We start from the raw sequence: 121,896 nt of genomic DNA on the forward strand, positions 1-121,896 counted from the left end.
GTGCTCTCTGGCTCCTCCTCTGGAGAGGAGGACACAACACAACCCTATCAGCTTTTTGTAAGTGTAAATGGTTATATGCCTTTCCTACCGTCTTCATAAAAGTCCATCGTCTCTTCAAGGTTTGGTTTCTCATCTTCCTGCTGTTCTTGCTTGACAACTTCACACACACATTTAAGTTAAACACCATATTAGCTCCATGAGTTTCAAGTTATCAACAACTCACCCTTCATTGACTGGGGGATGAGGCGAGACTTGTCTTTGATTGGAAGAAGGTGAATTACTTCCTGTTCCTGCTCCTGCTTCATCATCTTCCGGGGAATTTTCTCGTAACTTTCTGCGTTTAAATTCCTCTTCTTGTTACGGACCGGAACACTGAAACAGATACAGGTCATTAGAATGCCAACATATACCTGCATCCCTAATGTTTTCACTATTTAACGCAAGGCAGTTTTGACCATTAGTAGATCAATACATTTAAATTTTAAAGTTTATTTTAAATGACAAAAAAACCCTCATTCAAGAGTTTGCCCCCGCACACTTATATGTATAAATGTTACCATGAAGACAGGTCTCTGGTCAGGAAGGAGGCGCGCTGACTCATGGCCACCATCTCCTGCATCTCCTCCTCATCCAGCATGTCCGCTGGAAGACTCTCCAGGAACTCTTCTTCTTCTTCCTCATCCTCTGTGGAATGACAAAGTCTCTTCAAAGTTTTGAAATCAACTCTTGCCTGAACAAGTTAATTGAAAAGTAGTTCATGAACTAGTTGATACTATGGACGAACATGAACTGAATGCAACCTATTTTGCTGCGTGAACATCACACTCTCTGTTCGTCAACGTCCAGCAGATTGCCAGATCTCTACCAGGCAGAAACCTGCTTAAAGCAACCAAACAAACCATGTACAGCAGCATGTAGTCGACAGACTCGTAGAAGTACATTATACCATCTAATTAGTTGTAGTAAATGTACACTCGAAAAGTAGCAGAAAATGTCTATTTTCATTTACCAGGTCTCTTCCTGTAGGTCTCCAGGGGTTGCGCCGTATTGACGACTGAATCATTCACGGCAGCTCGGATTTTCCGTTGTTGTTTCCGTTGCTTCTTGGCGACATTCTGCTGCTTGTGCTGTCGGTTCTTCAGCTTGTTGTCAAGCTTCACACCACTTGTCTTCAGCAGTCGCCGGAAAGTTGGACGGCGTCTCTTTGAGCGTGGCTGACATAAGAATAACACAATGATCAAAAGGGAGATCAAAATCATGCAGTGGTGGGATATAAAAAGGATGTGTGTGTTTAAATGTGCAACTTGATAACGTTTATTTGCATCCCTTATTTTTACCAGATGGTCTTGACTGAATCCTGACGTAACGTTACCAGCATCTCGTGGCGTCAGGATCGAGTTTACTATAGTTTAATGACTTGGTAAAGAAACTGCGTTTAAATGGGAGAATAGTTTCTGTAGACGAGTGGCTTTGTTGGGTTGTTTAAGACAGACAGGAATGTTGCTGTGTAGTTCAGTTGTGTGTGTGTTCTCTTCTGTTGTCACCCCTGTTTAATCCACGATATACATGTAATTACTCATTATGATATTATGATCTAGTCATGTTAGGAGATCGAGGATGAATCGAGTATTAACGTGAGACTGTATGAACTGTCAGCTCAGATAATAGATTTGAGAGATAATGGCAGTCGGGTGGTATTTTATTCCAATATAATTCATTTCTTGAGCAACAATTCTACACAGTCTCACGTCGTCTATCACGTTCATAAATTTAAAGGGCAGATCCTCACCGGGCCCATGGCTGCAGGTCACGGTATCAGCAACTGCCTTCGAATGTTCGGGTGTCGCCGACTCAAGGATCTATCTATACCCTTTCACCGTTAGAAGAACTCTAGATCTCTTCTGGTGGTCTCACCAAAACACGTGTGTTGACGTGCGGTGAACCGGAAATACATCACTGGCGATGACGGAAAACCACAGCGCCGCACGTGGCTGGAGTAGGAAGTTTTAATCAAAATGAGTCACTGTTTAAAGTACAATATTTGGGTTTGAGTGAAACTTACTGTAAAGAGATGACGGATGACAAATGAGAAATATCAATTTTATTGATATATATATGTTTTTACTTTTTATAAAATGTCAAGTATCATTGTAGACATGTGGCAGAAGTGAAGCATTAAGAGTTCAAGCGTAGCTGCACTTGTGAAGCTTAAGGTTGCGCTGGCCAGAGTATCTCTTCCCACACTTATCGCAGATGAATTGTTTTCCATCAGCATGCACGTGGCGCTGATGTGTGCGCAGATGACTGCACTGGCTAAAGGTCCGTCCGCATTTGAGGCAAGCGTACGGCTTCTCGCCAGTGTGCACACGTAAATGCAGCTTCAGGCTGTTGTTGTTGTTGAAGCGTTTGTCACAGTTGGGGCAGGCGAACGGACGCTCGAGCGAGTGCGTTCGCTGATGCGTTTTCAAGCTGCTCTGCTGGCTGAACGTCTTCCCACACTGCTGGCAGGTGAACGGTCTCTCTCCAGTGTGCGTACGATGGTGGATCTTTAGGTTGACGGAATGGCGGAAGCTTCGGCCGCAAACATCGCAGCTATAAGGCCTCTCTCCGCTGTGGATCCTCCTGTGGTTGTTCAGGTTGACGGAGTGCCGGAACACTTTGGGACACTGCTCGCACTGGAAAGGCTTCTCACCGCTGTGGATCATCTGATGCATTCGCAGGGTGACCGCCCGGGTGAAGCCCTTCCCACACTCAATACAGACATAGGCTGTGACGCCGTTGTGCGTGTTCTTGTGGCGCTGCAGGTTATGGAGCAGGTTGAAGCGGCGGTCGCAGATGTCGCAGCTGAAAGGTTTCTGGCCCGTGTGAACCATGTTATGATTACTTAATTGAGATTTTTTGGAGAAGCATTTGCCACATTGCAGACACTGGTGCGGCTGTTCACCGCTGTGCAGCTTCAGATGGGTCTTCAAAACCTTCTGACTGGAAAAACTGAGCTGACACTTTTTGCAGCTGAAACCGTTTCTCGTTTTGGCGAATTGTTCTGCCTCAATTGGACAATTGGGTTCAAGGGTCACAGGCTCTGCAGCAACTTCTGCTGCATCTAAAGGACAAACATAAGATAGTAAAAATGGGCAACTTAGCCAACCAGTCACACCTTCATACTTACGTTCTGCAGTGGTGTCCAGCTCCATGTTTGTATGTAGATCTTTGAGGGTGGAGGCAGAAATAATGGAAGAGTCTACGTCAATCTGTAGGAAACTCATGTCAATAAAAAAACAAAGCTAGGGCACACAAATTTTACATAACATTTAAAAATATTGGTCAATTAAAAAAAATGATTTTATTTAAATGTATTGAGAGGAGCTATGAATGAACAGCCCTGTGACTGACCAATGCTCTTAACTCTCTCTCAAAGTCATCTTACTTGTGCGCCTCCTGGTTTAAAGACATGTACCTGAGCCGGTGTGTGAGCAGGGATTTGCTTCATCGGTGTTCCATACGAGTGTTCAGACTCTAAAACAGAGAATCATGTTAAACGTCATAGAAAACTGGGTAGATCCGAGTCTGATTTATTTGACTGACAAGTTCATTTACCTATAAGCCCGATGCCAAGGACGCTGAGGATTCTAGGATTTTGCTCCTCCACGCTAGCGCCTCCCTCTGCCTTCTGACAAGTCATGGTGCCATCGACAATGTTTATGATCTTCCCTAGAGCCTCGTTACCCAGAGTCTCCATGATAAAGGTGAAGCGAACCTGAAATGACAAAAAGTTCTTAGTCTCCAAAAAACGACTGCTGCTAGATTTTTAAAGATGAAATAAAGGACTTTATCCATCAAATGAATTAGGTGTCCTAACTCAGATGAAATAACCTATTTTAAATACTCATCAAATTTGTAGGGGTGTAATCAAATATCGAAACACGGTTATATTATAGATATATATCAGTTTTAAGGGTGATGTTTGGTCATTTTAGTATGGTATTTTGGTTTCAAAACAAACGAAAGCAGTTACGATTTCACCAAGAATCATGTGGTCTGTAAGTTCTACAACTCGAGAGTCAAGTACTCGGACAACACTACGAATATATCTGTGTTCCTCCAATTTTGCAATATATCACAATATTTCATGTGTATTGAATCGCCTGATCCTTGATTCACACCCTTACCAATGTGACTGTTTAATACACAAGTTAGTATTCTATTAAATAATTATACATCACGAATATGTGTAAAACAATTCTAAATAGTTAGGAGGAATTATTTTGATCTTGTACTAAAACAAAAGTTGGCTCCTTTTTAGCGGACTAAAAATGATAAATAAACATTGTATTGCCTTGTTTATACTACTTAAAATGATAGAGATTCATATTCCAGAAATGTTCTTCAACTCAAATCTTCTTTTCTTGTACTTTTGTTACGTATTAAAGCCATTAAAGACTCGTTCTTAAACAAACTGAAACTCGTTCTTACCATCTTCTCCCGGGTCTCTGCTCCTCTGTGGTGTGAAGGTAACATCTCTCCACAGAGGTCCTGCTCCTCCAGCTTCGTCAGCTCGTTGACAGCGGCGCGGATCATCTTCTCCATCACACCGGCGAGTTGAGCGTAGATCTCCGCGTGGCAACTCATCGCTCCGGGTTAGGTGGTCGTTGAAACCACCAGTTTTGTCCACGAAAAATGTTCCCCAACTTAAGTTTTTAATTTCGACCGACAACAACAAAAACACAAGTGACGTCAGAACGCGTCTCCACTGTATCCGCGTACACGAAGTGTAAGGTGTTTGCGTGACTGCCCTCTAGTGTCCGGAGGTTGATAGTAAAACATCAAATTTATACAAAAAATAAATAAACGTATGCGAACAAATATGAAGTACAATAAAACACAAATAACAATTTTATTGGATGCATACTCAAATATGTTCTACATTCATCACACATTGTTCTTGTCAATTACTGATCATATAAGTGAGGTAGTTACTTCACAGCTCAAAAGGCACTAAATCAGACTTTGGCAAAGTGCGGGGGCCACATTCTGTCTTTAGACTATATTTATGTGGCCCTCAAGAGGTCAAAGTATGGTCTTCTAATTGGACAAGCATCTGATAGCTATTTTATTAAACAATTTCAATAAAGTTCTACCTAACCTAACCTGAACTATATATAATAACTTTATTTATTATTAATTTCAACACCATTGATGTCCGTTTTTCCTTATTTTTTTGTTTGTCCTTTTTGTGACTTTTGTTATTCTTTTGTAATTGGAAAAAAAACACAATTTATGTTTTTAAGGAAGCTTATTTAGGTTCTTTATTTCTATTAATTGCCACGTCTGCAATAAATTCTATAATCAGTACAAAATTAAAATGTATTTTAAAGTATTTTTTCAAGTTAAAGTTTTTTATTAAGTGATTGCAAAAAATATGTAGTTAGGAGGGAAAACCATTGAGTTGCTCATCGCAGACAACAAGGAAACATGGAGTAAATGTGCTACAGTGGAAAACTAGATCAAGTAAATGATCAGAACTATTAGACTCATTTGACAAGTCAATTTCTGATTTCTATTATTATTTAAATATGCAATAAAATATGATTGAAAATCACACAAAAGCTACCTATTGTTTATAACTATACATTTGTTTCTTACAAACATCACAGAATGTGTCCTTCAAGATAGGAGTAGTTCCTGTTTGTGATCTATAACCATCAACTACTACATTTAGAGACCGTCTTATTGGACCGTTACAGGTCTTTGCCGTGCCCTAAGGTCTCTTTGCTGCTCCGCCCACTCCGAGATTAGACGGTGGGCGATGGCAAATTTGGGGGGCAGCCAGGTAGCAGGCGGGTCTCTCCTGCTGGGGGGGGTCTTCACCTGCAGGGCCGCACTTACTTCCTCCAGATCGAACCAGCGAGCGTCCTCGAGTTCCGATTGGTCCACGCTGATCTGGGTGTGAGCAGGGCTCACCGAGGCGTGACAGGCCAGCATGAAGGAGCTGCGTGGAACTGGCCAATGCTGTGACGAGCTGTAAGACACCGTCTCCACCTCCAGACCCACCTCCTCCGCTGCCTCTCTCCGCAGTGCCTCCTCCAGGGTCTCCCCTTCAATGACAGGAAACAAGGTTGTTTAAAGGGGTTGATCTGAGAGGAGGGAACTATATTAATATTACCAACCAATGTCACAGAAGCCCGCCAGAGCGCTGTACATGCCAGGAGGGAAGGATGGCTGCCGTGCCAGAAGACATCGCTTCCCATCTGACAGTAGAAAAATAGCAACCGGGGACATCTAAAAAAAAAAGGAGAAAACTTTTAGAATTTAATAATAGTTTGGCCACATCTGGACTCACCATGGGGTAGTAAACTCTCCCTCCACCACCAACACGCTGACTTCCTGACTGATTACGTCGAGTCGTCTGACCTGTGGCGCTACAGAACTTGTTGTTCTGGTGCCACCTGAGCAATGCCTGCGCCTGCAGAACAACAACAGATGCGAGTCAGGGTAGCTCGGACAAAACCGGGCGACTGACTTACTTTGGCCACAAGAGGTACATCTGCTTCCGCCAGAAGGAGAAGGGTCTTCCTGAAGTCCATGCACTTCCCAAGGCACGCTTCCTGTAATTGAGTCCGGTCCACTTCACCTAAAGACACACCCGCTGGTCAGCATATACTCTGTGATAGCAGTCACCTGTCTGCGAGATCACGTACCAACATCTACACAGAACTGGGCCTGGTTCTGGTCACTACAGCCAATCAGAATTGAGTCCAAAAGCAAGTCTTTTTCAGCTCCTAGTGACTCTAAAATCGAACTAACCTCTGGAACACAAACAAACACATGTATTGTAATTTAGGTCTTAATGCTCACCATCTCAGGTTCCGTACCGGAGAACGTGTGCCCGACCGTTTGGACACAACCTTCCCGGGTCCTGCTGACCAGTGGATCAAGTTGATGAAAGAGGAAGACCCGACCAGTCTTCAGGGCAGACATGCACGCCTCATCGTTTTCCTTCAACCTGTTCACATGTCTGACACCAAAAATAGTTACTTTCAGCCACACAACGCATGATACTAGTACCAGTCAATCACAAACCTCATCCTGGACACATAATCGGAGGAGAGGCCCCGGATCTTGACTCCACTCCTGGATGACAGCAGGAGCCTCAGAGGCTTCAACATGGCAGGCAAACGTTACCTTGATCTGGACTTGGACCAGCTGATCTGGACTTGGACCTGCAGCTGAAGTTGATCTGAGACTCAGTCTGAACATGAACACGCATCTGCACCGTGAAACATTTATGAAATAACTGCTCAGCGTGGTGGCTTAGATCTTTAAAATGGATGTTTTCCGGTGATCATTTCCAACGACAGGATTCGGGGCATTGTCCGCGGGGTCACAGAGAACAGGACCCCAAGAAAGTCGACCTCGAGCGAAACGAAAGAGTCGAACTTAAGCAGGAAAAAACGAATATTGGGGCAGACAAAAACCTGGTAGTTGACGCACAAACGAACAAGTAATCTAAAATAAATGTCATTAAAGTGAATGTTTACCTTTTTAACTTTCTTCTTTGTTTAAAACCGCCTTATATTAATGTCTCACTCTCGCCATCAAGTGGAGAGGAGGACTACAAAGATGTGACTGGGCATGTAATATTTGTTCCTACTATCATTAAATATATGTTTGTTATTACTTTACCACTTACAAAGCATGTGGAGGTCTGTAACTTGTATCAAAGACACACTTCAACTGTGAGGGACAGAATCTAAAACTGCAGAAAATCACAGTGGATGGTTTTAAATCATTCATTTCCATTTTATTGCATGACATCAGTGTTTGATCGCCTAGAAACAAGTAAGAATGTAGACTCCCACAGTCCTTTTAGTTCTTCTTTAAGAAGCCCTCCTGTTCTCCACTCATTAATTGCACCTGTTTGAACTCCTTACCTGTATATAAGACACCTGTCCACAAACTCCAACCTCTCCACAATGGCCAAGACCAGAGAGCTGTGCAAGGATATGAGGGATAAAATTGTAGTCCTGCACAAGGCAGGGATGTGCTACGGAACAATAGGCAAAGGACAACTGTTGGTGCAATTATACGAAAATGGAAGAAGTTCAAGACGAAGGTCAAAAATCTTCAGAGACAACCCCGAAACCTGAACACTCTGGAGAAGCTGCAGTGTGTGAAAACCTGGTGAAGAACTACAGAAAACATCTGATCTCTGTAATTGCAAACAAGGGTTTCTGTACCAAATATTGAGGTCTGTTTGTCTGATTTATCAAATACTGATGTCATGCAATAAAATGAAAATTAATTATTGAAAAAATCATCCACTGTGATTTTTCTGCATTTTTGTTTTAGATTCTGTCCCTCACAGTTGAAGAGTACTATTCTACATGCTTTGTAAGTGGAAAAGCTTCAAAAATCGTGCGTGCGTGTGTGAAATTGATGGAACAAAGCAGACAACAGAGATTGTATTTTCCAAACAAATAAATCTGACATTTGAATGTTGAAGAAAAATAATTTATTTTTAAAAAAAATATCGCCACGTTTTCAGAATGTAAAGTTAACACAGTAACAACAGTCTATCTAACTGGATCTCAGCCAAAAGTCAGTTATAATTTGGTCCTGCTCAGAATCGTATCTACTATTCAAAGTCTCTGTCCCAAGAGTTCATTTCCATCACCTCTACAGGTTCTTCAGGAGAAGGCTCAACGTTCGGGGCTTTGTCTGTGGATCGGACCTGAAAACAACAGGGTGTAAACATGCTGTATTAAAGGTGGAGGGATTTACTGTTGAATTACCACGGGGGTGAAAGGTGGAGCCAGAGTCCCCTCTCGGAGCCCCTGCCAATCAAAACCTTCGAACCACCTGACGGAACAAAACATAATACTAAATCATGACAAAGATGATAGTGATTACAGGTGATGATGATGGTTGTGTGAGGATAATAAAGGTGCTGAAAAAACTGACTTGTGGTTCTGGATGTCTCCGATTCCATTTTTCAGGTTACCCAGTCGCTCTGATGGATTCTCCCTGTAGCATTAGAGAATAATAATTAAAAATAAATAATTACACAAGTGCAGACATTCTACTTCAACAATGAATACAACTATGAATAAAACTGAATTATTAATATTGATAAGAATATAGTTAAACACTCCACCTGCACAGCTGTTTGATGAGCAGCTCAGCGTTCCCGCTGATCTTCTCTGGGAAGTCAATCATGTCAATCCCAGCGAGCACCAGGTCGTACGTCCTCATGGAGTTTGCTCCGGAGAACGGTGGCCTCCACATTAAGATTCCCAGTCAGAACCAGAACACCTCTACGAACAGATCAAGACTCACCTGCCTGTCAGCATCTCGAACACCAGAATCCCCAAAGACCAAAAGTCCAGCGAAAGGTCATGACCCTGGTTCAGGATGAGCTCAGGAGGCAGATACTCTGGGGTTCCACAGAAGGTCCAGGTCTTTTTCCGACGCCCGACTTTCTTACAGAAGCCGAAGTCAACCTGGTGCAGGAGATATCCGAGTACACTCCTCTGTGTGTGTGTGTGTGTGTGTGTGTGTGTGTGGGGGGGTGTGTGTGTGTGTGTGTGTGTGTGCGTGTGTGTGTTTGTCTGTGTGTGTGTGCATGTGTGTGTGTGTGTGTGTGTGTGTGTGTGTGTGTGTGTGTGTGTGTGTGTGTGGGGGTGTGTGTGTGTGTGTGTGTGTGTGCGTGTGTGTGTTTGTCTGTGTGTGTGTGCATGTGTGTGTGTGTGTGTGTGTGTGTGTGTGTGTGTGTGTGTGTGTGTGTGTGTGTGTGTGTGTGTGTGCATGGTTGTGTACCAGCTTGGCATATCCTCGGTGGTCCAGGATCAGGTTCTCAGGCTTCAGGTCTCGGTACAGTACCCCCCTGGAGTGAAGATAGGAGAAGGCTTCCAGAACACATGAAGAATAGAACCTGGAGGCGGAATCATCGAAGGAGCCACTGGACACACACACACACAATAATAAATCTCATTAACAAGTGAGTGTGAATGTGTGTGTTTGTGTGTGCTACCGGTCTCGGAGGAGGCTCCACAGTTCTCCACCCTGACACGCCTCCATCAGCATGTAAACATTCTCCCGGTCCTGAAAGGTCTGATACATTCTAAAGAGATCAAGTGAAAAGGGTCACATGACCAGACCGTGGTTCACTAAGGCACGTGACCACTGACCTGACAATGAAGGGGCAGCGGGTCTGGGTCAGCACGGTTCTCTCGGACAGGAGGTGCTGCTGGTGGAGCGGGTCGACCATGAGACACTTCTTGACGATCTTGAGGGCGAACGTCTTGGTCGGATCATTCCTGAGCTGCACCTGGAAACAGCTTCAGAGGTCATAGATGTTCCTTTAGAAAAGTGATCCTTTCGGTGGGTACCAGCTCCACACGACCGAAGCCTCCGACCCCCAAAGTGTCAATGATGACGAAGTCTGCCAACTTTAACCGGGAGAAGAACTGTTGAAGTCGGAACCTGTGAGGAACGTGGTCATGTTCTGGTTCACAAGCTCGGACAAAGTTTATCAGTAAATTCTACCTGCAGATCTGAGCCATGTTGTTGAAGTGGAACCACATCCTGGGCTGTGTGGAGAGTCCACATTCTCTCTGTTTGTTTCTCTCCGAGTCCTTCATCTTGTTTGACTGGGGATTAAACCATGAGTCACGGTGGTCTAGTCCAGATTGAGTCCGCAAACAAATGGCACCAAGAAGATCCGAGATGATGATTATTTTGTTTGCTGGCGAAGTCCCGTCAGCTAAGTGTCGACTGAGACGCTGATGTCATTTAAGAGGACGACCAGGAGTCCCCAGTATTTATAGACTCGTGCGTGTGTGTGTATATGTGTGTGTTTTTATCGTTCACGTGTAGCTGTGTGTGTGGGTCACAATGCGTGTCTGTGTTTAATGTTTCAGCTGTGCATGTGTCTGATGTTTATTTTGACCTCTTCGGGTTCAAACACTTTATTTTCTAAATGATAACAATGATTTATAAATGTGATTTACCCATCTTACAGTGGACAACAATAAAAAAAAATATAAACCACGAGTAGTGAATAGTTTTGGATTCGTCTGAAGGGCAAAACTAACTTTGCAAAATGTTATAGCAGAAATTTCAAATTGAAACATACTTCGGAAAGACAGCTTTTTAAAGTAAAAGCAGCAAAACATTAGGTGAAATATTGACAGTGTGTCTTGTTTTAAACCATTATCACGAGACAAGTCAGGGCTGGGACTTTAGTTTTCTATGATTAGGTCGGAAAAATCCACAATTTGGTTTTCAACATTCTTAATTAATGTCAAACAGTAACAAAAACACGGAGACAGTCAGAACCTCGTGGCTTTCCATTCTCTTGTTGACAGCATCGTTTGGACCGACCACAGAAGAGTCCAGGCGAGGAGGTGTTTACTTCCTGGAATATTCTTAAAAATTTCTAAAGATAGTTTGACATCTGAGCTGCTCAACCTTCTGCAATGGACAAGGACAAGTTCACATACGTGTGTGTTTGAGTGTGCGTGTATATGTGTGTGTGAGTGTATGTGTGTGTGTGTGAGTGTGTGTGTTCAATGCTTAAGCTAAGGAAAAGGAAAACGTAATTACGATTGTTCTTAAAAAATACAATTTCACACAAGTGTGTGTGTTTGTGTAAAGTTGACTGTTGTTGATGTTTTATAACTATATCATATTTTATTTCTTTGTCATAAAATGTCATCAATGTGATTTCACATTTCATGGGTTTGTTATGAAATTGGCATTAATAGTATTAATATAAGTTATATTTGTAAAACAATACCCAATAAAATATATGCTAAAAAGGTCAAGACACCACCGAGGCAAACAGGGAATCAAGGAAAAGCCTGCACAAATATAAATGACTTAAGATGTTTCTTGAAGGATTCAGTAGATCCATCAAACACAGAGGGAGAGAAAGATCATTCTAAAGCTTAGAAGCCTGGAAGGATTTCTCTCCTCTGGTCCTGAACTGTTTGCGAGGAACCATCAGTAGATTCTGATCCCCAGCCTTAGAGCCTAAGCTGGGGTGTAAGTCTGATCAGATCAGTGATTTAAGGAGGAGCCTGACCATGAATAGATCTGAAAGTAAAAGTGTGACAGTCCCGCAATTGTAGTCATTCTCACACAACATGCCACACTTGACATTTATTACACTCATATTTACCCATTCAATACGCTATATGTTTAACGATAATAAATATTGGTACTTTGTGTATAAATCTGACCAATCACAGAGACAATATTAACCAATCAGAAGTGATATAATGCTATCTTTGATAACACAACAGCGCGTGGTCACGTTGTAGTAGCTTGACAACATTTTAATACAACAGCGCTGTGGTCAAGTTTGTCTTTTTGGTTTCTCTACTTACAAGCCACACCCAAATTAAGTGTTCTGGAGAAACTTTACATTCATTTCCCAAAATGTCATTCAGAAGGAGGAAATAAACAACTTTCAAATTAAGAGCAGCAGCTCGGAGCAACGCTTCGTCTGCCTTGAAAGCCTTCGTTATCAGTGTCATTGTCAAGATTAATTAAACAAAAGACACAATTGCCGAAGATGATAAAATAACAACGGCACAGGTGACTAGAATATAGTTTAATACAACACAATTTACAAAACAACAAATGACACAAGATGGTGGTAATGCTCTAAGATTCTGTAGCTCAGTTCAATCACAAAGTCTATGAAGTCCAACAATAATCCGAGAAAGAGGGAAAAAAAACAGTTCAGGGCACTGTGGGTGCAAGGCACGAGATCCACGAGGTATGGAAAGCAACCTGTTGAGGCAGACTGACAGCGGGAGACTGGGCTTTATCCCCAGTGGTCTGCTTGTCTGATCGTCAGCAGCTGTGGATCTTGCGAAGCGCTGCACCCGCAAACTGTCGAGAGAGAGAGAGAGAAGAGAGCAGGAACCAGAACCAGCAATACTAAATAAAAGCAATCTTTACAAACTTTTTCAAATTCATTTTATCATTCATTATATTTGTGCCTTATCTATTGATTGCTTAAACACGTTTATATTTTCTCCTGGTTAATATCTGTCAGATCGTTTAAAATGGCAAGTTTAGGACACGATAAATCATTACTTTCCATGAGATCCAATCGTTGACCACCATAGATCTCCTCTGGAGGATGTGGACTACTAGCCCAGAAGATATCATAACGTTTGAATAACTGATAATTAAAACATTATTTTTCAGATATGTCGCTTATATGTAATTAAAAATGACAGGTTTACGATGCTATAAATCAACGATTAGCCCAAGTTAGCCCAACAATCAATCTCGGTTGTGATTATATCATTACTTTTGATTGGAGCGTTTCTTGTAAAATTGATAATTAAAAAATAATATGTGAGCTATGTTGCCCATATGGCATTATCAAAGATGACAGGTTTATGATGCTATAAATGAATAATTATACTAAGTTACAATTAATGACTTCCCTCAGATCTCTTCTAAATAATATAGACAATCATCCCACAAAATAACATAACAATTCAATCTAGAATTTTTAACAAACTAATCATATTTTGTCATATGACATGTTAAAGGTTACAGTTTATTTATAACTGTAACTGTATACTGTTATAGTTATCAGCTGCAAACAAAAACTCTTAATGAGAATGATGAATACATATACTACTACTATTTTACTTCGGGTCATAGAGATAATGTTCATGTTATTGGTAAAATTGAGTCAAATACACAGATTTATACCAACAGTGAGGTTGCTAATAAAACTTTATATATAGCCGTTCTGAATAGTAGGACCTGCTGATCTATCCACCTTCATTTCTGTCTCTGTCATGTATTGTTGTTGTATTTTGTTATGTTTCGTGTATACAAACAAGAATATCCTGTTTTGGACTAAATAAATCTAAACTCATCAAATATGTACATTTATGCCTGTTTATTGCTGGTGCAACTTAAATACACCTTAAATTATTGAATGCATGAAGTGCTGAGTGTGCAGTCTGATGATGAAGCTATCACCACCTGTTAGCATTAGCAGGAGCTGTTAGAGATACAACTACAACTATAATGTTCAGTCAGACAGCACGTCAGAGACCGACTGACTTTCTCTGATGTCCACAGAGATTTAATCCAGGCCTCTCTTCCTGTTATGATTTTTATTTTTTTTATTTATTTTTATTTTAAAAATATTTAAAACCCAATTCTCCTGATTTACTCACACATGTTGAAGTCTGCCTCTCCAAGATGGATTAAGTCCCTCACAGAGACAATGTTTTGAAGATATTACTTTATAAAGTCTGAAATCTAAGGTAAGGTAAGGTAAGGTAAAACTTTATTGATCGTTTAAGTTTAATTAAATTGTTTAAATCTTAGCGAACGAGAGGTTACAAGAGCAAAGTCCATTAAGACATAATAATGGTCTTCACTCCTCCTCCAGCCAGTTGTAATCACACCCGCTTGTTTATACAACAAGTCCATTGGAGGTGGAGAGTTCCGGGATTAATGACGCGCACTGATAAACCTTGATGTTTGATCAATCACAGCAGAACAGACGTAGTTATGGTAAACAAGATACAAAACTAAGTGTTTTCAGTGGGCGAGGCTTCAGCACATTTTCTAATGTAAATGTTTCAATGGAAAGAGGGTTTTGTACAAACACATACTGATGAGTACAATAAAGGTCCAAGATTGATTTAAGACACACTTAAATCAACACATTAGTTGCCCCATAAACTAAGTACCATGTCGATCTCTGCTGGACACCCACTGTCATCACACTAACTGATTTTCTTTTTATAAACAAATATAATTATTGTAACAAAAATCTACTTAGATAATAAAAACAGAAAAATACAACAAAACAACAAGCATGCAAAGACACTGAGCCATTCAGGTGATGATAACATTCCACAATGACCTTTAACCCTTCGAGCAAAACCCTGATAGTGTAGCAATGGTTTCCAGAAAATGTTGTTCAACGTTTCCAGCCCAAACACACACACACAAAAACACACTATCCAACAACAAACACCACATGTATCATTCTGTGAGGAGAACACATATTATCTCACATATTGTTAAAACTGGGATAGAAAACAAAAGTGTGTTAGTGAGAAGCTCATGATGCATGTGCATGTGTGTGTGTGCGTGTCACAGATAGCAGCAGGTTAATGGTTAACACTGGTGGCTGGTAAAGCTAACACAGCAGGACAGTGAACCTTTGGAGTTTGATATGATGAGATCACACACACACACACATGCACGCACACACACATGCATGCACACACACACAGCTCTCAGAATGAGGTGGCTCTGATCGGTAGAGGAGGTGATCTCTCTGGAATTGCTCAGGTACGACTTTTATGTTTTTAAACATTAAGATTTTCTACATTTAAACAACACGTTTGCTACATCTTCCTCCACTGAAACAATTCATTGTCTGTATGAGTGTTTTTGTTCTTTAATTTAATTCCAACAGTTCTTATTTTATTTTATACATCTATTTGTTGAGAATCTTCTCAATAAAATAGTTTATTTTATTTACAAACACATTTGAATTGCAAATCCTCTTTGTGTGCTTTAAACTTTTAAACCATGTTATCTTTCACTTGCTTTTTCATTGTTACTGTGCTTTTTGATGAGGAAAACATTTGATAAGAACCTGATGTTCAAAGTTCAACTCCATCTTTTGAGTGAATATCTTGTTCATTTTGAGCACTGATCTACACTGGGTACTCCAACAGTCAAAACAGCTGGATCTGGATTTTTGTTTTGTTTTTTGTTTTATGTGGATAAAATGCCAAAAGGTGTGGGTCTACCTATATTTGTGTATCTGAGCATGTGTGTGTGTTAAAAGTGAAGAGGAAACTGTGTTTTAGTTCTGACTCCAAAGGTAAAAAATATCTGATAAGATTGGGTTTTGTCGATTCATTATTTGCTGTCCTAATTTACAGTTGTATTTGTACTGGTTCGTGTTGTGTTTGTCTACTTGGTACTTGGTGTTCAATATTTGCATCTTCATGTGCCTCACAGTGAGCTACGTTAATTTCCCTGATTTACGCATCGCTGTCAATCACACCCAATGGAATCCAATCAGAAAGCAGGAGGGGATGCTCAGGTGCAGAGGGAGGCTGGACTTCGGGCACTGACGGAGCGAACTGGTTATCAGCTGCAGCAGGTGAGCTAAGCAATTTTGTTTTATTGTGTAATGTTGTGTTGTGTAATGACTCCTTTCTGTCATGGAAACGTTTACAAATGTATTTATTTATGTCTGTGGCTGATGGTCTTCTAGGAGAACGGACAGCGGCGCTATGGCGGCCCTCCACCAGGCTGGGATGGCCCCCCTCCAGAGAGAGGCAGTGAGGTCTTTGTGGGCAAACTTCCGAGGGACCTTTTCGAGGATGAGCTTGTGCCACTGTGTGAGAAGGTGAGAGATTTCACCAGAACCGGATTGGTCTTCGCCGGAGCCTCTACCGCTGCTTTGATAACACAGTTGTCTGGGTACAGTTTGGGACCATCTATGAGGTGAGGATGATGATGGACTTCAACGGTAACAACCGAGGATTTGCCTTCGTCACCTTCAGTAACAAACAGGAAGCTCGAGCGGCTGTGAGGCAACTCAACAACCATGAGATCAGGTAAAACCATCTGACGCGGCGAGCAAAGAAAGTATCCGGTATTTTTGACATCAGCACTGTTCCCATAGGACTGGACGTCTCCTGGGTGTGTGTGCAAGTGTGGACAACTGTCGCCTTTTCGTGGGGGGGATTCCAAAGACCAAGACCCGGGAAGAAATCCGTAGCGAAATGACAAAGGTGACAGAAGGTGTCGTGGATGTCATTGTGTATCCAAGTGCTGCAGACAAGTCGAAGAACCGTGGCTTTGCCTTTGTGGAGTATGAAAGCCACCGGACCGCCGCCATGGCCCGCCGAAAGCTGCTGCCAGGTAGGCAACTATCCCTGGTCCGGCAATATCGTAGTAAAAAAAAGGTCATTTGGACTGGTTATTGTTGCAGGTCGTATTCAGCTCTGGGGTCACACGATCGCTGTGGACTGGGCAGAGCCGGAGGTGGAAGTGGATGAAGACACGATGTCAACGGTGAAAATTCTATATGTAAGAAACCTGATGCTGCAGACCACTGAAGAAACCATCGAGAAAGAATTCAGCATCAGAGCAGGTACCAGCAGTGCTCACAAGTCTCGCACACGAAGCGTCGGACATGACAGACAATCTGCCGTGTTCCAGGGTCCGTTGAGCGGGTGAAGAAGATCCGGGACTACGCTTTCGTCCACTTCAGAGAGAGAGAGGATGCCTTGAATGCCATGAAGGCTCTCAATGGGAAGGTACCGGAGAGGAGTTTGTGCTACAGGAGCATGTGATAAACGGTCGGCTGATGAATGCTATGATCTCGACAGATCATCGACGGGTCACCTATTGAGGTCACACTCGCCAAACCTGTGGACAAGGACAGCTACGTCCGTTACACCCGCGGCACAGGAGGACGGGGGAGCTCACTGCTGCAGGCCGACTACACAGCCTACACCTTGAGCCAGGTACCTACTTTTAGTAACCATGGAGATCTCTTTGCTCCCGCACAGGCCACTTCCCTCTAAAAGATGCCCTTTTCTCTTACAGGTGTATGATCCTGCAACGACATACCTTGGTGCACCAGTGTTTTACGCCCCACAGGCATATGCAACTGTCCCTAGTCAATACCGCTTCCCAACAGCAAAAGGTCACATGGGGGGGCGAGGCCTGATCAGAACGCCGTCGGTCAGAGGTGAGTATCGGCCGCCCAAAATCGTGGTATCACCCACAACCAATATGGTCATCTGACATAAAAATCCGTGTTAATCTGCTTTGATCAGTCATTCCTTACCTTTATAATGGTTGGAATGGCTGTGATATTTTGTAATTGACTGTTTGAACCATAGTTTGATTATAATGCAGAATTAGTTTGAATGCTAGAGAAAGTCTGAAACAGTCAATTTACAAAAGATCTGATATTTACCTGATCACATTTGAAAAAATAGAAGCGTTCAATGAAGCTTTTGTTTCTGGTGTTGTCACAAATGGCAGCTGAAGGGTGGAGCCCACAAGCCCCGCCCACTCATCTCTCTGCTTGCTATGATTGGTCGGTGATTTCCAGTGATTTGATTGATTCCACTTTTCCTGTAGACATTTACATGACTGTACCTGTAGGGGCAGCAGGGGTGCGGGGTCTGGGGGGACGGGGCTACCTGGCTTACGCTGCCGGGGGTGGAGCTATGAACCGAGCCATAGGTGTTGGAGGTGGAGTAACCTATAGTTCAAAGGGAGAAAAGCAGCTGGATGAGAAGCTTTACGATCTATTACCTGGCATGGAGCTGACTCCCATGAGCCTTAAGACCAGTGGAGGAAAACCAGCAACCCAGGTAACAACCATCGAACAAGGCGGCATCGTTGCCAATCGGCAACACCTACATCTGACAAGGTTATCGTGGTTGCTCCAGATTCTAGAGGAGGTCTGTCAAAAGAATAGCTGGGGACAGCCCGTCTATCAGCTTCACTCGGCCATCGGGCCGGACCAAAGACAACTGTTCCTGTACAAGATTACTATCCCTGCCTTGACGTCCCAGAACCCAAGTGTGTGAGTGATGCTCATGATTCAATCTCCATGGGTTGCAGTGACGCAACCGATAGAAATAAAGGCAATGTGCTATCGTCTCTCACTCTCTAGACATCCCTTTACTCCCGGCAAACTCTGCACAGCCGTAGAAGAAGCTAAAGTCCACGCTGCCGAGCACGCACTGCAGAGCCTCGGTCTGCAGACAGAGGGATCCACTGCAGAAGCCACGTGTGCTCCAGGAGCCGCGGTGGCCTCGGTGGCCTTCCCAGGTATGTGAAGGTCCGTACCAGAAACAGAACTTTACACTTTATGTTACACTTAGTGTAGAACTTAGTTCAGATCTCTTTAGCCTACCTAGGTCTGAGTCTTTGTAGGATCTAGCTCTGGTCCAGTAACTACACTGTTGAGCAAACATAACGATGACAATCTGATCTCTGCAGGCTACGCCCTGGCGAGCAACACGGCCTTGGCTGCACTGAAGCCGACAGTGTCTCTGGGTCAGGACATAGCTGCTTTCACCACCTACGATGGTTATCCCGCCTTCGCTGTGACGACTCGCCACGCCGACGGATACGGCGTCTTCTAATCAACGACGACGGCCAAAAATGTGAAGCAAAGATCAAAAGCAAAGAGCTGAAGAGTCGGGGAAACAACCCCCGACTTCTGGATCTCATTCCTGTCCCTTCCGTTTTAATTTCACCATAAATGAATAAAAGTTTAAATGTTTTTACATTTACGTTATGTGTTTTCTTAAAGATTAACCACTCACTCACACTGTTGCTTCTTTCTGTCTTATTTAAATACTTTGAACATGACCGATCTTCCTCTCTCTTTGCGCTTGATGGATCTACTGACTCCTTCAAGAAACATCTTAAGACCTTTTTATTTGTTCAGGCTTTTCCTTGATTTTCTGGAACTCCTGTTTCTGGAACTGTGTTATCAGTTATTGTTTTGATTGTTTAAGCGCTTTGTGACCCTGGTCTGGAAAAGCGCTATACAAATAAAAATGACTTACTTACTTACGTTTTGCCAACGCAAAGTTTCATTTTTTAATATTAACTTAAATCTTGAATGATGAAATTCTAAGCAATCTTTGTAAACTTCTGGTAAAATTTAAAGTAAAATTGTTGATAAGGAAATTCTATTTTAGTTTTACAACGTATTTAGATACAAATTCTGAAATAAATGACTGGTTTGATAGAAATTCGGCGATGGTGGATGCACTTCATTCATTTAATACTTTAATTCTTAACCAGAAAATATCATGCAAATATCAAATCGCACAAACATTCGACAATTTCTTTTTTTAGCGTAAACAGTAACTGTAAATAACGTAACGTTTCCAGCCGGTGGAAACTATTTCCAGCTTCTTTATGGAAGCGTTAACAATTATTATAATTAAGATACTATTAAGTAAACTATTAAATTTTGAAGATAGGACTGAACACAGAGTATATACTACTTTCCGAAGATTATGTTAAACACGCTTGTTTGTTGTTTGGGAACCATTCTAAATTACACCATATTCATAAGAAAATAAGAGTTATATATTTATTTTAAAAACCCGGTTATTTATCAAGTTTACAAAGTTCGCCGACGTCAGACGTCACTTCCGCAGACGTAGCGGAACCTTCCACATGGTCGGAGCACAATCGTTGCTGCACGACCAGGTCATGTAAGAGCGGTTATTTGCAGAAGGGCAGCGGGGGAAAGGTAAACTACATTTACTTTTTAATGTAACCGTGAAAACAGTGTAGCAGGTTTCTATATTTGTGCAGCCGAGTTTTTATCTTTCGTTTATCGCGTGATGTAACGGTCATTGACAAACTTGGTCTGAACTCAAAGCATTTATTTTGAATTAAAAGCGAGTTTATCGGTCATAAGGATTCTAGTCATGTGCTATATAAGGACGAGGTGTGAAGGAGGAGATGGTATAAGACCGACAGAAGCGTGCATGTGTCAATACAAGTCTGTCAGACCTTGTTGAGGAAGACTTGATTTTCTGGAACTCCTGTTGTGTTATCAGTTTTATCTTGCCCTTTAAAGTATATATTTTATTGAGTATTGTTTTGATTTTTTAAGCGCTTTGTGACCCTGGTCTGGAAAAGCGCTATACAAATAAAAATTACTTACTTACTTACATTCTTATTGTTGTTTCATTTAACGCTTGTATATTCTTCTCACAGTCTTCAATCATGCTGTTCCTGCGGACGCTCGGCCGCTCTCCGGCGACGATGCTGTGCCGTAGACTTCCCGTCCACTTCCTGTCTTTGCGGCGTGGCATGAAGAGTCAAAGGAGCAGAAGCTGGGAAGAATCTTGGAAGCAGCGGAACAAGACCGCGCTCACATACATCGCGGCCGCTGGAGTCGGCATGATCGGACTGTCGTATGCGTCGGTGCCGCTGTACCGCCTCTACTGCCAGGTACGCTAGACACGGCTCACTCGTACAAAACCCTCTCAAGTCGGCGTCGTGACTGAAGCCTCTCCCTGCAGGCGGCCGGCCTGGGTGGCTCAGCCGTGGCGGGCCACGACACGGATCTGGTGTCAACGATGGAGCCCGTGAAGGAGCGTGTTATCAAAGTGGCGTTTAACGCAGACACGCATTCCAGCATGCAGTGGAACTTCCGACCCCAGCAGAGTGAGGTTTATGTAAGAACCACCTGCCCGACGTCGCATCTGGTTGTCGCTGATTCACTCGCTCTGTCTTCAGGTGGTTCCCGGAGAAACGGCGTTGGCGTTCTATCGAGCCAAGAATCCGACGGACAAACCCATCGTGGGGGTCTCCACCTACAACGTGATTCCATATGACGCGGGCCAGTACTTCAACAAGATACAGGTGCGTGGACCAACAGACGGACAACTTTTGAGATGAAGGTTTAAGACGATGTAGTAACACGTCTACGGCATCTATCGTCCGTTTCTTCAGTGCTTCTGCTTCGAGGAGCAGCGTCTAAACCCTCACGAGGAGGTGGACATGCCAGTCTTCTTCTACATTGACCCGGACTTTGACACGGACCCCCGCATGGCCCGAGTGAACGAAATCATTCTGTCGTACACGTTCTTCGAGTCCAAAGAAGGAATGACGCTGCCAGTTCCTAAGTTCAGGTGATGGCGTGTCACGTTTCCTTCTGTAATCATGTACAAATGTTTGTAAATAAAATGATTGATTTATTGGAAATAAATTGATACTCATTTATACATTTTTGCAATTTTTATATTCTCGTGTTTCCCTCCTTATTGATTTGATTGCATCAGTGGTTGGATCACATCTCGTTTCTTTCTCTTAAGTATTTGATTCTTTTGTAATTCATGAAAGAGTTGTAATGAAGTTCCCTTTAATCATTTCAAGTTACTGATTAAAAATAGAAATGCATGATAATATAGAAGTATATTGGTGACCTCAGAATATTGAATGATTTAACATTAAAAATGTTGAAACTTTAAATGTTCCTGTAATTGTTTATCATTTCTATAGTCGAAAAGTTTTAGTTTTTTTTAATGAAAGAAATTTCGAAGTTAATGCATTTTTTTTATTAATATTTTGATTTAAATAATTCCAAAATACATTTTCTAAATTGAATATTTTAAATACTTAGCCGTTTAAATTCAGTATAAAAGTGTTGGTATATCATCACGTGATCGTTTGCGTGTCGTATGATTGGCTCAAAATGTGATTTAATAAAAGCTCAAGCAAAAAAAAACACCAAGTTTCATCATTTTAAATTCAACCAATATTCTGATGGACGACATAGATTGATGACAAACTTGAGTAAAGATAACGATCTAATTTTCCACCAGTAGGTGGCAGTAAATTGACTGAAGGTAGTTCTATTTGCACTTATCCAGATCAGTGCTTATCAGAAATCACTAAACAGGTCACATGACCTCGCCCTGGACCAGGAGTCACTTCTCTCCTGGGCTCGGTTGAGGGAGGCGGTAGTCTGGCGAGTGGTTCCCCTCCCTTTTACGCCCAAAACATGCCAGCAGCAGATTCTTTGCCGTGGTAACCGTGGACTGGATCTCAGCATCACTGCTGCCCCTCAGAGGATTGACCTCCACCAGGTCCATCCCTGACAGAAGACCTGAGGAGACGAATGGGTCAAGTGTCCGAGCGGTGACGTTTCAACTGGAGTACCTGTCTGACAGAGCTGCTCGCTGATGTACACCCCCTCCCTGTAGCTCAGACCCCCCACCACAGGTGTGCCTGTGGCCGGTGTGAAGGACGGGTCGATGGCATCGATGTCGTAGCTCAGATGGATGGGCTTCTTCACCCTGAAGGAAGTAAGAACCTTATGTTAGTGCATGACCGTAGAAGACATGCGAGACAATTCCTTTAAAAGAGAAACACCTTTCATAGGTACATTTATATATTTTTACGTTTAGCAACACTAAAGGTGCTTCCCAAACTTTTCTCGTACCTGCTTATATATATATATATAAGCCTAATTAGTAATATTTGCCTAAAACAAGTAAGTAAGTAAGTAAAGGTTATTTGTAAAGCGACTTTCTAGACCAGGGCCACAAAGCGCTTTAACAATCAAAATAATAACAGTTAAAATATATACTTTAAAAGATCAAGACGCATAAGACAAACACAGGAGTCCCAGAAAGTCAGGGAAAAGCCTGCACAAATAAGAATGTCTTAAGAACACATTTCGTTGTAATGTCCAGTATTTGACTGTGTTCAAAGAATATATTCACCTAGAATGAAATCCCCCCCTTATGTCGTTGCACTAGGCCTCCACCGGGGGGCGCAAAGTCCTAATTTGTGCTGTCACATTATAAACGCTAATTTCATGTTCTATATATATATATATATATAAAAAAACACGAAATTGCTGTGTAACAACCATCTTTAGCATGTTGCTAACAGTTTAGCAGCAGACAATGACGTAAAAAACAAACAAAATATAAACTGCATGTAACGAAATAAACGCTAAACAACACTTTCCTTATGTTTATTATTTAATGTAAAGATATTATTTGTATGTTACGCATAAGCCATAATAAGAGACATTATTTCGAGGAATAAACTAAATGCTACACCTAGGTTTTTTCTTCTTGTTAAAGCGTTATTTATATTCTAACTTAAATGCAATAGCTTTAGATTTGTTAGACGAGAAAAGAGACATTACATTTTACTTTTGATTCATTGAAAAATTGAACATATGAATAATTTTGTTAAGAAGATGTACTTTTTGATGATATTTTGTCATGGCTTGCTTTAGGTAGATTAATATATACTGTTTATAAACCCTCAACATTTTGCAACAACTTCACTACAAGTAGAAATGTCCTTCAGAATTCAGAATATGGTCACCTTAGTATTGAAATGTTGAATATGCAGCAAAAGGAGAGAACAGTCTGATCTTATTATTTATTAACAAACAGCGCTCGTCGGTTGGATCATATTAATGAGTATAACATGATACAAGGTTTTTATGTAGTGAGACTAGTGTTGATGGTGATGGAGATGATCGACGATGTGCTCGCTGTGATGCTCTCCTCACCTGACGGACACGTAATCGCAGGTTTCTTCCATCACTCGTGAAACACCAAGTCGATCAACATCCGACATCGAAAACATCTTGACCCCCAAATACTTGAGGATGAAACTGTAAAGAAGAAATAGCAAGCACAGAACGGTTAGTCCTTCAGGATGTGTGTTCAAAAAGTTACATGCACTTGTATATTTGACCCAATTATTGGTGAACTCAAGGACGTAACTGTTCTTCAGGGTCAATGTCTCTGAGCCCGATGTAGATCAGATCTCGTGCCGACACACAAGGTTGCACCCATGTGAAGTTGGGCAGCACTGGTATCTGCAGACAACACACACACTCATCACCTCGCCTCTCCTGGACTTTGATCACTACCTGACTCTGACCTTCGACCTCAGCTCCCGCAACAGGAAGGACATCGGCTGCCCGTGAAGGTTCCCCGTCGGAGTGGTCAGAGGAGTGTTGATGTCGGCGTGGGCGTCGACCCAGACCAGGCTCAGATCCCCGACTGCTGCGGCGTGACCCAGGACTGACCCCACCGCCAGGCTGGAGTTCACACATGTGCCAGACAGGAGTGTGAGAAAATATTGATACACAACGATATTTCTATTCCACGATACCATTCAACATAACTGTATCCATTATATATATATATATATATATATATATATATATATATATATATATATATACATACACTTATTTTTTGGCTTTATTATTTAGCAAATAATAATCTATTATATATATTATTTGCATCATTGTTATTCTATGGTGTATATTTCCATATAACGTGTATAAAAAACAATATTATTATTTTTTTAAATGACATTAACATGCAAAAAATTAAGTTCGTTTTTGTGTTGCAATAAAACTTCTATCCAGTAGATGGCAGCAGTCATCAATCTTTTGAAGCTAAAGAAAGAAAGAAATCCTGCGAGATCCCGGCAATGACCGAGGACAAGAGGATACAGTCGACTCCAGCAGTTTTAAAAGCTGATGTTTGGACATACTTTGGTTTCAATACAAATCAAAGCAGTTAAAACTTCGTCAAGAGTCATGTGGTCTGTATGATCTGCAACACCAGAGTCAAGTACTCGACAATAGTACAAATATATCCTACTACAGTATTGTTTCACTTGTATCATGACACAGATCATAATCGCAGATTTCATTCAGTTTATTAATGTAAATCAAAAGTTTCTGATTTATGATATCGAGTGAAAAAAGGGTGAAAACTCTGTAGGAGTTCGGAGTTCATTGACATCTGGATGTTTGTGTTACAATGGATGATTGACGAGCGGCGACATCCGCGCTTAAATATTTACACACACAAAAACAATTGACTCCATTTTCCACCATGACCTCCATCTTCAAGTTGAAATGAGTTAGTGCTATTGATGCTGAAGAGCATCGATCATGACGTTAAATTATGGGGTGTCAGCTCAGCTCACCTGTGGTCTCCACCGACCACCACGGATGTGTAGCCTTCGTTCTTCACCGCCTGCACAGCTGCAGCCAGCCTTTCATTAGCTGCTCCCACCGCATGCACTCGCTTCAAGACCCCGATGGGCTCAGACTCCAGGTCCTCAAACTTCAAGTTCCCATAATCCTTCACGGTACATCCTGCAGATGAGCCTCTTGTCACGGAGGTCCAGGATTGATAACCTACAAGCTTCAGAGTCACTTACCGAGACCGCGAAGTCCATCTAATAATCCCGCTTCTCGGATGAGGTCCGGACCTCGCTCCACGCCCCTCAGCGGCTGTCGTACACATGCATGGTCAGCAGGTTTTATCTAAAGCTGGTCTAGGTGCCCGGCTGATGACATCACCTGTCCCTGGTTGAACGGCGCTCCGATGATCCCCACCGAGTGATGATGACGGTGATGAAGGCGTCCACAGGCGGAGAGCACCAGCAGCTTCCTGATCATGGTCGTCATGGTTCGCGACTGAGGTCGGCGCTGCCGGGCTGCAGCTCAGGCACTGCCTCACACCAATCATTAACCTCCAGCACCGAGCCCCCCGTTCAAAAACACACAGTGACTCAGCTCCGATTCAAGGCTTTTAATCGTAGAAAAAATGAGACGAACTAAAGACACACAACTTATGTGCAAACACTGTGTTAGAAGTAACTCTGCAGAGGCTCCCCGAGGATGTTCTCCATTTCCTGGATCACCTTCTGAACCTGCTGCTCCACTTCCTCACACTCATCTGCAACACACACATCAACCATGAGCACACAAGTCTGTGTGTGTGTGTGTACATGTTTCAAGATTCAAGAGCAGCTTTATTCCGTACATATTGGTAGATATTCATGGAATTTTCTGTGGCTGTCGACGTCTTCGGAATTGGTCTTAACGAATTTTGTGTGTGTTAGTGCGTCTGTGTGTATTTGTGTGTCTCAAAGTGTCTGCATGTGTAGGTGTCTATGAATGTATGTGTGTGTAACTACACTTGCGTATGCTGCTGTGTATGTGTACATGTGAGCGAGTACGTGTACACATGCGAATGTGAGTATGTGTATGAGGGGTTTGCGTGCGTTTACATTTGTGCATGTTTACTTGTGTATGCGTTTACAAACGTGTACACACACGTTTGTCTGTGTGCATGTATCTATGTGTTTTTAAGTGTGTACATGGGCTCTTGCTTGTGTTTATCAAGTGTGTGCGTGTAAGCATACATAAATGTTTGTGTGTGTACCCGTGTGTACATGTGTGTACATGTGTGTGTGTACATATCTCTGTGTGTGCACATATGTGTGCACATATGCGTGTGTGTGTGCGTGCGTGCTCACCCTCCATCAGCTCCGCCAGGAAGGGGATGGTCTCTGGTAGCAGAACCATGTAGTTTTCCTTCAGTTGACCTGCGACCTCCATCAAGCTGTTCAGAGCAGAGAGTCGCACCTGCGAACAAGAGTCACACTTGAAGGCAACAGAGTTGAGACAGTGCGTGTGTGTGTTCCTCCAAGTGTGTGCGTACCTGTGACTGAGTGTGTCGAGTCTTCAGTAGAATCTGGTAGTTGAGAGTTTTCCAGTGATCGTCGTCCGAGGAGGACACGGCAAACTGGCCGAGGCAGGGAACCAGGTGAGAGGTCACCGTCTGTTGGTAATCTTCCTCCTCGTCGCCCAAGTTCTCCAGCTGGAAAAAAAGACACACAGTCAGATACATCAGGACGTACAGGAGGGTGGATAAGTGATGCTCACCTGGTCCACCAGGGGGAGCAACAGCGCGTCGGCTCGCTCTTTACTCAGGAACTGCTGCGTGTCGTACAGGAGGATCTTGTGCAGGCAGTCCAGGACGAAGCGCAGCAGCATCGTACTTTCATCCCTGGACTGGAAGACCGTCTCGTCTGCACAGAAACGTATGATTAGATGACTAACAGGAGATGGCGCCAGAGAGCAACAGCGACACCCACCAGTCTTGGCGGTGTTGGTCCGTCTCAGCACGTCGGCCAGAGGCTTCACCAGGTTTCCTGCGAACAGCACGAACAATCCTTTCAACCGCTCGGCCACTCGATCGCACAGACGGAAGAACGTCAGCAGACGCTCGCTGCTGCCCGACTTGCTCCACTCCAGAAGCTGCAGACAAACAGGAGGGCGCCACCATCAGGTGAGTGCTTGACTTGCATTTGGCTGATCAATCATCAGACCGGGCCAGTACGAGTCGGTACCTTGAAGAAAAAGGGTCTGAAGGAGATTTCAGACAGTTTCAGCACCATGACGAGTAGACAGTCGATCACTGAACCTTCAACCACGGATGTCATCGCTGGATCACCCTGGAAACGAAGGAGACGGTTGGATTTAGAGGCAATAATCTGCTCCAGGTCATGCTGAAAATTACTTTTGATTTTTTACCTAACAAAACTTGACGGATTGAAGCACATTTATCTCACACATTAATCTTTTTTTATTAACAAATAACAATATTTGTCAATCAGATTGTTTTCCATGCTGAAGATGCATGTGACTTTCACCCCCAAAGGAATGTCCGGGCTACATGTGACGACTAAACTGATGAAATGTGTTCAAATAAAAATAATTGACTTCTAAACTGTACAATGCAATCTGGACCTTTTATCAAATAAAAACTGTAACAAAGCTTATAAAAAAGACGTTTGTGTTTGCAGCGTGTGATCATGTAGGAAGTACTTTCATAGTAGGATTTCATTGACCCAGGTGTGGAGGATGCTCCCTCTAGCGGCCAGAAGTTTAATTGCAACACAAAACATTTGTTTTGCATGTTATTGTAAATTATTGTATTGTAAAATTTAAATGTAAACCATAAAATAACTATGATCGAAAATAAAATATGATTTAAAGGCAAAGAAAAGAAATTAATAAAATATTCATTACAGTACTGTTGAATATCGATGAGATATTGTGATGAAAAACATGGTGATATTCAAGTGTATCAATATATTCTTACACCTCCAGTTGAACTAAGACCCAGAGAGATGGACAAGAAGCCGCGGAAGAGACCGACCTGGCAGTGCTGAGCTCTGAAGTCCAGGGCCGACAGGAAGAGGGCGCTGAGCTCCGGCTGGTGATGGTTGAGAGTTTCTCGGTCCATGTGACTCAGATGTTCCTTCAGGACGTTCATCAGCGGCCCCAGATGTCCCTGCTGATGGACAACATGACTTGGTCTCTCCACTGCCACTCCTGACGCGTCACTCACCTTCTCGTCCTCCACCAGGACAGTGTAGCTGCGGCTGAGGACCGGCAGGAGGACTCGGGGGGGCAGGCGGGTGGCCAGGGACACGCGCAGAGACGACAGACGTGTGGTCAGCTGGACGCTGACGGGTGAAGCCGTGTTGGCCGCCGACTGCTCGAGCATCCAGGTCAGGCGACAGACCTTCAGGGACACGATGTATGAGACACCGGATGGACTCTGGAGGGAATAAGAGTTTCTCACCTGGAGGACACAGTCCTGCAGGTAGGGGCTGATGAAGTGAGGGAGGGTCTCGGCCGTGCGCTGCAGTGCGGTGACGGCACTCAGCAGGTAGACGTGGTTGTTGAGCATGTCGCTCCTCTCAGCCAGAGTCTTCAACAACGTCGGCATCAACCTGCAGAGAACAGCTGGAATCTTCATACCAGGGCAATACATATTTACAAAAAGAACAAAGAAAAAGAAAGAAAAAAAAAGTCTGAAACAAAGGAATTTAAGTTGCATTTAAGGTTCATACAGCAATAAAGGAGTTATTTGTCAAAAATCCTCGCACTTTGCCGATGTCTAGTCTTTTACCCACCTGGGCAGGTGTGCGATGGCAAGGGCTTTAAGCGTGCTCACGACTTCAGCGATGCAAAGCAGAGCGCTGCCCATCACGTTTTTCTCTTCGTCCGTTGACGTCACGATGTCCACAAGACAAGGCAGGACAGGAACAAACGCCTCCTGGTGGTCCGCGCCAAAGTTGCGACACAGCAGCTTGAGACTGTAGAGGGCGGTCTGGCGGTTGATGGCGTGCTCCGACGCCCCATCCCCGTCTTTGCCGGGGTATTTGCCAACAATAGCCAGCAGGTTGCCCATCAGCTGCATGAGCGCCACCACCTGTGAAGGAAGAGGAAGCACACCTGTAAGTGGGATCACACGGCACGGAGATCTTCTTCATGTTCTCCGTCTGGCACCTGCTGTGGGTCCCAGTTGGTTTTTTGCTGCAGACGATTGTTCAGCATCTCCATGGCCTTTCTTCTGACCAACGACTGCTGGTTTCCCATCAGTCCCCTCATCACGGTGATGAAGGTGTCGGCGGGCAACAAGGCGTTGACCTGACAGTGAAGAAAGTGTTAATGCTGACGACCATGTTGTCCCTCCTCGCCGCAAGTGCAGTTGGAGCAGTGGTCACCTTATCCAGGACGTCGTACGCCTTGTTGAGCAGAACTCTCCAAAACTTGGCTGTTGGTTTGTCAGCGTTCTCCTCCACACAGTGGGCCACCTGGTGGATGTACCGAAGAATCTCCTCCAGCAGTCTAGTGAGACATACGCATCATTCGGTTGTTACAGAAAACAAAATGGAGACGAGGAGACTTTGACTTACAGCTGCTGCTGCTGCTCAAGACCTTGGTCCACCTCGCAGTCGCACACCTGAGAGAGACAACAATGTTTGTAATCTGTGTTGGGTGGTGAGAGTGCTGGTCATGTGAGGCTATCAGACATAGATCACAATATTTATAGCTTTAAGGTTAGGTGACCTCAACATTGGAAACTCGTCTGATGGTACATTAGTGTTGGTCAGTCGTTACCTTGCTAATGAAGGCAGTAGCAGCGAGCAGCTGAGCCATGAAAGAGACGGACAGGAACTTAAAGTGTCGCAGCTCTTTGCTGCTGTGAGTCTCCAGACAAAAGACGAGATCCTCTATATTCTTCTCCTCATCCTTCAACTTCTTCTGAGCTCCACGTCGACCTGTTGGCCGCTTTACAGTGGCTGAACAACAACAGACTTTTATTTTGAAGGCCTGGCTTAAACCGGTAATCACTTTAGAAGAGCCTCACCTTGGTCTTTGTCCTCGGGGAGCTTCAGCAGGAACTTCAATATGTTAATCAAAGCTGAGAGCTGATCTTGGACTTGGAAGTGAGTACACAAAGAGATCCAGAAGTCCATGTCACGGTCTAGAGCTGCATCCTGGAAAAAGGACAAATAGTTCAAAGGAAAAGTAAAGGAATACAGAGTGTTTCTTGACCTCTGACCTTCTCAGTGGACGAGTCGGTGGATTGTGTTGCATGCATCTTGAAGAGGAGCAGCATCAGAACCCAGAGGAAGTGGGCCGGGCCCAGCGTGTCAAGCAGCTGAGTGAGGACGGCGATGCGGCGGTGCTCCGGTACATGAGGCAGAGCATCAACAAACACATGCAAGATCCTGGTTACCATGGCGTCCACTTTAGCCAAGGACTCATCCCCAGACTGACCACGGGCCTGAGACAGAACCAGAACATAAGACATGTTTCTTAAGTCACGACAAAATTCGGCCGGTGTTCGAGCACTTGCCTGGATCAGAGCCGGGATCACCATCTGGACCGTCTTGTCGATGACCCTGAAGCTGTAGGAGTCGTCCAGGCGGAGGACGTTGGCGCCCATGAAGGTGAAGATGGACATGATGTTGTGGAGGACTTTGTCCTGCACACATGCACAACAGCATCAAAGCATGTGCAACAGTGTGTGTGTCTGTGAAGTGAGTCAGTGTGAGTTCTTACAGGGAAGATGGCAGCAGCAGCTCCCAGCAGCAGCAGAGCATGATGGTGCGTCTGCGGGACATCAGATCCTCGGACACACTGGACGACTAGTTCAACACTAAACTTGTCCTCATCAAGCAGACCTATGAGGTCAGAGTGGAGGTCAGTATGAAACTTCACAGGCAAATCCACCATTTTCTTATTTCATAAAAAAGACTAAAAACAAAACAACATTAAATCTGGAAAACTGATTTCTTAACTCTTGGATTGAGAACGCCACACTCTTTGTGCTAAATGTTAATTAATTTTGAAAATACTGGTATATATTTATTAAATTATTAGAAGAAAAAAATGTACCCTCTCCATATAAAAACAATTCAATTGAATTATTCAATAAAAATCTAAAGTTTAAGAAATGTCAAATTCAACCATTCTGTATTTTGATGACACCGATATCAGTGAGTGGTGATCTCACCTGCGGCCTCAGCAGCGCCTCCTGCAGAAAGCTTGTTGCAAATGTTGAGCAGACAGCTGAGCAGCAGCTGCTTGGTGTACTCCATGTTGGTGAGGTCTTCGGACTCGACCTCCAGACTCCTGATGACATCAGAGAGAAGATCACATCAACACCACAACAGTTTCAATAAGTGCCTGATCTGTTACCTGGCCAGCAAAGAGAACAGAACTGGAGCCAACACATGGACTCTCTTGAGTTTTTTCTTGTGCAGCAGAAGCTCCAGGATCAGAGTCACTCTTCGCCAGGACAGAGCGCCCTCTGCTGGAGCAGCTGGGCTCTCTTCCTCCACTTTGTCTTTCCTGAAGAACACACAGTTTAGCTGATTAATGCAGCCAATAAGAAGGAAGATGGAAGGACCTGGATTACCTGAGTCTGCTACGTCTGGTCTGTTTCACCGTCACCTTGACCCCTGACCTCTCAGGCGGACACAGCTGACCCACAAGCAGAGCTGCATCGATGGACAGCTGCACAGACACATGAGTTAGAGTTGGTTTGAAGGACTCAGTGGATGTTCAACTGACCGCTTTAAAGACACTGCTGACGGTGCCGTGGGTAACAGGGGTGTTTTCTTCCAGCAGCTGGAACATGATTGACAGCAGCTTCTGTTGGACGCTTTCATCTTCCAGCGCGTCAAAGAAGGAGCGTGAGATCTGCTCCAGTGCAATGATCTGGCAGCTGGGCTGTTCAGGGTGAGGTGTAGTGGAGGTTCTGAGTGCCCGAGCAAACAGCTCCATACTCTTCTGATTCTGGACCAGCAGGGCGGCGGAGGCGTCGTTGTACTTCCCCAGAACCAGCTGGAGCAGCTCAGCATCTGCTCGCAGCAGGTCTGGAATGACCTCACACTGGTCCAGGAGGCGTTCCAGGAGTGGAAGTAGCACTTCCAGGACAGCCTAAAGGGCCGACAGAGGTTAACATTATCGTGGTTGCACCGCTAACTGGTTCTGATGTGAACTCACCGGCCCATTCACCAGACTCAGCGACCGCAGTATTGCGACGCTGGTGTATGACGGGCAGCATGGCGCCAGGACACTTCGCAGGACAGGTTGCAGGCTCACCTGCTGGTCGTGCAGCGAGCCAAGAACCTGTCAACAGAGGGCAGCAGTGAGACGACAGTTAAAGGTAGAAGACGGTAAAACAATTTAATTTAACATTTGAAATATTTTTTTTACTTTTATTGAAATGTTCACTTCATGATAATTTTAAGCATTGGATTTTATTATTTAATTAAACAAGTTCTATATTGAAAAGTTGAATTTGATTTATTGAATAATTTGATTCAATAATTTGTATATTGTATAATATAATAAAAAAAATGATAATGTTTTTAAAATTATTATTATTAACACATAGACTTTAATCCCAATTCCAAAAATCCAACACATTTTGTAATCGTAGCCTTGTAAATTCAGTTTAAAAATGTAAGTTTAGTGACAATACAAGTCAGCTGGCACTTTTATACCAAGATTTTAAATAAGATTTAAAAGGCTAGGAATTTTGAAATATAGAATTAAAGAATTGTATTAATGTATTTTTGAATAATTGGAATAAGAATGTACAACTGTGTAGGAAAACATCATTTTGAATACATTTATGGTATTCAATTAATTAAAAATAAAAATAATTCTTAAAATAACAATATTATTTAAAAAATGTTAAAGTTTCATAAATCATAAATCTAACAGCCCTGATAAACTACCATAAGAACCTTACCGTGTTCAAGTACAAGGGGTCAGCAATGATTTCCTCGCTCGTTCCCAGAAGCTTCTCAACGATATTCTGAAAACTGCCAAACTTGGATTGGCTCTGAAGAACACTGAGCGCTGCTCTCCGGACCTCCCGCAGCGGAGAGTTTAAGCAGCAGAGCAGCGAGGGGACCACTGCGTCACAAATAGACACTTTGATCACGATATGTGCATTTCAAAATGTCCCCTCCAGGACCCAGAACCCCCTCACCTGGTGAGTGGTCAGCAGTCAACTCCTTCAGTGCGGCAGCTGGTTGGACCTTGAGCAGAGCTCCACCCATGTAGAGAGCCTGAATCTGAATGACAGCTGTCACTTTCTGATCAAGCTGGTCACCATGGTTACCTCTGTATCCCCACAACAGACACAGGAAGCAGAAGAGACTGGAGGGTTCCCCGAGGTGGACCTGTTGGACAAAAGTGTTGGAGTACATGCCTACAGGTTTGTCAGGACTTGTGGAAACTGCAGTACCTGCACAAGCAGCTTCAGTAGATGTTTGAAGCAGTCAGACTTTGCTCCTTCTCCTGCCCCGCCAACCAGCAGAGTGAAGAGTCGAAAGAGGAGGCCCAGATAACAGCAGGAGTTTGTGTCCAGCTTCTCTGGATTCCACCACGACTCCCCTGAAGAGACATCTGTCAGCATCAGTATGTTTGTTCATGTGTTTTTTTGTCTGTATTTGTAGGTGTGTGTGTGTGTGTGTCTGCACCTCTGAATGTGGGATCAGGACAGTGCAGGACGGAGACAAAGGATCTGAGCAGTGGGATGAGGACCGACACGACCTCAGGTTCTAACCCATGAGCCGGGGGCTTCTCACACCTGCCCAGGTAAGCAGAGAGAGCCTCCAAGAAGTCTGCCTCACCACAACTGGCCACCTTCTGTGAAACGACAGAAATCAGCCAGGAGCTCATTTTGAAGATAGTTGTCGTGAGGGACTCACCTGAATGTTTTCATCCACCTCCATCAGCAGCGGCTCGAGAAGCAGGTAGACTCTCTGAGCCACCAGCAGGTGTTCAGTGTCCCTCAGCTCCGCCAGGCTCAACAGCAGAATTTGGGTGAGAACAAGGAAGGAGGGCTTGGCCCGGAGACCACCGTCCCGCTGCTGCTCCATGGACTGAAGCAGCTGCTCCAACTGAGACCCAGAATCAACTCATGAGAAACGTGTCAGGACAAACATGACGGACTAGACGAGGAGGACTCACTGCATGTCGTTTGGTGAGACGCTCCATGTTGGCAAGTTTCCCAGTCACAGTGGCAATGAAGTGTTTATTGATCAGTGGTACAATGTCTTTTTTGGACTTCTTCTTCATCAAGGCGTTCAGTTCTATAAGATATGGTCAAGATCAGGGAGTGTGAGAAAAAATAAAATCTTTGTATCGTGTGTTTATATTTTAATGAAGTGTGTCACTTCAGGCCACTAGATAGCAGTAATTACATCCTCCCCAGTTTAAAGAAAAATGAAATCCAGATCCTGGCGAGAGGATACAGTTGACTCAGTTACAACTTTATCAAGAGTCATATGATCTTTAAATCGTGCAAAACAGTGTCAAGAACTCAGACAATACTACAAAAATGTTCCTACAGTATCGCATGTGTATTGAATCGTTGCCACTGCGATACGTATCGTATCGCCAGAGGATTGCCAATGCACACCTCTAGTAGGGATACGAGCAGTCGTGGGTTTAGCGTAGTTACCTTCAGCCCAATCACAGGTGAGAGGAAGTCGAGCCACCACCACAGAACGTGCGATACAGCAGGTGAGTTGGAACTGTGATGAGTCTACTTGGTTGGTGTTGACCACCAAGAGAGGCAGCAGCTGCCAGCCGGCCTTCTTGAGGACCTCATCCTGTCCCTCCTCGAGCCGAGTGTCCGACAGTATACGCATGGTTTCCATCATGACTTGCAGCCTGTGTAGAGTAACCATGGTAACCAGAGTTTCCAAGTGTTCATGTGATGTTTGTGGTCTCACCAGGCTTCAGAGTCTTCTTGCTGGTAGATCCGTAACGTTAAGTCGATGAGAGTCGTAACAACTTCGTTTGCCTCAAACTCTGAGAGGAAATTCTGAAACACATTTGCTATTTCAGTCAATCAAATCGTCCGGCTGCTGGTCGAGTCCGAGTCGGCACTGACCTCCATGACCTTTAGGGCAGCAGCGACCACATTGGGGACGTCATCCTTCAGACGCTCCACAACAGCACTCCTCAGAAAGTTCAGGTCAATACTCTGCAGGCCCAACAAAAACGAGTGTCAGGAAGTTCACACAAATATAGGAGGTTTTGGAAAGCCGCACAACAAACAACGAGGGACTTTTTGTTATCATTTGTTTAACGTTTATTTGGACATGCACATTGATAAGGGTGTTGATGGCATGTGTTGACTCATGGAACACGTAATTATAAAATGGAGAAAATACTGGCTCAGGGGATCTTCTAGAAATACAGATTTATTTTCTAAATTTTATATTCTCGTGTTTATTTTTTATTTATTTGATCTTTTATTTTAAGTACTTTTTGTTATTTGTACTATATTTCTATAAAACTAAAAAAGGTAAATAAAATGAAAAAAAAAAAAATTACAAACAAAAGAAGCTCACGCACATGCAAAGAACAATAGAAAAAGTTATTCAAAAAGCTTTCACTGATAAAAGGATGAGCTTACCTGCTGGGTTGAGGCCACGCCCACCAGATGCTCCAGGGCCGATACTCGAACACACCACTGTGGGTGCTGCAGGCTAAGAAGCAGCGTTGTGTCGGAGTCGGCGACCACCTGATCAGAAATAAACAGAACATTAAAAGTCAGTGGTCATGAGAAGGTTTTACATTCGGTTGTCCACTCACCTGGAACTTTCCACTGCTGACTGACAAAGACAGGAAATCATGGAAGATGTGCCTATGCTCCGAACTGATGTCTGTCACGTGACCTGCCAGCACATCATCCAGAACTCCACAGTACCTGAGGATGAGACGCCATTTAACACTTTTATTTTAGAAATGTTATATGTTTTTTAGGCTTTTAATTATATTTTTAAATAATTTAATACAAACATTTCTGAAAGGTTATGTTTTTCATTAAAAAAATATATATATATATTATACTGTATAAGAAACTTTAATTTCAAATATTGAAGTGTAAATAAAGGAATGACAAAAAAAGAATAATTTCAATCCAAAAATTCAAGTTGCAACATTTGAAGTACTAAATCTAAACATTCATTATTCTAATGGACTTATATTCTTCCATCATTTTCCACATGCTTGTGTTTGTATCAGCAGTTCAAGCCTCACTTGTTCTCCAGGATTCGCACCAGCGGCTGTAGACGGCGCTTTAGGACGTCTGCATTTTCAGGTGCGGCCACACAGCGAGTCATGAACTCATCCAGAAGACACCTTTAGAGACACGTGATTAACCACAGGTACGGAAATGAGCAACAGAAGAAATAAGGTTACCTGGCCAAGGTCTGCTTCAGTTTGCTGCTCAAGGGAACGTTGTTCAAAATCGACTCCAGAACATCAAACTCTGGTCCATCATCTGAACATGTCGCACATAATTTGTCACTTTCGTACATGACAAGTCAATTACAAGGATAATGTCATTAATGACTAACCTGAGCTACTGCTGACGTCAATGACCAGGTGAGGAAGCAACTGACTCAACAGAGGAGTGATGTCATAAGATGATGACATCGACTGCAGCGTGGGGACCAGAGATGGCACGGACAAAAGATGAGCGCAAAACCTGGAGAAACCCAAAGCAAGAACAGTAACACAACTGTGTACAAAAAGAGGAACAACGTTGCAGTACCTGGTCCCGGCTGCACCGTCCCGCTGGCTCTGCAGCAACACCAGCAGACAGCAGAGCGCCTCGTGAAGCAATGACGGCAGCTTCACCAGAGGTTTGCAGATCTGAGCTGCAAGCTTACTGACCAGCTCGTCCTTCAGCGTCGTCCTCACCGCCAGCTGACTAACCAGCATGTAGGACGCTGCTCTGTAGTCGTCCAGAGGCGAGCGCAAGCCCTGGAAACATGGACAGCTCTCACGTTAGCTAATGCCGCAACCCAGCCAGGCTGAGCAGTGACAGGTACACTCACCAGATGCAGGTAAGGCAGCAGCTTGGCGATGAAGCTGTCCGTCACCTGCGGGATGGAGTGCATCGCTGGGACGACAGCGGAGGAGTAGAAGGAGAAAACAACCCTCAGCTGTGGGGCACTTCCTGTTGCCTCAGGAAACGCCTTGAATGAGAATCAGAGATGAAACACTTGCTGACAGATTAAGCAGGAGTGATGGGCTAACATACCTGGACAGATGTGGACACCATCTGACACACAAAGTCAAGGAAGCCAAGGTCTGAGTGACAGTGAGTGATGAGTGCTCCTCTAGAGAGAGGAACTCCTGCTTTCTGTAACACACACACAACCAAGTCAACATTGAACACAGCTCATTTTTCTTCTGTCTTTGACTCCCTGCAACAGACAAACTGAAGGCCCGTACGGTGCCTAGAAGGATAGATCACCTGAACAGGTAGCAGCCATCGCCAACGGTGGTTAGACTCTTTGATCTTTATCATCTGCAGAACTCGCACAAATGTGTTTGTGTAATGATATGGTAATGCACACGCCAGCAGGCTATCCATGTTGTACAGCTGCACATGAAAACTGAAGACACACAAAAAGAGACAGGGGTCAGATAACTGCTTAGGCCAGTGGTTTTCAAAGTCAGGGCCACCAGGGGGTCGCTAGAGTTACCACAGAAAATAAGAGGGAAGTGAAGGATCGAATTTAAAGGGTTAGTAACTTCACTCATGTTCTACTCACCGTCATGTTGACTAGGGGTTGGGATTATTTTCAGAGTTTTAGAGTTATAGTAAAAAGTGTACATCCATTATAATAATGTGACTGGAGCTCAGTGGACGAACTTCCTTCAAAAAGACGCTTAAAAACATCCATATACGTCCATACTGCTGGTCTTTAATGTCTACACTGGAAGCGCTCAAAATGTTTATGGGGGGGGGGAACTTTCAGCGTATATCACTTGTTATTCATTAAAAATCTGCAACTATCACTTTAATATAATAAAACATAATATAAAATACTTATAATCATTTGCCCTACAGCACACATACTTTCTTGTATGTTGTAGATAAACACTACCCGTGAGTAGCTTGCAGCTAGATAATAAATGGACGGGTTTCTGTAATACACTGTAATAAGATAATGTTAGGGGGGCGTTGGCAAGATGAAGTTGATGAAGGGGAGGAGAAACATACCGCTGCACCAGCCACTCAATGCACTTATGAGCTGGTTTCAAGAGGAAGTAGGGGGAGAGGCGGGTAAGGAAGCGTGTGATGTCATCGTCCAATTTCTTGTTGACCTCCTTGGACTGGACGCTGCGTTCAAGGGTCAACGAGGCAGGACTGAAGAGGGTGTCCGCAAACTCCAGCAGCGTTGGTTCAATTCCAAGCAACTGCTCCAGGCCGCTACACCCTGGTGGTGGAAAGACATCAGCGAGGGAGAGACGCAGACAATATATAAACACTAACCGAGGGAATAGAAGGTCTCTTGGTCGATTTCTGCCGCATCTTTGAGGTCGAAGAGCAGCGAGGCAACCTGTCTTTGGGTCAACAGCTCCGGGTCACTCTGGGGAAGTGCGAGCCGTTTCAGCTGCTGAGCCAATGACGTCATGATGGAACCTAAAAATGTATGACATCATTAAAAGAATCAAAACAGTGCAACTGTTGCCTTGGTTTAAGGAGGCAAACACGAATCAACATTTACAAATGTGTTCCCAATACTGACTGTAAACATTTGTGAATAGATAGTGGAAAACTGAATATTTTAAAATCTGAATAAAGGGAACAATTCAAAACCTTCCAAAACCAGTAAGGAATGCTAATGTTCGATTGTTCGTGTGATTAAAAGGCAATGCTTTCAATGCATACGAAAATTATAGTATAATAGTGTATCACACAAGCGTAATGTCGATTTCACTTAAGTTAAATGTAACATTTAATCCAACGAGAAAAATAAAAGCAAATGTTTTTTTTTCAGTATCGAACCGATTCATTTGATATAAATTATGTTTTACGTTGGATAAATAAGAAATAAAATAAAAGTTTAGTGTAAAAACTTTGATTCATTGACTGAAATCGTTTTTTATTATATTAGTATAACATTTTATTGACAAACACATTCAAGAGTGAATATATATTTCAAGTTAAACGTGTAAATAAACATATGCAAGGCTCTTACCAGGTAGTTGATTCTCGTGCAGATGCCGAACACGTTGTTGTCATGCTCAGAATTCTACTTCCGGGTCCCAGATTTTCGAGCGAACTGTTGAAGGACTAGCGCCCTCAGTCGGTGATACCCTTGAACTGCATACAGTTGCTCCCAAAGTTAAAATTACTAGATTTTGTATCAAACTATAATTAACTGTAAAATGTTTTTATATAATTGCAATGTATGTTTGCAACTAAACATTCAACCAAACAAAGGGTACATATTATTGCATTGTACACTAAATCATAATTTTATTGTAGTTTTTTTTTTTTTTTTTTCCCAGGTTAGTTGAAGAGTAGATCATCTTATCTACTTAATACTTCTCCCTATATATGATATGGAGTTGTACATCATCTACAAAATCATTTTGGAATTCAGCTCTGGCATTTAAAAAAAATCTCTAGCTAGTTTATGATATTAATTCCATCCAACTAAAGTGATTGTGATCTTTGTTTCCAATGTTTAAAGCCCTGCTTGAAAACTATTTCTTACAGTTGTCTTATGGAATGCTTACTAGAGCTTCATGTAAGTGTTTTATCAACAAACAACAAATAAATTAACGTTTCAACCACAGTGGACACATTATGTGCTGTGACTAATGTGAGGGTCCATCAATCCAAAAGGAAGAAAGGGATGAAGAAAATTAGAACTTATAAGATAGGAAAACCAATACTTTGGTGACAATGGATACAAGAAAAATCAATGTAGACATTAACCATGCAAATAACAATATGCGCTATACAAATAAAAAGGACTTACTTACTTATTATGTCTTGCAACATATAAGTAACTTTATTTTGTAAACATTCACGTAAAATGTAAATTATAAAAGGACAATGGACACAACTTACATGTTATTTTTTGTGTTTCTAAATATGTTTTTTTTTAATTTTTATTGATGAAACAATTTCTCTATATCAATAAAGTTTTACCTTACCTTGCCTTACCTTACGATTTTGCTCATGCACGATTAAAAGTTATGTTCTTAAAAGTTTACATTAGAGCTGACCTCGTGGATATTAAGGAAATTATCCATATGCCTTTACAAAAAGACATTGGCTTTCCTTCCATATGCTATTCTACTTTCCAATAATACACTATTTATTTATATTTACGCTATTCTCAGCTTGTATGATGGATACAAGCTCTATAAACGTCTATATATATATATATATATATATATATATATATATATATATTATGAATTGCCGTCTGTATTGCTGTGTTCTAATTGGAAAAACAATTTCCAAAGGAGACCTCTGAGGGATCAATTACACAGCAACGTGACTGACCAAGTTTATTGTAATTTCTCCCTCCGGCCACAAGGGGGCAATAAACGACTGCTATAAAATCGCCAACAGGCGCCTGAAATCACAACGTAATAGTTCTGCCGCAGTCACTCAACGCTGTGTTTTCTTAAATGTTTTTAACTCCAGTCCAAGTTTGGTTTGAACAAGGAATATTCGTTTGTACCCTGACTCCCAAAGAGAAGGAACGTTTGACTGTAGCCGCCGGGTCTGCGCGCCACTCGTCAGCGGGTCATTCACCTGCTTCTTCCAACTGTTTTGGCTTTTAACGGCAGGTGATGATGGCGGAGTTAGCATCTGACGCTAGTCTGGGGGTCAAGTTTGGCGGTTCTCTCAACAAGCTCACTCATTGGTTGCCTTGCAACGTGGTTCCGTCAAGTGTCCTCTGATTGGATGACTAGTTAAATATCCGAGCCACGTGTGTGCAGATGGAAGAGAAAGTATGGATTTAAGAGAAACGTTTTCTTGTTAATTTAATGTAGTGATTTTTGCATTCCGTCGTTGTTGGTGTGTTTACAAACTACTCAAATTGAGATTTATTTTAATTTTCTTCATCCTTTGCAACCACTTCATTATATTTTCAGGTTTAATTCCTGTGATTTCTCGGTTCTTCCTGACGTCATGTCGAGACGCAGCAGCCTTCGTTTGGACAACTCTCTGCTGGACCAAAGTCTTCCACATAGCAGCACCTCCTTTAGTGGAGGAGGGACAAGTTGGAGGAGCTCCAGGTATCATCCTCGAAACTTGTCTTCTCTTTATATAGTTTTCAAATATCCCCGCATTAAGCATTTTAATTTATCTTTGCGTCTTGCAATTGGAAATATGTACTAAGGGTTTAGAGTATTTATTTTGCAATTATTCTTTCACTATACTGTATAGATATTCAACTGACTGTATATATATTTTTTATTTCAAATCCTATTTAATATGTAGTTTTTTGGTATATAATTCAATAAAGTCTGTGTAAAATTTATTTTAGATTTTTTTTTTTAATGACCATTTTCATGCAAATATTACGTTTATTTTTTGCTTTGCATTTAAACTACCGGCCACTAGATAGAAGCAGTCATTACGTCCTCCTCAGCTATTAACAATGGGATATCCTGGCGATGACTGGGGACGAGGGGATACAGTTTGGATATCACGTCGTCTGTAAATTCTGCACCACCAGAGTCAAGCCCTCAGTCAATACTACAAATGTATCCTTGTTCTTACATTATTGAAATGTGTATTGTATTGCCAGGTTCTTACAAATACCATCTATAATGTATTCATCTACGTTTATATTTGTTCAGGCTTTACTTTGATTTTCTGGAACTCCTGTTGTGTTATCTGTTTTTTTCTTGACCTTTAAAGTATATTCTTTATTGAATATTGTTTTGATTTTTAAGCGCTTTGTGACCCTGGTCTGAAAAAGCGCTCTACAAATAAAAAATACTTACTTACTTGCATGTAAGAGTGATGTTTCCGGATCAACTGTGACACCACCTCTTGACTCTCCTTCAGGTCTTTGAAGTCACGTCGCTCTCAGCACCTCTCAGTCACCTGCTCAGAGTCTCTCCTCCATTCTCCTCATCCTGGAGTGTTTGATCATTCACTTCACTCTGACGCATCAGACGCTTCTCTGCTCTCTTCTCTAGTGGACGAATCATCTCTTCACGAGTCCACTGTGTTGGAGAACATCTGGGGTACTGAGCTTCAGCACAGGTAAATCCACTTTGGAGCTGCCTATTTTATATTCCAACCTTTGCTTCTAGAGAGCACGATGCTCGCAGATGCCGGCTCCGGACAGACCAGCAGCATCCCAAGAGGCTCAGAGGTCTGTCGCCCTGAACGCCCCATTATAACCCAGAACAGACTTCTCAGTCAAGATTGGAGGCCTCCTGGAAATTTGCTCGTCAGGAAAGAGAAGGACTCGCCCACAGACGTGCCCATAATCTACAGCAGAGAGCGGAGCCGAGGGAAATGTACAGGTGAGGAGTTGTGTTGGAGAAAGTTCAATACTGATTTTCCTTTTTTAATGAAAAATATTTGCATGATGGGCTTAGAAATTATTGTTTTAAGTGTTTGTTCATCAAAAATTCAAATTTCACTCATTTTATACTCGCCCTCATGTTGAAAATTATCTTTGATTTCCTTTTTAGCATTCTAAGGAAAAATGCAAGTCCATTGTAATGTAGCGACTGGAGCTCAGTTGTCGTCTTCATCTTGGTATTATCCAAAAAAACATTTTAAAACAAATGCCTCCATACCGCTCATCTGTAACGTCCATCTTGTATTGAAGACTTGACATTAGGAATTGTTATGAAATCATGTGTATATTTATATTTTTTATTTATTTTCCAGCAGAGATCGCTAGGCCATCAGTGCACCGATGCTTGCAATATGTTTGAATGACGAAAGACTTACTTCCGCTTTAAACAAACCTAAAATATAGAATTATTTAGGTTTTACCGGAACAATTTCTAATGTTGAGGCTTTAATACAAGAGGGACATTACAGACGAGCACCATGAAGGTATTTGAATGTTTTTAAATGTGTCTTTTTGGTTGAATATGACGACGAAACGCCTGAAATAGATTAAAATTGATTTTTGTCTATAACTCTAAAAAGGAACGGATTACTCTGAAATAATCCTAACCCTTAGTGGACATGAGGGTGAGTAGAAAATGAGCTGAACTATCACTTTAGATTATTAATTAAGATTATGATCGACAGTTTCTGGGGATGAGTTGGTCTTGGTCATCTGTAATGAGACTCTTAATTTCAAGGTTCATGTTTGGTTTCCTCCGTCTCCAACTGTAGATCTAATGCAGCGGTGCCAGGACTGGATCATGTGGTGCCATGACCGGTCCCTGGCATCCCTCCAGTTCTGCCACTCTGCACTTGCAAACACGTGGCAGATGTTTTCGGGGTCAAACACCACAGACAATAACAAGTTTCCTGGAAGCAGCTGTGGAGGTCCGGGGCTGAAAGGTGTGAGAGATGGAAGGGAGTGTGCCATGATGTGGTGGAACTGAGTGGGGAGTTTCACCGGTTGACTTTCTTGACGAACTAATGTGCCACACCTGTGTGTGTGTGTGTTCCGCACTAGGGTGCATCACTTTGGGATGTAATGCTTCAGGGGTTCCGACCTGAGATCTGAGTGTCACAATTGTTTCAGGCCGTTGCAGGAGTGGCTGGGTCATGAACCAGCAGGAGGAGCAGCATCTGTGTGAGTACCCCTTCCACGCTTGTTCCTCTGCTTGGTTTGGCTGTTCATCTAACCACCGTCTCTGTGGATCGTCAGGTGAAGACTGCAAGAAAAAAGAGGCAGTTGCATCCACCCCTCAGATCACCATGGAGACAGCAGGTTAACCTTTGACCCAGATCAGTCTTTTTCTTTAGTCTTTTTTTTGCAAGATTGGGACAGTGACTGTTCAACTGAGTCTTGCAGACACCAATCATGAGATGTGTGTTGTTAAGGTAAAACCGCTCGCAAAGTGGCCCGGTGGATCAGTGGCCACTGGTTTAGCTTCACTGCCAGTATTTTGGTCCGGTAAGTGAGTGTTGAAATGTTACCTTTTGAAATCGTTAATTTGGACATTTTTGTGTCACTTTCCCTCCCACAGTGTCCCAATGAAGCTGGTCCTAGTTCTCCTTCCTCTGATCCTTCTTGGTTGTACGTTCTTGCAAATAACAAAGCGGGTCACTAGGGGACAGAATAGTCTTGACTCTAATTTTCCTGTGTGCAGTCCTAAGCTGGAGATCTGCGCTCCCTGAAGAAAAGGTTCTGCAAGCCAGAGATGCACCAGACACCGCAACTGGAGTCACTGTGGGTTTTCTTTACATGTAACCCCCATTAGACCAACAGAACATTGGTTGTATTACTCTGCTCAGGTTCAAACGTCGTCTCCTGGAGTATCAACTGATCCTGCATATATTCGTGGCCTGGAACAGAGTCTGAAGTCTCTGTGGATGCGAGTGGACGTGGCAGAGCGACGGGCAGAGCAGAGACATGATGAAATGCAAAAGCTGCAGGCCAACATGGAGATGCTCTCCGGCCGGTGCAGTGGAGAGACGGATTTCTGGCTTCGGACTCTACTAAATAACCAGTTGTCCAAACTGAGAAGACAATGGGATGAGGACCAATTCAAGATGCAGGTGCATAAACATGGTGTACTGCTTGTATCTAAAGCTGCGCTGCTGACTCTACACTTTCTTGTCTAAAAGGTCCATTACGAGAAGAAATGTTCATCTCGTCTGGATGAAATAAACCAGCAACTGCAGAGGATTTCTTGTCACCAGGTGTGGTTCCAGATGAATTCCTAAGGCCTCTACATGTTTGCTAATCATTTATATTTACTAGTCTATTCAGGACGTGAGGAAAAATGGAAGTGCTTCACTTGAAGTTTTGAGGTAAACCTCCATCAGTTCACCATTACATTCTCCACTGAAGGTCTGTGTCTCTCTTGCCTGTGCAGTGCTGTGGACCACCAGTCCAACGATCAATCGGAGTTTGAAAGCTTCAAGCACCAGCTCAAAGAGGTACAGGAAGCTGTGGACAGTCTATTAAGTTCTCAGAAAGGCTATCCAAACCGAGACCTTAAAGAGATGGTACGACTATTTGAATTTGCAAAAGAAACTGTCAAAGATTGACTTTGTTTTAAATGTTGTAGGTGCGCAAGGATCTTCAGGTTCTTGTTTTTGGAGACCAGCAAATGACCCCCGACAGAGCCGATGGACCTGCCGTCCAAGAGTCACTGCTGCACCTGCTGTCGCAGCAGTTTGCCAGCAGGGGCGATGTGGAGCAAGTGGTAGAATCTCTGGAGGGCAGAATCCTGCAGAATGTTGACCAGCAGCTGAAACACTTGGAAATGTTCAGAGACTCTTCCCTAAAGACCTCAAGTGTCACCCGACAGGTGAAAGGCAAATGAGCTTAAATCAAAGCCGTTCTACGTTGCTAATAGAGAAGTTCTGTTTCAGGAGGTCAACACCATGTTGACTGATGCACTGAGGACCTACTCTCAAGACAGAACTGGCTTGGCAGACTATGCCCTGGAATCTGGAGGTTGGACTTCTTGACTCTGCAACCAGATTCTTCTGAATATCTAGCAATAATGATAATCGTCCAACAGGGGCCAGCATCTTGAATGCGCTATCATCGGATACCTACGAAACCAAAGCTGCTCTCATGAGTCTGTTCGGTGTTCCGCTATGGTATTTTTCCCAGAGTCCAAGAGTTGTCATCCAGGTCAGGCATATAATACTCCAGACACATTTAACCTTCAAATGTTGGACTCCTATTGTCTGTTTGCAGACATGCATCTCTTTGACCCTAAATTGGACGCCACAAGCCCTAATCCTTGTCTTTGATTCACAGCCGGAAGTTCAACCAGGAAACTGTTGGTCGTTCCGAGGTCCCACGGGATACCTGGCTATCCGTCTCTCTATGAAGATCTTCCCCACAATGTTCTCCCTTGAGCACATTCCAAGATCTCTGGCACCAGGTGGAACAGTCAGCAGTGCTCCCAGGGACTTTAACGTTTATGTATGCTTCCCACCTACACTTGGTAGTTATCTAGCTGGACCTGTGTTAAAGATGTTCTCCTCCAGGGACTGGATGATGATGCTGAGGAGGAACGAGGGGTACTCCTAGGGACATTCACTTATGACCAGGATGAAGAGTCCCTACAGTCATTTGCTGTAGATGTAAGCATCTGGTCTCACTTATTGCTCAGGGCTACTTTTATTTCTAACGTTTTAATTTTCTGACCTTCAGATAAGTGTTGGAGCTTTTCAGGTCATCAAGGTGCACATCTTGTCTAACTGGGGTCACCAGGATTATACCTGCATGTACCGCTTCAGAGTCCATGGAACGCCCTCTCGGACTTGAGTTCAAGCTTTCAGATGTTTTATAATTTGCCCTGAGATTTTAAATGGTTCCCAACAGGACCAAGCTTTGTCTCATCTAAGCATTTATGGAAACTTCTAATTTTATTGTATTTTATTGTATGGTTTAAATAAAAATGTAAATAAATATATTTCAGAATATCATCTGCATGTCTAGCTTTGGATTTATGTCGTTTTAGCCATTCTGGTTGCCATACTTGAAACATTACTGGAATCGACACAAATTGGCAATCTGCAAAAATACTAGTTCTCTATGCATAGTTCTCACTTGAATTGTTGACAAACTTGAATGTCAATCAGCAATAGTCATCATTTCAAATGTTGTAAACAAGTCTTTTAAAAAGACTTACTCAAAATTGTATGGATTACTATTGGTAACTTTCAAGTCTTCTCAGTGATGCCAAAACTGATAATTTAGACAGCTTTTGACATTCAGATACACATTTTATTATTGAATCACTGTCAAGCTAACTCTGTACTGAATAAGAAAAAAAATATGATGAGGACGGTTTTGAGCGGATCATGGAGCTTCTTATTTTTTTTTGTCTTTCCCAGTGATTTGATTTGACCTAAAATTAAAAAAGTAACGCTGCCAACAGGATAGGACGACAATTGTGTAGGGATCTTAGTTATTATTTGGTTCAGGTTCACCTTTTGATTTCAGAACCAAGCGGGACTTCAGTGAGGACAACTGATGGTTAGTAAGGCAGGCACAACTACTTCAGAAGTAGGATGCAGCAGCCTCGCCAGGCATCTGTGGGCGCACTGTGTTGGGGTGCAACTTCTGTCAATCAATTGTTCTTCTACCTTGGGAAGTCTACAAACAATCCATATCTGGTAAAGCCCAACTATCTTCACAAGACATCAATTAGTCAAATGAATGGTGTCAGCCCCTGACCCAATAATTTGCTAAAAAAAAAAAATCAATTGAATTATAGTATTGACCGATGCTAAGGGGCAACTTCAATTTTTTGTCTAAAAGGTTTAGAAAATAATTTCAAAAAATAGTTAAAGGTACCCCCTTTCGGTCTTAGAAGGTGGTCTCTAATGGAGCAGGCAATGTAGTCCTCAATCTCAGGACTTTCCGCATTCATAGATGCCAACACGTCGAGTGCTTGCCCCCATTTATTGCACAGCTCTTTGAAGATAATCTTGGGAAGCTTCTCCAGCATGGCAGGGTTAATGCTAACGGGTATCTTCACAACTTCACACCAGGTCACCTTCAGGATCCTTTCAATTGAGGCCGCCGGGTTTGTCATCGGCCAGTTAATTTCCGCTTTTTTGTATGTCAATGTCACCAGTTTTTCAATCAAAAGCCTTAGGAACATTTTCTGCTTCAGAGCCTGAGCTCTACATGATTGTTCCGGATCTTTCTCTTTCTTTATCACAGACTCAATGAGATTCAGCGTCACCCTTTCACTGTGGTTCTCAGATTGCGTCGTGCTCCACCAGTCCACAAGGTCATTGTAATGTCTTACACTGTTTTTGATCTTCTTGTACACAGGGGCATCACTTTCTGGTATGTTCATGTTCCCTGAGGTAGTATACTCGGTGTCCTCTCCCGTTGTGGCCACAGCAGAGTTTATGTAGATGATATTTGATAGCTCGCTCACACTTCTGCCCTGGATTTGGTTGACACCACCAGTCAGTTGCTGGTCCTCTATTTTATTGGACAGGGACGAACTACAAACTTTACATGCCTCGTCCTGTATTTCTGATTGCAGCTTCTCCAGAGTACCATGGAATGTTGCTTTAGCAAAGAGTTTGTCAAAGACTCCCTTTATCCTGCCGATGAAGGTGTTGCAGGTATTGTCCTTCGCACAGTTTGCTGATACTTCATCCAAATCCCCGCTGGCACCAGCAGTAAGAGACTGGGTGACAGCATCAGCCATATCGATGGCAATGGATTGAATTTCCTCTGAATGGTATTGAAGAATCAGTTTCTGGGATTGATCATCCAGATATAACTGAGTGTTATTGATTTTGAGAATCTCCTCCTCAATGATGTTCACGAAATCTACTGCCATACTGCTGGACAGACTGGAACTCCCAAGCGTATCTGTGATGTTGTCCTCGTCCTGACACTTATAGTAGGACACTTGATCCTCCAGAGGGTCTTCATTCAATAGGACCATCTGTTCACCTTTTGTACAACAGGAATTGCAGAATGCTTTGGAGCAGAACTCTTTGATCATCTTCAAGGCTTGGTGGACCATTTCATTGAGTCTTCGGGGGCCACGGGCAGCTGTGTCAAAGTCTGTTGATTGAGGAGAAAGGTCTGCATTGACTCTTTCCGTCACCTCCTTGACTACCAGGTTTCTTAGATTCTCTGCACTGGCGCTGCCCTTTTCTACTGGGATATCAATAGCCCGAGCAAAACTCTCTGTGATCCTATTTCCAACGCTGGCAAAGACACACTCCTCAGGGATGGTGGTGTGTGTGTTCTGATAAGCCATTAACAAGACATCAGAAACACTGTAAATAAAGCTGAGAAGGATGTCTGCCATCATAATCCTGGTCTCTGTGTCTGGGTTCCCAGACTTCAGATATGTCCACTGTTCAGTGGACATCCTGGAGAAGAAGGTGACGACCAGCTTGTAGAACTCGTCCATCTTGCCCACAGGTATGCCCTGCTGAGACAGAGAACTGTCCGCTGGAGGTTGAACGGCAATGTCCTGCGACGATTCCCACATTATTGTGTAGCTGTTGAATTCGTCCAAGGTCTGGTCTACCAAACACTTTGGCTTTATCTTGACTCCCCTTCATATAACCTCCTGTACTTACTAGATCCTTGGACATGAAAGGCACCAAAGGCATAGACAAAGCCCAAAAAGGATAAATACCCCTTAGACAAGCTACAGAATTTCTTCATTGCCTTTATTGAAATATTTCCCAGTGAAAGTATTCCCTTCCTTCCACAGATGGATCTCTGCAAGTGGTCTGAGAGTTTGGTGATAGTAGGTGTGAAAATCACAGACCCAAAGCTGTTCCAATGATACAGCTCTGGCTCCTCACTACCAGCACCAAGTGATTCTAAGAAATGTTTAGGAAGCATCCTTTTTATCTCTTCATATTCTTTAATGTCTTTAATGTATCATCTTGAGGATTGCAGTGAACATTATATCAGGGAGAGTCCATGGCAGAAGTTCCATGCAGCCACCAAAGAGATCAACGTATAAATATCAGTGTCTGTTCAGATTGTTGGTTGTGATGTGAGCACTCAAGTGCAGTTGGCAGCACGGGTAATTCGTCAACAGTAGCAGAGACGATGTATAACGAACAAACACTTGATGATACAGCCACTATGATGCCATGGCAACAAGGAGATGTTCCCATGGAAAAGATGGATGAGTTTTATAGAGTGGTGGTCAACTTCTTTGCCAAGATGTCATCTGATCAATGGATGATGGTGAAGTCCGGGACTCCAGACGCAGACACCAAAATCAGAATAGCAGAGCTTCTTCTCACCTTCGTCTACAGCGTCTGTGAGGTCTTGATGATGGCGTACCAGAGCAAAAACATCACCATCACTGAGGAGTGTGTTATTGCAAGTGTGGGAAACACACTTACTCAGAGTTTTGCTCAGGCTTTGAAGATCCAAGAGGAGGTGGACAATGCCAGTGCAAACAACCTGGAGAGCCTGATGGTCAAAGAGGTGACTGAGAGGGTCAACCTTGACCTTTCTCCTCAGTCAGTGGACTTCGACACAACTATCAAAAGCTCATGTCGGCTTAATGAAATGGTCAGCCAAGCCCTCAAAATGATTAAAGAGTTTTGTGCCAAAGTATTTTGCAAGCCTTGTGATAAAAAGAGTGACAGAACTTATGTTGTAGATGTGGAGGAGGAGGAAGTAGACTACTTTGCAGATGATCAAGATGAAGTTCTTAGTAGTTCAATGGCTATAGATTTTCAGAGCATCATCGAAGAAGAGATCTTGAAAATCAACAGCAGTTTTCTTGAACATCTCGATGATCAGTCCCAGAGACTCATTTTTCAGTCGCAATCACTGGAAATCGAGTCCATTGCGATTGACATGGTTGATGCCATTGGCAAGTCCATATCCGATGTCCCAGAAGAGGAGGAATATCTTGGTCCTGTTGAAAACCAACAAAACATGAAGGAAAATACCTTCAATTCTTTCATCTCCAGGATAAAGGGTGTGTTCGACTGTCTCTTTGCCAAAGCAATATTTTGCAAGACTCTGAATAAGATCCAGTCCGAGGTCCAGGATGACCAAGAGGGCAAAATGTCCTCTCTGTCCGAGAGGGTGGGGTCTCTCTTACAGGGGGTGGAGCCTCAGCCCCTGAGTAACGAGGGCGAGATGATCCAGAACATCGGTGGTAGTCCTGTAGGCCTGAGTGTGGACGAGCTGTCCACCATGATCTATATGAACTCTGGAGCCGCAGGAACACAAGAAGACGACCCAGAGTTCAGCAACGTTCAGTCTCCTTCAGGGATGTTGAACGTTCCAGAAGGTGACGTACCAGTATACAACAAGATCAGAAACAGCGTACGACAGTGTAACGAGCTTGCCGACTGGTGGAGCACGACACAGTCTAAGAGTCACAGTGAGAGGGTGACCCTGAATCTCATCGAGTCCGTCATCAAGAAAGAGAAAGATCCAGAGCAGTCCGGTAAAGCTCAAGTTCTGAAGCAGAAAATGTTCCTGAGACTTCTGATCGAAAAACTGGTGACTCTGATCTACAAGAAAACCCAGATTACCTGGCCTATGATCAACCCGTCAGCCTCCATTGAGCGAATCCTTAATGCAACATGGGCAGCAGTCATAGATGTTTCGGTGAACATCAATCCAGCCATGTTGGAGAAACTTCCCAAGATCATCTTCAAAGAACTGTGCAATAAATGGGGACCAGCTCTCAACGTTTTGGCATCTTTGGACACGCAGACGCCAGAAATCGAGCACTATATCGCCTGCTCCGTCAGGTATCACCTTCTAAGGCCTAAAGAGGGGCCACTTTACAATTTCTTCCGATTAATTTCTAAACCTTTTAGACGTAAACCAGAAGTTCCCTCCTCAGCAATCCCGGAATTTGCGGTATCCGATGAATGATATTTGCTTTCAGTATGGAAATTTTCTTTGAATATCTTGCATAGGCATAGTAGAAACAACGACATGGTTACAGCCAAATCCTCAATCGATCTTGTGTCGTTCGGTCAGTTGTAAATAAATTGTGAATAGAGTAATTAATGTTAAAGTGCCATACTTTTGGCCACTTGGTTAATTAATTTAACTTGAAAGTGCAGCCTTGACTTTAATCATGTTTAAAAGATCATCTTTTACATTTGGCACGATTGTGTAATGGGAAATCAACAACAGATTCTCTGAGATCAACAGCAAATAAGTTGTGTAATGTAATGTATGTGAAAATAAATTTAATAAATCTCTCCTTTTCTGACCCGTGTTTCTTTCTCTTAATACGAGAGAGGGTCAAATTGACCTCACTGAAGACCTGTCATGACTGAAGGACGACTGATATGTCGCCCTGACTTCAGCAGCGTCTCGTGCTACCCCACCTAAAAAAGGATTACGGATCCCCTCGTGGATCCAATGAGGTTTGCCTACAGAAACAACCGGTCTGTTTGCGATGCTCTGAACTTGGGCCTGCACTACATCCTGTAGCACCTGGACGAAGCAGGATCCTACGCCAGGATCCTGTATGTGGACTTTTCCTCTGCATTCAACAAAGTAATCCCTGACTTTCTCCAGAACAAATCTCCAAGATAGACGTGCCCAACAGATGGATCATGGACATATCATCGGTCCATCAGCACTGGTACCCCTCAAGGCTGTGTCCTCTCACCCCTAGTATTCTCCCTGTACACCAACAGTTGCACCTCAAATCATCCCGCTGTCAAGCCCCTGCAGACTATGCCACTAAGACTATCGGCCTTATTGACTGGTTAGAACAACCTGCAGCTCAACGTTCAGAAGACAGTGGAGATCAATGCAGACTTTTTGAGGGTTTCAGCCATACCCCCAAACCTGTCATCCTCAATAACTCCGAGGTTGACGTTGTGGAGTTGAACCATCAGCTGGGTACCATCTTCACTGGAGATCTGAAGTGGGTATCTCATCGTGAAGAAGGCCAAGAAGCAGATGTACTTCCTGCGTCAGTTTAGGAAATTCCAACTCCCACAACTCCCCCTTTTTTAAAAGGAATGCATTTAATTTTTTATATATATTATTCGTAATTTATTTACGTGCCATTTAATGGAAATGTCTATTGTTTAATTTTAATGATTCTATTTTATTTTAAATAATCTCTTTTAATTGCATTTCATATCATATTCTTCACTGCCACAACAACAAATTCCTGTGTTTTTACAACAACGGCAATAAAAATGTTCTGATTCTGAATCTTTAAAACACACAAGGCCCCACAAGGTCGAACCAGTCTCTAGTCGTGAGGAACCATCAGATACTCATGGAACTCATGGGCAATCGATATCCGAGTGTGAGACAACAAAGAAGCCATTGGCTTGTTTGATTTCCCACCAGCCGAACAGACTCAGTGTGTTATTGTGAGTGCTTGGCCGAGTGTGTTGGTGTAAACAAGCGTGTGACCTGTGGATTGTCTGCTCCTCATAAATTATATTGAACTTCCTCAGATATTTTAATCAGCTCTTTTTTTTTATCAATGGTCAGCGATCAGGTGTGATGATAACTTGTGTGCAGGTGTTTCTAGATGCAACCTTTGTCCAATAACAGGCTCCACCCACCCCTCACATGTATCAGGGAGATAACAAGTGATCACAACTCATCCTCTGGACCTGCAACAGGTAAGTCATGAACAGAAACAACTTGTCTTCTGAAAATGATAATGTTATTTTGTGTACATTGACCAGTAGTTTTTCTAGCTAACTTGTTGGCAGTCAGATAGTAGTAAGAGTTACTGAGCTGATAGTCAGGATAGAAACCTTTGTCTCGTGTTGTAGAGGAATACTGATAACTGACAACCTCATCCAAACACTTTCTTGCAGTCATGTTTATTTGCTTTAACTTAAGAAAACTTTGAGATTTTCTCGTATTTAACTGAACATGATTAAAGAAATGTGAGTGTGTTGTTGTATTTTTGTGTATATAAAAAACATATTTTGTAAAGACAGTGAACATGAAGAAGAAGGTGTGTTGTGGCCTGTCCGCCCTCGAGGTGACTCTGATGGTTCTCTTCCTCGCCATGACAACTGTCAGTGTAATTCTGGTAGTCCTACTAGCTACACAAAACCCAGATAAAGGTGAGTGAGAACTTGTAATTTACAAAGAGTATAGCTAAAAGTGTGTCTTAACTATCTCTGCTCTAAGATTTAAGTAAGTAAGTAAGTAAGTACGTAATTTATATTTATGGAGCGCTTTTCCAGACCAGGGTCACAAAGCGCTTAAACAATCAAAACAATGCTCATTAAAATATATACTTAAAGATAAGCTATAGTTGATGATTTACAGCGTCGCATGTTTTAGCTGAAATATTTTCATTTTTTAATTCAGGTAATGTTATTTAATAAAATAAAAAAAATAATAATGATAAAGACACTTTTACCAGACACATTTTTTGTATTTCAAAAGAACATTTTGAACATGATATAATTTGCTTTGAAAACAAAAGGGATTAGTAAACAATGGTATTGCTCAGAAAAAGCTTTAAAAAGGAGGCATGCGGTCTATTAATGTTTAAAGCTACAAATCATTTGTGTCTTTTAATAGTCACATGTTAATCTTGAATTTAATTTAAGTAAGCAAGTAAGTAAGCAATTTATATTTTTATAGCGCTTTTCCAGACCAGGGTTACAAAGCGCTTTAACAATCAAAACAATATTCAATAAAGTATATACTTTAAAGATCAAGATAAAACTGATAACACAACAGGAAACAAACATCTTATACAAACACCTCCGACAAATTTCCTGAAAATCTTTCCACTACCTACTTGTTCTACACAAACATTTTATTAGAGTGAAAGTTCACCCAAAATTCAAGCCCTCATTTTCTAATCAAGGGTCCTTGTCGTCGAAGTCTTCATCTTTGTCCAAAACAACGCACTTAAAAACATCCAAATACCTCCATGTGGAACGTCTGTGATTACCCACTTGTAAGGACGCTTAGACCAGAGAATTATTTAAAAAGGAAAATAACAAGTCTATATTTCAAGGTTGTTTGTAGCAGAAGCTAAAAGGCTAACACAGACAGGAAACACTCCAGGTAAATATTGTGACAGTTGACTGGAAGAGGACAACAAAGCTACATAACATTAAAATTGACGTACATTACTTTTCCTATAACTCCACAAAACTAATTTCTCTGAAAATAATGTTAAACCTTAGTGACATTTGAATTTTGGACTAACTATCACTGTGAGTTCATAATCCATTATTACATTTTCTAACATCTCAAGAACTAATTTCAAGTTTGAAACAATTTGATTTTTTCTTCAGGCCCAGAACCAACAATACCTTCAACTTCACAGACAACAAACAAACCAACATACACCACCACACGTCAATCTCCGCTGGGTGGATACCTAATAGGAGTCGGCCGAGCTGACTGCACTGGACCTGCAGCTGACATCCCACTGGTGGGTTCTGTAAACTGTGGATCTTTATTTAAGAGTGTATTACAGATTCGACTAATGTGTTTGTCAACTTCAGATGGGATACGCTAACCCAAATCAGAAGGCCGCCGGAATACACACTCGTCTGTTTAGTCGAGCCTTCATCATTGACGACGGGAATAAGAGAGTCGTGTTCGTGACCGCCGATGTGGGGATGGTATCCCAGAGACTCCGACTGGAGGTGAAACCCGAACGCTCGCGTTCAATCATCGAATTAAATTTAAAAAAATCTCACAATGAAAATGTTCCATCCAGGTTCTGAAGGCCCTGCAGGTGAAATACGGTGATCTGTATCGCCAGGACAACGTGGTGATGAGTGGCACACACACACACGCGGGTCCAGGGGGTTATTTCCAGTACACACTGTTCATAATCTCCAGCAGTGGATACATCCCAGCGTCCATCAAGCCCTTGGTGGAAGGCATCGTCAAGGTATGTGTGTCCTTGTGTTGAAACTCTACATGAATCTAATGCTTGTTACCGTGGTTCCAGAGTATAGATATAGCCCATCAGAGCGTGCGACCCGGACGGATTTTCAGGAATCGAGGAACACTGGATGAAAGCGGTCTGAACCGAAGTCCTCACTCGTACATGAACAACCCACAAGAGGAGAGAGACAGGTAACCGTCGGCAGTGCAACAGGTACCGAACAACTGCTTGATGTCAACACTTCTGCAGATACGAGAGCAACACCGACAAGCAGGTGTTGGTGCTGAAGTTCACTGACTTGGACGGAGATGGAATCGGGATGCTCAGGTAACGACGCTTGTTGGTCGACTCAGATTTCGTCGGCACTCATATGTGGAGTTTCTGTCTCGTCAGCTGGTTCGCAGTGCATGCTGTCAGCATGAATCTCACAAACCGCATGGTGAGCAGCGACAACGTGGGCTACGCCTCCTATCTGATGGAGCAGGACAAGAACCCCGGAGCTCTACCTGGACAGGTGCGCTCTCCTGGTGACAAGACGGTGTGTGAGTCCGTGTTGATACGTGTGAATGTGTCGTAGGGCGACTTTATCGCCGGGTTCTCGTCCAGTAACCTCGGAGACGTGAGTCCCAACACCAAAGGACCGCATTGCATTAACACTGGAATCAAATGTGACTATGTGAACAGCTCCTGTCCTGTCGGAGGGGTAAGGCACACACACACACACACACACACACACACACACACACACACACACACACACACACACACACACACACTCAAGAGCAAGTGCACACAAGCAGTAACCGGTCTGAATATCGTTCCAGAGCAGAATGTGTCTGGCCTTTGGACCTGGTGAGAACATGTTCGACAGCACCAGAATAATTGCAAACAATATATACATGAAGGCAAAGGTGAGCTAGTGTGCGCACATTTGTGTGTGTGTGTGTGTGTCTGAAAACTCACTCCTCCCTCCTACAGGACCTTTACAGAAGTGCGGTTGAGGAGGTCACAGGACCACTTCATGCAGCGCATCAGTGGGTCGACATGACAAACGTGACCGTCAGGATCAACGACACACACACAGTCAGTTACACGCTCACAAGATGATTAGCAGTCACACGCGTGACGTGTGTGTCTCTGTGTGTCAGGGAAGGACGTGTAAACCTGCGCTGGGTCACAGTTTTGCAGCTGGAACCACTGATGGAGGAGGAGACCTCAACTTCACTCAAGGTAGGTTGATGTTTAGGTGTAAACTGCACTTAATAATCTTATCTATACTTTATATTAGCATTAATGCCTTTCCTTTTTATGATCTGGTTAATCTGTGTACACTTTGTCTCTAATTTGTTTCCACTTTGCTCTTTCGTCCTGACTGAAAGCCTTCTAAAGGCAATCAATCCATCCATTCACCCATCAATCCATCCATCCATCTATCCATTCACCAATCAATCCATCCATCTGTCCATCCATCCATCCATTTATCCATTCACCCATCCACCCATCCATTCACCCATCCATCCATCCACCCATCCATCCACCCATCCACCCATCCATTTATCCATTAACCCATCCATTTATCCATTAACCCATCCATTTATCCATTAACACATCCATTTATCCATTAACCCATCCATTTATCCATTAACCCATCCATCCATTCACCCATCAATCCAACCATTCACCCATTCACCCATTCATCCATCCATCCCTCCACCCATCCATCCACCCAATCATCCAAAGAGCCATCTACCCATCCATCCAACTATCCATTCATCCATCGATTCATCTATCCATCCTTCCATCCAGTGGAATCAATCTCCACTCTTGTGTCTTTTCAGGGGCCATCGTGGGTGACCCGTTCTGGGACGACATCAGAGACGCCATCTTGGGAGAGCCGTCCAATGAAACCACAGAATGTCATAGCCCAAAACCCATCCTGTTCAGCACCGGAGAGATGAACAAGCCCTTGCCATGGCACCCAAAGATTGTTGACGTTCAAATGATCACGATCGGATCCATCGCTGTCGTAGCCGTTCCAGGAGAAATGACGTAATAAATATTTACACTCATATACTGCTTGAAAGCATAGTTAGTTAGCTAACTGTGTTTGTGTGTGTGTGTGTGTGTCAGCACCATGTCAGGCCGCAGGCTCAGAGAGGCAGTTAAACAGGTGAGAGAACAACACATGTCATGACACAAGAACAAATAAGAAAGAGGTATTTATCTTGTGTGTGTGTGTGTGTGTGTGTACGTGCGTTTGGGGTGCAGGAGCTTCAGTCAGAAGGTTCATTCAAAAACGTGGAAGTGGTGATTGCGGGTCTAAGTAATGTCTACACACATTACATCACTACCTTCGAGGAGTACCAGGTAAATGAACACACACCCACAGACACACACACAGGTCTTTGTCAGCAAGTCTGTGATCTTGTCCCTTAGATCCAGAGATATGAAGGAGCTTCCACCATCTATGGTCCCCACACACTCAGTGCTTACGTTTTACAATACCGGGCCTTGGCTAAAGCTATAGCTCAGGTGCGTTCACCTTTGGAACACATGAAAACATGTTTCTTTTTCATATGTGGAACATTCCTCAAAATGTTTTGTCAAATGTACCCAAGTACTTCCTTTTGTGTGTAATGTTTTCAGAACCGTGTGTCAGATCTCCCCACCGGCCCAGAACCTCCTTTCTTTGAAAAGAATCTTATCAATCTGTTGCCCGCAGCAACGACTGACAAAGCCCCGACTAACATGACCTTTGGTGATGTTCTGGAGCAGGTTCTCCCCATCTATAGACAGGTAAGAGGTCCACCACGAGCAAGTCCATGTTAGTCCATGACCCGAACAACTGATCACTGTGCTGGTGTTTCAGGGCGATGTGGTATCTGTGACATTTGTGGCAGGAAACCCGCGACACTCTGGAGACATAGTATGAACATTTACCGTCCATAAATGTGTGTTAATCTTATAGAGGACCGACCATCAGTCTTCTTCTTTCCTCTCCAGAGAGACAAATCCTTTGTGACAGTAGAGATGCATGACAACAGTACCATGACCTGGAAGGTGATCCACACTGATGCCTCCTGGGAGACCAGGTGAGTGTGAAGAGTGTGTGAACTGCATTGTGACGTGTTACTGATCATCAATGCTCTGACTGCAGGTTCCACTGGTTGAAGGGCTCAGATCGCCAAAGCAACACCACCGTGGAATGGCACACGTCGCCACTGACCCGCACTGGTCTATACAGAATCAGACACTTTGGACACTATAAACAGATGAAAGGGTTACGGCCAGTGATTACTGCGTACAATGGATCGTCGGATGATTTCACTGTTGCCTCTAGCTACTACAGTTATGACTACTACGATTTGTGATCTAGCGGGAAATCTGTTATGCTTTCATCATTGTACAAACGATAAAAAAAATTGTCATCAAAGTGTGGAAATCAATGAAAATGTGTTGTTTTGTGTGTTAAATTAAAAATAATTAAATAATGCAACTTAAAGCAGCTCTACGCGATTTTTAGTCGAGTGACGCCAGTGGACTAAAGTGGTAGTGTTTAGCCTGACGGGAGACCACATTTCCCATGAGCACTCGCTAGACGTCTTAAAAGTTGCCATGTCCCGGTTTGCAGCAGTTGGACGAATTTTCTGTTTCCAGACTTCCATTGATGAATGAAGGATGGATACTGATGGACAATGAATCAGATTGTGGATAATGAAAGGATATGAAGGCTTTGAAAATAACATAACATTAACTTTGTTTTGTACCGTAATTCGCCCCCAAACCCCACCCAAACCAGCGCGATATGTAGCATGTTCACACCATCCCCAAGAACTTTAAAAGTGAAAATAAAAACACAAACACAAAACACCTCAAATCACGGTATATTAGTCATTCAACTAGTTTTAAGTTGATGTGTCATCACAAGTTATTTTAGAAACAAAAATATTAAGGTACCCGCAAAACTACCCAGTGCTGTTTTAATAAAGCCTTAAATTAAAAAAATTAAGCTGATGATTATTTGCAATCTCTCAGGAAATCTATTATACATCTTATCACTGTTAAAATATTGATTTCGTATTTCAATTTAAGGGAATCGCTGATTCAATTAAAAACAACTTTTGTTATGTCATTTAAATCTTAAAAATTACTTTCGCAATTAAATACATTATAAAATTAAAAATAAACAAATATGTTAATCAAGTTACTCACTTGACAGTGTTATTATCAATACTCAATTCACAACTTGTGCTGTTCATCTTATCTGCGTGTGCTGGAGTTGTACCGCGAGGTGGTAAAAGACCACACTTCCCATGAGCCTCTACGGTTCTGACGTTGCTGGAAGCGTTTCTGTCAGCGCCAACATGGCTGCCTTCATGGATCTAAACGTGACTTTCTGCACAGATAAACAAAAGCTACGAGCTCTGGTGGAGACAGCTGCTCACCGTGAGTGTTGAAATGACTTTATTTTTTATTTCTTTATTTTCGTTTCCTGGATTGCGCTTCTCTCGCGTAACCAAGAAGATCACGAGTAGGAAACATTTCGTGTTTGATAAATGGGGAAATAAAAACTAAAGATACAAATAGAAACTTGGCATAAAAACATCAACGGTCAACAATTAAACAAACAAGAAGTTTATTTTAAAACGTGACTCACGAGAGAAGAAAATGATCAATTAACCCGTGAGTCAAGAGCTGTGACAACTCACTGCCACTTCTATAATAGAATTGGAAATAAACATCACAATCGAGATCAACATCTTTTTTTATTCTCAATCCTCTTTCTATAAATTGTTCATTTCCTGGTAACATAAAATGCATACATTTGTATTTATTTATTAATATAAATGAACTCATCAAACATAAATTATTGCACATGTTTTCGTTTAAATAATGTTTATCATTGTTATGTTCTTCTTACATTTAAATAAACACTTAAGACACAATATCGTTTTATATAAGATTAGGTGTCGTATTCTAAAATTAACTTAAATATATTTTAAGATTTCTAGACATTCCCGAAAAGAATGTTTTGAAAAAAGACATGAAGTAAAGGTGTAGGAGGCCGACATGCTGTACTATTACTGCAATAACTAGAAGAAAAATATGAAAGTCTTGTTAAATAATCATTAGAAAAGTAAATGATCAGAATCAGAAACTTGTATTTCAAGTGTTGTAAACAAAACATGGGATTTCTTTTTTGTGCTGGCAGTACAGAATAAAATGATGCTTTATTAGGTTGTTTACTTGTGAAAAGAAAAACCCTTATTCACAGTAGAATTCTGACTTAAATTCTTGTTATAAACATGCAAGTATTCTCTTAATCTTAAAATTAGAGAAAGGTACAAGGCCTTGCAGAAGAAATCTCAGTTAAATACATAAAGATGAGGATTGCAGGGATATACAGGTGGTTGTTGCTACATAACTAAGGTAGCGTCAATAAACACTTTCCTTTTTTTGTGTTTTACTTCAGTTGGTTTTTCTACAGTCGCCATCAACTATGTGTTTGAACCTGCTGGCAAAAAGAAGGCGGTCAGTCACTCACACAACCAAACACACACACACACCATCACAACTTTGAAACTGTTTGTTAAATTAAATGGTAAATACTGAAAATTGAATCGCAATTTAAACGACAAACACAAGTTCTGAGTGGACCCACATTCACGTCACGCACTTTTTGTATCCCTGCAGGAGATTCCATCTCCAATGTTGGTCAGCGAGTTGTTTGATGAGCTGCCCATCGTGCAGGTGTGTTCATTGTTTCATAGAAATGAATGATGATATCAACTGAAATGTAACACAACTACACAGGGGTGCTCTCGGCCAATCAGAGTGCTTAACAGACTAACCATAGTGATGACGGACCACAGTCACTTCGTGAGTCTTTACGAACTATAATACAAACTATAATCAATGATTATCAGCTGATTATTGGTGTGTGTCTGTGCACACAGAGGCCAAACGCGACAGAGTACAAGTGGTTTGACCTTCTGTCTGTCTATCCAACTACAGAGAAACTATTCCATGTAAGTTCCTTAAAGGAAGTAAGAGTTTGTGAAACAATACATTGAGATCTGCTTGTGTTTATGTGTAGGCTGCCTGTATGAACTTTGACGTTGACATCATCTGCATATCTGTCACTGAAAGACTTCCATTTTTTTTCAAACGGGCACCTGTTTTTGGGGTGAGTCACTTTTTTGACAAACGCTGTTTATTCGTGGCTTTGTGCATTTGGTTATTTGCGTGTGATCCCAGGCCATAGAAAGGGGAGTTTTCTTCGAGGTGTCGTACTCTGCCGCGATCAGAGACGCCACCATGCGACGGTACACGATTGCCAATGCTGTCAATCTGGTGGAGAGTTGTAAAGGAAAGGTTAGCGTTGTTTGTTCATCTCTCTTCATCATTGGGGTGAGATAAGGGACAAAGATAAGGTGTAATTTTGTTGTTTTTAGAATGTGATCGTGTCGAGCGCTGCAGAGAGGGTAAGTGAGTAAAGTGTGAAGTGTCATTATGAAGAGGAATGAAAAATCATTTGTGCCTTCAGGCTCTAGAGCTCCGTGGTCCCTACGACATTGCCAACCTGTATCCTTATTTTGTGCACTTGTGTGTGTGTGTGTGTGTGTGTGTGTGTGTCATTTATCAGTGAGTTATCTTCCTTATGTGTCCCTTTAGTAGTTTGTTGTTCGGTCTGTCAGATTCTGACTCCAGGGCGTCCATTTCCTCCTGCTGTAGGTCAGCAGTTCTTCATGCAGGTAAACACCGTTATTCAACTCCTGCAGGGTCAGAGCGACAACATCTCTGTCTCCATCTGCAGAAACTAGAAAGACAGCAAGCGGTGTCATCTACACCATGAAAATCGAGAAGAAGCAGGAGCCCCTTTCCAAGGACGGTATGTTGTGAAAGTGAAATATTTGACATCGTCAGCCGTCACCTTGGCTTCAATCCATTGATATATTTTTTGTCTGAACAGGTGAAGCGCCTGCAGCCAAGCGGACTAAATGCCAGGCGACAAATTGATTGACAAGGTTGTTTCATCATGAATAGACTATACAAGACTTTGAGCTTCATGGCAGAAAGTCTTACTTCCGAGTAGTCGGTTATATTCTTTGTATTCTCACAAAATGGTGTTGCGTAATCTTCTTTAGTTACCAAGGCCCTTTTTAGTTTTTTTATTTGATGTGTTTTATAAGAGTTCTTTTGTGCAACAGAAGTGTGTGATTTCTTTTAATAAAATTATGTAAGTCTATTTTTCAACCATCAAAGGCTCTTCTTTTTTTTCTCAACCACTTATTTTAACCACAACTCTGGTTTTAACTTTAAACTTTTAAATAACATCTAGTTATGTAAAAATGTTTTTGTTCAACTTCTTGTTGATTTCAATGTCTGGCAAAACTAATTTGTTTTTACAAATATAAAGATAAGAAAAGAAATTGTTGATAATTAATTTAAGAACCGATATCTAGACATTCTCCACGTTTTCTTCATAATAACCCCTTTAGTTATCAGGTTAGGAATCTGAACTGAAAGAAGCTGTGAACTCAAGAACAGAAATCTGACCAGGTTTCACACGCTATAGAGTAGAACTACAGAAACTGAACTACATGTCCAAATTATTTCCAAAGCAAACCGCTGCTATTTCATTCCCTTATCTCAGTTCCCCATGCAGTCCATTAAAAAGCATCAAAAACACTGGAAAGGGCTGTTATCACTCAATGCATTGGTCAGCAATTCTCCAGATATGTCATCCATACTCCCCGTGCTCCTTTCCCAGCTTAAGCAGTATTAAAACACCAGCATTGATCCAGTTAAACAAGTTGTTGTTAGTCGAGACTTGAAAAACACTGGAGTTTTTGATAAATTGATTGATAAACATTGTTTGAAGACGACACAGTTGTATTGTTTTCCATGTCTGTACAAGCTAACAATATGCTGACAACATAAAAACTAGTCAACTTTGTGTTGTTTGGTCCGGTAGGCTTTATTCGTGGTCGTTTGAGGAATAGCATGTAACGTCAACTAGAGAGATTCAATCAACAGACTTTCGTCAGGTCACAGAAATTGAGCAGACGTACTGCTCGGTGCGTCTTTCACTGCCAGCTTTGTCAAGGCGTTTGGGCGTGGCCCCTTGGCCTCCTCATGGGGACGAGATCTTTGACTCAGCGAGTTCCCTATGCTGGCCAAGGCACATTCCTCCGTGACGCTGGTGTGACTGTTCTGGTACGCCATCAAGAGAGCTTCAGTAACACTGTGGCTGAAGTTCAGCAGGATGTCAGTCATCATGACTTTGGTCTCCCTGTCTGGAGTCCCGGACTTCAGCAACCTCCATTGTTCAGAGGACATCCTGGAGAAGAAGGAGACCACCAGCTTGTAGAAGTCACTGATCTTTCTCACAGGAATATCCTGGGGCTGCCATGTTGGTCTGCCTACTGCTGCCTGGTATGAACCTCCCTCTGACATTTTCAGTGGATCCTGCTGCTTCTCTCAGTCTTTCTAGTCCTAGTTGTGTTTTTTGGGGCACACAACTGATCACCTGTATCTCTGTTGTCGCAACCAGAGAACTACCAATTCCATATCAGGGCTCTTCCTTATATAAACATTTGAATCTAGAATATCACAGCCAAAACACACATCAGCTACTGTTTCCTTTTGACCACAGCAGGACCAACAAAGATGATGACAGAACAAAGCATCAGAGATCACCATGGAAACACTACTATGGCTCGGCAGAAACAATTTTCTGGGTCTAGCATTTATAAAGCCTTCATGTCAGAGTAAAACTATTAATGGGACCACTTACTAACATGTTGTTCTAATTGTTTTATCATTTATTACTAGTCCGGTTCTGATTGTAACCCATTTTTATTTATTTATTTAAATACAACTTAAAATAAAATAATAATATTCAACAACATTTTAGCTTCTTTTTATAATGCGACATCCTAACTACATCATAAACATAAAATAATGGTATCTAATGTGGCCTTTTTCTAGCTACTTCATTTCTTTTCTGGATTTATCATCTGGATTTTCTAACACTGTCACTGTTTTTACTGCTTCATGAAGCTGGTTGTGCCTGGAGTTTCACTGCTCGGGTTTATTTTTTCTATGGTCAAATTAAACAAAGGCTCTGACTCCGACAAGCATTAGAATCTTTGTTCAAATCTACTCTTTTTGTGACGTCAAATGCACTATCAACATTATTGTAGACATGGTCAATGTTTGGACTGTTTTCTTACTTCTGCACTATCATCACTTTGTCTGGACATTCATTCATTTGTAATGTCACGTGGCATTTATTATTGACAATCTCGTATTATTATTATTCATAATTTATTTTTTTCGTATGCTGTTGTATCACTGTCTCACTCGGCTTTAGCAACCCATTTTATTACTTGTTAATGGAATGACAAAGAAATCCTTTGGATTGGGTTTGGTTGTTGTCAATCAGCGCTTACAATTTGATAAGAAATGTCCAGATGTTGCTCCAATTAACTACTGACATGTACAGCACTGTCTGAAAAAATACCATTGTCTGAGAAACACGATCAAGTTTGTAAATTGTGTGCAAGATTTTGGACACATCATATTTAAAATCTTTTACTTTCAAGTCAAGATATTTTGTTACAAACTCTTGATAAAGAAAGGCTCTTGGTAGGAGCTTAAGTCACAGACTCATCAAACAGTCCATAACTCTCAATGGGAGCCTAAAAGACAACAGTCACAAAACAAAATTGTAAAAATAAATTATTTATTGTCATTTTTTCATGAAATGATCTTGTGTCATATTGCTTCTCAGAAGCAAACATTACATTGAGACTAAAACTGACTCATTGGCAGGAGGTGACTATGTGGCCTTCAAGCCTGTTGGTACATCAAATTGACTGAGGAGGGACCTCCACTCTTTGCCGAAAAGGTCGGGAGAGGAATCTAAAAAACGAACTTAAAGTTCCTCCTTTAGGCCGTAGGAGGTGATCCCTGACGGAGCAGGCGATGTAGTGCTCGATTTCTGGCGTCTGCGTGTCCAAAGATGCCAACACGTTGAGAGCTGGTCCCCATTTATTGCACAGTTCTTTGAAGATGATCTTGGGAAGTTTCTCCAACATGGCTGGATTGATGTTCACCGAAACATCTATGACTGCTGCCCATGTGGCATTAAGGATTCGCTCAATGGAGGCTGACGGGTTGGTCATAGGCCAGGTGATCTGGGCTTTCTTGTAGATCAGAGTCACCAGTTTTTCTATCAGAAGTCGCAGGAACATTTTCTGCTTCAGAACTTGAGCTTTACCGGACTGCTCTGGATCTTTCTCTTTCTTGATGACGGACTCGATGAGATTCAGGGTCACCCTCTCACTGTGACTCTTAGACTGTGTCGTGCTCCACCAGTCGGCAAGCTCGTTACACTGTCGTACGCTGTTTCTGATCTTGTTGTATACTGGTACGTCACCTTCTGGAACATTCAACATCCCTGAAGGAGACTGAACGTTGCTGAACTCTGGGTCATCTTCTTGTGTTCCTGCGGCTCCAGAGTTCATGTAGATCATGGTGGACAGCTCGTCCACACTCAGACCTACAGGATTACCATCGATGTTCTGGATCATCTCGCCCTCGTTACTCAGGGCCTGAGGCTCCACCCCCTGTAAGAGAGACCCCACCCTCTCGGACAGAGAAGACATTTTGCCCTCTTGGTCATCCTGGACCTCCGACTGGATCTTATTCAGAGTCTTGCAAAATATTGCTTTGGCAAAGAGACAGTCGAACACACCCTTTATCCTGGAGATGAAAGAATTGAAGGTATTTTCCTTCATGTTTTGTTGGTTTTCACCAGGACCGAGATATTCCTCCTCTTCTGGGACATCGGATATGGACTTGCCAATGGCATCGACCATGTCAATCGCAATGGACTCGATTTCTTGCGAATGAGACATAACGATGAGCATCTGGGACTGATCGTCCAGAACACTGCCGCTGATTTTCAGCATTTCCTCTTCAATGATGCACTGGAAATCTATTGCCATCGAGCTCGACAGACTAGATCCTTCCATAGAGTTTGGTGTTTCTGGTTCCTGAACACCATCAGCAGCCACCTCAGCCATCATCGACATGTCCTCATTCCTTTTGGACTTGCCAAAGATTCTTGCGGCAAATTCTTTAATCATCTTGAATGCCTGGTACACCATTTCGTTCAGCCTTCCGGAGCAACTTGTAGGTTTCTCAAAATCTTGTTGGTCTTGTGACAAGTCGAGATTGAGCCTCTCGGTCACCTCTTTGACCATCAGGCTCTCCAGGTTGTTTGCACTGGCATTGTCCACCTCCTCTTGGATCTTCAAAGCCTGAGCAAAACTCTGAGTAAGTGTGTTTCCCACACTGGCAAGAACACACTCCTCAGTGATGGTGATGTTTTTGCTCTGGTACGCCATCATCAGGACCTCACAGACGCTGTAGATGAAGGTGAGTAGGATGTCCGCCATCATGATTCTGGTTTCTGCATTAGGAGTCCCAGACTTGAGCATCATCCACTGCTCAGATGACATCTTGGAGAAGAAGCTGACCACCAACTTGTAGAAATCTTCCATTTTGTTCACAGGGAAACCCTGCTCCTGCCACGGCGACATGTCCATGACCCCTTCAAGCGCTTCATCTTCAGGCGCTTGGGCCTCTGCCATCTTTAACTACTTGTTAAATCTGTTCTGGAAGTTAAAAAAAAACACATGGGTGCAAACCTTCAAGTTGGTCATCATTCCTTCAACACCCCCTTAAATAATATTCACCGGTGGCTACATGAAAGGACATCAAAGACATTAAAGAGTTTGAAACGCACAGCAAATCTAGAGCTACATTATGCAAGTCGTGGATGGACAGTTGAGCAAAAGGATGCAGACACAGGAAAAAAGGGAACTAAGGGAGAGAAAAAAATTCAACATATTCAAAATGATGTGTGGTATGTAAGTAATAGTTATTTGTAAAAGAGCAAAAACAATTATTGACATTTATTTAAAACTAACTGTATTGTTAAAATAACACACTGTGTATATAATACATTTTTCTCTTTTAGCTCTTTCTATGTATCTTTGTTGTGAATAAACGTGTTTTGTTTTCTAATTTCCAATACTTGTAAATTGAAGAGGATGAGTGTCTACGGTGGCCGGCGGAGCTCACTAGCGCCTCCGCGCTGTGGTGTATCATGGAGGGGGTCACGGTCGGCCAGGTGTTCGATGCCGAGTGTATCCTCAGCAAACGACCGAGGAAGGTAAGTGTGCCGAGCGGGGGTGCATGTGACCCGGTCCGCGGTCCTGACGTGTCCGTGTGTTTTCTCCAGGGAAAGTTCGAGTATCTGGTCAAATGGAGGGGGTGGTCGTCCAAGTAAGTAGCTAGCCGCCGCGGCTAACACACGCTAGCGGGGGACCGAGGAACAAAAGGCGGCTGCTGCTGCCAGCTGCTCGGCCCCCGCGTTACCGAGCTTCAGTCCCGACAACAGTCGCCCTCGACCCCGGGGCCGCGTCAGGCTGCAGCCGCTGACAGCGCTCGCTGGACGGTCACGGTGGTTTAGCGAGCTGCCGCTGGGATTCAACACTATCAAACATTTCGGATTAAATTACTTTATTTATTGTTTTTATATCCTTTAAAAGTCTAATGGTTACCGTTATTATCTTAATTCTAGTCAAAACGAGTTTTTTTTTTAAAGAAAAGCGTTTCCGTTTTTTTTCTGTCAGCAGAGTCATGTGACACAGATGTTTGTTTACAGACACAACAGTTGGGAGCCAGAGGAAAATATTCTCGACCCGAGGTTATTGGCTGCCTTCCACAAGAGGTCAGTGATGAAAGACAAACCATTTAAAAAAAACATAAAATGAACATTTTATTTATGAACTACACGCACACAACAGGAAATTATACGATGTGAAGATTGCATTTTCTTTGGGCATTAAATGACTATAATTACTACATATTAGGCATATAACAGTGTGACGGTTATTGTGACCAAAATTATGATGGTTATCATTATTACTATTCTGTTTGTAATCTACTGAAAAGGTTCAGTAAGTACTTTAAGACGCAGATGCTTTAACATTATTTTATGAAAAAAGCAATATGCTGGTGTTTGGTACAACAAATTATGTTCACAAATCAAATAAAGAACAATAGTCTGTACCGTACTTCATAAAATAGTTAATAAGCAAAAAGCTTTATCATAAATTACGTTTTTAAACATTTCAGGTTTGTTTGGAGATGACGATCTTTGTGATAACTGCATTATTTTCAGTTTATTAAGATTTTTTTTAAAGAAGTAAATCTTGTAACAAGAGAGTGGCCACTTGAGAAAAAAACATTTATCTGTAATAAAATGATCATGTTTATTATGTAACAAAAAGTATTTATGTTTATCTTGTGTAGAAAAGTACAAATCAAAGTGGTGATGTTTAAAATGTTCCCACCAAAACATGTTTATATATGATGTGTAGAATCACTGATGATGCATGTTTTTGTTGTTGACATAACCAAACTGCTGTATTTGAACTATGAAAATAATATATAAATCAGGGCTTCAGTTATCAAAAAATGTAGTACTCGTGTGTTAGACTGAAAGTGTTATCAAATACCAACCACAAATACTCAAAATATGAAATGTATTTTTATAATTAAAGGCCTGTATAATCAAACCTGGTTTCATTTTACAGATAAACAGTTTTTTTTTTACATAAGTAAATGATTCATTAAAAAAAGGCAAATGTTGGCATCAACTGAACCATTTTTTACATTAATTTCATATAATTTAAAGAGCAATAAATAATTATTGACATCATTACTGATCTTAAACACCTCTTAAGTCACCATTTACACGGGAACATTTGTCTACTTTGATTTTGAGCCAACCATCCTCCAAGAACAAAAAGCAGGTACTGATAAGGGAAACAAGCTAACATGAATGTTTCCTTATGTTTTACAATCTAGAGAACAAGAGCGAGAACTTCTGTTCCTGAAAAAAGGGAAGCGACCAAGGGGCAGACCACGCAAGAACCCGGTGAGTGTGATCGCATGTTCTTCTTTCATGAGAGTTTCGAGTGTGTCTGAGCAGGTCCTCTGCATGTCTCACCTTTCGTGACCTTTAACAACCGTCCGCTCATTAGCATCAGAATTCAGCCGTGTGGTTTTTCTTGTAGGTTCAGCCAGTCATCACCAAGGATCGGAGCTCTTCCTCCTCATCTGGACTCACCTCGTCGGCCTCTTCTTCTGAGGATGACCATGAAGAAGACTCAAAGCCTAAGCTGGCTGGACGTGTCCCTCAGAAGAGACCTCAGATTCTTCTGGCAAAACCCGAACCCCCTCGTAAGAAACGGGGTCGTAAGCCCCTCTCTCCCGACATCCGGTCTCTGAGGCAGGCCAAAGAAAGACCTCCTCCTCCTCCTCCACCCCCACCTCCTCCGCACCTCCCTTCTTCACTCAGACTCGCACGGGACGACGTCCGACTGGGCGTGAAGAAGCCTCTGCAGCCTGCAAGCTTTACCTACACCGGCCTCACCCGGTCCAGAGATGACAGCCCCTCCCCCCACACCTCCGCTAGCTCTTTCATCCAGACGTCCACCTCCAAAGCAGGACCTATGAGTGGCACCTGGACCGCTCGCTCACCGTCTGCTGCCTCTTCACCAACAAAACAACTACAGCCTGAGACCAAACGTTCGGAGGCAAGCTTCAAAGCATCGCTGAAACTGGGCCCCGGGTCGTCGGGCGTGTTCAGTTCCACGCAACATTCCGCACAGGTCCAGAGACGGTCAGACGTTGTAGGCGCTCACGGGGTTTCACAAAAACACTTCTCGAGAAAGCAGCTGCCTCCGAGCACTCAGAGGGACCGAAGTAGTCAGGTGCTGAGCCTCCGAGCGCTGAACCTACAGAACGCCACGGGCTCCAGCTCCATGTCCAGGTCCATTTTACGAAGCGGCAGCAGTGTCGCCACAAGGATTCTGTCGGTGGGGCAGCGGACAGGTTTCCCAGCAGGGGGCGCTACAGAGCTGCGCCGAAAAGAAATGATGGCAGGCGATGGAACCTGTCGAGAGAGGACTGAGGACTGCAAACAGAACCGTACCCTGAACGAGTTCAGCACCGGCGGTTCTGACGACACCAGCAGCAGCGAGTCGGAACACGAGGCCTCTTTCGTCAACAACAGTCGGCCGAGTCTCGGGGACAACGCCACGGTGTCGGACACAGAGACGGATTGGCGGCCGACTAGTAGCCTCTTGGAACAAGTGTTCGTTACCGACGTTACTGCCAATTTAGTGACTGTGACGGTCAAAGAATCGCCCACCAGTGTTGGATTCTTTCACTCGCGGAACCACTGAAGGTCCAAGCCAAAATCTGCCCCAAAGTTTCAGAAGTGCTATAAAACAGACCTCGTGTTTTTTTTTAAACCTTTTCTTCATCCTGGTCTGGAAGTGATCTGATCCAGATGGTTTCATTTGAGTCTCTGGTGCTATTGGACCTCCAACTGAACATGCCGGTCAAAAAAAAACAACAACTCATTGAATCAGATTTCTTTTTGGACCAAAGTGTAAAGTTTTGCATAATTTTAATTCCTAACAGACGTCAAGTTGTTTACGTTTGTTTTATATACACAATGAAGTGATTATTTATATCTTGTAAATATTTGTCATGTGACCTGGTGCTTGACTCCATCCATAGTTCAATAAAAAAGTTTAATTTGCATCATGCGAGTAAACCTTGAATAAACATTTACATATTCACAGGACAAAAGGTTTAATTTAAATAAATCAATACAATTTTGCACAGCAATAACATGACATAACCTTGAATATTTTTTCTGTTTATAAAAACATGCAAAACGTTGAACATGTATTCAAGTGGTCTTTAGTGAGAGGAGTCAACAAGAACCCACTGAAGCTCAAGCTTTGTTTTTTTCTGTGACAGAGGAAAAACCAACAGAGTTTGCACCAAAAATATTAACAGTTTCACTTACACAGGTGATGACAAAAATCGAACTGGAGGTACAGGTTGACTTGGGACACAACAGCAGCATCATACCGGCCCATGTGTTTTTACGCCAAGCTTGTTCACTTTCAGTCGTTTCCGTAGGTTCAATAAAAAGCGTCAGCTTGGACGACGAACAGACTGAGGAAATTGGTTTTGAGGGTCATGCAATACGTGTTAAAGACTTTTCAACAAATATTGCAAGAAGAGTTGAGAGAACAAGCAAACGGTAACACCTGATTGCACAAGACTGCAACATTTAAGACGGCAAAGTGCAGTGGATTTCACAGACCCGAGGGTCAAAGACGTGTCGGACGTGTCGGTTGGCCACAATCTGGGCTTAAAGCAGCATTACGCAAGATCGTAAACTTTCTAGTTTCTAGTGTCAGAACAGTGCAACTGCATTGTTGTGGAAAACATTGAATACTCGTATGTGCATTTGTTTAAAAGGAAAACAAATGGCTCAGTTTAGGTTTTTATGTTCTTATCTTCATAGAAAATTCGAAATCTGTTTTAGTAATTCATATGAGTGTTCCACTGCTTCGGTGGTGTAATGACACTTTTCAAAGTTAGTTACTGATGTAGTTCTACTAGATCAGACTTTTCAGATTATTACATAAAATATAGATGTTTTCAAATGTTACGTAGTGTTGCTTTAACACAAAGAATCTTTGGTAGCCGTGAGGAAAATATTTCCTGTTTGCATCTTGTTTTTTTTATGGTAACAGTCATAGTCGTTGCTTTGAAGCTCAGTTAGGTTGAATGTTAAGGCTAGATGTTGCTCGCGATAACTAACAAACTGGACTCTTACCATCAGATCTGGGGCCAGACTCGAGTGAAGATTTAACCACCAGGTGGCAGCACTACATCCTTGTTGGGGAGGTCGAGATACTGAAGGTCAATGTCTTTACAGTGTGCTACTGAGGATTTCAGAAATCTGGGCATTAGTTTGATCATCCGAGTCCACATCCTGGGCCGCAACCTCCACCGAACCCGGCAGAGCCACAACCCCGTCCGACTCCGTGCCCCAGCTCCAGCCCGTGGACTCGGTCTCAACAAAGATTCTACGGATGTGCGGGCGCTGCTCGTGTTGCCTGCTACTCCCGCTTGCAAGGACGCAGGTGGTCTGACTTATGTAGGTGTTGTTGCACGGAGTGGACGGGTCGGGTTTGGTGTCCGGCTCGTCTGAGTCTTGCTGACGGGTGTACACGCCCTCGGAGAGCGTACTGCTGCCCAGTTCCCCGCTGTGACCGCGTAGCCACCGCTGCGGCCCGCTGAAGTAGCGCCCACGGTGACTCCTTGAGAGCAACTTTCTTTTGGCCGGTGGGTTGGCAGGTGCCCTGTGGGTGGCCCCTCCCGAGAGAGAGAGACCCTCCAGGGTCTGCATGGTGTCGGAGAGGGCAGGCAGGTCCTTGAAAAACCGTGGCGACAGTGGGCCGCTGGGTGAGCGGGGCAGGGTCCCTGAGACCGAGGCCCGTTGAGGCACGCTGGAGGCTGATGCAGGGTGGGGAGGACAGGTGGGCCTGAGGAACAAAGGCAGGTTAATAACTTGGTCATGATGAGAGACTGACTACATCTTGGAGAGGAAGACATTTGAAACATTATTAATATTAGTTAACCTTTAAGAAGCAGAAACTTCAACTGTAATTCTGCACTGACGGACCAGAGGTCAGAATTACCTGAGCTCGTACACCTGCAGCATGTTGGGAACACTGCCGCCCAGAGAGTGCAAAGCTGGTTGGGAGAGATCCTGTGAGAGGGACTGGACTGTGTCTGGATCGCGGGGGCTCAGAGCCTCACTGGAGTCATAGTCGCTGTCTGTCGGCAGGAAAACCTCTGAGGAGCCGTCATCATCTGAGCAGAGCAGAGAGTCTGAGAAGATACCAGAGAGTCAAACTGGGATCCAGCGGTTGGATGTTAAGGCCCGACTCACCACTGATGGGTTCCCGGCGGTAGCGGTCCGGGGAGGGTGACGGTGTGGTGAAGTAGTCCACAGTGGAAGAGGTGGATTCACTCTTGTTCTCTGAAACGGCCAAATCGATCAGGAAGATGATGGGAACGCCCATACTGGTCTGCCGGTCGCGAGCAAACTGCAACGCATCGTTAATCCAACGGATGCTGCGCCGGATCTCGTCCAGCTGCTGCAGAGTCCAGACGGGACCAGTTAGTCGGCAGATCCTCGATTATAACCGAGCGGCTAGTTTACCTGAATGTAGTCCAGGATCATCTGGTGCCTCTGTCGGCTTGTCGCAACCTCCTCGTCTGTCAGAGACTCCCTCTGAGCCTGCTGGGTCACCAGAGAGTCCAGGTCCAGAACCGAGGACAGTCGACAGTAGAGGCTGATGAAGTTCTTTTGGTAACTGCTGAAGTGGACTGAGGAGCAACCAGAGAGATGAGCTCAGCTTTTAGTGGATACAGATACAAGGGAGTGTATCAGAGCCATCAGAACATTGAATGATTGAATTGGAACTTTTTATTTGAATCTTGTTTTTTGAGGGGAATTGAATAAGCTTTTTTGAATAATTAAATGTAATAATGACTATATTAAAAGGTTGAGATTGTTTTTATGGATTAATTGAATTCAAAATGAATGCAATTTAATTACAGATATTTGAATAGTCGATAAAATAAAATCTTAATATTTATGTATATATTTTAATTCAATAAAGTAATCAAAAGTTTCAATAATTTAATATTCGAAATGGCCCTGATACGCTTCGATAGTGTGCATGCAGGTGTTACCCAGCTCGAACATCTGCAGGGGCAGCTGAATGAATCCTGACATCAGTGTGTACTGGTGCGACTGACCGGGTGCAGCACACACGTGGTCAGCAGGGGGCAGCAGCAGCAGGAACGAGACACCATGTCCCAGTTCGATGACCTCGTTCGTGTAGAGACGGAACTGTCGTACCTTCAGATGCAGGTGCACACGAAGCATTATTATCTGCGAGCTGAAGGCCACAACAGCAGTTCACTCACCTGGTCTGATGGAGCGTTGACCAGTTTCAGAAGACTTTTGATGGACGTCTGGAGCTCGTAGAACAGTAACGGGGCATGACTGTCGGGTCCAAGTTCCTGGTCACATGGTGCCGCCAGAGACTTGAGCCAGGCCCACTCCTCCCTACGACACACGCGTCAATCAAAGTTGCTCAAACTTTTTTATTGGAAGACGTGACATGAGACACAATGAACTAAAGTCAGAAATGTCATATACAAGGAAACAAACGCATCTATATATAGACCTAAAATGAAAATGAAATCGAATAAAAATGAATCCCACCTTGACACGTTGGCGTTCTCTCGTATTCGCGTGTGACACAGCATGTTTGGGGTTCGCTGAGAGACCAGAACTCTGATTTGGTCCACTGAGCTGCTGAGCTTCAGGAAGCCAAGGTAAAGTCCCGGAGCGAGCCTGTAGCTGCTGCGCCTCTGATAGCTTAAGATGTCCTATGGGTCAGAGGTCACAATGAGAGAATGCTTAGGCTAACGTGGAGGAATAGTGTCTTTGTGTGTAGCGCCACCTGCAGGGTGATGACCAGCACGTCGAGGGCATACGGCTCCTCGGGCGTGGACAGAGATTTGCGCTGACTCTGCAGTTTACTGACCGACATCATCTTCCCGCTTGGCGGCGACTCCAGGTCGCGCACAGTGACCAGCAGCACGTTGCCATGGCGATCCTTGATGGGCTCGTAGTGGACCCGTCCCAGATCGTGAGTACCCAGGAGGTTCTGGAGACACACCCTGATATTAAAGCGCTTCTCTCTCTGGCGGTGACGTCTAGTCACTCCGGGCTCACCTGCAGCTGTGCGGCCGCCGTCAACATCTTGTGCCGCGACTGGAGGGTCGACGACGACGACGTGGAGACTGACGTGGTCTGTCTCAACCAGCGCACGTCCTCCCACATGCAGGACAACTAAACACACACAAGCACAGATCCAGTCTCTTCTGTGATGTCACCTAATGACGGGTGTCGTTACCTTCGTGAACCACAGGAAGTCCTGCATGAGAGAGCTGCTGGATGTGTCGTCCACCTCCACGATGGGGATCTGGTCCTCTGCTGTGACCACAACTTTGTCTTTATGGTAGAATATAGCTGCCAGATACGTTCCCCTGCAATTAGACTACATTTAAACATCAGAGCCAACTCTATAGTTATCTGCCAACCTAAGGGTCATGCATGGGAAACAGCCACTCAAGGAATAGGCAAAAACAAGCTATTGAAGGATCACTGCTGTAAAGAGTTCAGTTCAAGATGCAAACGTATTCATCTCAATTGAATCCGCCTCTTTAAGTGTGATGCGTTATTGTTTTTTGTGAAAATACACTATTATATTGTGAATAGTCTTTTCAGTGACCTCTTGAGCGTCTTGATGAACTTGCTGCTGGAGTTGAACAGATGTTTCAGGCTCCTGGACACAGACTGTTTCCTGCTGGAGTTGTGAAGCTTGGCTGCATCTGCATGTCAAACAAACCGGGTCAAAATGAACACGTCCGTGTCCGACAACAGAATATTGTTCAGTGTGTGTATGTCGACCTCCACCACAGTAGTGCGTGTGTGTGACTCTGACTTGCTGCAACAGTCGCTCCATCGCCTCGATGTTGACTCGCTGTCGTGGCTCTCGGCTAACACACTCCCTCCAATCTGAAAGAGCAGAAATGAGGATATAAAATACTTTACGATTCAATATTAAGAGGAGGTTAAGTGAAAACGAACTGGATGGGGCGGCGGATGGGGGAAGCGACGGCGCTGGTGGACCCCAACCCTTCAGGTTGTATGCCGAGACCCTGACAAAGTAGATACGTCCCTGAAACACACAATAGCATCATGGGATTGTCATAGCAACCATGTTCCAACTGAGCTTGTTACCGTGGCAATGCCTTTGATGGTCAGCCTTAGTGTCTGCAGGTCGTCCAGAACTTCTTGTCCAGCCACCAACGAGAAGTCCTTCAAGCAACTCCACTCCACTAAACATCGACATGATAGACAGATGTATGACTAACAGTTCTGTGTGTGAGGTTTAGACCGATTTTCTTCCCTTATATGTAATAAATGTATGGGTATTACTTGGGTTTTTAAGCGTGATGGAGGGTCAGCAGGAGAACCATAGATATAGATGGTTATAAAAGCTTTACAAAGCCAGGCGACTGGACTGAGTAAAGTTTATGGAAGACATTTCACTTTTCGCCCAAGAGTCGTAACACAGCTAAAGAAGCCCTGAGAAAAGAGGTAATGTCTTTCATTAACTGTTCTCAGTCCTCTGGATAATAATGACCAGGATGAATGAGATCCTACACAGGCATAAATCAGTTAAACATATAGTTGAAAAGTGTTTAAAAAAAATGTTTTATAAGAATTCTACAATTGCCAACCACTCAGAGGAGAGAGGGACGAAACAAATCAAACAAAAATACCCAAATACATCGAAAATCATTTAGAAGCGATGGTGTCAAACAAAGTCCATTTTAGCCGTCGAAAGGTCAATTTTGGAGATAGAATTTTTAAAAATGGACTTGAGGTTTTTTCCTTGAAGATATTTTACTTGAATATTTATAATAAATTCATGGAATAAATACAAACATGACATATTTGAGTGAAACGTGTGTAAAAGTCAAATCGTTAAAATAAGATGTTTTTATTTCCCCCCACAATGGGGAAATTGGAGGCTTTATTGTAATAAAAAGATATAAAAATAATATAAATATAAGCAGCCTAAATGATTGTAACGTCACCACTAATGTTGATGGTATGTTATATTCTTATCTAAAAACCTGCTTATTTTATTCTGCGAACACACGAGACTTGTTACCTTTAAACTTGGTGATCACCCCAGAGTTAAGTCCTTGGGGCTCATGGAAGGAGACAGTCAGTGATGTGCTGCTGCTCACGCTCAGTCGGACCATGCTGGGGGGATCTGGGGGTCCGGCTGCAGAGAACAGATATGTTCCACCAACCTGGGGTCAGTATCTCGATGAGCAGAACTTAAGCCACTGTGGACTCACGGATGAGGCGGAGCGCAGCTCTCATGCGCTTGTACAGTTTACTCCTCCACTCCCAGGACCGCAGCGTCTTGTCCTTCTGACAGGCGTCCAGAGAGAGCCCGTCCTTCTGGGCCTGAGCGGTCAGGGCCGACACTCGCTGTTCCGCCTCCAACATCAGGGAGCTCAGGTGCGCCTCCCGACTCTCTATGCTGGTAACTGCGGAGAAATGGGAGTGAGAGAAGTATACGAAAACACTCTCCCGCCGACTCAAACACTCACAGTGCGGGCTCTCCTTGGCGCCGGCCTTGAGCAGCAGTTTGGCAATAGGCGTGTTGTTGGTCATCACCGCGATGTCCAGGGGTGTCAGACCGCGACTGTCCGGCGAGTTCAGGTCCAACTCGTCACTGGACAGCAGCAGGACCTGAACTAGGTCCAGATCCTGCTGCTCTACTGCCTCCAGGAGACACTCGGAGGCCACCATGGTCTGTGGAGTGACACAGCATGTTTCAGCCTGTGGCTCTCAAGCATCACCATGGAAACAATTTCATGATATTTAACCACATAAACGTTTCGCTGCAGATGCGTCAAATGACACATCATTGACTGGATTTTGCCAGAACCCTGTTTTGCCAGAAATTATTACTAATATATATATTGTTGCTTAATATTTCATTGTAACATTTCAGGGGAATAATAACTAGCTTAAAAAAGTGTGATAATAAAAGTGAGGTCCGACCGAGCTGCGCGTGATTGTCTCCTCAAATGATGTAGAGTTTCCTCGTAGCTTCTCTGACAGGTTCCTATACAGGCGCTTGGCTGCGCTCGGGGAGGGTGGACCGGAGGGGCACTTCCTGGTCTGGGTCAACTGCAGGTTCAGCATCGAGGGGCTCCAGACTCCTGGTACCAGTCTGGAATAAACGGCAAGCATTAATGTGGAAAAATAAAACAAACAAAGATGAGATTAGATTTCATACTTTCACATCCTCTGTGGAATCTGATTCTGTGGAAAATTCTTCCCCAAATGACAATAAAAAAGTAGTGTTTACCACACAAGCACTTGTCAGCCAGTAACCATGACAACTGCTTCTGGAAATCCAGAGCGCCTTAAAAGAATAGAGCCCACAGGCACCCTTACCTTGGTTCGTGCTGTCTTTGAGTGTTATGAAATAAGAACTGAAACTACATCACCCATGATGCATGCGGCTATAAAAATTCAGCTAGGAATGAATGGATGAGTCTAAAAAAGGTGTCGCCGTGGAGATGAAAGAGTCGGTCAAATGAAACTGTTGAGCGTGCTCTAGAATGTGTCGGGCTGGAGCGGAGTTTCCTTTACCTGTCCAGGCAGAGCGAGGATCTGGAGACGCCAGAGTGTAACAGGTGCTTCAGGTCTGTGATGAAATCATCTCCTGACGACCGCTGCTGCCTCTTACTGTTACACACAGATAGAGTGACAGATGAATAATTCAGCAGGTTGGAGATGGTTGCCAACAGGTAGTTGAAAACTTGCGGAACAGAACTTCAAACGTCAAATCCTCTCGACTGACCCTCTTAACCCGAATGTGTTAACGGAACAGAAAGAAAGTGCCGCCGCCGCCGAACATCTTAACAGAATTCAAACGAGTTAATCACCCAGAACCAACGTGCGACTTCCACTCTCCCCCCCTTTCCTCCCCCACTCCCCCTCTCCCCCTCTCTCTGCAGTGGTACTCACAAGGGCTTGTTATGGCATGAGGCTGCGCTGTGGCTCAAGGGCTGCAGGCTTCATCAGTGAGGAGCACTGAGTCTCCTGGGAGAGGTGGCGTCTTGGGGCACCTTCATTGGGGTGCTGACGGCTCTGGACCCCCCGAACACACAGCTGACTTCAGAGCTGTCTGACTACACTACCTGTTGATTCAACTAATGCAACGCCCGCGCGCATGAACACTCTCCGCATGTGTGCGCAGACCTGCATGGAGGAGGGGCAGCAACTCAGGCTTTCAAAAGGCAGAGAACAAAAGGGGAGGTGAGTGAAGGGGGGGTGGTCTGAGTTGTCATGGGAGACGGAACAATTTACAGGCTTCAGCTCTATGTGTGTTTTTTTATTTCTTGGTTGACAAGAAGAAGCAAAGGTTGAGGGGAAGAGCAGACGACGAGGCGACAGTTGCATAATTGGGAGAAAAGGGAAAAGTCGGGTGTGGAAGAGGAGGAAAAAAAGAGGGAGAGAAGAAAGTGATGCAGAGGATGACGATGAAAGTGTAGAGGAGCAACATCAGTCAGGAGAAAGAGAGGAGAGAGAGAAGGGAGGAGGAATGTAAGAAGAGAAATGGGAAAAGGATGAAGGAGAGAGAGGCAGATGAGCAAAAGATGGCAGAAAAGAGTAAAGGAGGGGAAGACAGATGAGAAAAGAAAAGATGAGAAGCAAAAATGATTGGCTTTATTTATTTCCGTAAGTGGGAGCCCCTCTGTGACACCATTTGTCGGCATGTCAAGCGATCAGCGGGTGTCGCGCCGATGATTTGCGCTCCAGCAGATCTGATCAAAAGCTCGCAGCGACGTTTGTAGAGCTTCACTTAAAAAAACCACCTCAGCAACACTGCCATGTGACTTCACCTCAGATGAGTCGCTGATGAACAAGACTCACTCACATGTTCCTGCCGTTGAACCTGCAGCAGTTTTCCGGGCTCTGCGAGGGCGAGACAGGATTTGGGGATTTCAATTTCTGAAGTGTGGGTTAGGGTTCGGTATCAACTCACGTTGATGCCGAACGTCTTGGGCTGGCGGCTTCGCAGGCGACTCAGCAGTTGTCGGTCTCTCTTCGGCCGCAGGACTCGTTCGTCCGCTGACAACGTCTTCCTCAGGACCGGCCGCTGACATGACCACTTGGCAGAGGCTTCGCCCTCCTCGTCCCCACCTGCTGTCCCACCTGTCACGACCCACACAGAGCAGTCATGTGACCAGAAGTCTCTATGGAGTGAATCTGGAGACACCTGACTGCACGTGGCACTGAATACATCATGAGTGAGGGAGAGGTCAAGGGTCATGCTCAATTAACGGAGATATTTAAAGAATGAAATAGAGTTTTAACATTTTGTTTTAGATGTAGGAAATATCGAAACACAATCTCTGAATTTGCATAGGTAGAGACACTCATTACACCACAAGTAAACCCCAAAATGTTACTTTTAAAAAGGGTGACCATAGTTTGAATTTTCAAAAACAGTACACCAACAGTTTTGGATTGTAGGTACATTTTAAGGGTTTTTTAAGGTCGAGTCAAGTGTTTCCTTAACACGATTCTAACCCAGTTAATCATTGACTTCTCAAAAAGACACTAAATCTGGCCTCTTGGGGAACAAAGTTGTGTTTATAAACAACATATTAATTTATCTAAAACACAACAAGATTATTATCCAAAAATATATCTCCTCAACAAAGGTATGGTCAGTAACAGTTATGTATACTTATTCATATTTATAACAAAATACATTGTAACAATTCTACTAGTCTGACAAATCTAAAGGTGGTACATTCTTCAGAATAATTTGATGCTTAAATGCTTAAATTAATTTTTAAATGTAAAGTTAGCTCGATCCTCAAATAATGTTTCTTATTATAACTAATGTCAAACTTAAAACACTGTCTAAACACTGATAAACACAATATGGCCCTTTAATAACCATAGAAAACTATAATGCAGAGTGTCGGGTTCAAATTCTCCTCCTCAAGATCAGGATCTATTGACTATCCAGGCTAGTCACAGTCGCAGAGAAAGTACGATACAAACTAAATACCTGGACATTTCAAAGGATTTTATAAACTCCACCCAGATAGACCCCCAAAAAGTTGGCATGTCTGGGTGAAATAGGGCGTATGGTCGCCGTAAATTTGTACTCGATCCAAAATGTAAACTCAGGTACTAGTCCATCGATTTTGAGAGTGCAGATACAGAATGTAAAAAATAAAAATATTAGGGTCATATCTGGGAATGGAAGGACTAATTACGGGAAGCTTATTATCGTTCCTAAGGAGGGTGGGATCCAACATAGGAAGCTCAGTGTCCTTATCACCAGATAGGCGGGGCCAAAGGCAGGAAGTTCTTAATCTTTATCGCGTGCAGACAACCCAAAAAAAGGAAAGTCGGTGTGTAAACATATGACACATCAGGGAAGCAGCTGGGTTTTTGAAAAGTGCCTATTTATGTTGGGATCTTAAAATATTCTTCACACGCTTCATCGACAAATTAACAAGAAAATGTTTAAACAACAACTTGAATCAGTTTACCTGAGGCGGTCCAGTGGAGTCCACCTCGACTGGCAGCTAGGCGGCGCCGCTTTCTGATGCTTACACCATCCGGAGAGGCGGTGTATGAGGTGAGAAATGGTGTGGAGGAGAGGAGGGGTCTGGGGGTGATGGTCAGCGTGGAGGTGTCATTTAACCTGAAAAGTCAACCGTTTATTTTCAGGTCTCATCGCAACAGCGGAGGGATACATTCCGACTCACCTGTCGACGGCACCTGCCTCCCTACACAGGGAGTGAGAGGTCGCAGGTGAAGGGGAGGAGCTGAGGAAGGAGCAGGAGGAGGAGTGGCTGGAGTCGAGGATGGAGGGGAGCAGCAGCAGAGATGGCATACAAAGCCATGACTCCAGGTCTGTGAACTTGGAGCTACTGAGCATTTCCAGGACACTGTGGGCCACAAACACAGTGCAATCATAAGAAAGTTTAGGAGAAAGCAAACATGGAGCAATAAAGATGATGAGAAATCTTCGCTTCGATTCAAAGTGGTTACTTTTAAAAGTTTGCTGTTGCTCTGTGCTGAAGCTATTTGCTCAAAACGTGCTTGTGACAAGTGGGTAAGTTTTAAAAGGTCTCTTCCTGGTCATGGACTCTTCACACCTCTACCATCATGCGTTCCATCAGGACCAAAACCTCACGCCACAATAATTACTTCTTCCACTCTACAATCAGACTCATTAATAAAAACCTGTTTTAAACGTCCACACTTCCATAACTGCACTATGTAAATATTCAGATTTTAAATGGTAAATGTCGTTGTATTTATGTTTAATATTTATCCTATAATGTTTGATGTTGCACAGTGGACCAAAACAAATTCCAAATAAGTTGACCAACCACTAATAATGGCACAGATAAATTATTCTAAACATTGCTTGAAATAAAGGTGTGCACAGGTTTGCATGGCTACTTGTCACTGTCTGAGTCTGATGCTCTGGGTACAATTTAAGCCTATTCTGATTCCCCAAATCCGTACCTGAATGGACAAGAAACCGATTCTGGACAAGATTTGTGCATCGTCTTGAGCTCTTTGCTTATATAAACTTGAAGTTGAAGTGATTTTTTTTAAGCAAGTCGAGACATTAAACCAACTTCTGAGCTCTAAAATAAACTCAAGTCTCAGGGGCCACATCTGGCCCACCGGTTCATTTTATGTGGCCGGCCACAAAGCAGATGAAAGTCCATGTCAGTTTTTAAGATGAGATAAGGGACCGACATGATGGATGTCAGCTACTAAAGTACAACTGATGTTTTTGTTGAGCCTCGTGTTGTAGAGAACTCACCTCTCATCACTGACTGTGTCATCTTTCTCGTCTGCTGTCTGGAACAAACAAGAGGTTCTGGAGTTTGACAGGAGAAGACCCGAGGTTTTCGAATCCAGTGACATTGTCACGCATCTGTGTCACAAACACACACAAAAATGAACCTTTAAACCAATACATTTGTAACCAAATCAACTCTTGATCAATACATCTTGTAACAGATGTGAAGCCTCTTTCATATACAGTAGATGACCAACATTATACTGTAAGTACATTTTTACACACGATGACGTAAACAAACAACCACGCACGTGGGTTATGACCCTAGTATTGGTTATTTCATTAATGGTTTAAGAACTATCTGGACTACGCGACGAACCTTCTGGGCTGTTTCAGTGAACCCCGGTTCCGTTGACTCAGCTGGTTCACGTCCCGGTGGCACTTCTGTGTTCTCCAGCACACTCTGGTCGCTCCGGTCCAGAAGAAGTTCGGTCTCGGTTCTTCAAAACCTCAACGTCTCAAAAGACGCTTTCCTCGGACTTTTTCCTCGACTCAAAAGCTCCACGGGGAAGTTGGTCCAGTCAGCGCCGCGGCTTTGTCCTCCAGAACAGACACTAATATCGGAACATCAGCCGGAGAGAGTCGGGTTTCACTCGCGGTCACTCACAAGAACCGACGCCCGGGACGCACAGCTGGGGCGGCCGCGTCCCAACACTTTTGCGGCGCGGAGTTCTACGGAAGACATGAGACCCTCCTGAGACCCACGTCGGGCGGTGGTGGGGGGGTGAAAGAAGAAAGAGAAAAAAAAAGGAAGACGCAGAGCTTTCACAGAAAATAGAGGGAGGCGAAGAAGAACGCTGGGGGAAAAGAAACCACAAGAGGGGATGAGGAAGGAAGATTTATGTATGGAACGAGGTCAATAAACAATAACTTAGATGAGCAATATGGATGAATTATTGTTTATTAAAAATAACCATTATATAAATGGTTACTGTGTTTAAGTGAAGTCATTTTAAAGCGTAAAATGTATTTCTTTTAAACGAACAGCGGCTGTATTCGCCACTATGTGTCACTGGTGCTGCGTTCAACAGGGTAACGTGACGTAATACATGAACCCGCGAAAATAATTTGAAACCACGTTTTATTTACAATTATGTGACAATATATTAAAAAAATAATGTGATATGAGGAAAATGACATGTTGTAAGGATACCTCCATCACTCACAAACAAACATGAGAACAGATGGAAAAAAAGTGTCAGCTACAACTTTTCACCAATGCTGACGTCATAGTGACGTTACATTGGGGACATTAACAGGATTGTTTATGTGCCTGGGGCTCTGGATTATAAAAGTGAGCAGCTTTAGTCTGAGCAGCAGCGGATTAACCTTCATCATCATCATCATCATCATCATTATCATCATCAGATGTTGCCCTCTCCGGCGTCTCTCCATCCCAGCTGCTGATGTCCCCGGCCGGAACCCCGGGTCCACACTCGCGACCATGGGGTTGATGGAATTTTACCTGGAGATCGACCCGGTGACCCTGAATCTGATCATCCTGGTGGCCAGTTACGTGATCCTCCTGCTGGTCTTCCTCATCTCTTGCATCCTTTATGACTGCCGGGGCAAGGACCCCACCAAGGAGTACGCTCCGGACGCCGCCTCCTCCCCCGCGCCTCCTCCTCCGCCGCCCCCGGGACAGTCGCCCATCCGCCTGCTGGTCATGCAGAACTCGCCCGCCTCGCCCCGCTACGACCAGGCAGACGCCGTAGGCGAGACCCCCGACCTGAGGGGAGAGAAGAGAAGCACACTTGTTTGAGGAAGAGCCTTGCGAGAGGAGGACCGTGGTCTAGGGAGGACCTAGATTTGAACACAACTTGATTTGGGGAAAAGGCCCGGTTGAGGATTTTTAATTTCCTTCGTGGAATGTTTGAGAGGTACGTTTGTGAGAGTTAAGAGGGCCTGGAAAGATAATTAAAGAACATACTTCAGAGCAGGTCCTTGGATCAAGACGGAAGAAGGGCCTACTTCCTGGCTTGAGAAAAACACAAAGAAGATGCCTCCTGATCAGGGTGGTAAGAAAGAGCTATGAGATGGAAGAGTCTCTGAAGAACCTGGTGTTCAGAAGTCGAGGGTCTTTATTTTAGGAGTTTTATTATCCCTTGTCTAATGAGTATGTGGCATTAGGAGGGAGCTGGCTGTTTAAAGGAGCGCTACAGTTTTAGAAGGACTCTGTTGCATCATCGAGATCAGGATTTAAAATATCAACAGGTAAGACCATCGTGAACCAACCCTACTGACATTTAAAGTGGTAAAAGTTCAAGTTGTTTCCTTACAACAGGAATCCATCATGAACATCAACATGTTTGTCAACATATGAATCATGCCTCTGACATTCCATTGTTCGTGTTGAGCACAGACTCAATCAAATACTATTTTCCATGTGTGTCGTGTTAAATGTGTGTCCCAGCAGTAATCCAGTCATCAGCGTATTAATATGATGTGACATAATCTGAGGAGCTAATTCTTTAATCTGATTGAGAATCAAATCTGATTAATTAGTTACACATCTGCACTGAGTGCCAGGTGGAAGTCATTTTTCTCCATCTCCCAAATGATGATCATCCTCATCCTCATCCTCATCCTCATCCTCATCCTCATCCTCATCCTCATCCTCATCCTCATCCTCATCCTCATCCTCATCCTCATCCTCCTCATCATCCCCTCACCATCACCATCATCATCATTATCACCATCATCACCATCATCATCATCATCATCATCATCATCATCATCATCATCATCATCATCATCATCATCATCATCATCATCATCATCATCACCATCACCATCATCATCATTATCACCATCATCACCATCATCATCATCATCCTCATCCTCATCCTCATCCTCATCCTCATCCTCATCCTCATCCTCATCCTCATCCTCATCCTCATCCTCATCCTCATCCTCATCCTCATCCTCATCCTCATCCTCATCCTCATCCTCATCCTCATCCTCCTCATCATCCCCTCACCATCACCATCATCATCATTATCACCATCATCACCATCATCATCATCATCATCATCATCATCATCATCATCATCATCATCATCATCATCATCATCATCATCATCATCACCATCACCATCATCATCATTATCACCATCATCACCATCATCATCATCATCATCATCATCATCATCATCCTCATCCTCATCCTCATCCTCATCCTCATCCTCATCCTCATCCTCATCCTCATCCTCATCCTCATCCTCATCCTCATCCTCATCCTCATCCTCATCCTCATCCTCATCCTCATCCTCCTCATCATCATCCCCTCACCATCACCATCATCATTATCATCACCATCATCACCATCATCATCATCATCATCATCATCATCATCATCCTCATCATCATCATCATCATCATCATCATCATTATCATCATCCTCATCCTCATCCTCTTCCTCTTCATCCTCATCCTCATCCTCATCCTCATCCTCATCCTCATCCCCTCACCATCATCATCATCATCATCATCACCATCATCATCATCATCCTCATCATCATCATCATCATCATCATCATCATCATCATCATCATCATCATCATCATCATCATTATCATTATCATCATCCTCATCCTCATCCTCATCCTCATCCTCATCCTCTTCATCCTCATCCTCATCCTCATCCTCATCCTCATCCTCATCCTCATCCTCATCCTCATCCTCATCCTCATCCTCATCCTCATCCTCATCCCCTCACCATCATCATCATCATCATCATCATCCTCATCCTCATCCTCATCCTCATCCTCATCCTCATCCTCATCCTCATCCTCATCCTCATCCTCATCATCATCATCATCACCATCATCACCATCATCACCATCATCACCATCATCACCATCATCACCATCATCATCATCATCATCATCATCATCATCATCATCCTCATCCTCATCCTCATCATCCTCATCCTCATCCTCATAATCATCCTCATCATCCTCATCCTCATCCTCATCCTCATCCTCATCCTCATCATCATCATCATCATCATCATCATCATCATCCTCATCATCCTCATCCTCATCCTCATCATCATCCTCATCCTCATCATTATCCTCATCCTCATCCTCATCATCCTCATCCTCATCCTCACCATCACCATCACCATCATCATCATCATCATCATCACCATCATCACCATCATCACCATCATCACCATCATCATCATCATCATCATCATCATCATCATCATCATCATCATCATCATCATCCTCATCATCCTCATCCTCATCCTCATCATCATCCTCATCCTCATCATTATCCTCATCCTCATCCTCATCATCCTCATCCTCATCCTCATCATCATCATCATCATCATCATCATCATCATCATCATCATCATCCTCATCCTCATCCTAATCCTCATCCTCATCCTCATCCTCATCCTCATCCTCATCCTCATCCTCATCCTCATCCTCATCCTCATCCTCATCCTCATCCTCATCCTCATCATTATCCTCATCCTCATCCTCATCCTCATCATCCTCATCCTCATCCTAATCCTCATCCTCATCCTCATCCTCATCCTCATCCTCATCCTCATCATTATCCTCATCCTCATCCTCATCCTCATCCTCAACCTCATCCTCATCATCATCATCCTCATCCTCATACTCATACTCATACTCATACTCATACTCATACTCATACTCATACTCATACTCATACTCATACTCATACTCATACTCATACTCATACTCATCCTCATGAGGATTTGTACGTGAGATTACGTCACTCCTACCTCATTCAGTCACCCCCCTCATAACACCATCGTCATCGTCATCGTCATCGTCATCGTCATCGTCATCGTCATCGTCATCGTCATCGTCATCGTCATCGTCATCGTCATCGTCATCGTCATCGTCATCGTCATCGTCATCGTCATTATGTTCAGCACTTGTTAACACTTGTCTTCTTTCAGGTTGATGGTTCCGAAGCTGAAAAGAGCCGTGGCTTAATTCTGTCGTCAGACACCAGAAGAAGTCATGATGAGCTGTCAATCACTGCATCTGCCTTGCAGAGGGATCTGCCGTTGTGATGGAAAATACAACTGGATGCCGTATTTGGTTTTTAATAAAAAAAAATCTCAAATGTTGTAAATATTTACTTACATATGATAAATATGGAGCAAACATTTGTCACATATTAAAAATGTAACCATCGATAAACCTACAATATTTCAGGATCCTGTTAAATGTTTCTGACCGAGCTGGACCAGAACATGGACTTCAGGTCATGATTTCACATCTGGTTGTTGTTGAGTTCTGAAGGTTTGTCAGATCTGACGTGACAGAAAATAAAAAGACAAACGATTTTAATCCCTTGAAGCCCTTTTAATCCCTCAGCACCAAAAAAGCCTGGCCCCTCCTGGGTTGGCAGTATCTGGCAGCTGATTGGCCGCGGCAGCGTCTGGACACCATGTTTAGGAACTGGAGCAGGAAAATCCTCTTATATAAAAAAAAATAACATCCATATTCGGGATTGAAGCTTCGTCCCAAGGATTAAAGATTATTTATGTGGATTTGTACGTGAGATTACGTCACTCCTACCTCATTCAGTCACCCCCTCATACCACCCCTGCACGCCTGCCCCCCTTTGTCCATACACCCTCACGTATGTTCCCTTAGATGTGTCTCGTGCATTTGTCTCCCTTCCTCCTCACCCATAAGCCTCGCCACCACTGCTGCTCTCCCTTACTTCTCACCCTTTTACTCGCACCTCCTTGATTTCTGTAGCTCCTAAACCTGTGACGTCCTCCCTCAGTAATGCACTGACAGCCACCTCACCCTTAATCCCATGTAAGAAATAACATTTTTTATTTTATTTATCCTTTATTTATCCATCATTTTGATTATCTCTATTACAAGAGAGACCTGGCCAGGATGGACAGCAAAACACAGTCACACATAAAAAACATTTTTTTAGAGTATTAAGTGCATTGTTACAATATAAGAAAAAGATACAAGATTATTGACTAAAAACATTGACATTTGCCGATAGAATCCGATGTAAAATTCCCGACAACAGCCTTGAATTTGTTAAAAGTCACTAGATTCTTAAACTTGTGCTGTTTCTGCAGCTTATTCCATGATGACGGCGCAGAAAACTTAAAAGCCGTTATACCCAGCTCAGTACGCGCTCGAGGAACATTCATAAGCACTGTGTCCTTAGACCTTAACCTATGAGGGACACATTTTTGAGACAAAGATATAGACAGATGACACAGAAGTTTACCTAAAATAACCATGTAGATAAAAATCAATGGTTAGACCTATTGGAAAAATTTAAAAACTATTTTGTATAGTCATTTTTAATAAGAAACCTAAAATTCAATGTTTTGATTTAGACAATTTTGGTAGAATCACCAATTTAGTTAATGTTTAGCTTCATCAAAGGTTTTTCCTCCAAGTTATGCACAAGAGTGTCAGGAAATTCAGTGTTATTTGTCATCTTCACTTAATACATAAGACGAATAAATTCATACAATAGTTGCATTTGTCGCTTTATTTCACCAGAGTTTGTAAACAAAAGTGTAAGATAGAGTGACTATGATGTTTTCATCTTTGTGTCAATCAACAGCAGCATTAGAAGGCACCTGCCCCAAATAAGAATTGTAGCTCTTTTCGTAGTCCGAGGTCTGGGAAGTTCACCCGCAGATGTTGAAGAACCCTGTGGAAGGCCAAGACACCATTCCGACCTCCACAGTGCTATTGTGTGGCAGAGGTGGTGCTGTCGGGGTTAACGGTTTCAAGTTTGAGTCATCTTGTGTTTTCTTCGTCTTCTTGCCAGAAACCAGAAAACCCTTGACCCTGGTCCAGTTAGACTTCGGAACCTTCTTGCTGAGCTGACGGTTGAGCGACTTCAGTTCCTGCAGTTCTCGTTTGAGCTCCTCCACCCGCCTGAGGAACATCTCCTCTTTAAAAGCGGCATCAGACCTCAGTGTGGCCAGCTCCCCGTCCACCTTCTCTCTGACTGGGACTCTCTCTTGCATCAGGGTCTGGATCATCTGAGCCATGGTTTCCATTCTATGCTGGATCAACAAGCAGCGCTCGCTGAGCTCCTGATGACAAGTAGAGGCCTCCTGCACGTCCTTTAGGAGCAGCGACGTCTTCTCCTTCTCCTCCTGGATCTCAGCAGCAAACTTCTTCTGGCTGCAGGTGTACGCATGCCCTAACTCATTCAGCTCCATCTGCAGGACCTCATGCTTCATGCTGGCGTTCCTGTTCCAGAGCTTCACCTCCTTCTTCACTCTGTAGCGAGTGGCTGTCTGCTCAGAAACGATGGCCTTCATCAGGTCCAAGTCTTCCCCTCGACACTTGATCTCTTGATCCAGTTTCTGTTGAAGGATCTTCTGGTCCTTTGTGATCTCCTGGAACAAGTTGGCCAGCTTCCTTAGCTGCATCCGGAGGTCCTCCTTCGACATGTTGAGTCCCTGAAGCTCCTGAAGAAGATGCAGCATCTGCTCCTCCAGAGATTCTCTTTTCCGATCCTCCTGATCCCGACACTTCTTCCCAGATTTTGAGGTTTGTTGTCGGACAGAAGATCCCGAAGCATTGTCTATCAGCTGCTGTGGATTCGACGTCATGTTTGAAGGAGGTGAGTGATGGAGGATACAATAACATCTCCTTTTATTCTACTCCTGACTTTGATTGTTGTTGATGTTTCGCCACTTTTATGTGGTTAATTGCATCAGAAATGAATAAAGGTCGGAGGAAGGACTACAACTTTGTGAGGTTTTGTCTTTGTCCGGTGAGCTTCAGGTTTTGATCTAGATAACCGGTCGGACATTAAACGTAATTAAATCTTTTATATTTATATTTATATATTTTAATCTATTATTTTATTTTTTCACTTTGAGGAACACTGATCACACAAATGACGAAAACTGAAACTGAGGAGCTATAGTTATATTTATGGTTGAACTGGTCGTAAATAGAATAAATAAATACAAAACATTTTTATTTTTTAGTTGTTACTACATGATGTTGAACTAATGAGGGCCACAGAATACAGTCATGTGACACTTTCCCAGGTTATGATCTTAGAAGACAGTTGGTCAATGCTGATGTCTGATGGGTTATTGAACAACAGAGGCCACTAGAGAGCTTTTTGCTTGTTCTGCAAAAACATTTAAACATTGATTATTTGAAAAAGAAATGCAGGTTTGAGATTATAGGAATGAACCAGAAACGCTCCGACATTATTTAGATCATGAATAGAGGCTCTTATATTTATATGTGTTTATCCTTCATTATAGGATCTTATCTCCTCATAATAAGAAGGTCATGTGACTTCTACATCTCTGTTTCTATTTTGGGGCCAGGCTGTTGGACCCCATCTGCTCCTTCTTGTTTCGAACCCGGGTCGGACGTCACAGGAGTCTCGACCTCTGCAGTCTCGTTCAAAGTCCAAGCTGTGGTCTGGGTCAGGTGACTAGAGGAGGAATAAAGGTGTTTTTAACATGATTATGAAGATGGTATTGATGATGAACACGATGGAGAGGAGCCTACTTGATGTAGTACTTGACCCCCTGGTCAGTGTAGGCCTCCTCCCAGCCGAAGGGCAGGCCTGCAGAAAAGGTCAACTGATAAGATCTCAATCGTGATCTGAGATTCCTCTCTGTAGCTTCTGTCATGACAGATCATCTATTTCCTTCCACTCCTGTGACTTCCTGTGACTTCACCTGCTCTGACTTCACAGCAGGAAGTTGTGTCCAACAGTCGTCCTGAACAATGATCCACCAGAAGGCTTCTCCAAGACTGATGATTACACCTGTACTGGGACGTTTCACCAAACCCTGATTTATGCCCGTCTCAAAGTTAGTAGGTAAACTTTCTTACTTTTCAAGATGTGTATAGTCTTTCTGTGGTGAAGTTTACCATAATAAATAACAGATTCTAGAACTATCTAGTCATATAACAAACCTATGTGTAGATTATTTGTAATTTATTCTATTTAGTTTCTATGTCTAATTGTATTTCCATCCCATATTCTATGTGAACAAAAAGCAATAAGTAGTAAATAATGCCCAAGTAGTCAGTTGAAGAACAATTCTGTCAATATATACTTGGCTTTTTCTGATTATGATTCTTTTAAAATCTTTTGAAGATAAAATTGTTTTTTTCAAATATATCAGAATCAGAATCAGAACTTTTTATTACCAGTGTTGTGAATGCAACACAGGAATTTGTTGTGGTGTCATCACACAATAAACCAATGGAATAATATCAATGGAATACAATTAAATCATTAAATACAACAAAGTATAAGATAAGAGACAATACAATATAAAAAAGTTAAAAAAAAAAGTTTGCCTGCATGCCTAAGCAATATTTATTGACTTTAAAAGTCGTTTGACACAATCAACGATGGGATAATTGTCCATAAACTGAAACAATGCTATCAAAGGGTGAGTGCTAGAATGGGTGAAATGTTTTTTTTCGTCTTGAAAATTTGTGATTTTGTTTAAGTGTTTCTTTATGTTTGGACATTGCTAGTGGAGTCGCCAGTTGTCTGTGATGCTTCCTATCCTATATGTCATACTACAAAATCAGAAATGATTTCTGTTCTGGAGAACAGAAAGAAATGTGAAAATTCTACACCAAATACACAGATAATAATACCAATAAAGTTGTACTCCATAGAAGACAGAGTTGATCAGATCTTAATACATTGAGTCTCACTAAGTGTTAATAGCATTCATATATGAAAACACAAAATATAGAACTCTACTTTCTGCATTGTATTTATACATTTTTTCCCCCTTTATTATATGAACTCAAATATTTGAAATAAACATGTAAATGAATCACTATGTTTTTAAATGTCATGTGTCTTGATTAGTAAAGCAATAAAAACAGTATAAAGACTGGAACCACAGCATCGCTCTTTTATTTTCACTCACTTTGTCTACAGAGCAGAAACTTGTTTATTGCAGAGTGACATTGGGTTTATCGAAGGAAGGGCCATGCATTCAGTGGAGAGATGAAGCAAAGGTGAGTCCAGATCTTCTGCTGAGTCTTCTACGAGGCTGCAACATGGAGGAGCAGAGGAGGAGCGGATCGCATGCAGGAAGAAGTGGAGTTAGTCAGGGTTCGACAGGAGAGGAGAGAATCACCAGTAGCAGGAGTTGCTTCTGTTGTAGTTGAACTTTGTTACTTACAGTCCATGTCCAGCATGGCTTTGATGGCCCTGGTCAGATCTTTGGCCTCCTGAACTAGTGATGACGAGGCCCAGGGCTTCTTTTGGCACGTAGATACTGCGACTTTGGTCTCTGCCTGGCTGCAATAGAAAGTATAATCATCAGGTTTTGATAAACTTTAATGATAAACTCTGATCGAACCATGAATATGCTGATCATGAATATATTCAAATGGTCCCTCACCTTCTTCCAGGTTCTCCTCCTTCCTGCAGGAAGTTCTGAACATTCTGTGTGGAGCAAAGATTTGACGTGAGGTTCTGAGGAGACCTTGAGTCAAGTGACCATCATTTCTGACCTCAACAAAAGCCAGCAGTTTGGCTGTAGAACTCTGCAAGTTCTTCTGTCGCTCCTCGCTCTTCCTAAGCTGACACTCGAGCACGGCCATCTTCTTCTTCAACTCTTCCCACTCGTGCTGAAATCACAGGATGACATCACATTATGACATCACAGGATTGTCGGAGCTTTCGTGCTGTTCTGTCGAGCTGGAATCACAGTCCTGAATCTCAAACCTGGTTTAAGGAAGGCTCTTTCCTCTGGGCCTTGAGCTCGGAAATCTCTGTTTCCAGCAGGTGAACCACCTCCTCGTAGTCCATCTCCATCCCCCGAGTCTCCCTCTGGACCTCCCGCACCTGCTGGAGCTCTGACCGGAGAGCCTGTGCCTCCTTCTCAGCCTGCTCAGCCTTCTGCTCAGAAGAAGGAAAACCTAACCCTATGAGAACTCTTCGTGTGTTTGTGAATCTACATGTGTGTGTCTCTGTGCATGTGTGTGTTTGTTCGTTTGTCTATGCATAAAATATGTGTGTGTTTTGGGTGCATGTTTGTGTGTGTCTTTTTGCACTTACATGTGCGTGTTTGTATGCATGTGTGTGATTTTTGTTTACAATTACGTATGTGTGTCTATGTGTGTTTTTGTGTGCATGTGTGTGCTTGTTTGATTGTTTATGTACTTGTGTGTGTATCTGTGTCTGTTTTTATGTTTTTTGTGCGCGCGCTTGTGTTTATTGTGTGCTTGTGTGTGCGTGTTTGTTCTTGTGATAATTCAAGTGTTTGCATATTCTTTTGTTTGTGCATGTACATGTGTGTGTGATTGCTTCTTGTTAGTTTGTACATGTACAAGTTTGTGTGTATTTGTGTGTATGCGTCAGTGTGTGTGTGTGTTTGTTTGTATTTGTTGCAGACCTGCTTTGCTTTGGTGACTTCCTCCTGCATTTGATGAAAGACTCTCTGAGACTCTTTCAGCTGTTCCTGAATATCAATATTATTATCATTTAAATCATCTTCGTCATCATCACCATCATCATCGTCATCATCATCCCACCTGCAGCCGTTTGATCTCCTTGAGTGCCTCGCCATGTTCTTTTATTAGCTTCTCCATCTGATTAAGAGGAAGAATTAAGTCAAGATTAAATCCAGCCACCTGTGACTCACATCACTTTTGGATGCTCTGACCTGCGTGTCCTTGGGCGGACAGGTCTGGTCGTGAGGCGTGAACTCTGACCCCTCCTTCAGTTGAGAAACCACCAGGTCGCGGGTGAAACGCTCAAAATCTATGAGCAAAAGGGTGAGAAAGAAAGGTTTGCGTGTCCCGAGTCAAAAGGTACGCACTATAATTTCCATTATTTCAAACCCATATTCTTTTCAATTTCTTATCACCATGACAACAATGATCTTTCTATGTGGATGTTTTTTTCTCAGGCATATGTCAATCACCAAACTATCACCATGACAACGTATTATTTTTACATTCATAATGATATAGAAACCACCATGACAACAATAATGATAATAATAATAATTTTAAAAAAGTGGTTATTATGACATCAGTAACGATTTAAAAATGTGTAACCATGACAACAGTAAGGTTTAACAAAGTGGTTATTATGACATCAATAATGATTTAAAAATGTGTTACCATGGCGACACTAATATTTTGCCAACTTGCCACAATGACATCACTGATGCTTTACAAAGTTGTCACCATTACAACAAACGTGTCAAAAAGTGGTTTTGTGACATCAGTGACGTTTAAAAAAAATTGTTCCCATGACGTCACCAATGTTTGGGAACTTGTCAACAGTGACAACACTGATATTTCACAAAGTTGTCACCATGGCAACACGGATGTTTCGCCAAGTTGTCACCATGACAACAATGGTGTTTAAAAAATTGTGGTGATTGGGACGTCAGTGACATTGGACACATCTTGAAAAAAAAGTGGTTATTTATTTCACAAAGAAAACTGATGTTCCACGACCACGTAACTCCAGTTGTGTTTAAAAGACTGGTACAGATCGATGAAGAAGAAAGTGATTTAGAAACATGACTGTCCGGTGTTACCTCTTTTTCTAGTCTCAGTTAGAGTGCGGCAACTTAAGTTTGTTTTTTATGTCGATCTCTTCGGGAATACCGTCAGTAAACAGCACTAGACTGTCGACTGGTAAGTTATCGTAACCAGAGGAGAGCCAGACGTGACCGGTTCAGTGGCCCTCAAGTTCTCAAATACTCACAGCCAAACACCAACACACACAACTAAACCACATATAGACTTTCCTACCTGCTGAGGACACATTGCCGACCCGATCCACCGGCAGCTGGGCTGTGAACTTGTGCAGCTGAGATTCTGTGAGGTTCAGTCCGAGCAGACCCAGAGCCTGAGCCATACACATACACACACAGCAGGTCAATAGACACAGTTGTCATCAGAAGTTAAAAACTCTGACATCCAGGCACACATTCATCGACAGATGCCGAATCAATCAGAACTGGTCGTTCGACGCACACTTGCATGACCCAGAAAGCACACGCAACAACACTTGTCTGTTCACTTTAAGGGTCATACTATGAAATCGGTGTCATTGTATCGGACAACAAATCTATATATGGGAGAGACTATTTGATGACCAACACACATATTTCCCCACCTAATGATATATTTTTAATGTGGCCAAAGTGTCATTGTTCATAGAGCCAAGCAAGACATTTGACCCTTGTGCATGCATGAATGTGTTCCTGCTATGAAAATTATAATGTAATCCATCTATATTTTAAAGTTGTTTAATATAAAATGTCCAGAATTTGGATTATAATCTTCAAAATACACAACGACACAAACACAGAATAACTCAAGCTAGCAGTGTTATGGACAAGCTAAGCTAGCAATTACGCAATTCAATTTAACATTTACTTCACCTTAAAATACAATAAAAAAAAGCTAAGTGAAGAACAATGATTGCTATGAAAAGAGCAAACAAATACAATTTTTTGGATCTTTGACATTGAAAATTTGTGTGGCCTTTTTGAGCCCTTGGCTCCTGCAAAGGTTTGAATGACCTTGTGTCTGTGGTGTAGCTTTAAGAAAACGCTGTTTTGTGATAGACAGGGTTGGCTGAAGTCATTTTTTATTAATGTTATTCTTGTTTTAAACATTTAATATTATAAAGTATCAAGCAGTTTGAATAGATTTAGATTTTGGATGATAATTGTCAATGTTTAAGCTTCTAATTCTGGGACTTTGTTCACTTCCGCTTCCGGTGAGCCTTCGATCAGCTGTCTTTGTTCCTCAGTATGTGCTGTCTCGTCTGCAGTTGATCCAGCCTTACACCCCAGCTCGGGCTATGAGGTCTGTGGATCAGAATCTACTTATGGTTCCACGCACACGGCTCAGGACCAAAGGAGAGAAATCTTTTCAGGCTGTTGCTCCTAAGCTTTGGAACGATCTTCCTCTCTCTTTGCGCTTGATGGATCTACTGACTCCTTCAAGAAACATCTTAAGACGTTTCTATTTGTTCAGGCTTTTCCTTGATTTTCTGGAACTCCTGTGTTGTTCTCAGTATTATCTTGATCTTTAAAGTATGTACTTTTTTGAGTATTGTTTGGATTGTTTAAGCGTTTTGTGACCCTGGTCTCGAAAAGCGCTATATAAATAAATATTACTTACTTACTTAAAAAAAACCTAATCACATTAAAACACACCTTAAATAGTTGAAACAGTAAATTGACAGTTTTTATTTATTAAAAAAAAAGGGAACACTAAAATCAGTTACTAAAGCGAAGTAAATAAAATATATTTTGTATCATTTTTTTTTGTAATATTTTATAGTTTCTGCTATAAACCAGTTTGTCCTTACCTGGTCCACTTGGTCTAGTTTCAGATGCTCATTGATGCTGGAAGGACATTTAAGAGGTTCTGGAGCCTCTGAGTACATATACATGAACATTAGTGAGGAACACTAAACACAGGTGAGTCCAACTCACCAGGCTTTAGTTCTGAGTCACCCTTAGGTTCTGAGGAAGGGTTGGTGACCATGTGTGATTCTCTGGTCCTGACTGCAGACACTTGTACCTGAAAGGTTCAGACCCTCAAGAACCATGACACAAGATTGTTAAACTCTAAAGACTCACGTCCACTGAGGGAAGAGTCTCGCTTGTTGGGTTCAGACAAGAAGTGATCCTGGGGGTGAGACCCAGATGTGTACATAGTGATCCTGGACCCACCAAGTTCCCTTGAAGTCTGACTCTTTCAGATGGACTGTGAGATCCACTAGAGCTGGAGGAAGACCGTCGGCGGACAAAGGCCACTTCCACCGTAGGATCTGGTCTGCTGGTGGATGGAAAGTTGTTGCAGTAAACAGATCAGTTGATGATGTTTGACGACATGTTTGTGTGATTTTAGTTCCAGTGGTCTGACCTGAGTCTGGTCCGGGTCAGGATACTCCGTGCCTCCTCATATGTGACCCCAATTAAAGATTCTTTGTTGATGGAGACAATCTGATCCCCGACCTGCAGACGACCGTCCTATAAAATGACACACAGAGACAATGAAACTTTAAAGAAAATCCTTTAAAACTAAACGTTTTATTTTTTTTTAACTCAGATTATTTATAGCATATCAATATAGTATAGTGATGACATCAGAATGGTTGAATGCTACGTTTTAAATGCAGACATACTTGGATTTTTTGCAAATATTTAATTAAATAGTTTCTATATTGAAAGGTTTAATTTTGCAAATAATTGAATTAAACATTAAAAAAAAAAAAAAATCCTTATGTGAATATGTCGAGTTTGATATTCAAATTATAATTATTCAAAAGTATATGTTCAAAATGTAGTATTTACCAGAAAATACCAAAACAATACCGAGCTACTAGCTTGAAAAAAAAGTAAAGGAAAACAATGTATAATTCATCCTTTCAATATATAAATATTTGTTTTAAAATGTTAGAAAAAAACACATTTGAAATGTTATTTTCAACTAATTTATATATAACTATATATTTTGACAGCATTTCACAACTTCTGACCTTCTGGCAGTCTCCTCCAACCATGATCTCCTGGACAAACACCATTGGTCCATCAGGACGATTAGCTCCGCCCCCAATGACGAGCCCCAAACCTGTGGCTTTAGCAACGCAGATCAACTGAATGATGGCTTCGCTGCAGAGGAAGACACATGAGTCTTCTGCAAAAAATAAGACCGGTGAACATTGACAGGTGAAGTCACCTGGGGGCCAGAGAGGATGAGTGCGAGATGTAGGAGGAGCTAGAGGGAGTGACCCCGTTTTCAGGTGGGAGGAGCTTAGGACTGTCTGACGACAAGACGATGCCGGCCTGCTTTCCTAAGAGCAGACGAGAGAATGGTGTGGAGAAGATGAGGAAGATAATGTTGGTGAGGATGTTGATGATGATGGTGATGATGATGATGAAGGTTCAGAATTAATCTTCACCTGTACACTGCTGCGTTGGAGACATCCGTCCATTAGGGGCAGTGTAGTTTCCTCCGTACTTCTCCATCAGCTCATAAAATTCCTTCCTGAAGCCAAAATCATGTACAATGACGTTAAAATAACACACCAGAATGACAGAACACTGGGAAGTTTGTTGACGTTGCACAAACAAGTCGGCGTCATGAGTCATGCTTGCATAAGTTCTGACCCACAGCTGACTCAGAGGAAAAGCTCCCAGCCTGCAGGAGGCGACGCAGCTGAGGTGTCAGGTTGGATTTGAGATGATGGGTGAGAATAGAAGGGCTAGCAGCGATATCTTGACAACACTGACCTGCAGGAGCTGTTTGTTTGTTTGTTGTCTCACCTTGAATCGTCGTCCCTGGCAACCAACAGGGACATGTGATTGGACAGTGACGCCGACCTCAGGATCTCAACAGCCCTAGAACCATGAGTTGTGTTGTGATCATTTGTATAAATCGATCAAGAGTTTCACGTGTTTTCATCTGACCTCTCATTTGTCACTCCAACCAAGCTGGCGTCGTTGACCTCCAGGATCAGGTCTCCAGGCCTGAGTCGACCTAGGGGGAGAGGTCAGAGGTCGATCAGGAGATTTACCTCGGGAACAGACAGACACCAACCATCCAGCTCTGCCAAGCTGCCACTGATAACTCTCTTAATGTAAATGCCAAAGTCCTCGCCCGTCAGCGTGCGGTGACCCCCGATGATCTTCACACCTGCAGATGACATCAGGGGAGACTGAGGTCAGAGGATGCAGGTCAGAGGGGCGGATATACTCACCAAGTCCCCGCCTGCAGTCACAGAATTCAAGCCTCTGAACAACTCGGTTGATGCCGTGTGGGCCCATTATGGTCCTGGTGAGGAGTTACAAAGTCATCTTCAAGTCTGGACCAAACTCTCTTCGACAGAATCTAAGTGGCCTTCAAAGCAATGTTAACAATATTTTGCAAATATTTTCATTATTCTGTTACATTTTAAATGTTTAGGAATTTATTTTCCTCCTGTACATTTATGAGTATTCTTTTTTTTTAACTTAAGTTATTTCATATCAATTATAGTTGTCAAAACAAAGATTTGTATTCAAGAAAAAAACATATATTATAAACAAATGATATTAAGACCACTTGTATTTGTCGCTACATCGTTTAAGGTTGACGGCCCCTTACCCCCTAAATGAATACATGACGAACGTCTCTATAAAAGTCTATTAAATGGCGCCAGAAGAACAGACAGCAATCGCACAACTCTGAAATTCAAACACGTCGACATCAGTTAAAGTGATCAGCTGATTCCTGATAAGCTTCTTATAGCTTCAACAGGCTTTAACATCATTTAGGCTTCGTCCCACAGTATGTCTTCCACTTCCTGTTATTGTTTACTCGACAACAGCAAAGTCACCCCTACACTCACCCCCAAAACATATTCATGCTGTACAAGACTTCAAATGTAGGAGGGGATAATGATGACGGACAGGTTGAAGAAGAGATGAACGAGATATGATACGGGGTGTGAGGATGGAGGAGGTAATGATCTAGAAGATGTCGCAGGTGATGAAGCATGCTCACCAGTAGAGGAGAGACAGTCCATTGAAGCGTTCTAAGTCCTGAGTGAGAAGTGGCATCGCACAGCAGTCGGGCACTTAAAAAACTCAGCTCAGCTGACCAATCATAGCCTCTCACACACACACACACACCAACACACACACACAGACCAAAGAGTCCCACCGACACGAGACAGAGGACGAAATGAGACAAGACGAGGTTCAAACTGGGTCGACAAGAACGGACGAAACAAAATCCGCTGTGACACATACACACACACACGCACACACAACGCAAACACACACGACTTTGCGTTCTAATCCATGCTGACAACCTCCTGCCTCTGCCTCACACGAGACACTCACACAGCATACAACCAACAGAACACATAAGGCTGGAGAGAAACAATAGTTTAAGTCGTAAAAACAAACTAAAAACACACACACAATGGTTCTTAACAAATGTAGCACCAGTTGACATTCACACACTATGTTAGTGGTGTGTTAGGGTGAAAAAAAGACAAACAATAATAAATATTGTTTTATTTTACTCTAAAACCAAAGGTTTTAAATATTTCTAGGCAAAAGGCTACCTACGTTCCCCCGGACAAACTTCGCAGATGTCTGTATTGTACGATCGACTTTTTTGGGGTCTTGATTAAGTTTGAGAAGCCCAACAATAAAGCAATGTGAGGTAAAAACAACAACAACAACAACACACGACGGTGCTGTCAAATGAAGGAACTGATGAAGAAAATGAGGCTTGAATTATGTTAATCTGAGCCAAAGTTTAAATTTAATAATTAAATCTATCTAATCCAATTCAATGCTGCACAAATGCTCCTCCCCAGATGCAACACTAATAGACTCAGGAACTCATTAATTCCTTGTTCTTTTAGGTTTTATAATCCTAAATTTGGGGACAGGAGTGGAGCGAAAGGATGATGTTTTCTATTCCATGTTAATCTTTGTATCCTTTTTCCTTTGTATCCTTTTCTTTGCGTTATTTCCTTTGATCTATGTTCTTTATACTTGCACTTTGTCATACCTTGCACTTTTTTCTTGTTCTTGTTTTTATGAAAATTGCTGTGAACTGGAAACCAAATTTCCCAAAGGAGATCTCCAGAGGGATTAATAAACAAAACAATTTGGTTATAGATTGGAGCCGAAGATTGGTTCGTTTTTTTATTGCTTATTTTGTGTTCTTTTATTTTATTTCTTTGTTCTGTACTGGGACCACTAAAATTCCTATATCATGTTTACAACACTGGCAATAAAAGTTTCTGATCCAGATTTATTTCATTGTAATACTCCCAATGTGAAGAATAAAAGGCACTTTACCTCAATTTCTTTCCGTCTAATTTATTTTCAAATACAAGAAATACTCAAATGAATTAAACGAGTAATAAAAAAGGTTCAAAATATAATTGGTGGCTACCTGTCATAAACATTTGTACATTTTTTTTATACTCTGACCTCACGTGGGCCGCATGAAAACAACCGCATGTGGTCCACTTTATCTATGTCGGGCCCCTGTGGTCCACATGTGGCTGTTTTCATGCCCAAATTGTGTCATCCTTATGAAAGAGGAACTACTCTGTGCTTGAACTTTTGTCATTCAACTCGATTTGCGACACAGAAGAGGCAACATGTGAGAACAGGAAGTGAGAAAGTTCACATTATCTGAGGCACGGCTGTGACTGCAGGTTCGTTTAGGTGAGTTGACCAAAAATGTTTTTCATTTGACTTCTTCTTCTGTAACGGTCAACTATAACATCTACTAATGTTGTAGAACATCCACTAGTACTTCCACTGTTAACACCCTTGTAACTGATACAACTGCTAAATATATGTTTGTTATAGTTAAACAATGATAATTAGATGTTAATATAATTGCAATTATAAGTATTGTTATCGTTAATACCGCTGCTAATACAGTTAGTACAACTGCCGTTTAAACTATTTCAGTGGTCGCTGCTACTTCCACTTGTTCATTATGAATTAAAAAGCGCAGCTACTTTTACTGAGTTATACTTATATTTATTTTTAAAGTTTTAAAAGAAAATAAAGAATAAAATCAGACAAATATAAAAATTATTTTAAAAGTGTATTTTGTGTGTCTTACGCATTACAGGAAGTCAAAATATTTTCTCAATCTGTGTTTTTCCAGTGAGCAAGTGTCAATGATTACATCAAACACCACCTCTCCAGCGCCCTCTGGGGGTTGCCCCCCAGTCGGGATTCAGCTGGAAGGCCTGGTTCTACCCCCGGTCCTAACCTTCGACGTGGTTCTGGGCCTGCTTGGTAATGCCATGGCTTTTTGGATCTTCTGCTTCAAACTCAAGTCCTGGAACTTGAACACCATTTTCCTATTCAACCTGGTCATTGCTGACTTCCTGGCGCTGGTCAGTCTGCCGCTGAGGATTGACGCCCTGCTCAGAGGCTACTGGGTGTTTGGCGATGGTGTGTGTCGCATCAACCTCTTCCTGATGTTCTCCAACCGCTCAGCCAGCATCGCACTCATGACCATGGTTGCAATTTACCGCTATTTCAAGGTGACCAGGGTCCACTTCCTGTTGTTGTTTATTATCACACAGAGGCTCAAAAATGCTGCTGTTCTATTACACAGTCAAGTGAAAACCCAACTCTCCTAAATCACGCACATGTTTCAAATGTTGAAGTCTTCATCTCCAAGAAGTCCCTCAACACAACCATGATTTGAAGGAGTGGTGTCCATTATGACGTACTAATGGCTTCACTCCACCTCCAGCCAGCTGTAATCACTCCCGCTTTGTTTATAAAACGAGGCCCTTTGAGGTGGAGACCTCTGAGATTGATGATGCGCAGTCACAAACCTTGTTGCCTGACCAATCACAGCAGAGTGACAGTGTTTTCAGTGGGCGGGGCTTAAACACATTTTCTAATGTAAATAGTTCAATTAAAAGAGAGTTTTGTACAAACAGACCTAGTGACTTAATACAAAAATTGACACAACATTACACAACAAAATACAAATCAAATATTAATCTATGATGTGCAGACAAAATAAAGACTTGACCTTGCTCCCCCACAGTTCTCAGTAACTGACCCCTATCATACGTCCTAGTCTTGACAAGATTCCAAAGACCCCCAACCAACTGAGACCACTGCTCCTTGACAAAATCTAAGATAACATGTTGAAATCAATTGATGCTTTGTTGAATTTTGAAAATTCTGAAATCTTGTACTGGATGGAAATAACTCATTCCATCATCAGGTGGTCCATCCTCAACACCGTTTCAACAGGATGACGAGGAGACAGGGCGTTGTGTTGGCGCTTCTGGTCTGGCTGCTGGTCATCAGTCCTCGGGTCCCCATGTTAGGCTACAACCACATCAAAGGAGCAGGAAACGCCACGCAGTGTTTCTTCTTCACCTCCTACAAAGAGGCTTCCCGCGCCATCATCATCCTGGTCAGCATGCATCGCATCCTGACGGTGCTGGAGTTCATCATCCCCATGGGCATGCTGATGTTCTGCTCCATCCGGATCTCTCGCTTCCTGAAGGTGCGGCAGATGGGGGACCCTCACAAAGTGCGAAAGGCCATGCGGGTGTGCGTGGTCATCGTCGTCGTGTTCACGGTCTGCTTCATGCCCACCACCATCACCACCATCGGGATCTGGGCGATCCGTTCCTATCGGCCCTGGGACTGCGGCGCCTTCTACACCTTCACCCAGCTCAACATCGTGTCCCTGGGACTCAACTTCCTCAACTCGGCCCTTGACCCTCTGGTCTACGTCTTTTCCAGCTCCATGTTCAGGAGAGCGCTCCTCGGCTCGCTGCGCTGCGGTCGGGACGACAGTGAGCCCTCTACATCATCCCAGGCCACCAGCCAGATGGAGCTCAAGTAGTTCAGGTGTAATAAATGTTTCTTTTTAACAGTAAACACAACCATTTATCGTCTTTATTTACTTTCACAGTCTGGAAGTGAGATCACAAAAACACTCTCGTGGCTCTCTAATATTGAGTGGTTGGGAAGTGCAAAAAATGTCTTGAAATAAGAGTATGAACATTTTGTATTGTGTCTTTGTTCACTTGTTTTGCACCTCGTAGCTAACGTATTGACCTCACTGCTCGTTCATTTGTCCTTCTTGAGTGCACTTCTTGTACAGCAAAATGAATAGACGGATGAATGGAGAAAAAAGTGAGGGAGGATACAGTGTGAGAAAAGATGAGTATAGAGTAAAAACATATTCCATACTCTCAGCTTGGGTATAAACATTGAACACGAACACTAGCAATAAAAGTTTCTGATTCTTAGTATTAGGGCCACTTAACAAAACTTTTTTTTAATATTTTTTACTTCCAGATTAAAGTCGCACAAAATACTTTATTACGAGATTTCATTCGTAGGAAAATATTTCATTATGAGATTAAAGTTGAATAAAAAATATTTATTACGGGATTAAAGTCGAAGGAAAACCTTTTATTACCACTTCTTTTTTTAAACCCATTATTTTACGAGATAAAACACCGCCCTCTAGTGGATATTTTCTAAATATATAATCTGCCACGTTGAATTCTTTAAGAAACAGAGAACGTAAAAGATAACCTATAATTTCAGTTTCAGCCCATAATGATGAATACTTCTATTTTTTTTATCGAAACTTATGTCTATGGACGTTTGCAGAATAATAATAAATTTAGTGAAAATGTGTGGAAAATTTAAATGAAATGAAAAGTCTTCCGTATAACAATGTTAATGACGTTTGACCCTAACAATAAGTGCGGATAAAAAATCTTTATTAGTGAGCAAAGCGGTGGAAAATAGTACATTATATGAATAATTTGAAAAAATAGAATTACCGATCTCCCTTAAACGCCTCATGTTTTCTCGGTGTGACGTAATCACTTCCAAAAAAAGGTATACATTTTATTACATTAAATCGTATTTTTTTAATCATATCAATAAGGTTTTACAATAATATAGCCTTTTACTTATGAGATGATTTTCCGTATGCTTTTTTAAAATTGTTTGAAGACTTGGGGCAGTTTCCAACCTGCTGATGACGTCACAGTCAGCTGGGCGTGTGATGATTCAGCAGCAGCAGCAGCAGCAGCAGCTAGCTGCCTCGACCTCCACCGTCAGGTGACGTCATGTGGAATAGAACACCATAGTTCATGATATAGTGAATATTTTTCATCCCAGCGAGCCAGGGGAGGAAGAGGAGCTCCGTGGAGGACCATCCCCCTGCGGGTCTACATTTTAGACCCCGAGGAGCGTCCGGTTTCGAGGGCCGACACGACGACGACGACGGGAGGAGCTGCTGGTGTCTCTTGAGCTGGAGCCTCCAGGACCTGATCCAGGGTTCATGACGAGGGTGTGAGTCACGGGACAGAACCAGCACCTGTGCCCGCTCGAATCTTTCCGGACCCGTGTTCCTTCCGCATCGATCCGGCAGGTGAGTCTGACGCTTCGCCAACAAAAACCATCCGAGCAAGTCCTTGTTTTTTTTTTACACCGATGTTCGCGTTAATTCACGTTAACTTGACGGTTTATTTAAAAACTCAATGATGATCATCGAACGTACGTTAGAAAGTATGTCTTTTAAATCAGTCAGAAAGTCAGTGAAGTGTTGAAGCTGCAGCAGCCGTTTCCGCCATGATCCAGTGTTTAGCATCAACGGCTACAATAAACAATAAACCATCGAAGTGTTTGATCCACAATCAAGCGATTCTGATCCGTTAATAAATTGCAAGTAAACGTCACGTGTTGGTAGATTTTTACTGGCGTTTTAGTAAAGGATTTGTTTCAAAACAATGTAACATAATGCGTATTTGTAAACGACTCGCCACGTATGATGCTATTTTCCTTGTTTGAAACAGCTATAGTTAAAAATGAAGGCTTTTTATTGAACAATTCACCACAATTCTTGCATTATAGCGATTACTATTAAAATATTTAATACAAGTCGCTTCATATTCAGTACAATTTGGTGTTTGTTCATCGCGTGTTGTGGTTCCTAATGTAGATTCTGCATATTCCCATTTGTCTTCATTCATGTGTAATTATTTTATGGTAAAGTTGTACATGTAACTTGTTATAGATCTTAGTTATTTTTCATTTTCTCTCTTTCTTCTGTTTCTTGGAAATGTTTTTAATTTTAAGAGAATAAAAAACTTTTCTATCACATTGTAAAATGGAGTTTATATTAATTGAAATATTACAAAACTTATTTTCAAACGTAAAACCTATTGCATGTTATGGCATAATGTGTTTGATACACTTATAATATATAATATATTAAATGTAATCCTTTTTTAAAGAAACTCTTAAATAAGGTAAGGTAAGGTAAAACTTTATTGAAATTGTTTTTTTCCAATAGCCACAGAAAATACAGCAATTTCTTATAAAAGAAAATTATCAAAATAAAATAAGAACAAGAACAAAGAGAAACAAAGAGAAAGAACAAGGTGCATAAAATGAATAAAATGCATATTAAAATTGAGTGATATACAATCAGATTAACACCCCAGCTTATTTAAGAATTCCCTTTTATTTATTTTTTGTTCGTTCTTTCTTTTGGCTTGATGGCCCCTTATAACAGTTACAGTATATATGTGGCCCCTGAGGATTTTTTTTTGCCCACCCCTGTAATAGAGGCTACTTCTAGTACATTTCAAAAGTATATTTATTGTTTATTATATTGGCAGTTGTATGAGCCGTCTTTACTAGTAGTTACATATAGTCATGGTCGATGCACACATGACTCATTAGAGGTAACATGTTCAACAACCACGTGCCAGTGTGACCATCAGTGAGACAGAGCCCTATTCATATTCAGGGGTTCACAGATACAACAGGTTGACTGTCTGAACCTGGTCGCCTGGTAACGGTGGTGACGACATCTTGTAAATTAATGTTCACGTGGAAAAGTAAACACTGGAAAATAACAATGTTATTTAAAACGGATCGATATAGATGTACTTGTAGGAAAGTTATATTATTGAAGATGTTGCTCAATTATCAGTCGACCTTTCAAACGCAAGCAAAGGTCGAAGCTAATGATGTAGAATGTTGCTGTCGGACGGTAATGTTATCATTCATAACCACTGTAAACCGATAACAGAAGTTGAGTTTGCAGTGAACGTCATAAAAAGCACTTTGTTCATGTTCTAGGGAAAGATGGTGGTTGAAGTAAAAATAGCTGCGTGCATGATATGCACTTTTAACAGATCTTCAGGGCAAACTCTTCTCATGATCAGCATCAGATAGTCTAAATAATTGAAGACTTTATGAAAAAAAAACAAGAAATAAACAACGTGAATATCTGTTTTTATCTCATCTTGCGTCATAATTATTACAACCGAGTCTTTGTACTCTGTGTTCCCAACACCTGTAGGCACAATTCCATTTTCTGTTCTCACCCGCCCATCATTTTAGAGTCAATAAATGTTTTAAAGTTTAAAAGCAATCTGGTCACTTTATGCCATAACAACTTTTTATGAAAACCTCTTTTGTTTCCCTAGCCTGGCATCTCCCTGGTGATGACTATTTAATGTCTGCTCTGGTGTTCCCTGCTGCGATGCCCACCATGGTCTCCAGATTACCTAAATTTGGTTTTCGGCCCAAACAACAACCACAACCATCGCCACCTTCCATCAATGCTGGAAGTCCTGCTACCAGCAGCCCACCGAGAAATGGATTCTACCACCACCCTGGTCCGGCAGAAGGCGATGGAGACGGCACAACACAAACCATATCTATGAAGCAGAATGGCTTCCTCCGGGTACCCACATCTTTCTCTCTGAAATGGAAGAAAACACAACCTAATGATGAGGAGAAAGGGCAACTCGGAGAGAGCCAGTATCAGTCCCAGAATACTGTGCAGCAGGAAGTCAGGCCCCCGCAAAAATCCTTGTTTGTCCCCCAGCGTAGAGCAGAGAAATCCAGAGGCAAGAGTCTTGTTTCGCACCAGCCTGGAGGACCTTCATCACGGTCGCCGCTGCCTGACACCAGAAAACCTTCTGCCTTTAAAAGTAGACTGAACGGTTTGAAACCGTCTTCCTCACAAATCAATGTGTCAAAACAGAACCCCACCGGATCTTACGGGACTAAAGCTTGTGGTGGGTCTTTGCTGAGGCGGCCGCAGACAAAGACACCGGCGAGTCGCTCTCAGTCCAGTGACAACCTTCGACACTCGCTGCCCCTCCATCTTACTGAAAGTGATCGACTTCGCTCTCGCAGTTTGACCCAGGTCCGGCAGCAGCAGTCGCCCACCGGCACGCCGCCCTCGTCAGTCCCGCGTGCACAGAAAGATCTTCATGGTCCAAACGCACCGCGGCATACAGCTACTACTACTGTATCTCAGAAAGGAGTAACTAAAGTTCCTGTCAAGTCCGGGCTTCGTCCCACCACCCAGCTTTATTCCAATAGCCTAAAGAAGCCCCTCCTACCGACCCTCGGCTCGGCTCCCAAAATGAACGGCATCAGCTACAAACTGTCCCGGCCGTCTCTCAACAAGAATCGCCCCCTCAGAGTGAAATCCCATGGAGATGAAGAAGTCATCCCATCCAGGACCACTAGCTTGATGGAGGCATCGAGTGAGGCGTGTTCAGGTGAGACAGACCAGAGGTGGATAGAATAACACATGTATGATATGTCTCAAGTGGAAGCTTTCAAGTTTTGTAAACAAAAAACAAATCATTAAAGGTCAACAACCTCAAAAAATCCTAACAAAATTCTGACCAGCCATGTACAAAGACTACTACTATTTAACGGTCTCATAGATCATACCTGATTTTCCTCTTATTCACACTTTATTAGCACTTGTAACACTATTATTATTGTCTGCAGTATACAATGAACATCTGGGACCATCCGGACCCCCAGAATCTCACCAGGATGTGTCGTTATCCGGGGACATTTTGAACATGTCTCTATCCTCCAGCTCTTCTCTGGAGCAGCCGGAAATCAGTCCTGATCTTCAAGATGGTCTGGACCATTTTGGTAAGAAAGTGTTCCCTCTGTTGCTTCCAAACACTTGTGGCCGATCACTCACCGATGTCTGGTCTCTGTGTGTGCTAGGAAATGAGGTCGGACTCATTCTGTCCACCAAAAATGAAGAAGAGGATTCTGGTCTGGACAGGTCAAGTACCAGGTTTGATGACGACAAGATGTCAATTAATGGTGTTACCATGGCGACGGGACTCAGTTTCCTGGATGATGGACTGGACTGGACTGACACATCTGGCACCGGTAAAGAAAACTTTTAAAAGCCTTCAAAAAAAAATCTGAAATGAATGTTGCTCTGTTGGAGCCGAGTTTGAAGATTAGAAAAATGTTTTAGCTGTCTGTTAAATATAGTTATATATTTAAAATGTTTCAATGTCCAGATATCTTCATATTACAGACGCATGTTTACATAAAAGCTGGCAACCACAGAAAGATTTATATTTTGTTTTAGGATTTTATTTTCTATCTGTTTGTGAAACGCTTGAAGTGTGTATGGGAAACATATCTACAACTTTTCGCAAAAACACTGACGGTCTGTCCTCAGGTGAAACCGAACTGAACCCACTGTCCAGCCTAAGGAAGTCCAGTCAGGATGACCAAGACCAGGTAGCCACTTTCGGAGTTCACTTACTTTGAGTGTTTTGTGACTTCTCTTCTAATCTCGTCCAGAATAAGCTCCCAAGAAAGCTGTGGTTGTTCAGCATCTCTTCAGGCAAATAGTTGTGTGCACTGTTAAAAATCAGGACCTTGTGCTGCTTGTGTGTTCTGAGACGAAGGAAAATAATCTCCTTGTTCTTCTTCAAGAGTCTAGTCAGATGGCCTACCAACTTTAAAGTTGATCTCAAAAGAATATTGCATCACAAAGAAGCTTCTTGTGACCAGTTATCTGTACACCTATGTCACCACAACCGGGCAGCCAGACATGTCAACAATTAGCCACCATAGGTTGATGACAAACTGGATCTAGTCAGACTAGATTTAGTTTTGCAGAAACACTCTTAAAAGAGCCAGTTATTCATAAATCATGGGCTCCATATTACGATGTTATTCTAAAGCAGGCAAGTCTTAAAATGCTAACATTGCAACAATTGACCAGCGTGTTGTTTAGGTATGAAACAAATATTCCCACTTCATCCCCAGTAACATCGCTTTAGGACGACGTGTTTTGTGGCGTTTATCCTTATCCTCGGCCTTCCTACAGGCGGGGTCGTCCCTGGACCTGTCTCCCTCTGACAGCTGTGGATCAGGTGGAACCTATATGTGGGATGAAGAAGGTCTGGAGCCACTGGGCGGCACTGCTAACACAACCAGTCATCACATCGGCAGCTTTGATTCTGACATGAACAGCATCGTAAGTGTGTGTGTGAGAGTGAATCAGAGCCACAGGTTCGATGTTGTTTGTGTGTCAGGAGATGATGACACCCCTGGACTCGGCAGACCTCGAGGACGATGATCTGATGCTGGACACGGATCTTCTGGAGGAAGAGTCTCTGACTACTGGTATGGCTCTGCCTGTGTAATGGAGGCAGCTGGTCTGTAGTTGTGGATTAAACCAGAGGTTCTTTCACTGGTCAGATGGAGAGGGCGTGACCCACATGGCGGAGTGGAGGCTGAGGCAGCTCTGCTGGACACAGGATGTTGCCAATGACAACCAAAGGTGAGGGAGGAGCTGCAGGCACAGGTCAGAATCTCACATGAATCTGTGTTGTTGTAGTGAAAAGAAAGACCCCGAGCTGAAAGAAGACCTGATTTTGAACCTACAGTCCCCCAGGTGATGAAGACGCATGCTCGTCACATCCTCATCATAATTTTCATCAAGTTAAATCATTCATTTGTGTATTCAGATATCCTAGCCCGACCTCTGGTTCTGCTTTGGGTCTCGATGTGGAGGAACTGGTTGAAGATTGTTCCTCGATAAACTGTCAGTTGGAATTTCTCAAACAACTCCTGATGCAGGTGAGTGTCTTGTACCCGAGCTGCTGATGTCAAAGATGACCAGTAAGCAACTTGTCACTCAGGAGAAAAATGCAGAAGATGAAACTCTGACAGCAGACACTCCGAGTCCAGAACCTGCACACACATCTCAAGACCAGGTGTTTATCATGACGTCCATTTATCCCGATACCTCCTGCGCAGGATTGACCTGTCTGACCTTCCATGCTTGCAGGTGGAATCTCTCCAGCAGGAGGTGCTGCAGCTCAAAGAAGAGTTGAGGAACCGCGATAGAACCATCAGTCAGCTGATGATGAAACTGGTGTGTATGTTCATCTTACTTGATGATCTTTGAGTGACCTTTACACTCGCATAATGCTACCCAGCAGTGGTGGGCAAAACACTTCTTTAGGGATCCAGCCACAAGAGTGAAGTAAACAAGCCGTGAAATTGAATGTTAATAAGGAGGTAATTTAAAATATGATATAATGCTGTAGTAAAAGATCTCAAGGTAAATTTGCCATGAAAGTTAAAATGTAAATATTTAAAACTATTATCTATAAAAAAAAAAAGAAAAAAGAGCTTTAACAAATATAGTTGACCTCGCTCACGTCTACTACATTATCGGTCCTCTCTTCCTACGTTTTCTTTTTAACTGTTTTGTGCCACTTGAGCTTAGATTGATTGTCCTTTTACAGTCTGTTCCCACTGCGACCTCAAGATGTCGCTGTCAGGAGTCAAGATCGGGTCAACAGACACAGACGAGTGAGAAGAAGACGGAGAGCGTCGGCCTGCAGACATCCTGGAAAGAGCCACCGGTCAGAGCACTTGCATACTTGTGTGTCGTCAGAGAGACGTTAGCTTGTGTAACACTGATGCTATCTTGTAGTGCTATCACTCTTCTCCGTCAGAGTTCTTCCTGCTCTTTCTGTTTCTTTCCTGGTGCCCATAGTTCATGTTTTATCGTCTTCAAATCTTACTAATGATTCCTGCTCCCTTTCTTCCTGTCTGCTCTCCATCTTATTTCTCTTCTTCTGTCTCTCCTTTGTGAAATGTCCCTTTCCTGTCCTGTTACTTCTTTCTTTTTGTCTCAGGTTCTTCCTCCCATCCCCTTCTTGTCCCCCCCCTGGCAGTACCAAAGGTCCACACCGTACAGGATTCGGGCAAGGCCTAGTATTCCTCCTCACCTTGCCCGGAAGAGTGAGTGATTCTCTTGTCTGCCCCTAAATCCCCCTCCTTTTTTATTTGAACTGTTTACTTTTCGTTATCTTTCTTTCTTACTCACTTTCCTTGTTCACTACCTTCCTTCTTTGCTCTCCTTTTACTAAAACGTTTTCTCCTTTCCACTGCTCCTCCTGCTCCAGGAGAGGAGAAGCTGGTCCTTTACTTCAGTGACACCGTCTGGTACAGTACCTTTTCTAAGCTTCATCCCTTTCTCATCCTGTTGTTTGTCAGTGACTGCCTGTAGTTCTTCAAGTCAGTGCTAGTGACTACAATGTCGCATTGAGATGCAGTACAAATAGTGTCCGCCAGGTGCCAGTGTTCATGTTTAAAATGATCAGCTGTTTATTTTAATGCTATACACGCCTCATAACCATTGCCTCACATTTCAGATGTTTACTGAAGATGATCGAATAATTAATTTGTCCACTTGATGTGTTCAGTCTCAGGTACTTGAGTCCTTACACCAGGACTCAGTGAAGGTCCAGATGGCCACCGCCCAGAATCCAGAGCACCCAGCTGACCGGAAGAGAAATCTTCTTCATTCCTCCAAACTCCGTCTCTTCCGGTCACAGACTTCCTCAGACCCTCCTCCGAAGACCAAACTGACCCACCGTGTATCAGCCCCGCCCAGCTTGGAGAACTGCTCCAGCTACAGGTTTAAGATGCAATCTGCTACTTCATCTCTGCTTCGGAAGCCGAAGAGTTGGTAAACTTTACCCCCCCCCCCCCCCTGCACCCCCACCCTCACTTTCCTGGCTGCACTTGTTTTGTTCATCTACACATGTTTGTTTATACACTGTGCAACTGACATGTGAGGTTTTAAACGGTACTTTTGTCTGCACTGACTGTTATTTATATAGAAGAATCAAATACAACATCCACCGTTTCCTTCCAGCTGACAGTGTGGTGGCTCCTCTTTAGTAAAAATATTACAAACTTGTCTGACCTCTCATTGTCAAATGTAGCTGTTCAATGTCAACAACTGATTGACAACCTGTAATCTGAGAGGCTCTTATTTTGAAAAAGAGTATATAAGATGAGTCTCTGAAGGTTAAATTGATGCTGATGCTTTTATTGTTGTAATCGAAGGAAGGTTGAAAGTCGAAGGTTCATGTTTAAATTTTAAAGTTAATTATATCAAGAGTTCCGGTATAGATTTAAAAAAAAATCTCAAGGTGAAAAGTTTAGAGCAGCTGCTAGATTAGTAAATAATAAGTATAATTAGTAAGAACTTTATGTTTCTGGGTTTATTGCTTTTAGTCAGCCGCCTTCTGACATGCTAAAATATACTTTTTTCACATTATAGAAAACAATTTACTGCCATCTCGCAAACTCATTTTTCGTTTATAGAAAAGACTTGTAGTTTTCTGATGTATTTATTTATTTAAGGTGAGAACTGCTCAGGCTTTTCAGTTATTGAATCGCAGTTATTAAGGATGTATTTATTTGTTTACTTTATTCCTAAAAATGTGTTAAAAGACTGATAATTCAAGTAACTGAAAACTTTTCTTTAATGGTTTTGTTTTTGGATGTGAAGAAAAGAAAATATAAATGCAAAGAAACTAATATATGAATAAGATTTGAAATAAAAGCGCGATGCTTGATGATCCTAGTCAAATAAGTGGTACATGTAGATGTTTAAAATTCCCTCTCACAGGAAGTAATTTCAAAATGAAGCCACTTTCAATGTATAAAACAAGACACCATCATTAATTTATTATTGTTTGCTGCTCAGAAGACGAATACTTAAGTGATCCGTTTTTGAATCATCTTAAACTCTGTAACTTATTCAAATGTTTTTGTTGTATAAACTTGAACTTCTCTCAGAAGAGACTTATTTCAAAAACTTGAATCTTGATGTTGGTTCTTCCTGGCAGACTTAAAGTGCAATAACTGTTGTTTTTTTTCCTGTTCAATTAACTTTTTTTTCTGTCATCAACTGCTGTAACTATATTTGACTGTAAGAAGCACTTTAAACCTTTTAAATAAAAGTGTATGCCCAACAGGAAACGCTTGTGTTATTTTTGATGAGTTCTTCCAGCACTTCATCTTCACATCCATTGTGTGCGTTACACAGTAGCTTCAGATAATCACATTAAACGGTTTTGCATTAGCCGTGATATGACATGAAAACTAATCACCGGCTCCAATGCCTCTCGTTTTAGATGCAAATATGATAACAATATAGTTAAGAGTCCAGACATTGACGACACAATATATTTTAAAAGGATGTCCTCGCAGTTGTAGCCACTTTCTTGACAAGAACGCTCCCTTGTGGACACAATTTGAACTGTAACCATTAGATGTCCAGTGTTCTAATTTCCCTTCCCCACGAGATCTGATGACTCTGAGCCTGAATACCTTTGTTGTGTGTGTGTGTGTGTGTGTGTGTGTGTGTGTGTGTGTGTGTGTGTGTGTGTGTGTGTGTATGGGTGTGTATGGATGTGTTAATCTACTTACCTGCAGCAGCAGATTATCCCTTTAGCGTTAAAGACGGTGATTAACTGGGATGCATTGGTCAGTAATTCTCTCTCCCCCTGGATGGACCATAAAATGGAGCGAGGAGATTGTGATGTGTGTCGTGGAGCCTCAGCGGTGAGAATTTAGGTGTGTGTGTTTGTTCAAGCGAGTGTTTAAAATTTAAAAAATTGAATGGAAAACTTTAATGAAGACAGGAGACGATCATATCGCTCTGTAATTCCGTCATTCTCTGAAAATTAATTTGGCAGGTATGAGACACAGCAAGTGCTTAGTCGACCACCGAGTGGAGCTGCTGAAGCGTTTCTCCATTTCAATTTGCAGTCTCAAAGTAGAAAACACACATTGGCTGCATGACGGGCGACAACCTAGATTGACTTCTTCATGGACAGAGAAAAATATTTCAGTACAGTTGTGTTCAAAATAACAGCAGTGCAAAATCCTACGAATATATATTTTAATTTGATGCTTTATTAACCAATTCAAAACATGAAGTCAAATGTATCCATTTGTATTGCTTTACAGAAAGTAAATAAAGTATTTGTCAATAATGTTTCCCTTATTTAAGGATTGAAACGAGCCTGCGTTGAGCACATTTGTGATCCGGTCGTTGTGGCCATTGTTACCAAGAACGATGCACACATGGTATCATTCTGACTATGGTGTCGGCTCTTGATGGCGATCGTCATGTTTCTCATGCTGTAAAAACTAAGAAATGCAGAGGAATTGTGGGATACCTGTTGACAGAAGCCAGTTGTGATGTAAAGCAGTTCTATAAGGAGATGTTACGCAACTAAATCTTATTCTAAAAATGTCTCACTTTACACCATAAATATTTCAGTGTGTAAAGAATAATGCATACACTGCTATTTTGAACTGTAAGTTATTATTATTTGACTGACAAGCCTATTGTCGAAACTGCTGATGTGGCGTTTAAAAAGCTATTTCAGAAATGCATCAAGTTCACGGTCAGTTTCACTTCTATGACTGACCACCAGTTCTTGGAGCACCAACAGTAATTGAACCATCACCAGAAAATACGGAAATATCCTTAAACGAGTTTCTTATTTTTCCAACAGATACATTGTTGATACATTCTCGTTGAGAGGTAACCAGAGCACATTCATGTTAAGTCTGCAAGTCAACCACCACCAGACGTAAGCAGAGATCACACCCGGGTCATGAGGGGGCTGCAGGGACTCGAACCTTCAGCTCTGATTCAAGTCAACATCAGGAATAGAAAAAAAGCAACTGGATCTTCAACCAGCTGGAAAGAAACAGTGCAGAAGTTGTCACATGACACCTCCTCCTCTCATTCTCGTGATCAGTATCCCAAGCTGGTTTGGCTGCGGGAGGCTGGATGACAACCCCTCAGCCGTCAGCGTGGAACCCTTCCTAGGATGACGGCTTCCACTTCCAGCTCAGAGGCAAGGAAGTAAGAATGCTCATTGGACACTGGTTTGGTCCGTGTTGGTGCCGTTTTATGACACCACTTGTATTACACACAGGACTGTTGCACCATCAACAGTCATGAAGGGTTTCTTGCACCTTTAAGGAAATGAATGAGGATAATAACAGACCTGTTGAGCTCGATTCAATTAAAGACAACACTAACTCAAGTGTCTGAAGTTCAGAGAGAGCGAGAGATTTGTTGGTCGATGGGAGATGTGTGAGAACATCTCAAAGATGAAACTTGAAGAATATCAGAAGAATTAGAATTCACCTCGGGATCAATTTGTCTTTTCGGGTAATCGCGTTTGAAGATCTTTAATGAGTTTGCGAGTTTACAGAGGAGTAATCCAGTTAAATCCCAGAAAAAGTTGTGAAAACAAGCAGGGAGAACGAAGAGGGTAAATCGCTATGTTGCGTCAGGTTCGAGATCAAAAGCTGAAGTGTTCAATCATCGGCAAAGTAGTGTGATGCAAACGGAAGATGGGAAAACAGTTTAGATTAGGGGGGAAAACACCTACGAGAATGTCTGCGAAGTATCAATCAATCCTCCTTCGATGCCTGGACTGGTCGTCCCGAAATCATCCATGACGCGAGGAGCGAAGGTTTAAATCCGATTGACGTTCACGTCTCTGAATTAACTCTCAAAGATTGTGTCACATGATCTTTTCCATTTTTAACTTCCTATTCTCGCTCTAATTAAAAGGGTGTGTGTCTGCGCTCGCAAGTGTTTGTGTGTGTTTATAAAAGGTCACAAACCCGCTCGCACACTTAAAACGACGTCTCTAATTGGGAAATATAACATCTGTCAGCCTAACCTTTACACCCACACTTGAACACCCAGAAAAGTCACTTCAAAATCAAAGTTTTAGTTGTTTTTTTTCCCATTATGACCAGGATGCCATAAATCTGCTAACGAAAAGATTACCAACGCACACGCTATGCTAACTCACAGCTGTCTCGGAGGAAGTCGACAATAAGACGGCTCAACCGCTCTCCAAGCACTTCATAAATTCTTAATGTACTTCAAATAATTGTCCAGTTAAGACGTTCGGGAGCCTCAAGCCCCTGCAGGGGTTATCATTAAACCATCTAAAGCTGCCAGGAATTCTCCCGACTGAAGTGATCAGACAACGTGAAGTCATTTCACTCGGAGAGAAGGTTAGAGGGTGTGAAGCATCTGCTAATAATTGGTTTTACTTGATCAAGACGACATCCTAAATATTGATTAACTCTGACAGAAAATGATAGAATCCAACGTCGTGTGGCGTCGGTGATAACCAGACATGACAACTTTGATGTTGTGCAAACTCACTACTAGAAGCTGTGCTGGCGCAGATGAGTTTGGAAAACAAAAATTGAAAACTCGGTGATGGAACAGAAGCTTTTCATTAGTGAAAAGACATGTTGTACACAAGAAATGTTTGGTGCTGTGAATATAGACGTGGTTTAACAAGATTTAACATCACTATATATTTATGGTCCACATCTTTTCCTACCTATTTACAGTCTGCTGTAACAATGAATCCAATTTGCTTGTTAGCATGGATCTGCTGACTTTATAAATTATTTCTAAAGTGCTCTCTAGTCGTCGTCGATTCAGCCTCCACAGCTTTTCAAATATCAATTTGTAGTGCCTGGAAACGACAACTCGACCTCGTCATCAGATGTAAGAACGACTGTTTCCCTCAAGTTAGGTTGCTATGCTAGTGGTAACATGCTAACGCTGCTCATGTGCCATAAATTCTCGCATGTGTACTACAAGGTTTTCAACTGATAGACGGTCAAATCCTGGTCCATGTGGGCGCGGCATGTTGTGTGGGTAGATCTGGGTGGGGCTGAAGTTGAGGGTTTGTGAAAGGACGGTTGGGTCAATGACAGTTCCAGGAATTAGTTCAGTGACACTCGTGCCCTAACAGGATAGTTCCTCCCTGAACCACGGACACTAAGATGATGATGGCTGGAGGTGCTTAGGTTCAATTTGTTTAACATCGTTAATCTGGAAAATCAACCAAAGAGGCGAAAGGAAACTGTTCAGTGACCACAAGAAAGGACACTTGACTTCATCTGCCACACTCGTTCATCTACAGCAGAAGGATGTCCAGCCTGGGGGTCTTTCTTCTACCAGTATTTGCTGTTAAATGTTAGAAAAACAGATTAAAAATAGATACACAATGAGGTTCATTATTTAGCACTTTTGCATTGCAATAGCAACAGCCGAGTGTCTTCTCACGGTAACTTCTGTGTTGATGGCGCAGACATCGTAACACAAAAGACACATGGGACAGCCTCTGGCATTTGCTTTGAGTAGATTTTTCAACCCATTTGTTGGTAAATCTTATGTTTCCGCGTCAACCTTATGTCGCCCTGAGAGGGCAATGTTGCATCATCTAAACAGGAGCTCCTCGGCTTTTCACTGAATGCGGTGATCGACCAATAGGAGATACAAAGTGATGGTCGCCAAATTGTTCCTGTGGGAGATTCGATGATTATTTTATTTCCATTTTTGACAAGTCGATTTAACATCTTTACAACAACACGCAATATAGTCGTGCATTTACTGATCTGGATTCATAAATCTTTTATTTTTGATCTTTTGTTGGATGGTGAGGGAAAGTACAGCCGTGCATCCCAGCGGTGACACTATGATGTTAGTTAACGCAACATGAAATGTTACCAACGCACTTTCATCTCAACCATCTGAGCCTGTGAAACTTCGCTCTGATTTCCCATGTCAAAACACACGCCCAAAACGGCGAGTCGCTCAGGGCGAAGAAGGCCCACATCGATGCTGCTCCACTGAAGCGCCGCCAGGACAGATAACACTTCAACTCCGGAGGGGGGAGGGGGACATAGACCCCGCTTCCACATACCGGCGGACACACTGCACAGCTACACAGTCATTCAGTTTACGCAGATCGTCTTGTCCTTAAATAAACCAAGATTTAAAGAGCACCTACTGTGAAACCCCATCTTTCCTGACCTACTCACATGTTACAAATGATGAAGTATTTCTCTCCAAGATGCAGTAAGTCTCTCATCATGAACATGTTTTGAACTTATTACTTTATAAAGTTCTACCCCCTCTGAAATCTCGGCAAACGAGAGGTTACAAGAGCGGAGTCCATTGTGATGTAATAATCCCTTCAATCCTCCTCTAGACAGCTGCAATCACGCCCTGCTTTGTTTATACAACAAGTCCCTTTGAGGTGGACACTTACGGGATTGATGACGCGCAGTGACAAAACTCAATGTTTTAACAGTCACAGCAGAGTGGGTTATTGTAAAAAAAATCAAAAAAATCCAAGTATCTTTATTTGATTTTCACATTTTTTTCAAAAACAGTGACATTGGACAAACAGTTACATTAATTGAATCAAGAAAAATAAATGAGACATTACAACTTAAATAAAATACACAAAATAATAATCATAAAATAATAATAGTCCACATTAGACAACTCCACATTAATAACAGTTTGAAGTGAGAAACTGTGTACCACATTGTTTAACAAAATATAATAGTGGTTTCCACATTTCCTCAAACTCTTTGTCTCTCCGCTTGATCACATACGTTATTTTTTCCATAGATTTGTTGAAGGTACATCCAATTTTTTTTAAAGAGAATAGGGAAATCCTCCTTCTGGACTGTAAGAGTCCAAAGTCCATTAATGTTGAATTGTTGTTTTCTTGGGCACACAGCACAGTCTTTTGGGTAGATCCCCAGTATGAATAGTTTTGCATTGTGAGCTATATTTAGACCAACAATTCTTGACAAGATATGTCCAACTTCTCTACCTTTGCAGTTCCGGGCATTCCCAAAAACAATGAGACAATGTACCCCGTCTTTCTACACATTCAACACAGGTATCTGGAATGTTAGGAAAGTAAGTAAATAAGTAATTTTACAATTGTTATGTAAGTCCTCATCAACCACTTTTACTGTAGTAAACTCATGTTTGTGTTGATTGTTTGCTTCTGGGCTTTAAGGCACTGCCTTGTTCCACTCTTCCTCTGAAATATTCTCCTCCACATCAGAGCTCCATGCCTCTCGTCTGTCAGTGGAGGACTCCTCATCGTACGATACCAATGTTGAATAATATAATGAAACCTGACCCTTTCCCCCACGAGTCGCAAGTGTAAGGTTTTCCAAAGTGCTAAGTGGTGGTTCATAATTAACCAATTTATATTTTGAAGATACAAAATGTTTCAGTTGTAAGTATTTAAAGAAGTACTTTTTATTGACTTGGTATTTCTGGATGATTTCTTTAAATGTGAGTAAATCTGCCATTATCTTAAAACCGCCATAATTTGTTGCTGCTTTAAAGTCCAGATTTCCCCATAAGGGTGTAAAACGTGAAATTTTAAGACGATATTTTAGATGTTAATGTGCTTAAACCAGATGTCAATTGTGTTTCTTAGGAAGGAATATTTCGTTAGTTTTTTCAGTGTCTTTGGACCAGCATAGTATAAATACAATTTGAGAGGAAGGTTTGGCAGAGATGCCTACTCAATGAGCAACAATGATGGAAGTGACTCATTTGCAAAACAAAAAATTATGGTTCGTAACTGGGCGGCCCAATAATACTAAAACGATCAAAACACGGAGTCCGTTCCGTCGCTCCAACACGACGTCACTTCCTGTCCCAGGTCTTATACTTCGCTTAAATCAAGAGTGTGTCACGAGTCGTTTATTCGCCGCTACAAGTCAAA

At 42.6% G+C, this 121,896-nt stretch overlaps 17 protein-coding genes across 23 annotated transcripts in view; 9 read left to right on the plus strand and 8 right to left on the minus strand.

Annotated features, from left to right (window-relative positions):
• Positions 1-1,932, minus strand: part of noc3l (NOC3-like DNA replication regulator) — a 7,590-nt gene extending 5,658 nt beyond the window's left edge. The window contains exons 1-6 of the mRNA XM_087783894.1: positions 1,790-1,932; positions 1,010-1,214; positions 558-684; positions 224-372; positions 89-157; positions 1-19 (exon numbers count right to left, since the gene is read on the minus strand). The exon at positions 1-19 is cut by the window's left edge and continues 112 nt beyond it. Coding sequence (XP_087640020.1) covers positions 1-19; positions 89-157; positions 224-372; positions 558-684; positions 1,010-1,214; positions 1,790-1,798 — 578 coding nt within the window. The 5' untranslated portion in view covers positions 1,799-1,932. The remainder of the gene's footprint in view (positions 20-88; positions 158-223; positions 373-557; positions 685-1,009; positions 1,215-1,789) is intronic.
• A 154-nt stretch (positions 1,933-2,086) lies between these two features.
• On the minus strand, positions 2,087-4,727 carry LOC148085805 (uncharacterized). The gene is made up of 5 exons (XM_087783895.1): positions 4,474-4,727; positions 3,598-3,757; positions 3,458-3,516; positions 3,170-3,251; positions 2,087-3,103 (listed from the first exon to the last, which is right to left on the minus strand). The coding sequence occupies exons 1-5, from the start codon at positions 4,627-4,629 to the stop codon at positions 2,184-2,186; spliced, it is 1,377 nt and encodes a 458-aa protein (XP_087640021.1). The 5' UTR covers positions 4,630-4,727; the 3' UTR covers positions 2,087-2,183.
• Positions 4,728-4,880: 153 nt separating this feature from the next.
• Positions 4,881-7,546, minus strand: nudt13 (nudix (nucleoside diphosphate linked moiety X)-type motif 13). The gene is made up of 7 exons (XM_087782769.1): positions 7,081-7,546; positions 6,873-7,015; positions 6,699-6,806; positions 6,525-6,631; positions 6,341-6,463; positions 6,168-6,279; positions 4,881-6,095 (listed from the first exon to the last, which is right to left on the minus strand). The coding sequence occupies exons 1-7, from the start codon at positions 7,164-7,166 to the stop codon at positions 5,728-5,730; spliced, it is 1,047 nt and encodes a 348-aa protein (XP_087638895.1). The 5' UTR covers positions 7,167-7,546; the 3' UTR covers positions 4,881-5,727.
• A 994-nt stretch (positions 7,547-8,540) lies between these two features.
• Positions 8,541-10,776, minus strand: LOC148085807 (cGMP-dependent protein kinase 1-like). The gene is made up of 10 exons (XM_087782770.1): positions 10,546-10,776; positions 10,389-10,482; positions 10,188-10,327; positions 10,031-10,120; positions 9,817-9,958; positions 9,337-9,500; positions 9,155-9,277; positions 8,962-9,024; positions 8,793-8,859; positions 8,541-8,731 (listed from the first exon to the last, which is right to left on the minus strand). The coding sequence occupies exons 1-10, from the start codon at positions 10,638-10,640 to the stop codon at positions 8,636-8,638; spliced, it is 1,074 nt and encodes a 357-aa protein (XP_087638896.1). The 5' UTR covers positions 10,641-10,776; the 3' UTR covers positions 8,541-8,635.
• A 4,477-nt stretch (positions 10,777-15,253) lies between these two features.
• Positions 15,254-19,340, plus strand: a1cf (apobec1 complementation factor). Of its 2 annotated transcripts, none has more exons than XM_087783896.1 (13): positions 15,254-15,348; positions 16,030-16,174; positions 16,289-16,423; positions 16,504-16,634; positions 16,703-16,941; positions 17,012-17,173; positions 17,242-17,339; positions 17,412-17,549; positions 17,632-17,776; positions 18,175-18,410; positions 18,489-18,625; positions 18,716-18,873; positions 19,045-19,340. In XM_087783896.1, exons 2-13 carry the CDS (start codon positions 16,079-16,081, stop codon positions 19,188-19,190), a joined length of 1,821 nt encoding a protein of 606 aa, XP_087640022.1. In that variant the 5' UTR covers positions 15,254-15,348; positions 16,030-16,078; the 3' UTR covers positions 19,191-19,340. The 2 variants fall into 2 exon arrangements, with proteins under 2 accessions (XP_087640022.1, XP_087640023.1); XM_087783897.1 differs by having other exon boundaries at positions 18,716-18,883; positions 19,045-19,189.
• Positions 19,341-20,235: 895 nt separating this feature from the next.
• On the plus strand, positions 20,236-21,803 carry cox11 (cytochrome c oxidase assembly homolog 11 (yeast)). Its single transcript, XM_087782772.1, has 5 exons — positions 20,236-20,317; positions 20,791-21,027; positions 21,099-21,254; positions 21,316-21,441; positions 21,532-21,803. The coding sequence occupies exons 2-5, from the start codon at positions 20,800-20,802 to the stop codon at positions 21,712-21,714; spliced, it is 693 nt and encodes a 230-aa protein (XP_087638898.1). The 5' UTR covers positions 20,236-20,317; positions 20,791-20,799; the 3' UTR covers positions 21,715-21,803.
• On the minus strand, positions 21,753-26,035 carry arg1 (arginase 1). Its single transcript, XM_087782771.1, has 8 exons — positions 25,937-26,035; positions 25,795-25,867; positions 25,558-25,729; positions 24,493-24,652; positions 24,333-24,427; positions 24,116-24,220; positions 22,741-22,877; positions 21,753-22,687 (listed from the first exon to the last, which is right to left on the minus strand). The coding sequence occupies exons 1-8, from the start codon at positions 26,033-26,035 to the stop codon at positions 22,509-22,511; spliced, it is 1,020 nt and encodes a 339-aa protein (XP_087638897.1). The 3' UTR covers positions 21,753-22,508.
• Positions 26,036-26,172: 137 nt separating this feature from the next.
• On the minus strand, positions 26,173-39,801 carry heatr1 (HEAT repeat containing 1). 3 transcript variants are annotated; one of them, XM_087783900.1, is made up of 44 exons: positions 39,763-39,801; positions 39,054-39,203; positions 38,781-38,997; positions 38,028-38,169; positions 37,812-37,913; positions 37,606-37,746; positions 37,320-37,531; positions 37,123-37,253; positions 36,965-37,046; positions 36,803-36,904; positions 36,356-36,470; positions 36,177-36,284; positions 35,649-35,741; positions 35,488-35,579; positions 35,214-35,425; positions 34,721-34,842; positions 34,459-34,650; positions 34,228-34,396; positions 33,993-34,141; positions 33,735-33,927; positions 33,492-33,658; positions 32,738-32,863; positions 32,303-32,671; positions 32,148-32,245; positions 31,928-32,080; positions 31,743-31,861; positions 31,289-31,410; positions 31,083-31,211; positions 30,786-31,010; positions 30,591-30,720; positions 30,341-30,522; positions 30,136-30,182; positions 29,944-30,067; positions 29,726-29,866; positions 29,350-29,648; positions 29,016-29,166; positions 28,779-28,955; positions 28,587-28,721; positions 27,775-27,879; positions 27,520-27,682; positions 27,308-27,453; positions 27,084-27,242; positions 26,899-27,007; positions 26,173-26,315 (listed from the first exon to the last, which is right to left on the minus strand). In XM_087783900.1, exons 2-44 carry the CDS (start codon positions 39,193-39,195, stop codon positions 26,227-26,229), a joined length of 6,381 nt encoding a protein of 2,126 aa, XP_087640026.1. In that variant the 5' UTR covers positions 39,196-39,203; positions 39,763-39,801; the 3' UTR covers positions 26,173-26,226. The 3 variants fall into 3 exon arrangements, with proteins under 3 accessions (XP_087640026.1, XP_087640025.1, XP_087640024.1); XM_087783899.1 differs by having other exon boundaries at positions 28,587-28,724; XM_087783898.1 differs by having other exon boundaries at positions 27,308-27,682.
• Positions 39,802-41,254: 1,453 nt separating this feature from the next.
• LOC148085812 (SUN domain-containing protein 1-like) lies at positions 41,255-46,974 on the plus strand. Its single transcript, XM_087782773.1, has 19 exons — positions 41,255-41,374; positions 41,684-41,827; positions 42,606-42,787; positions 42,857-43,072; positions 44,263-44,313; positions 44,389-44,451; positions 44,565-44,637; positions 44,711-44,760; positions 44,834-44,913; positions 44,979-45,242; positions 45,312-45,386; positions 45,448-45,497; positions 45,563-45,695; positions 45,758-46,000; positions 46,065-46,149; positions 46,217-46,332; positions 46,462-46,629; positions 46,695-46,790; positions 46,861-46,974. The coding sequence occupies exons 2-19, from the start codon at positions 41,721-41,723 to the stop codon at positions 46,972-46,974; spliced, it is 2,166 nt and encodes a 721-aa protein (XP_087638899.1). The 5' UTR covers positions 41,255-41,374; positions 41,684-41,720.
• Positions 46,975-54,124: 7,150 nt separating this feature from the next.
• On the plus strand, positions 54,125-59,418 carry asah2 (N-acylsphingosine amidohydrolase 2). The gene is made up of 19 exons (XM_087782956.1): positions 54,125-54,242; positions 55,488-55,582; positions 55,656-55,799; positions 55,874-56,050; positions 56,111-56,238; positions 56,297-56,374; positions 56,441-56,561; positions 56,625-56,750; positions 56,872-56,958; positions 57,026-57,130; positions 57,196-57,277; positions 57,886-58,096; positions 58,178-58,217; positions 58,316-58,414; positions 58,484-58,579; positions 58,694-58,843; positions 58,917-58,973; positions 59,051-59,139; positions 59,205-59,418. The coding sequence occupies exons 1-19, from the start codon at positions 54,125-54,127 to the stop codon at positions 59,416-59,418; spliced, it is 2,217 nt and encodes a 738-aa protein (XP_087639082.1).
• Positions 59,419-60,396: 978 nt separating this feature from the next.
• Positions 60,397-63,296, plus strand: rpp30 (ribonuclease P/MRP 30 subunit). The gene is made up of 12 exons (XM_087782774.1): positions 60,397-60,493; positions 61,521-61,579; positions 61,742-61,798; positions 61,862-61,927; positions 62,005-62,076; positions 62,145-62,234; positions 62,306-62,422; positions 62,503-62,532; positions 62,595-62,632; positions 62,723-62,802; positions 62,865-62,939; positions 63,021-63,296. Exons 1-12 carry the CDS (start codon positions 60,412-60,414, stop codon positions 63,065-63,067), a joined length of 813 nt encoding a protein of 270 aa, XP_087638900.1. The 5' UTR covers positions 60,397-60,411; the 3' UTR covers positions 63,068-63,296.
• A 4,887-nt stretch (positions 63,297-68,183) lies between these two features.
• Positions 68,184-71,744, plus strand: LOC148085815 (chromobox protein homolog 2-like). Its single transcript, XM_087783904.1, has 5 exons — positions 68,184-68,297; positions 68,367-68,410; positions 68,793-68,858; positions 70,001-70,070; positions 70,210-71,744. Exons 1-5 carry the CDS (start codon positions 68,232-68,234, stop codon positions 71,380-71,382), a joined length of 1,419 nt encoding a protein of 472 aa, XP_087640030.1. The 5' UTR covers positions 68,184-68,231; the 3' UTR covers positions 71,383-71,744.
• Positions 71,723-84,343, minus strand: ankfn1a (ankyrin repeat and fibronectin type III domain containing 1a). 3 transcript variants are annotated; one of them, XM_087783902.1, is made up of 25 exons: positions 83,921-84,343; positions 83,563-83,676; positions 82,487-82,669; positions 82,268-82,422; positions 80,740-80,909; positions 80,632-80,669; positions 79,341-79,436; positions 78,744-78,915; positions 78,287-78,491; positions 78,029-78,223; positions 77,836-77,952; positions 76,896-76,993; positions 76,743-76,833; positions 76,563-76,670; positions 76,384-76,483; positions 76,006-76,138; positions 75,825-75,941; positions 75,550-75,756; positions 75,309-75,475; positions 75,008-75,149; positions 74,771-74,939; positions 74,235-74,401; positions 73,962-74,169; positions 73,708-73,882; positions 71,723-73,551 (listed from the first exon to the last, which is right to left on the minus strand). In XM_087783902.1, exons 2-25 carry the CDS (start codon positions 83,664-83,666, stop codon positions 72,936-72,938), a joined length of 3,933 nt encoding a protein of 1,310 aa, XP_087640028.1. In that variant the 5' UTR covers positions 83,667-83,676; positions 83,921-84,343; the 3' UTR covers positions 71,723-72,935. The 3 variants fall into 3 exon arrangements, with proteins under 3 accessions (XP_087640028.1, XP_087640027.1, XP_087640029.1); XM_087783901.1 differs by having other exon boundaries at positions 73,708-73,900; positions 83,921-84,342; XM_087783903.1 differs by lacking the exons at positions 80,632-80,669; positions 80,740-80,909; positions 82,268-82,422; ... (1 more) ...; positions 83,563-83,676; positions 83,921-84,343 and adding an exon at positions 79,719-80,615 and having other exon boundaries at positions 73,708-73,900.
• A 589-nt stretch (positions 84,344-84,932) lies between these two features.
• Positions 84,933-85,449, plus strand: smim36 (small integral membrane protein 36). The gene has a single exon (XM_087782775.1). It carries the CDS (start codon positions 85,046-85,048, stop codon positions 85,361-85,363), a length of 318 nt encoding a protein of 105 aa, XP_087638901.1. The 5' UTR covers positions 84,933-85,045; the 3' UTR covers positions 85,364-85,449.
• Positions 85,450-91,916: 6,467 nt separating this feature from the next.
• On the minus strand, positions 91,917-100,423 carry stxbp4 (syntaxin binding protein 4). Its single transcript, XM_087782957.1, has 21 exons — positions 100,348-100,423; positions 100,188-100,283; positions 100,058-100,127; positions 99,914-99,988; positions 99,550-99,635; positions 99,327-99,441; positions 99,127-99,259; positions 98,511-98,617; positions 98,225-98,420; positions 98,078-98,165; positions 97,951-98,018; positions 96,378-96,474; positions 95,273-95,370; positions 95,142-95,198; positions 95,003-95,068; positions 94,333-94,506; positions 94,119-94,235; positions 94,007-94,050; positions 93,785-93,903; positions 92,133-92,190; positions 91,917-92,055 (listed from the first exon to the last, which is right to left on the minus strand). The coding sequence occupies exons 1-21, from the start codon at positions 100,412-100,414 to the stop codon at positions 91,917-91,919; spliced, it is 2,070 nt and encodes a 689-aa protein (XP_087639083.1). The 5' UTR covers positions 100,415-100,423.
• A 2,328-nt stretch (positions 100,424-102,751) lies between these two features.
• Positions 102,752-105,159, plus strand: hcar1-3 (hydroxycarboxylic acid receptor 1-3). The gene is made up of 3 exons (XM_087782776.1): positions 102,752-102,823; positions 103,278-103,662; positions 104,364-105,159. Exons 2-3 carry the CDS (start codon positions 103,291-103,293, stop codon positions 104,994-104,996), a joined length of 1,005 nt encoding a protein of 334 aa, XP_087638902.1. The 5' UTR covers positions 102,752-102,823; positions 103,278-103,290; the 3' UTR covers positions 104,997-105,159.
• A 929-nt stretch (positions 105,160-106,088) lies between these two features.
• On the plus strand, positions 106,089-115,267 carry LOC148085820 (uncharacterized). 2 transcript variants are annotated; one of them, XM_087783907.1, is made up of 16 exons: positions 106,089-106,547; positions 108,616-109,704; positions 109,943-110,095; positions 110,174-110,344; positions 110,646-110,707; positions 111,303-111,452; positions 111,511-111,601; positions 111,677-111,758; positions 111,816-111,872; positions 111,946-112,057; positions 112,120-112,194; positions 112,269-112,355; positions 112,732-112,851; positions 113,128-113,233; positions 113,398-113,437; positions 113,698-113,878. In XM_087783907.1, the coding sequence occupies exons 2-16, from the start codon at positions 108,645-108,647 to the stop codon at positions 113,732-113,734; spliced, it is 2,403 nt and encodes an 800-aa protein (XP_087640033.1). In that variant the 5' UTR covers positions 106,089-106,547; positions 108,616-108,644; the 3' UTR covers positions 113,735-113,878. The 2 variants fall into 2 exon arrangements, with proteins under 2 accessions (XP_087640033.1, XP_087640032.1); XM_087783906.1 differs by lacking the exons at positions 113,128-113,233; positions 113,398-113,437 and having other exon boundaries at positions 106,091-106,547; positions 113,698-115,267.
• The last annotated feature ends 6,629 nt before the right edge of the window (positions 115,268-121,896 follow it).

Source organism: Callionymus lyra, chromosome 2 (genome assembly GCF_982586985.1).
Source record: "Callionymus lyra chromosome 2, fCalLyr1.hap1.1, whole genome shotgun sequence".
NCBI lineage: Eukaryota > Metazoa > Chordata > Actinopteri > Syngnathiformes > Callionymidae > Callionymus > Callionymus lyra.

Coding starts and splice junctions, on each gene's coding strand:
- cox11 (XM_087782772.1), top strand. CDS start 20,800: ATGCTGTTCCTGCGGACGCTCGGCCGCTCTCCGGCGACGATGCTGTGC. Junction 21,028..21,098: donor TGTACCGCCTCTACTGCCAG/GTACGCTAGACA, acceptor CTCTCCCTGCAG/GCGGCCGGCCTGGGTGGCTC. Junction 21,442..21,531: donor AGTACTTCAACAAGATACAG/GTGCGTGGACCA, acceptor CCGTTTCTTCAG/TGCTTCTGCTTCGAGGAGCA.
- LOC148085805 (XM_087783895.1), bottom strand. CDS start 4,629: ATGAGTTGCCACGCGGAGATCTACGCTCAACTCGCCGGTGTGATGGAG. Junction 3,517..3,597: donor CCTTGGCATCGGGCTTATAG/GTAAATGAACTT, acceptor TCTCTGTTTTAG/AGTCTGAACACTCGTATGGA. Junction 3,104..3,169: donor GCTGGACACCACTGCAGAAC/GTAAGTATGAAG, acceptor TTTGTCCTTTAG/ATGCAGCAGAAGTTGCTGCA.
- a1cf (XM_087783896.1), top strand. CDS start 16,079: ATGGAATCCAATCAGAAAGCAGGAGGGGATGCTCAGGTGCAGAGGGAG. Junction 17,550..17,631: donor CAGCCTACACCTTGAGCCAG/GTACCTACTTTT, acceptor TTTCTCTTACAG/GTGTATGATCCTGCAACGAC. Junction 18,411..18,488: donor GAGGAAAACCAGCAACCCAG/GTAACAACCATC, acceptor TGGTTGCTCCAG/ATTCTAGAGGAGGTCTGTCA.
- rpp30 (XM_087782774.1), top strand. CDS start 60,412: ATGGCTGCCTTCATGGATCTAAACGTGACTTTCTGCACAGATAAACAA. Junction 61,580..61,741: donor CTGCTGGCAAAAAGAAGGCG/GTCAGTCACTCA, acceptor GTATCCCTGCAG/GAGATTCCATCTCCAATGTT. Junction 62,940..63,020: donor GGAGCCCCTTTCCAAGGACG/GTATGTTGTGAA, acceptor TTGTCTGAACAG/GTGAAGCGCCTGCAGCCAAG.
- LOC148085807 (XM_087782770.1), bottom strand. CDS start 10,640: ATGAAGGACTCGGAGAGAAACAAACAGAGAGAATGTGGACTCTCCACA. Junction 9,959..10,030: donor TGGAGCCTCCTCCGAGACCG/GTAGCACACACA, acceptor GTGTGTGTCCAG/TGGCTCCTTCGATGATTCCG. Junction 9,025..9,154: donor CTCATCAAACAGCTGTGCAG/GTGGAGTGTTTA, acceptor CTAATGCTACAG/GGAGAATCCATCAGAGCGAC.
- LOC148085820 (XM_087783906.1), top strand. CDS start 108,645: ATGTCTGCTCTGGTGTTCCCTGCTGCGATGCCCACCATGGTCTCCAGA. Junction 110,096..110,173: donor AGATGGTCTGGACCATTTTG/GTAAGAAAGTGT, acceptor TGTGTGTGCTAG/GAAATGAGGTCGGACTCATT. Junction 111,453..111,510: donor ATTCTGACATGAACAGCATC/GTAAGTGTGTGT, acceptor TTTGTGTGTCAG/GAGATGATGACACCCCTGGA.
- ankfn1a (XM_087783901.1), bottom strand. CDS start 83,666: ATGTCACTGGATTCGAAAACCTCGGGTCTTCTCCTGTCAAACTCCAGA. Junction 78,916..79,340: donor TCCTCGCTCTGCCTGGACAG/GTAAAGGAAACT, acceptor CGTTTATTCCAG/ACTGGTACCAGGAGTCTGGA. Junction 75,150..75,308: donor GAGAACGCCAACGTGTCAAG/GTGGGATTCATT, acceptor CGTGTGTCGTAG/GGAGGAGTGGGCCTGGCTCA.
- LOC148085812 (XM_087782773.1), top strand. CDS start 41,721: ATGTCGAGACGCAGCAGCCTTCGTTTGGACAACTCTCTGCTGGACCAA. Junction 42,788..42,856: donor TGTGTTGGAGAACATCTGGG/GTACTGAGCTTC, acceptor CTTTGCTTCTAG/AGAGCACGATGCTCGCAGAT. Junction 46,001..46,064: donor CCTCAAGTGTCACCCGACAG/GTGAAAGGCAAA, acceptor GTTCTGTTTCAG/GAGGTCAACACCATGTTGAC.
- nudt13 (XM_087782769.1), bottom strand. CDS start 7,166: ATGTTGAAGCCTCTGAGGCTCCTGCTGTCATCCAGGAGTGGAGTCAAG. Junction 7,016..7,080: donor GATTATGTGTCCAGGATGAG/GTTTGTGATTGA, acceptor TTTTGGTGTCAG/ACATGTGAACAGGTTGAAGG. Junction 6,096..6,167: donor GGCGGGCTTCTGTGACATTG/GTTGGTAATATT, acceptor CTGTCATTGAAG/GGGAGACCCTGGAGGAGGCA.
- smim36 (XM_087782775.1), top strand. CDS start 85,046: ATGGGGTTGATGGAATTTTACCTGGAGATCGACCCGGTGACCCTGAAT.
- heatr1 (XM_087783898.1), bottom strand. CDS start 39,195: ATGACGTCATTGGCTCAGCAGCTGAAACGGCTCGCACTTCCCCAGAGT. Junction 32,672..32,737: donor TGAGTCTGGTGAATGGGCCG/GTGAGTTCACAT, acceptor TCGGCCCTTTAG/GCTGTCCTGGAAGTGCTACT. Junction 30,183..30,340: donor CTACTGCCTTCATTAGCAAG/GTAACGACTGAC, acceptor TGTCTCTCTCAG/GTGTGCGACTGCGAGGTGGA.
- stxbp4 (XM_087782957.1), bottom strand. CDS start 100,414: ATGGGCCCACACGGCATCAACCGAGTTGTTCAGAGGCTTGAATTCTGT. Junction 99,636..99,913: donor GCCAGGGACGACGATTCAAG/GTGAGACAACAA, acceptor TTTTGGCTTCAG/GAAGGAATTTTATGAGCTGA. Junction 99,442..99,549: donor TCCAACGCAGCAGTGTACAG/GTGAAGATTAAT, acceptor GTCTGCTCTTAG/GAAAGCAGGCCGGCATCGTC.
- hcar1-3 (XM_087782776.1), top strand. CDS start 103,291: ATGATTACATCAAACACCACCTCTCCAGCGCCCTCTGGGGGTTGCCCC. Junction 103,663..104,363: donor CAATTTACCGCTATTTCAAG/GTGACCAGGGTC, acceptor TTCCATCATCAG/GTGGTCCATCCTCAACACCG.
- arg1 (XM_087782771.1), bottom strand. CDS start 26,035: ATGATCAGGAAGCTGCTGGTGCTCTCCGCCTGTGGACGCCTTCATCAC. Junction 25,868..25,936: donor CGCCGTTCAACCAGGGACAG/GTGATGTCATCA, acceptor TGTGTACGACAG/CCGCTGAGGGGCGTGGAGCG. Junction 25,730..25,794: donor AGATGGACTTCGCGGTCTCG/GTAAGTGACTCT, acceptor GCTCATCTGCAG/GATGTACCGTGAAGGATTAT.
- LOC148085815 (XM_087783904.1), top strand. CDS start 68,232: ATGGAGGGGGTCACGGTCGGCCAGGTGTTCGATGCCGAGTGTATCCTC. Junction 68,411..68,792: donor TGGAGGGGGTGGTCGTCCAA/GTAAGTAGCTAG, acceptor GTTTGTTTACAG/ACACAACAGTTGGGAGCCAG. Junction 70,071..70,209: donor GCAGACCACGCAAGAACCCG/GTGAGTGTGATC, acceptor TTTTTCTTGTAG/GTTCAGCCAGTCATCACCAA.
- asah2 (XM_087782956.1), top strand. CDS start 54,125: ATGAAGAAGAAGGTGTGTTGTGGCCTGTCCGCCCTCGAGGTGACTCTG. Junction 55,800..55,873: donor CCCAGAGACTCCGACTGGAG/GTGAAACCCGAA, acceptor TGTTCCATCCAG/GTTCTGAAGGCCCTGCAGGT. Junction 59,140..59,204: donor GATGCCTCCTGGGAGACCAG/GTGAGTGTGAAG, acceptor CTCTGACTGCAG/GTTCCACTGGTTGAAGGGCT.